The 144179-nt window shown below is 38.4% G+C and overlaps 2 protein-coding genes across 16 annotated transcripts in view; one reads left to right on the top strand and one right to left on the bottom strand.

Annotated features, from left to right (window-relative positions):
- Positions 1 to 37987: 37987 nt before the first annotated feature.
- On the bottom strand, positions 37988 to 116214 carry BRD1 (bromodomain containing 1). Of its 15 annotated transcripts, none has more exons than XM_054206780.1 (16): positions 116184 to 116214; positions 113264 to 113367; positions 109718 to 111701; positions 108710 to 108825; positions 98776 to 100156; positions 84920 to 85076; positions 78685 to 78816; positions 76586 to 76714; positions 75449 to 75761; positions 74331 to 74591; positions 70648 to 71136; positions 53471 to 53606; positions 51984 to 52111; positions 46704 to 46813; positions 44811 to 44965; positions 38493 to 42580 (listed from the first exon to the last, which is right to left on the bottom strand). In XM_054206780.1, exons 5-16 carry the CDS (start codon positions 100140 to 100142, stop codon positions 42397 to 42399), a joined length of 3561 nt encoding a protein of 1186 aa, XP_054062755.1. In that variant the 5' UTR covers positions 100143 to 100156; positions 108710 to 108825; positions 109718 to 111701; positions 113264 to 113367; positions 116184 to 116214; the 3' UTR covers positions 38493 to 42396. The 15 variants fall into 15 exon arrangements, 13 of the variants coding, with proteins under 13 accessions (XP_054062820.1, XP_054062812.1, XP_054062755.1 ...); XM_054206773.1 differs by lacking the exon at positions 116184 to 116214 and adding an exon at positions 112499 to 112564 and having other exon boundaries at positions 113264 to 116077; XM_054206789.1 differs by lacking the exon at positions 116184 to 116214 and adding an exon at positions 115205 to 116077.
- A 21719-nt stretch (positions 116215 to 137933) lies between these two features.
- ZBED4 (zinc finger BED-type containing 4) overlaps positions 137934 to 144179 on the top strand; it is a 6527-nt gene continuing 281 nt past the window's right edge. Inside the window, exon 1 of the mRNA XM_054206867.1 lies at positions 137934 to 144179. This exon is cut by the window's right edge and continues 281 nt beyond it. Coding sequence (XP_054062842.1) covers positions 138181 to 141699 — 3519 coding nt within the window. The 5' untranslated portion in view covers positions 137934 to 138180 and the 3' untranslated portion in view covers positions 141700 to 144179.

Genomic DNA, 144179 nt, shown 5'->3' with positions numbered 1-144179 from the left:
GTATACCTTAACTGATAATCTTGAGATTCAGTTTTGAGTACAAATAACCTGAGAAATCATAGAAACACTTTAGCAACCAGTTGAAGAAACAACATCTCTGGGAACTAACACAAAACGTAAATGACACGCTGATTGATCAAATCCTTTCAGTTAACAGTCACTTTTCACAGTCTTAGTTGAAAAAGAAGCAGAATCAACCTTTCATGTTTACTTTCCTAATGATCTTGGATCACTAACAAGAAAAAATAAAAGCTGGAAGCTATGCAGAGTCTATTGCTTTTCCCGTACTATAAGAAACTGCTCTCAACCTGGATGAGTGAATGGGTGGGTGGATGGATTAATGGATGGAAGGACGGAAAGAGAAAGGAAGATAATGTGTGTGTGCATAAGTATATGCACACGCACAGCTTTCATGTATATAGAAGTTTGTGTGTGTGTGTGTGTGCGTGTGTGTGTGTGTGTGTGTATATATATATATCAAAAGGTATATTTGCTATAGACAAAGCTTAGTTCAGGCAGACCCTGGAGAATGCACTCAAAAAGAAAAAGGAAAAAAAAATTGCTCCAATAAGAAAGCTTTTGAGGACCCTGAAGTTATCTGACAAATATCCATTTCAAACAGACTCCAACACTGCAGCATGCAGGAATGGTAGACAGTTGTGGAAAACAGAACGGTTTGCAGTAGTAAGAAAAATTGATGCTGTGCAGTAGCTAAGGTAACACTTTTGAATTTAAGAATCAAAACAAAGAACTTTAAAAAAACAGAAATTAAATAGATGCAGTACAGCATACATGGGTTATTAAGTCAGTCACAACATTTCTGTTTTATTCTGCTATTTTAACCACAGACTTCTGATTTTTAAACAAAGCTCCTGAGCTCATGCAGGGCTAGCCTAGATTTTAAATTATGATAGAAGCAGTTTCATATGTTAGAGAAAACTCAATAGATGGAAAATAGATTGTTTTTCTTCAGTAATTATTTTATTCCACAGATCACGGAGTTGCTAAAGGCAGTGGGACGATCCCCTGTGGTGTTTTTTGCTTGGTATTTGTCAAGTGAGTTGCAGAATTGTTCATCCGGTACTAATAAACAATCTCATTAATGCTGTCTGAGCCCTGCTGCCTGCTCCAGCAAATCTGTCCAAACCTTCATAGACTAGTCACCTTTACTGCAACACACTCTCCCTGTGTGCAGGGAGAACTCCTCCTCCCTGCTGCATTCCTTATCTCCCCGACTATCTCTTCATGGTCCCAGTCATTAAATTAACACAAAAAGAATGATGGAGAGAAACTAACATACCAACTTAACAGGTGTATATTGCTTTCACAAATTACAATACATTAAGCAATACAATCCATATGATCCAAGGGACCGATGATTTTTCATCCCCCCATAATTCACCGACCTTTTTAACTTGATGCAATAGTCCATTAAAACTAGAGAGAAAGCTGATTTACAAGCAAGGTTTCAGATCCCATTTAAGGGTACCTGGGATCTCAGTCCTCTAAGAATATCACATTGGTTTGCTCTGCTAGAGCTTAGAGTCCCTCCAAAAGCAAATAAAATCTTGGGAGTCATTCCTAATGTCTGATGAGACACTCCTCAACCTGACAAAACTTTGCCCATATGGACAACTTTTGTGTGGTGGGTCCCCAGGAATTTCTACTCCAGGTAGAAGATGAAATAATTAATACTTTTCTGAAGAAGGACCCTTAACTACAGAAGCATCTAAGGATTTTTGTATCTCTAAATAGAGGTAGGTAGATAGCCATTCTCTTTTTCTAAGAGAAACCTTTTTGCTTTGAGAGTTTAAAATCTTTAGCTTACCTTTTTCTAATTCAGTTATTGTTTTCACGGTTTTTAGAGTCTTTACAGGGCATTTGTGCAATAGGCTTGCAGTTCAAAAAGATATTTATCTGAGTTATGAAAAGAGAAACCACTAATGACAAAATGACAAGCCAGACTACCCTTATAAGAGAAGGTCTGCAGATGTGAAGTTATCAAAAAAATTTTGAGATCACCTATATGATGCAAATATGAGATACGAGGGATCAGAAGCCTCCAGAGTGAACAAACTCAACAAAAGAAACATGAAAATAACAAGGGGTCGTTACAGAGAATGTTTCTATACAGTCAGAAATCTCAGCTCCTGTTTTGAGAGCTGACCTACACACAAAACATCCAGGTGACAGATTTCTTTGGGATCAGGGGAAGGCATTCATGTGTGTATATGTCACATCATCCCTCAGCTCAGCCCATTCGGGTACTGAAATTTCAGGATCCTTCTTTTACAAAATTGTGATGAGAGAGAGTCACTCCTTTCTGACTGAGATAGTGTGAATTCACAAAAGGTGATAGTTCTTTCTAAAGGAATAAGAAAATAACTGCTTAATGAGGAGCTGGGTAGCATAGTTTTCCCTTCAAACCTTGCTCACAGCATCCAGGGCATCTGGATCTTTGCAGTCTTGCCCAGAATTATTCATGCATATCAAGAAATCTCATTTATTTTATTCTTTGTAAAATATGCTTGGCAATTTCCTAATGCCAAAAGGGATCTTTACCATTAGATTCAGATGCTGCTTCAGAACTGAAAAGCAGAGATTTAAAAGTGAGCCAAGTTCCATTAATGCCATTTCATGAACTTTCCTCCTGCATTCTCATCTGAAACTCTGCATTCTGCCCAGCACAGCAAAACAAAACAAAACAAAACAAACATATGAGAATGACACTTAGTCACTGCCATGCTTAGATCCACCATTCAAGGCAAGTCAAAGGCCTCATATTTTGCTGTCCCTGCTTTCTAACATCAATTTTTTACTAAAAATATATAAAACTTAAACAGTTTTTCAATATAGTCATGTTTTAAAGGAGTAACCACAAAAGTAAATGTTTTCAGTAATTAGTTCTCCTTGACATAGGAGAGAAAAATTTTAGTGAAATAGTTCTTCAACGCTTAAAATTAATGATGAGTTGAATTCACGTGCATACGAAGTCCATGGAGCACATGATGAACCCTTGGAAAGCAAACCAATACATCCCACATTCTTAACTGAATTAGATACTTCTGGTATAATTTGGTGATTAGCTGAGCACGACCACCTTTTTTTGCTACACACATACATCACCAAATCATGGAACACAATGAAGATGGTATCCTCAGCTACAAGGGAAAGATATTAATCAAATAGTTTTGCTTTTCATTTTATGGAATTCTTAACCATCAAGATTAAATAATCCCAATGCATGATTATGCTAAATAACCAGATAGTCAGCTAGGCCATTTCAATAAAGCCTAATCCATAACACTCTACCAAAATGAGGCAGAAATTAAAAAATAAACCAATTTATTCCTCACACAATTTTCTTGTTCTTCCCATTGTCTATTTTTTTCTCACCATTCCTGCTCATTTTGCCAAATCCAATTGTGCTTTATTTGATCTCCTATTTCCATGTTTTGTCCTTTCTAGTTATTTTCACCCTTTTTATAATATCATGTCTTTTCTCTTTTTTTTTTTTTTGCTTTCTAATTCCAGCCTAAAGGACTTCCTATGCTCTTCATCTCTTTTCTATATAGTGATTCATTCAGTTTCTGCAATCTCCTGTCTAAATTTTCTACCCAATCTTGTATTCTGAATGTGCACTTCAAGTATTTTTCACTTTTTTTTTTTTACTGAATTACATTCACCCGTGCTCACGCTACATTGTTCTGCTTCCTAATTTTTAATTCCAATAGACATTAACAATGTACCACAAATTTGTTGTTAAGTCGTCAACCATTTCCTAACTAAAAAAAACCACCCCAAAACATTCTCAGATAAGGAAGTCAATTGTTTGGTATGATTAATATTAATATTTTCAGCATGACTGAGCAACTAAGGGGAGGATCTCAAAAATATCTTATTAAATACCAGCAATTTAGAAAAAGGTCGTATTCTTCATTTATACATATGTGCAACTACTTATACATATGTGAATCCCTCCGATCTCTCTGACACTGCTGGAAGGCTTACCTAAGCCAAGTGTCTCCATACTCACGATGAAGTTGGGCTCTTTAAATAGCAAAGGACAACCATTCTTGTGCTCTTCTTTGGCAGCATGGCTGACGGGCTCTTGTAACCTGAAAAGAAGCAAATTTGAACCCATACCAATAGCGTTGCTGTAATCTTGCAATATTTTAATAATATTTAGTTAGGTGTTATGTGTATATATATTTAATTTTTTTACTACCCCTATGTAACATGAATTTCCAGGGACCCTGAGAAATACATGAACCCTAAGATAAGGATGTCTGCTTGACAAGGAATGTATCAGAACTGTATTGAATTCCTTCTGGAAAAGTATCACTGAGATGCCAAGGCTTAAAAAAATGTCTTAAAGAATCTAGTTGAAGAAAATTCACTAAGTTATCCCGATAAATACCTACAAAGCTTTACCTGCCTATGAAAGGTTATCCACAGACAAGCAGCACATCATATTAACGCAAGCAGGAATCTTCGGCAGCAAAAACAACTAACCATTCTGACAGCATAGGTGGAATCACTTCTGAGTTGCATATGGAGGATGCAACAAACACCACAGAAATGTGCAGGGACCCCTTTTCTTCAAGAACCGATTACTGTCTTGTGCTGTACTGTACTGCTGCTTATGCTAAGTACTGTCTTATCATAAAAGGGAAATGTAATTCTCATATTTGGTCTCCACTTCACGTTTATGTTCAGTCAGTCTGGTTATCTGTCCTTGAGGTTTAGTTGTAAAATTTTGATGCAGGAGGCTGATCCCTTTCTGGATAATATTCAAACTTCTGTGCCTCAGCGTCAAGACTTATAGGGCCCATCCAAGGGAGGTAGTAACATTTTGCGACATCCTTCTACGTCAGGAAGCTAATCTAGCACATCAAACACAGGACTGCCTCCCAGGCTTGTGCTCCACCACAGTGCTGACTATCATGTAGTGCCTGTCCAAGCACAGCATATATGCCATGTCAACACAGCACCATCCCACAGGACAGGAGAACATCCCTAATTCAGTACTGACTCACATAACAGCCGCCTCCTTATCCACATGAAAGAAGAACGACCACAGAAATATTCCTCCGTGTGGTGGACAACATGTAGCCCTGATATTAGTGTATCTATGTGAATCTACCGTTCCTCTGATTACAGCTCTTTGCAACCTCTACTGCATTGTTGTGGTGGATTGACCTTGGTGGCCTGCCAGGCGCCCATCCAGCTGCTCTGAATGGGAGCACCTGGCTAAACCGGTTTCAGAAGACAAAAGGTGAGATGCAAGGAGCTGTCATTCAGCTCAGCTCCATCTCGCCTCGGCAGACGCTTATTGATTCCTATCTACGCAGAGATAACCTGGGGGGAGCTGTGGAAATGGCTCAGCCCGGGGTGGTCTCAACGCTGCATTACAATAAGAACTGAAAGCAGAACTGAAACCCGAATGGTGCCTTTAACAAACAAAATGCCTTGAGTGACGTCCCACCACTATTCAGTGAATGTGAGACCAGACATCACAAAATAAACATTGCTATCTGAGGGGCCATCAGACCACCGGAGATAACCATCCCAGATAGCGTAATCCATTCAAGCACAGTACCGGAAAAAAGATATTTAAATCCAAAGTTGTGGGGAGAAAAACGGGGAATCTTGAGGGGTGGCTGACACTCCAGAGGGCCGTGCTGCCATCCAGCATGACCTGGACAGGCTGGAGAGCTGGGCAGAGAAGAACCTAATGAGGTTCAACAAAAGCAAGTTCAAGGTCCTCCACCTGGGGAGGAAGAATGCTAAGCACCAGTATAGGTTAGGGGTGGACCTGCTGGGAAGTAGTTCTGAGGAGAAGGACCTGGGGGTCCTGGTAGACAGTAAATTATCCATGAGCCAACGATGTGCCCTTGTTGCCAAAAAGGCCAATGGAATCCTGGGCTGCATAGGGAAGAGTGTGGCCAGTAGGTCGAGGGAGGTCGTTCTCCCCCTCTACTCTGCACTGGTGAGGCCACAACTGGAGTACTGTGTCCAGTTTTGGGCTCCCCAGTTCAAGAGGGACAGGGAACTGCTGGAGCGAGTCCAGCGTAGGGCAACTAAGATGATTGAGGGACTGGAGCATCTCCCTTATGAGGAAAGGCTGAGAGAGCTGGGACTCTTTAGCCTGGAGAAGAGAAGGCTGAGGGGAGACCTTATTATGGCATACAAGTATCTAAAGGGTGGGCTGAAGGAGGATGGTGCCAGACTCTTTTCATTGGTTCCCAGTGACAGGACGAGGGGCAACGGGCACAAGCTAGAACATAGGAAGTTCCATGCAAATACACGGAAAAACTTCTTTACGGTGAGGGTGACAGAGCACTGGAACAGGCTGCCCAGGGAGGTTGTGGAGTCCCCTTCTCTGGAGATTTTCAAGACTCGCCTGGATGCAGTCCTGAGTAATGTGCTCTAGGCAATCCTGCTCTAGCAGGGGAGTTGGACTAAATGATCTCTAGAGGTCCCTTCCAACTCTGAAGTTTCTGTGATTCTGTGATTCCAAAGATGCAGCTGACCTGTAGGAGATTCTGCCCCCCCCACCCTTGCCCAGGACGCTGTGCAAGGTGACTTCCCGGGGTTGAGTGGCCTTACCTGAGAGAGAGAGGGTAAGTGATTTAATAACGTACGTATGATGTCTAGCATGGTCTAAGATCGTGATTTGCACACTCGTTTAAGGTATTCTTATCTAGCGCGCTGGTGGTTTGTGTTGTTACTTTTTGGGATCTCTTGTTAGGTGGTAATAGTGTATTCTGTGAATTGTTTTGTTCTTTTCCCCTTAAATTGCAATAGTGCATTCTTCCATTGTATCCATAAGAACTTGCAATAGTGGCCCATCAAACCCGTGAGTGAAGTCCAAATAAATTGTTAATTTGAACCTCTCAGTAAAGTCTTTTTCTCTCTGTCACATGCTCTCTCACTCCCCTTCTTCAACAAGACAGAGGAAAAAAATAAGATTAAAAAGCTCATGGGTCAAGACAAAGACAGGGAGATCCTTTAACAGTTACCATCATGGGCGAAACAGACACACCTTGGGGAAAATTAATTTCACTTATTGCTAATCAAAATAGATTTGGATAGTGAGAAACAAAGACAAATTAAAACAACACCTTCCCACCACCTCCAAACAATTTTTCCCAGGCTTAATTTCACTTCTTCATTGCCAAGTCTTCTACCCACCCCTAGCCCTTGAGAGGCACAGGGGGATGGAGAATGGGGGGTTGTGGTCAGTCCATAACATCTTCTCTCTGCTGTTCCTTCCTCCTCATACTTCTCCCCTGCTCCAGCGTGGGACCTCCCATGGGTTACAGCCCTTCAGGATAAACCTGCTCCAGCGTGGGACCTCCCATGGGTTACAGCCCTTCAGGATAAACCTGCTCCAGTGTGGGACCTCCCATGGGAGCTGCCAGCTCCTGGGCACCAACACCCGGCGCAATTTTTTGTCATCTCACGAGCCCTGTGGTGGAGGAATGTGCTATTTGCTAATGTCTAGATTTGAAAACAAAGACACGGACAGGTTAAATGAGTTGACCAGATCTTAACTTCACCGTGTGACAGAGCAACGTCAGCAGGTGATTACAGCTTGTTGTCAGCCAGAAATTTCCATAGGGTCTCTCAGATGATGTGATTTACACCGGCTATGGCTGCAGGATGTGAGCAGCAGCCCTCTTAGTTCAGGGTTATGCACAAACACAGCTGAGCAGAATCTTCTTGACATTTATTTAAGCATCTTCAGATGTTTTTGTCATTTTGTCCATGACCACGGAGAGATATACTTATTACTTGAAATGTTGCATTTTTCACATTTTCATCCCTTTGATTTGTTTAGCTCGCTACAAGGTCAGTAGGATGTTTTAGCTCAGTCCTGTTTCTTAGATCAAAAATACGCCACGGCATATTCTGACAAATGTACAACCAAAATTCTTGCAGCTTTCCTTACTGTAATATCCAAATGCCTTACAGCAGCGATGGCATTTACACCCCTTTATATTTTGATATAGGCCATACAGTTGCATATGTTTTTAACAGCGTTGTAGGGACTGTATTATGTAGATCCGAAAGGAATCTGATCTGTTAAAAGTTATCTGTAGCGGGTCCATGCACATCAATGCATTCTTCAACAGCTCTGACCTGAGAGGAGAGGAGAGGAGAGGAGAGGAGAGGAGAGGAGAGGAGAGGAGAGGAGAGGAGAGGAGAGGAGAGGAGAGGAGAGGAGAGGAGAGGAGAGGAGAGAGGACGGGACAGGAGACAGAAGACAAAATACAAAAGAACTGCTGACTGTGTTGGAAATCCATACAGAGGGGGGAGAGCAACTAAAATTACCACTTACCCACCCAGAAGAAAACCCTCAACTATAACAAAAATCAGCTTTTTATACATGTATATTTTAAAAGTCTCGTTATTTACATGTGCATAGGTATATCAGGTAGAAAGGTAAGTTAGGTGTGCAACAGATCATCAAAGTTGCCCCTCATCTTCACTGAAAAAGGTGGGAGAAGGATGGTTTTAGACCTCTGCAAACCTCCTTGAGCAATGGCTGACACAGGGACATGGAGAAGTTAATAAAATGCATAGCAACTTTACCCCTAATTTGCACCACTTTGTACCAGCCCATCCTCTGGACTGTAGGACCAGCCAGGGACTGGAAAGTACTGTACTCTCTCGATACGGTTTCTTTGTACTCCACCAGATCACCTCCGCCATAGCAAACTCTTAGGAACTTAATAACGGTGCATTTTGTCCCTTTGAACTGCTCTGAGAAAAGATCAAAAGCTAATCTAGAGTATTCAAAAATGTATATTTGCTTGCCCTCCAAAACTAGCATCAGACACATGAAGTTCTTTAGCACAGAGAGGTATTTGCACAGTACTGGAATGCTTCAGAAATGTATTGTGGTTGAAATAATTCATAAACCTGTGATTGAATATATTCAAGAATGATGTACTATAGATTCTTCAGTGGACTGCACTGATGATAACAATGATCTTGAATGTAAGAACTATAACTTTCTGCAGCTATGCAGCTGACATTTCAAATATTTTAGTTTGTTTTCCTCATCTAAGATTTACAAAAATAATCCAAAAAACCCAAATAGAATCCTTGAGTAGGTTTTCCACTGCTGAAGTTCTTTGACTAAATCTGAATGTTGGATAAGATGTCATTCACTGCCAGAGGATTGCAAAAGGTCTTCTCTGAATACAGCAACCTTCAAATGTCTGTATAATGCTTAAACTGCCCTTAATTTAGTAGCTGGACTGAACTAATTATCACAAACATCAAAAGGTTTCCAGAAATACAGTCATTAAATATTTTTCCTTTTCCTAGCATTAAAAAGCAACTCCTGGCTTTATTAGCATAAGTTTTCTCTTTAATTGGTTGCTAATGATGGTGCTTTTTCAAGGATTTTCACGGGTAGTACCTTGGGGTAAGTAAACATATAAATAGGTCTGGTAAGCTTTGGGGCTGAAATCTCAGGTTAACAGCATCGTTATAAAGAGGATATACGATTACAACACTAAGTATTTCCTTAAATTAGCTTTGGTGCCTTACATTTCAGAATGACTGATAATGTGACCAAAGTCATTAATATATGCCCAACCATTAAAAAAAAAATAGTGATTTTCTTACAGCTTGAGTCAGCCTCTAAACAACCATTTACTGAATTTCAGTGATGCATTATTTAACAGTATCCTGGTTCATTTTTTTTTTGCTTTAAAGTGAACTCAAAAAGGGGAAGACTCCTCTCGCAGCAGGAAAACACCTGTCAAGCAACTGGAATGTGAAGAGACAGGATCTCAGAGCAACATTCTTAATACATACTTTGTTTTTCCAGATACTTAGTTCAAGACCATTCGTTCACTGTAGTCACAACTGGTGTTTAGCGGTACCTTGAGTCCCTCTATAATTTACATTACATGCTACTTTGTGCCCACAGATTTCAGGGAGGTGATCAAGCTTCTGTCCTTCCTGACTTAAATGAGTTCAGGCTAAGGCTCTTTCTTTTATCTTTTCATTCTGGTAATGCAGGAAGGAACAGAGGAGTGAGGGCTGTCACTGGTGACATTTGAGGTGTGAGGTTTGTCAGTGATGGAGCGCCATAAGCCCTGGTCCTACCCTCTTTCAGTCTAATGGTAACACAAGTCATTATTCTTTTGGAAACCCATAACAGCCTGCTGTCACCGACCTCCAGTGTGCAAAAGGACTGTCTTACACCAGAGACTATCTCTATTCCTGTTCTCAAAACATAATGACTTCTGCTTTGAGATTCCGGGGAAAGAACAAATCAAAACATTATTAATATGTTCTATGCACTGACCTTAGCAGCAGTGACTTAAGCTGGAAAAATATTACTTTTTAGTAAATATTCTTTCCTACAAAAATGCTTCATTCTGTGCAGCAGACTTAAACCATCCGCCAGTCAGACAAGGAAGAAAAGAAGCTGGCAGCAAATGAGTTACAATTCAGCTCTTCTCCAGATTTACTAGGTCAAATTTCCCTTTACCTGAGAGTTTAAAATGCAAAATAACTGCCACTCACATGAACTAGAAACTCTCCATTCTGCAGGAATTCTGACATTTTGATCAGGATGATAAACTGGTTAGTCTATGAAATAGAAACAGAGGAAAAAAATAAAATAGAAAAGTTAATATTGAGTAAGTTGATCTTTAAATTTTGTATCTGTTTATAGAATTTTATAGTCTGCTTAAAAAAACATTTTCTTCATTAAATGAAAAACTGAGGATGGTTCTTCTTTTATTTCTCATCAAAAACTTCACTGAAAGAAATAAGTTCATCTGAAGCATCTAAGAGAGGTGACTGTTGTCTCTCAACACATTGTTAGTTGCTCAGAGGCCAAGGAGTTCTCGGTGCGTACCCGGGCTGGAATAAAGGCAGCCGTCATCAGAAAAAAGCAGAATGCGACTTTCTTTGCACTGTGGTGTCTTGGCATTTCCAACGCCACTGCAGAATATTTCCTATGGTATTGAATCACAGCAACGGTATGCAAACTTATTGCCTGCCCCATGCAACCTTTTTCTTTATTTACCCATAAGCCATGTAAATTTAGATTCTGAACATAATTCTTGCAGGTTGTTTTCCTAACATTCCTATGGAACTAATAACTGTACCACTCCCCAGTGCTGAAAATCCTCCCGTTCTAAAGATTTTCAACAGATAAAATAATCACAAATTCTAATTATTTTACTAAAAAAGCTCATATATCATGCTTTTTTTTTTTAGTGTTGAAACAAGACAAAATTTCATTGTGACTAAAAAAAAAAAATATACTTCAAACGAATTTCCCTCTGTCTTTGAATAAACTGCAACTATAACAGTTTGATATGCCAGAATGAGACCTGGACCTTGTTCTTTACAACTGAAAAGTTTGCTCACCAGTGTCTTTTGCTTTTAGCTATACGAATGCATCACCTTCTTTAACAGTGCCCTCTGGTCAGCTGGCTTTCTACGCTATGCATTCAGCTCCAGACAGATGTGGGGAATATTAATCATGCCAGTGTTTTACCTCCTACTGCCCTGACCTTCACTGGGGGAAGTGAAGATCTCAGAAACAGAGTATCTGAAAGAGCAGATTAATTTGGGATGAGTCCTCTTCATTTTGGGCCTGATCCCAAGCCAGAATCAATCTAAAGACTCTGCTGAAGCCAACAGAATTATGTTGAATATCCTTTGTCACAGCAGACTCTGTACCCCTCAGGAGAAATTTTTTTCAGTTGATTCTAGGCTGCCTGAATATTAAAAACACTAAAGTAAGTAAGTATATCCATATTATATGTAAATGGTAGACTTTAGAGTCTTCGGTAGACGAAATAAAATTATCATGACTGGCACCTTGCTAATTTCTCTATAAATAATGATTAATTTCATTCAGACACCTTTGCAGGCTGTCTTCTTCTGATAATTGCTGGACTTTTTTTGAGCACCTTACTAGTAGTGTTGTGAATATATGAAATATTCAGTCTTGATTTCTTAATTTCAAGGAAGGTTCTAGCCTTTAGAGCTACAGCAAAAAGCACAAAAATATGTGTCTAATACTTCAATGGCACAAAAAGTCTACACAGTAAATTTAAAAAAAAACAAAAACAAAACAAAACAAAACAAAAACCCCAAACACACCAAAATCCCCACAAAAACTGTGAATATCGAAAACAAACTGGTAATATTCTGGAACACTGTTCACCATATTTCATCTTTTGAGACTGGCGATGCCGCTGTTAGTCCCATTTCACAAATGAAGAAACTGAAGGAGGGTTTTGGATGAATCGGGGTGAGCTGCTTTTGAAAACGAGCCAAGCGTTAGGGTTCAGAGGCAGCAGGGAGCGCTAAGGTTCCCAAAAGCCCCAGGTAAAAGCTCAGCCTGTATTCATCTACCGATTAGACTGTATCATCATGTAATGAGCTGATGCCTCAGAGAAAACTAATCAATCCTTGTCCTTTCAGGGTGATCACAGTGGCAGGCTCTGTTTCGGAAGCAGAAACCCTAGTTCCAAACCTGCGTGCAGTTCTCCAGGCTATGTAACCCGGTGCAATATCATAGCAACAGTTGATTAGCCAAATTTGTATGAAAGTAATAAAATTTATTCCAGTGTAAATAATGTAATGAATCCTCACAGATTATTTAACTAAGCATGACACTGGCAGTTGGCAAGAAGCATTTCTGACAGGGAGAAAAAAACCAACCCTTTTAATTGGAACGTGTATCGATGGCCTCTATTTTTAACAAGGAATAAATGTTCATGAGACCTACCATGTCAATAATTCATAACTTCCTCCAAAAGCAGCCACAGCTGGGGCAGGAGCTGAACAAGCTGCCCCACTAATGAGCCCGAGCCCTGTTTTGAAGGAATAGCAACGCCAGTGACAGGAGGTCAATAAAACTCTGAGATATGGGACGGGAGAGGGGCTGCATGACTGACCAAGCATAGTCGTTTCTGAAGACGGAGGAGCACCAACCCTCTGGGGCAAACTCATGCATCGCCATGAGCTAACACCTGCCATCGGTGGGTCTCTGGTGTGCTAGGAGCCCGTGGCCCAGGAGCAGCTCCCACGCTGCTCATGAGTAAAAGGAGTGCCAGCTTCTACCCTCCCTCTTCGATGAGATCCTGTCATCAGACCCTGACTTAGGCATGGCCCTGAAAGGGAGCTGGTCCAACATCTCCATACGGTGAACACATTAGATGATACCAACATTTACACTCTCCAGGGTTTGCAGATTATTAGAAGCAAAAACACCAAATTCAAGTAAGGTAACTCCTTCTGCAGGGGTAATTTAACTTTTCAGGATGAGATGAACTGCAGGAAAGGTTTGGAAACCAGAAGTAGCACAGCTCCTCAGGGTCTGTGTGCTGCTGTGGCTGCCACCATGGTGGGGTTCCCTAGCAAAAGTCGCACTCAGGATGGCACAAGCGCAGGTTCCCTGCGAGCTCAGCCCCGGCCCTGGCTGGGGGTCACAGTGGAGAGGCACACGCTTGGGCTGTGTGTCCCCTCCTCACGATGCACACCACTTCGGCCACTGTGCAACACCCCGCTGGCAAACACAAATGAGCCATGCACCAGAGGGGCTTTTGGACACAGCCTACAAGAATGATTATCGCTTATCACCATTTTTTCTTTGTTTCACTTCGTGAAGACAAAGGCAATAACCTTTGAGACAAAAAAAAAAAAAGATTATTCAATGTTCTTTTTTCCCTCCCTTCCTCCTTGCCTAGTGAAACCCCACGGCTTAACAGTGGGAATCAAGGTCCCATAGGGAAGAACTGCTGAGAGATGCTTTGGAGCAACAGTGCAGTATGAACATCCAACTGCATCCAACTCTGCTTCCCACAATGTAAAACAAAGTGGTATTACAGTTTGGGTTTAGAAGAACAAAGGGTTTCCATGCTGTTCTTATACAAATCTCAGTTGGCAATACAATGTTTTTTTACACAGTAATTAATCTTAGAAAAGCTTTTTTTTTTTAATTTTATTATAATACTCTCTAAAATAGGTGTTTTTTTGTGATAACCTACAAATCCAAACAGTCAGTTAGGAAGTTCATGCCCTCTGAAATGATTTCTCTTTTAACGCTTTTGTATTTTAAGGATAATTTATGTTATGCTTCTTAGTGTATGTAATAAATAAAAAGATAATATTGATCATGCATGTGTTTACTGCAGAGGCATATGCTCCCTTTAATTATTCTGCAAATAATACAGCTTTACATGTAGAAATACAGAGTAGCAGTGTACACAAGGTTATCATAAATGGTAAAAGAAGAAACTCAGCTCATGTATACAAACTATAATGTTTCTCCAGGCAGTTTAGGCTAAAAAAGAGCTCCTGCTGGGACATTTTAAGAATAAAAGCAATTAACACAAATAACTGTTGACTTTTTACATCCTTAAGACCTGATTTCTCTCATTAAAAGCTATTGAAGAACTCCCCATTACAGAACAAGACTTAGATGAGACCACTAGTTTTTCTGTCTCCTTTCTACGCTGGTGAGTGCGTTGGTTTTTTGCTGGCATTAGACATAAAATGAGAAATTACATGGGTAGATTTTCTTAGTGTTTAGACTACCTTTTTTAGGAGCTTTATACACAGGTGTGAGGATCAGGTATAACCTTCCTACTGGTATTTCTGAATCAGATCTTTCTTTAATAAGTAGGAGATACCAAGGGAGAATTATTGTAGACTATTCTAAATTCATTTCACAATCAACTCTGTCAGTGAAACACACTATAATTCAGTAATATTGCATTCTGGTAAGCTCCTTTTTTTTTTTTTTTTTCCCAGAAATACTACCTGAAATGTGCAAAGTATGATTTTTCTTATACACGCATAATCAAAAAAATATTGCAGGTGATGAATTGAGGTGAGATAGATTTATTAAAACACTTTGTGTAATGTTTCATAAAACCTTAATATCTCCAAAATTAATTTCAATTGGAATAGTAATAAAGACAATCACACAAAGTGGAAACTATCTGAATAGCCATAAATACAGATCAATGATAAATATCAAAGTTTTGATTTGTGGGCAAAAGTATTGAGGATACAGTTTTGTTTAAAATTTCCCTGTCAGATCTGGAAAGTAAAATATGATGCTAATAGAAGGAAGTTTGAGAAATAAAACAAAGGTATCTACATAAATTAGAAATCAAAAAATGGCACAGCTTAAGGAAATAAGAGTCTCAGACCTCTGAGTAAGACTAATGCAGACCACAGACTTGAAAGGAGGAGGAACCAGGAAAGTAATAACACCAGAGGGGATCAGGCTGATGGCAATTTCCTATAGTTACATGATAGCATCGGCCCCTGCCAGGCTGCCTACACCGTGTTTTCTGGACAAAGCTGAGGCTACAGCTGCCCAGATTGTCCATTTGCATGGAGGACGAGCGTAGGATCAGAGGAAGGCCCCAAATAATACAGTTCTCTGTGGCTACGTTAGCTTTTGCCCCCTTTTATTGATCCCCACCAATCTTTATTCTTTTAACCAAGCCTGGCCACAAAGAAGCCACGATGGTCTCTGTATACTTTCTGCTTTAAACAAAGGTAGTTGCACCTCATTTTGATCCTCAGAAGCCTTCAGTAAGTCAGAAAATATAAATAAAATCCAATGCAAGCAAAGAGAAAATTGTTCATCTTATTTTTGTTGGCTTTCTCCCAGATAATTTCCTTTTCATACTTAATTCTGGGATTTTGTCATTTCCATATCCCAAATTCAAGCCTTGGCAAGTTGAGATGCCCTGAACAGTATTGAGTAGGTACAGCTTGTTCACTGAATGAATGCAAATATATTACAGAATTAATTTATTTTTTTCACTAAGGGTAAAAAATGAGGGTTTCTCTTTTTACAGGTTTTGAAATCATATTTTAAGCTGGAGGAAACAGCTGGACAACCAGAATTTCAGGGCCGATGCGTGTCTGTGACACTCATGGTCTGCATGGCCTCCTCCAAACACCTTCTCAGGGCCTCCTACTGCCCGTTTGTGAAATCATTTGCAGGAAGGCTCCACTATCCCCTAGGACTACGCTGCCAACTACACCGTGTTAAATAGCTTAATCTTAAAATTGGCATAAAGCAGCTCACTCCAGGGTGAGCACCACAGTGATTACGCTGAACTCAGTGGAGCCCTGCTAGTTCACAAAGCCGAGAAGCTACAACTGTGGTGCCTTGCTAATACTGATGGTCTCACATTAACAGCACAGCTCTACTGTGGGCTCTTACGAATCTGGTGAGTCCAAAAGTTTATCCTAAGTGAAACTTTGGTGTGATTTAGACACTTTAATCCCTGTGTCCTCGTTCTTTAACGTGTCAGGTACCTTACAGCTGTAGGCAACCATGCTGCTGTTCCTGCTGCAGAGCTGCACCCAGTGCAGAGCTGTTTAAATGATACAGCAGTCTGCAGTATAAAAATCACTGTATTTCACATTTGTGAATACTACTATGTATCTGAAGTGCTGCTTCTGCCCACTCTTCAGCCATATCCACCAGACCAGAGGAAGGGCTGCCCGCCACCGGGGCAGTGACTTGTCAAGTGTTTCTTCCCTTACATCCTTGGAGAAGCGCAGCTGAACAAGTGGACCTGTACGCCATGAAAGTCTGCAAGAAACTTCTGTCTATGTGGTTCTCTCCTAAGCTTTCCTGAGAGAGAAAGACCACTTGAAAACAGAAGCGGCAGTACTTCCAACTTTATATCTTGCTGAGAGGTTATATGTTTTTAAAAAGATTGTCAGTGGTTTTAATGCTGTGGTAGCGACAGGGTAACATTTACATCCAGCTGTTAAGTGCAGTACATGGTTTCATTCGAGGCTTTTGTTTGCGTTAAATGTACAGAAGCCATTAAGAGGTATTCATACTACTAAACAGCCTCTATACTTTCAAACAGTTTATTTCAAAGCTGGCTGAGCGAATTAGAGTATCACTGGAAACCGGTTAGAGCAAAGGGAGATGTTTTGCATTACTTGAGCTGCCAATTTTGAGGGTAGTGGGGCCCGTCTGAAAGCAGCTCGGGTTGCTTGCAGCACAGCCCCAGCCATGAGCACAGCACACCAGCTTCCAACCTGCTCCCAAAGTGGGGAAAAGCAGCAGCAAGGCTGTTACAGGAATAATTTGCGGAGGCACTTTCAGTCCAAGATTGCCATCTTGTGGACTGCGATTGCAGAAGAAAATCTTTTTTAAATCTAGGCTTGCCATCCTGTGATCAGTGATGAAGACAAATTTTGTATCATCTCATTTATTACACCCCCAAAAAAATTGATTATTCTTTTAAAGACTCTTTAATGAATCTTTAAGAGCAAAGTAAGGATGTTAAGTACTCCTGAAACAATCAGAGAAATTGCAGTTTACAAAAAAATTAATAATATCTAATAATAAATATTTTACAGCTGCAATGTTTTACAATTACAGGGAACAGTTTTATGTGCAAGAATTTTCAATATAATTTAATGGTTTATAAATTCAGGCATAAAAATTTAATTAAATCTTTTAGAGAGAGAGTGGCTTGGTAAAGAAATCTGCTCTCCCATCAGACGTTAGCTAGGAAAGCAGCTCTGATACAGGAAAACTGCTCTCCTACTGAGTTATCCATGTAAGTGTGGTTTCTTTGAAGTGGTTAGTGGGCATAAAGTATTTTACTTACTCAATATGTTGATTTGAAGTATTTCATTGTATGTCCATCCTAGTTAAAAATATTTCAGAAAGTTGATTAAAAAAAAAAAAAAATCAGTGTTGAAGGAAAGGTGAGTGTAATAAGGGAAAATTTTAAGCACCATTACCTGGATCACATAACATATATCCAATATACGTATACGATGAAGTATTACGATTTACTTAGTTTTGCCACTGCCACAGTTTTTCAAACTGCCTGCTTTGTAAGCAGAGTGTCCTCCTGGAGTCTGATTGCTGGGCTTGGAAATCTCAGGCAATCAGATGCTCCCAACAGCAGGGCACATCTGGAGAATGCAGGTTCATTATGGGGAACGATGAGCCCTGCTCCCTGCTCTGTCATCTGCTATCAAGGAGCCTATTTCATCCAAAGATAAAAGCTAAGAGCATTGTTTTATGTTTTCCGAGGCCCTGCAGTATGTGCGGCTCCTTCTTTGTACTGTTAATATGTAGCTTACAATGAGACCTCAAAATGCCAAATTCATTTGAGAAGCGAATGCGCAAGCATTGAAAGGGCCCCTTGATCAATATTGACAATATATTGTGGGTACGTGATACAAAGGGTACCAAACTGGGACATTATTAGACATACTGTTTTTCTTTAAACTTTTTGCATTTTATTTCAGAGATACAAAAGACAAACAATAACAAGTTTGAAATCTAATTACATAATAGAAATCCAGTAATAATCAATTACTGTCAGCCTAATTTGCATTTCATTTACAGGCTCATTTTCTTAAATGGAAACTTGCCTTTACTATTTTATATTGTATTGCAGTCATTTTAAACAATGGGTTAAATATATAATATCAGCTAGTTAACGGTAAGAGAGTTCTGGTGTCATTTTCTCTAGTATTTTATATAATAACCACTCATTCTCAGTTAACTGTCTCTGCTCTATTTATTTTGCTATTTATTTGGGGTAGTAACACACAGAGGAGACTCTAAGTTAATACACACAACTATCACAGAAGTTGAAAAGATGCAAATGTACTCAACCGTTTGTGTTCAGATTAATTTTAATAGCTGTCATGGTTTCATCTGGGAAGCAGTTAACTTTCTTGCTAGCAGCTGGTGTACTGCTGTGTTTTGAATTTGGGATGAGAGGCAGTGATGATAGCGCACTACTTGTTTCGGTTGTTGCTGGGCAGTCAAGGCCTTTTCTGCTCCTCATGCCACCCCACCAGCGAGTAGGCTGGGGGTGCACAAGAAGTTGGGAGGGGACACAGCTGGGACAGCTGACCCCCACTGACCAAAGGAACATTCCATGCAATATGACATCATGGTCTGTATATAAAGCTGGGGGAAGAAGAAGGAAGGGAGGGGACAATGACTTATGGCATTTGTCTTCCTGTTACACCTGACGGAGCTCTGCTTTCCTCGACATGGCTGAGCACCTGCCTACTGATGGGAAGCAGTGAATGAATTCCTTGTTTTGCTTTGATTGCATGCACAGATTTTGCTCTACCTTTTAAAATGTCTTTATCTTATCTTAACCCATGAGTTTTTCTGACTTTTATTCTTTTGATTCTCTTCCTCATTACAATTGGGGGGAGTGAGCAAACACCTGCGTGGCCCTAGGTGCTGGCTGGGGTTAAACCGTGACAGTCTTTTTCAGGTCTACCTGAGCCACTCCAGTCTTCACAGCCTGATCCACTTGCTGGTTGTTTTGATGTTCCTCGGTGGCCTGACTCTTGGGTACGTGGACATCTACGTAATGTACTTAAAACCAGATTCTCTATTTCAGAGTTACTTCATGCAACACTGCTGCATGTAGACCAGTGTTTCCACTGAAGATAATGTAAAGAAATAAATACAATGAGCTCCTAAGATACAGCTACTAACTTGTAGCTTGTATTTTATGTTATGGCGCAGGGAGATACAGGGACATAGAAAATTCCACACTAAATGAAAATGGTGGCCCTTCTGCCTGGTGCTGCAAAGAGAAATAGGGAAGGAATCCTGCCGTGGACGACACCTAATAGTTTCTCAATGAAATTAATAGGAAAATGAGGGTAGAATTACTGTTGGTGTATGTGAAAGGTAATCTGAAAATGTCAACAGTTTAAACTATTACTAGTCGTCCTGGTTTCAGCTGAGATACAGTTAATTTTATTTCTGCTGTGTTTCAGATTTGGTATGAAAGGAATGTTTTAGTTGTCGCCAGGTGATGTTTATACTATTCAAGGACATTAGGACATTTTTCAGCTTCCCATAGAAGCTGAGAAGGAACATAGACAGAACAATGGAATGGCCAATGGAATATTCCATACCATAGACATCATGCTCAGTATATAAATGGGGGCTGGTAGGGGGCATGGGATGGGAATCTGTGATCATTGCTCAGTTTGGGCTGGGGAACCTATCCACCAGGTGGTGAGAATGACTTGTGTTGTATTACCTTATCTTGTATATTCTTTTACCATTATTATTATTATTTTCCCTTTTCTGTTATTGTTCCATTAAACTGCCTTTATCTCACACCATGAGGGTTTTTTTTCCCCTTCCCTTTTCCCTCCTTTTCTCCCTCTTCTCCCTGCCCCTCTGGGGAGAACGGGGAGAACTGCGGGAGCAGCTGCGTGGGCCTAGATGCCGGCTGGGGTTAAACCACCACACCAGAAAACAATTTAGGTGGATTTTACTCCTTTGGAAAAAATCAAACATCAACAGAAATGATTCAGACATGTGTATCTTGGTCATCAACAGCATACACCTGCACTATTTTACCTCTCAAGCAAGGGCTAAACTTCTCCAGGCTGAAATCGATAAGGTTAAAGATAAGGCTGTATGCATCAACAGTTACAGCTTTCTAGGGCTAACAAACTTTATTCACACATGATTTTTTTTTTAAATTATTTTAGCACAGACTAGAACCTTGTGTTCACTGGGACTCATTCTCATCTATCAAAGCAATAGGAATTTCTTAGGAATTTCTAGATGCACATATTAATCACCTGGCTGGTCCAAATGTTTGCTGCAGCCACGTTCTGAAAGTCACTTAAAATTTCCTTTGATTAAAAAGGCCACTTCTCAGAAATCTACTTTTTTGGAAAGACAAACTTGGTCTGCTTCACTTTGTTTAACAGAGCCTCCATCTTTACAAGGACACTGAACCATTATTGTGCAGAAGCCGACAGAGCAAAATCTCTTTGTAAACCAGCTTTAAGTTTTAGTGGGTTTAGAACAGGCTTGAAAAGACATTTCTATGCCAGAACACAAGATCTAAAGACCCAAAGGCTGTGATGTATCCACACATGACTATAAAGGAGCATATTTTCAGTCTCTCTCTCTTGTGTTGAAAATTGAGCCTAGATATTTTTGTACCTACATTCTTTACCTGTGCAATATTCTTGGTGGAAATACAGAGGTAATTTTAAGCAATGCAACAAAATAAGCCTTTCCATTATTACCCACAGGTCTACCACATTACGGGAATTCTCTGTAACCCAAAGATGAAAAGACATTAACCCTCTATGACAATACATATTCTTTGTACTTTGTTGCTAGACATTTTTATGATTCGTTTGCTGGACTCTTCTGGAGGAATGAGATTCTGGGCTTCTCTCAATTGCTGTAAGTCACTTCACGGAGAAAAGAAGTTAAAGCTGTGGGTGGTATTTTCCATCATCCTTTTGGGGCCAATAATAGGAGTAAGCTGACTAGATCCCTAAGGCACATGATTTCTGTCATAGCAACGGTATCAGCTGCTTTCCCACAGAATTAACCAGCATGGGAGGCCTTGGCCTGCTCCCACAGACCCCATTTCTGATGAAGAGAGCAGCTGAAGGATGAGGAACCGCTACAGTGTCTGTGAAAGACTGCATGAAACAGCAAGGTGTGATTACAGCATCGGGCTGGCAGCAAAGCGCCTGCGCCACTGCCAGAGAAACGCAGCTGAAATGGAGGGATTTGCTGTCCCTGTGCCGATGCTGCTGCAGAAGAAAGGTCTCATCTGTGCTGCGTTGACGATGGATAGATACCCACACCATACAGCGCTCGCAAACAGCAGCAACTTTGCAGAAACTTTCAGGCAGTGAGGCAGTCGTACAGGGACCGCCTCAGCAGTGCCCAGAGGTCTCCAGGAAAAGGGTAGAAACACAGCGTAATGCAATGTGATTAAATTCTGCTGCTTTTGCCCTAAATAACCCAAGCTCTGTCCTCAGCACTTTGTATTCATTGTTTAATGAAAAGCAAATTAATTGCAAAGTCCATATTAAACCGTCTTTGAAAGGTGGGTGGTGGCTTTGCACCCAAAGAACCCATAGTTCCATCCTAAAAATCACGTAAATATTTTAAACAGACATATTCAGAGATCTCTGGGAAGAGCTGACCACCTGTCAGGAATAAGAAGAAATCCCTCCAGATCTTGTTTTGGACAGGAGGCTGCGTTTACCACCTGCCTGTACATATGTCTATAGGGACATTCGGGACCAGCTCAGTATGACCTCTGTGTTCTTTTAGATTTATTTTAACAGCCAATATGTTATGTTAAAACAAAACTGTCCCTGTAGGATCATCCATCAAAGAGAGCATCTGCAGCATAAAGAGCAGGCCTTCATGGGGGAAAACACACAATTCTTTTCAAAGTTGTCAATATTCTTGAGTTTTTATTCAAATAGTAGTTGGAATTTTCTCTGGCTAAAAGTTGAGTGCAATTTGAATGGGCATGTTCATTAAAAGGATTAAAATAGGATTTGGATGTGAAGTTAAATCAAGACTGACATAGTAAGAAAACCACAAATCATTACGATTACGTTGCTCTCATTTCTGGTACAAAACAGAGGAATTTCCTGGCTTTAAGAGATGGACGTTAAAATATAAGAAACTTCCTATGAAAAAAGATGTTTGACAAGGTTTTGGTGACGTCTAAACCAGATTTGTAGGACATTTTTGGCTCTCCTTTGTCTGTAAGCCTCCAAAATGTTTCCAGGCACATTTTTTATCAGACTGATAATAAGAATTACAGTATCAAGTTAGGATAAAAAGATTTACACCTCAACAACACACAGCTTTCCTGTTCAGAGCACTTTTATGAGAGTTCAGATGATGGCAAACTCATAATAATGAAATAGTTTTCTATTAAAATTATAATAAAGTGGACTACACAATGTCATTGTAGAACAAAGATGTTCTTAAGGTTTCAACTACTCTATTAATTTCGGTATTGTTAACTCTAATACTGATAATGTTATTTTAAATGTCAGTACTGTTAAGTATTTCACAATTAAAAGACTAAGAAATGTGATAAAACTCATTGTAAACACTTTATCAATATTATAAATATGGATCACATCAGGAACATGCAAAAGTTTTTCAAATTAAAATGGATTTGTGTTTAATAGGTCATGTGAAATGTCTTAAGCATGAATAAGTGCAGTTTCAACACACTAATTTAGCTTTGCTGTTTTCAATTTTTTAACACAAACAAAACGACAACAAAAATAAGAAAATTACTTATTTGTGTAACTCTCCACTGATTACTGAAATGTTGTTGACGATTTAATCTTGTAAAATGGTTTGTCTTTTTTTTTTTTTTTACAACAAAAACATTTGTGAACTCATATAGATTGAAATTTCATCCACAAAATTTCAAAAGCTTTGAACCACTTTTAATGTGTTCCATTTCAGTTTTCCACTTGGAAACATTTTACTTCACAAACTGCCTATGTTTATTTTTAACTCCCTGCAAGTGGGAAAATGTAAAAATGGTTTGCATCAGATGTGAAATTTTTAATCACAATGAAATTTGCAGAAAAAGGGGATTGAAAGATTACTATACAAAAAAAAAAAAGAAAAATCCATCCCGAAATAGTTTAATTCATTCGTCTGTTAAGATAGCAAATTACAAATATTCCACAAAACCCATCAGCCATCTAAACCTGCGCTGCAAAATTATTACTATTAGGGAGCTTTTTCCCTAATGTCAAACCGAAACCATCTTGACTGTAATTAAAGCCCATTATTTCTTTCCCTACACAAAAGTTGTTGCAGAAAAAAAGTTCCTTTTTTTAGCTACTTTTTACATGTTGAAGGCTCATTTTCTGCTTCTCAGAATTAAACCACATCAGGAGTATGTACTACTAGATGTTTCGCTTGAAGTTGAAAATGAAATCTGTCCTGTTGTTTGAAAATAGAGCCAGCTTCACACTGCGTGAAACCTCCCGAACGACGAAGGTAGCAGGGCTTGTGCTGCTTTGTCTTTTCCTCTTGCTGCTGGTAGGAGAATTAACAGCAGGAAAGGGACAGGAAAGAAATGATTAGATGAGTAAGATCATGAGAAGAGAATAGTCTTTGGAGGCTTCTGGATCCAACTGTTTCTCACCCAGCTGTTACTAAAAAGGTATGTGCTGAACATTTTTTTTTTTCTGTAAATCTTATTTACATGAGCCTGAATCCTGCAATCAGACTTGTCCTGTAATCACATTGCAAGAGTAGGACCGTGGCCATCATCCAGACCAGCAGTGTCAAAAACCTGCAGAAATTGTTAGGTTTATGCAAAACTCTTAGTAGACCATAAAACGATTAAACTATTCCTTGCTGGCTTTTCTCTGTGGCTTTCTGTCTTAATACACACTTTCTTACTGCAATGTGTAAGGAGGATGGGGAAGAGCAGCGATGCTCCAGACTCATTTAAAGGTCTTGGGACGTGGCTAGAGATTGGCTCAACCATTTGTTAGCTTTGATATGCTTCAGATGCCTGTGAAACAGAAAGAGCACTCAGAATGAATGAATAGGTCCTATGCGAACTGGGTTACATTATAGAGGTTTACAGATACATGAATACAGACACACAGAAGCTGAATTGTACAGGTGGACTCATCAGAACGTTTCCTGTAATTCATTAGATGCTGCTTCTTATTCCTAGACCTCAATGAACTGTTTTAATTCTTTGCTGCAGGCTCATATCAACAGAAGAGCTGCAAATAATTGCGAAAAAATGATATTGCACAGATTCATTTGGTATATATTCTCAAGACTTCTGAAATCGTTGCTTGTTCTGTGCCCTTTGAAGTAGGAATCATTTTTAGCGCTACCCATTTCTGTAGCCTGGTGACTCCCAACTGATTATTCAAATACAAAAGAGAAGCTGTACTTGTTTGAATCTGATAAAACAGTCACTGCTCAGTCTTTGAGGTTTGTTGTCACTTTAAAGCCTTCATTAACAGTAGAAGAACGACTGTCTTAAAGTACCTGCTTAAGCATCAGATTCCTCCAAATTGTGCTATGTTCATTGTATATACTCCAGACTAATGGATCATCAGCCCAGCAAACGCTGATTTAATGGAAAGTCACTCAATAATTTCGCTAAATTTTATAAGAAACGCTAGCTAATGTATTTTGATACGTTGGACAGGTAGTGGTGAATCAGCATGTAGAAACAGCAGCTTAATGATCAGGAATCAGGGAAAGCGGGAAGTTAGTTCTAGCTGGTCAGATTGTGGACAGTGGGCAATAAGAGCACTCTGCAAATGCTCTAAACAAAAGAAATTTGGAAAACATTAAAAAAAGAAGTTACTAAATGGCATCCCCAAAATATGCTAATTCTGCAACAAGAGTGATCCAGCAGGGATGAAAATATACTACAGTATTTAGGTAACCGGCTGTACTTTCAAGGTGTAGCAGCTTAGAGCATTACAGTATAATACTTTATATAGATACCTGGATGGGACTTCTGTTGTGGGGAAAAGGACAGTTAGGAAAAAAACCAACATTTTTCAAATAAATAAATTTATTTATCTCAGAAGAAGATACAAATCTTTAGTCTGAGACAAAAATTGCCTTTTAGTTATTTAGCCCAAGACTCTGTAAAATGTAGCAGAAATGAAAACAATGAAAATATCTACATTACATGTTTGATTTAAACCCAAGCTTTTCACCTGAAGTCCCTTAAAATCTATGGAGTTAATTGCTTAGCTGAGGCCACCTTCACTCTGGAAACCCTCAGAAGGTCTGCAAGGAGACCTGTCCATTCTCAGCACACTTTAGGCTCTTCAGTATACAATATATCTCATAAAATAAGGACTGAAAGACAGAAACAAACAGCCTTTGCCATCTGAGTAGAGGACCTGCCTGGGTCGGCGTTGCTGCCTTGTTCCAAATCAAAGTCACACAGAAAAGCTTAAATCATCATGGTTAGTTATTTTGCCAATAGTAAGAAGGGTCTTTCTCGCTGCTGCTGAAGTTAACCCACTTTAAATAAGCAACTAAATATTTATCAGGTAGGGATCCAGACATCTTATATCTCATGTTTGTTCCCTGGCCTATAGAGTGAGTCTTTGCAGAAATGGTTTAAAATTTGCCAGAGTTGAGCAGCTCCACCAGAAAACCAAACCAAAGCTACCTGCTTGCACTGTAGCCATGAAGACAGCCATGAAGACGTCTACATTAGGTGCAGCACAGCTGCGTTCAGATTCAAGCAGGAGACAGAGCTGATCTCGCATATCCATCCCGGATGGTTATTGCCAGCCCACTGGGACCATGAGAGGTGCTTTCTTGATGCGTGTGGTGGGCTGACCCTGGCTGGACACCAGGTACCCACCAAAGCCGCTCTGTCACTCCCCTCCTCAGCTGGACAGGGGAGAGAAAATACAACAGAAGGCTCGTGGGTCGAGATAAGGACAGGGAGATCCCTCAGCAGTTACCGTCACGGGCGAAACAGACTTGACTCTGGGAAAAATAAGTCAATTTATTACCAATCAGAGTAGGATAATGAGAAATAAAAACAAATCTAAAAACACCATCTTGGAGCCGGCTGGCATTGGCTCTATCAGACAGAGGGGAAGCTTCAGGCAGCTTCTCACAGAAGCCACCCTGTAGCCCCCCAAGCTACCAAAACCTTGCCAAGGAAACCCAATACATAGGGCCACCTAAACAGTCTATCTTGGACCCCAGAATAGTAATTTACAAAACCAGTGTTAAAATTTCTCAGGGAATCTCAAGGATCATCAAAATGACCTTTTTTTGATAAAATAAACTTATTTTAATGGAAAAATCTGTTTAATACTTATGCCCTAGAGACATCCTTTGCCAGTGTATCGTCCTTGGAGCCCAAGTCAGGATTTAATTCTGTCACACCCTAGGGCTTCCCATGATCTTCTAAATAGTTAACTTTCATAATTTAGTCTTAGAACATTGCCAGCTCTCTCTGCCAAAGGCCTATTGGCATTGCTATTATCTATATGATCTTTAGGAATCATTAGCAGTAAGTCCACTCTGTGATTTCAGTTAAAGCTGAAGGAGACGGCAAACTGCCTCTCATTTCTGGACTGCATGAATTAAACCATGCCAAATAGTAATAAATTGAGTGAAAGACAACTGATTTTATATATTATAACATTTTCATACAAGTGTTCCATAATCCGAAAAGAGCTGTTAATCTCAAAAAGCATGAATTTAGCAAAACAAATTGAACACAAATCTGTTCTACTTTGCAGAATTCAAGCATATTTATTGAATAATAGCATGTTATAAATATTTTTACGTTATTTTTGTATATTTCTTCTGTTTGAACTGCTAGTTGTAGCATGTTGTCTGGAAATCAGCATCTTTCCAGACTTGTATTTGTCTGTAATATGTATTGTTCTTAAAAAGGTAATACAAGAAATCCAATCAGAGAGCTGCTTTGAAATTTCTTATTTGATACGTATTTTCACACAGTTGTAAATGCCTTAATATTTGTCTTAAAAATGAAGAGCGCAAACTAGAGCAGGCCTGTCGGGGTGTCCTGAGCAGGATCTAGTTGAAGTGTTTGTTGTGGAGCTTCTGAATCTCACATTGTGGGATGGTAGAAGTCCCATGCTGAAGATTTGCTCAGTTTGTTCACCTCCTTCAGAGTTAACATTTTCATTTCCTTTCTCAAAGCAGAGAAGGAGAAAAAATACCAATCAAGGGGAAACCTGAAAATGTCTGTTAACAAACAGACCCATAAGAAATCTGGAAGATGAAGGAAGACAGAGAAAATGGAAGGTAGGGCCAAGTCCTCTTCATCTCTGTCTCCAGGCAGTTACTTTTCAGTTCCACCCTTGAGAAAGATTGTCAGAAATTATAAGGGATGATTATAATTAATCAATTATAAGGGAGGGGGATCGTGGTCATATATAACCTCTGCCGCGACCAATATTCGTCTTTGGGCCTGGAGGAAGTGTGAAAACAGCGGGCATTGGAGCAGCCCAGCAGCGGCTCCGTTTACTCAAGAGCAGCCCCTTACATATTGTAATAATAATTCTTATTAAGTCTGCTGTGCATTAGGATAAACTTTTCCAAGATATTAGAGTATCTTCAGCATTTTAGTATATCCACAATTCAGTTCACTAATAACAAGCAAACTGGCTGAGAACAAGTTTTCGGCGCTTGCCTTCCCACAACTCCTTTAAAACAAGCAAGCAACCAAGCAAACAACCGTAACAGAGTAAAAGACGTAAGTTTAGTCTTTTCTTTTGGTCAAAAGTTTTAGTTCATGGCTGTGATTTTTCAGTAATAATATAGGAATTTCAGCCTAAACCTTAAGCTGGGGCAAAATTCAGCCCATAAAGGTATTTATATCATACTTCTGAGAGAGAACTATGTAACTAAGTTTGTACTCACTTAGTGAAAATGAATTATGTTTGTGAAAGATATATAAGCAGTTTATAATTATACTGTGTTTTCACAATAAGCTGGTCTTAATGAGAAAGTTTCCCACAAGAAAAATTATGCCTACCATAGTTCTCCTACGTCTTTGTAGTATATTTGTACCAAATGAGCAGCTCATCCATCAGAGTGAAGTACTCAAGTCCCTTGAAGACCATTGTGCTAATTTAGTGCTATCATTTGATTAATACTCAGTGCCTCCACTTTTCCAAAATAAGGGGATTTTTTTTTCTCTCTTTTTATTACTTTACATTTCAGGAATCATACTTAACAACCTGTCATCTTTTTGCCTAAAGATCTAGCAGTATGAAATGAACTTACATAGAAAGTTAAAACATTCATATTTCAATTAGCACGTAAAGAAATGGAAATATGGTTTCTAAATGGAGAAGCAGAGAATGGTAAAACCCCACAACTTTAAACACACTACAGATGAATTTAAACTCTTTAACTACATGCATTAATTACTTGTTTTGGTAGTCCCAAATGTATTCCCAAGAAGCACAGTAGAACTTCTATTTATTTCAATCCTGGCATGGCATACCTGTAGGGATTGTATACTGGGAACAGCTAATACCAGCAGTCAATATAGCAGTAAATAGATTAGGATAAATTAGTATCTGCTTTATAGAAAATGTTTTATATTGTGCCTCACATCTGCAGCAGAGGAGTAGAGATTGGGTAGAGTCAAGATTTATGGGTAGATAAGAGGCCGAGATACATAATCGTACTGATGAGAAACTTTTCGATAAAATTATTAAGCCATTTTTTGTAACAATTTTAATTTTTCATTGAAGCATATTCATTTCAACAAGGCTTTTTTAGAAGGCCCCCTATTTACAGGATGGATGGTTGGGGTAACAGTAGCCCAAGTTCAGTGCCCACAGGATGCAAACGGGACACAGAGGATTCCCAGGTACGTACCTGCGCCAAGTTCAAAGTGGGGCCGTAAATCTGTGTCTCCCATATCCCATGGGATTGCTCTGACTAACAGCACTGTTGACTAGTCTGACCAGAAGTTAGAAGACTTCTGCCTTAAAAAAAAAGTTAAAATTTTATTGTAACGACACTTGGTGCTGATGCAAGATCAAACCGAAATTGAAAAACCCGAAACTTTTGGTACTGGGTGTGGCTGGAAGCACGTTAACTGTCTTCACAGCAGCCCGTGCTGTGCTGTGTTTTGGGTCTGTGACTAAAAGAGGGTTGACAAGGCACCGCCTGTGATTTTTCAGTACTACATGACCGGTGTTCTGGCCGTGGCTGAGCAGTGCTTGCACAGCACCAAAGCCGCTGCTGCTTTTCACTCTGCCCCTTCAAGTGAGTAGGTTGGGGCTGGGCGGGAGGCTGGGGGGGGGCACAGCCAAGGCTGCTGACCTGAAGTGGCCAAAGGCATATTCCATATTCACTTATTCAACCGTCATTACCTCGACCCATGATTATTCTCACTTTTGCTTTTCCTGTGCCCTCCTCCCTCCGGCCGGGAGTGGGCAGTGACCCAGCAGCTGTGCCGGTACTTCGCTGCTGGCCGGAGCCAGCCGCCACACTTCTTTTTCTAACAAAATTCACTGAGCGGCCCAGTTAGTGATTAAATTCCAAATTTATCACCTGATTAAAAAAGCAGCCATAATTTGGCGTCTGAGGCAGAAGTGTGTTCAGTTCAATTCCTATCTCTGTTTCAGGCTTCCTTTGTGGCCCTGGACAACTCCCTGAATTTCTGCTTCACTCCCTTATCTGTTGGCCAGAGATAACACCACTTGCTGTTACCTTCTTTTGTCACATCTAAATTCCAGCCAAGCCCTCAGACGAGCGTGGGGCAGGGTGCAATCCCAGACCAAACACAAGCAAGGGATCAAAGCCCAAGCAGCAGGGCAAGCAATACCGTTGTCCTGGTTTGAGGTAAAGCAGAACCAACTTTCTGTTCAGTAATTTTACTTCTTAGCTAGGCCTCTTCTAACTCTCTGAAATTAACAGCATGTTGTGTCTGAAACGGTTTGTTCAGAGTGACAAGACAGTTTGTGCCAAGGAATGCCATGCACAGAGGCTCTTGATTACACTTGTTGCTATAACAACCAAGGTCAGTTAATTTCGTTATTTGCCCTGTTGGAGGGTCAGAAGCGGAAAAGCGTAGAGGGGTCCCACCTGCGGGGAGGAGCAGACAGGACAGGTGACCCAAAATTGACCAACAGGGGTATTCTGTCCCATCTGCCCCATGCTCAGTATAACAGCCGAGGGATCAAAGGGTCAACTTCTCTTCCTTCAATGGCTGACGTCCGAGGAGGACCCTGTCTGTTCAACTGCCTTTGATCCCGATCGGTGTGTTCCTGACTCCAAGTCTGGAACCTGGTTCCCACCCATCACTGAGTCCAGTTTGGGACTTCCCCAGCACCTGCCGGTGACGTCGTCCTGGGAGCTTAATACGGTTTTGTATATACTGTATCTATTTCATTATTTTCCTTCTTATCATTATTAATATTTCATTAAAGTAGTTTAGTTTCTTCTAAACTCGTAAATCTCTTTATCTCTCCTCCTCCTCTCCATGTACGAGAGGTTGGGGTGGAGCATCTGTCGCCAGCCATTGGCCAATTTGGCCAAAACCACGACAACCATATAAAACTGAACACAAGCAGTGGAAATACGTTTCCCATTAATGATCTTTAAAAGTACCTTCATATATGCTTTCATAAGTGCCTTCATAATACCACATACACACATACCTGTCTAGGCACAGATTGGTTAGTTATTAGTTAGGTATGAAGCGTGGGGCCATCCCAACTAGTGTTTTTGTTGCAGGCCTACACAGAGGATCTCAAGAGGATTTCCCCTGTGCTGTCAGCTGTGGGCAGCATTCATAGATCGTTGCACAGTTCTCTATGTGGCCAACATGTGGCCACATCATCCCAATTGGGAGGCTTTTTTCCCAAGTTTTTTCCTTACCATCCTTTGAGATGCAGAGCTGCCCTCAATCCTCTAAACTAAATCATTTTCCACCAACAGGAGGTTTCTATTTTAACCAAAACTAACTTATTGGCAGCAGCAGCAGCACTAAGCCACGTGTTGCTTTTGTCTTGCTCTAAAAATGGTTTCCTTCCTGTTTGCATTGAAATTGATCAATAAGTGGTCATCTAAACTCATAGCCATACAGCCTCTGGCTCCATTTTATCTGACCCCATGAAGATCAGAAAAGACAGTGGTAATTTGATTACGTGCACCTGAGTGGGCTAACATCTACTGCAAGGGTTTCACATGTTCTCTCGCTGCAAAGACAACAGCTAAGCAGGCTCATCTTCAGCTTTATGACTGTTTTTTTTGACTTTCCAAGGCTGTTTGTTCTTTAGCTGGTAATTGTACACATACAGCTAACGTTAAAGAGGCAGCCGAATACAAGAGCTAACATGAACTTCAAACTGTCCCCCAAAATAATTTTTAGAAAGACAGGTAATAAAACAGACTTGTGTAGTTCATTAACTACACCTAACCCTAGGACTGATTGAATACATCACTGTCAACGTCAGTAACCTTGGACATGGGAGATAGTGTCACACTAACTAAGATTAATGAAAATCCTGAGTATTCAATATGAAACAAGACAAGAGGTTCAAAGCCCAAACTTTTTTTTTATTGCTGAGGTGTTAAAATGCTAATGGTTTATTTTTACGCAAGTAGCTTATATGAAGCCTGGGAGATGTGATAGACACTTGGAGCAATTGCAGTAATAAGAGCGCAGCCTGAGCAGGGGCTCTGGCACACAGGGCTCCGGAGGAGGCGTCATGCGACTGTCCGCTGCTGCCATTGTCTTTGACCTTTTTTTTATTTATCTATTTTTATTCTGACTCTAAACTGAGAACTCTGCCCTCATTTTCCGTGCAGCCTCTTTTTCCTTGCCTAGAAATTAGGACTTTTTAAATAACAACTGTTTTACTGTTGTTTGTCAAATTCAGTTTTATTTGCCTTTTTTTTTCTTCTGTATTTTCTGTTTCACAGACGTAGTCTCTGATAAACCAAATAATTCAGCAACATCTCTAACTGCTAACAGTTCTCTCTTACTGCTTATTTTGATGAGAAATATTTTTCACTCCATTCCAGAAGGTCTTCCAGAAAACCAAAAAAAATACAATATTGGTTTACACATTTTTATTTACCTAAAATATTATTATCTTCCATAAACTAGAGCTTTTATACCTCTTAATGATATGCCTTGTATAAACACCACTACAACCACTCTTGGAAGAATGCAAAATATTATGAAGTAAACAATACACAGAATGCGAGAATAAATAAACAAAAAGGAAAGCAAAAACCCCAGCACGTTTGCTCTTCTCACCTTGGGAACCATTAATTCCGATGACTTATTCTGGATTTATTTTAACATATGGATTGGGGAGAGAGGGGGAAAAGTAGAATTAGACTTATGAAAATTAGCTAAAAAGCCAAAACCCACTCATATTTACCTGTCATGGGGCAGCTTAACAATTAGGAAGTAGCAATACAGCATTGAAGAGACCATCTGGGCCACCAAGGCCAATCACCTGTTATTGCAAACAATTGAGTTGCGTAGTTCCTGTCGCAAAATTATTAAGGTACCGTTTTTGTTGCATTGCCCAGTTGAATTTTAATGCCCGGTTGCCTCTACCCTACTGCTTCAATGGCCATGTGTCAAATCCACTGTGGAAAGCTGTCTGTCTGCCTGCCCTTGCCCGTGCGTTGATGCACTGCACGCGTCTCAGAGGGGAGACACTGCTGCACCGGGCACCTTGACAGGGGTTGTCCAAACCCCAGGACGTCGACTCTCTTCTGTGTAACATCTTGTGATTTTCTCCCTTTTCGTGCTTCTTAACACGTACTGGTTTGCTGTTATAATACTCGTTTTCAGTGAAAGAGAAACAGCTGAGGAAGAATAGCCTGATGGTAGCATTAAAAATCAGAATTATTGTAAAAAAAACCCTTGTGGTAAATAAATCTGTCCCTTCTTATTTTCTTTTTAAGTGATTTTTTGTTTTACAAGATAAGATTATATTCTCTGTCTTAATTATTTTCATTATAAGATGGTACATACAAATGGGCTAAAGAGAAAACCTAAAGAGGCAGCACTTTAGGAACACCATCATAATCGTTAATTATTTTTTAAATGAGTCCTAAGAAAAGAAGACATGACTGTCTTCCTTACAACTTCCTACCCTCACCAAGCTGCCTCCAAATTTAAACTGACGCATTACAAAACCTTTATGAACTCTGCACACCAAAAAATTAGATGATCTTGAGGAAGAAGGCTAATTTAACGGTATCCTGGGCTGCATGAGACAAAGCATTGCCAGTAGGTTGGGGGAGGTGATCCTTCCCCTCTACTCAGCACTGGTGAGGCCACAGCTGGAGTTCTGTGTCCAGTTCTGGGCTCCCCACCACAAGAGAGACACGGACATGTTGGAGAGAGTCCAACGAAGGGCCATAACGATGATTAAGGGACTGGAGCATCTCTCCTGTGAGGAAAGTCTGAGAGAGCTGGGACCGCTCAACCTGGAGAAAAGGTGGTTTAGGGGGATCTTATCAACGTACGTAGCTATCTGAAGGGAGGGTGTAAAGAAGGCAGAGCCAGGCTCTTCTCAGTGGTGCCCAGTGGCAGGACGAGAGGCAATGGGCACAAACAGAAACAGAGGAGGCTCCGTCTGAACACCTGGAAACACTTTTTCACTGTGAGGGCGACCAAGCCCTGGCATCGGTTGCCCAGGGAGGTGGTGGAGATATTCAAAAGCTGTCCAGACGTGGTCCTGGCCAACTGGCTCTAGGTGGCCCTGCTTGAGCAGTGGGTTGGACCTCCAGAGGTCCCTGCCAACCTCAGCCATTCTGTGATTCTGTGACATCACAAGCACCTGCCATGTTTCTAAGAGCTCGACACAATCCTCCACCTACCATACCTAAAACCCCCAGAGTCAACAACCCCACCTACAAGAAACAGGGCTAATCTTGTGCACAGGAATATGTAATATCCAGGAAAACCTTCACTGTCAGATGTAGCCTGTTCAAAGGTCAAAACTGAAACATTTTCGGTGTATCTACTTAGTATTAGGTGCCTCAAATTTACCCTTCCTTACTTTACACTGCTTACTTCCTGCAGCCAGGGAAGAAAACTGAATAGCAGTCACGGACATGATTTGTAAATCTAACGGTCATCAGAAGAATGTAAAAAAGCCTCTGTAACTGTTGGAGTACGGATGGTGGTATACAAAATGAAACAAGGTAAATGCTCAATGGTGCTGCCTGTCAACCAACTAAAGCTATGAAATACAACCTTATGCTTAGAAGATTTTGAGGAGCCTCTTCTCATCCAGATTAATTTGCCAGCTGAGTAAGATCTGAGAACGCTTAAGAAAAATGAAGAAGTCTGGGATGGTCACTTAAGAGATGCCTTTATACTTTCTCTTGGATGAAAGCATTACTCTTTTCCCCAAAACAACCACCAAAGAATTTGGGGGAAACCTCTTGTGTACAGGAGGCCACGCACAGGGCTGCTCGATCCTACTTAGTACCAAAGACTAACATTTAATTACCTGTTATAGACTAACTAACACTTACACCTCAACATTGTCATGTCAGTTGAAGTATTAAAAATAAGGAACTAATAATAAATTACATTCAAGATAAACAGGAATGTTAAGAGATTTTATAGAATAAAGTAAGTTGGTTTAAAGATCTTTGATTGAAAAGGGAGTAACGGAAACGCAGAAAAAAAATACACCAATTTGTGAGTTACTAGAATACAACACAAAAAGTATACACACATTTCTTCTTCCAGTCAGACACTACAAAAAGCCTTTTTTTCTACACTGCTGAAATCCCCTTTCAGAGTAACATTTTTTCTCAACTGTAAACACCTGTATTGTACTAAGTATTAGACATTGTCAGAAGAAATAAACATCTGTGGAAAGCAGCAGACAACTGTGCAGCAAATTAGATTAGCTTGGTTCAAATTATTTGATGAAGTTCATTTGAAAAATTGATCTTCATGCTTCACCAGCATCTTGTATACATTCTCCCGATAATCATCGTCTGGCAGAAGTGCAGGGAAGTAACTTCAATTTCACTTTTCTTCTGAAACATATAAATGACTACTCAGTTGCACCACCACAAAATCTGGAAGTTATAGAAAAGGTATAAAATTTAGGTGGCTAGTTAAGTTCACGTACAACCTGACTGCAGTTTTACTTGCTTTCTGTTTATATTGTAAGAGTCGTTTTCCTTGTGCACACACAACTATTTCTACTGAGAGGGAAAAAAAAAAAAAAGAAATGACAATTTTAATACAGGCCTTTACTTTCTAAATGAACTGATGCCCAAATACATCATCTTGTCTCCTGGTGTGGACAAATAACCTCTTTAATTCCAAGTTCACCCTGTGCTGAGGGGAAAAAAAACCAAACCAACCAAACAAAAAACAACTAGTATTCAAGCACCACGTTTTATGGCTAGTTCAGGGAAGTCTACGTGTCAGCCTGTAAAGAACCTAATTCTGGGACATCCACATCATAGATAGAAAAGTCACATGAAGTAGGAACCAAAGTATGAGCCAAAGAACTACTAAAGCAAAATAAAAGCTCATTCAAAATATAGATGTATACACACACACACACAAAAATCTAGACTAGCATTTAAAAGTTTTGCAGTGCTATTTTGCATGAAAGTATTAAATACCATTCGCCAAAGTCCAGACTGAAAAGGCAAACTATTGAAAATGTTCCCCCAGTTTCATGTCAAACCTTTCACAATCAATTCATGAACTGCTGCTGTTTGTCAAAACCTTGTTTGTTCTAGGTGGTATTTTTCTTGTTTGTCAAAGAAAACACAATGAAGAACTTCAAAAGCACTTGTGAGGTAATTCCAAAAGTAATTCCAACTGTTACCTCCCCTTTTATCCGCGGTCAGGACCGTTATCCTATCTTACACAAGTAATATTTAGAAATTAACTAAAAATTAAGTTCTCCATAAGCTTTAACTGCTTATAAATCCACATAATTTGTATCTTTCCAAGTAGAAAAATACTGTTGTCCTCTCTCTGCTCATCTCTCAGCTACCACCTTTCCACCCAACATCTGGCCACCATTGCTTCTCTCACCATGTCCTTACAGTGGCTTCACCTTTAGCAAGACCGGCGGACAATTCTCCAAATCCCCTCTTTTAAATGAAGGCATTACTTTAGCACTTCTCCAGTTCTTTAAAAAGCCCCAAAGTCCTTCATGAGTTGATGATGAAAATTGCTAATGTTTTTTCCTATAGTTCTCCATTGACTTATTGACAAAAATTGCTAACATTCTTCCGGTAGTTCTCCGTCCACTTAAGCATGAGCATCAAGCTCCTACAGCCCTAAAGAATAATTAGGTAAGGAAGATATTATCAACTTCTTTTTATCAAGGACTAGGAATATGAAAAAATGAACTGTCATAACCTCAAAACAACACTCTTTGTGAAGAATGAAGCAAAAAAAATAATAAAAAAATCGAAACAACTCCAATCTATCATCTTTGCATCATCTATTAGCAACTGTTTTCCCATTAAAATGTCAAGCACAGACGTTCCTTTGTCCTCCTTGTATTTTCCATGTATTTAGATAAGCTTTTTCTGTTTCGTTTTATGCTATAAGAATGTGAAAATTCCCATCCTCATAGAGCCAAGTACAGAGGAGTGAGGGACAAGATGATTGAACTTAGATGAGGAAGACGCGTGAGCTCTCTCTCCTAACCTGTCGTCTTAGGCTAAAACGAATCTTTGTTACTTGGGCCTGTTGCGAGGGAAATTGAACAGAGAATACAGTTAGATCTCCACAGGGTTCACAAAGTGAAGGCTTTCACAGTGGACAACGCCTCCAGACAGCTTAGGCAAGACCAAAAATGTGCTAAAAATGCAGAATAATGGGGGAGATGGGAAAAGCAGTATCAATATTTGGGCTCATTGTATAAAGAGAAGCAATCAAAGGCTGGACATGGAAACTATTCACGTTACCCCAGAACTCTTTCTACACCCAGATATCAGCCCCGAGAGCTGAGACTTCCCTGGTTTGCTGGCAGTGCTGACTTGTTGCAGTGAAGACATCAAAACAGACGAACAAAAAATGAGCTGAGCTTGGAGGAACTGTGAAAACAACCACAGCCAGTTTGACCAAACGGCTGCCTCTAAGACACATGATATCACTGGCATTCATTTTAAAATTTTAAAGAATAATTGAATTTAAATTCAAAAAGATTTCCTTATTCTGTCCCCTCTCTCCCTGTAATATTAGCAGGAGATAGAAGGGGGTGACTGCAGTCACTACAGCGTTAGATTTTTAGCACTATGGAAACAATTGAATAGAAAAGGATCTTGAACAACATTACAGTTAAAGTACAAATGCTGAGAACTTGCAATTTCCTCCCTGACCAGCACAGATTTGATAGCAGCTTCTGTGCACAGGCAATAAAAGAAAGCTGAATAAGTGGATAAGATTAAAAAAAAATAAATTATAGCCCCCTCTCATCAAATATCAATTTCCCAAAAAGTTTAAAAAAAGCTTACTTATCAATTTCATGCTATTCCAAAAGAGTATTTTCAAACTTTCAGTAGCTTGAATTTACTTTTTCTACCTTATGAGAGAAGTTTGAGAGGAAATAAATCTTTCAAGGAAGAACTGATAAAATAGGCAAGTCATAATAACTGAGTGATATTATACAAAAATGTAAACAAGTTAACCGAAAGGTGTTAACGTGGACAGTACATACAGGGCAGGAGGGGGAAGTCTTTTTCTTATCTAGATAACGACCTTTACCCACACGATCACACGTCGGAGCTAACTTTATTTAATCCCCTTGTGAACATCCTCAAGACAACCTCCCTTCACCAGCCTGCAGGGCCAAGCAATCGCCTCCTCCCACACCCTCACCTCCAGGTTTGAGTATTTGTGTTAACTGCCGCGTGTTCGACTTGCACCGCCTTCCTTACCAACAGCAAGCAGCTCTGTGCCACTTTCCGTCTATAGCGCTACACCCATAGCGGTACATCTGTGAAAAAGAAAATCAAGAGCTAAATAAAACAGCGTAAGAAGTAACTCGCCTGTCACTAGCAATTAGACGCAAAGTAAGAGAGCCGGGAAATCCAGAGTTGTTGTTCGATGGACCAGCTCGACAGTTAAAAATCAGCATTCCCAAAGCAGCCCACTCGCAAGCAAGAACATCAGAGAAAGCTACTTTTGATGGACTACAAATACTAGAAGCAGAAAAGACCGTTTACCACCAAAAAAGTTTTAATAGCAGCACTTTGAAGAGAAAATATTCCATATTTATTTTGTGAATGTTGATGGTCTGTGTGTATTGCTCCCTCTAGTGTAAAAAATACAAAATCACAATCAACAAACATTCAAGAAAATCACCGAGTTTGGTAATAAATACAGTTGGTTTTTGTTAAAAAAGTCATTCTCTAACCACATTTTTTCCCTAAATATTTATAACATGATCTCTCACATTTTAATACAAGGGAAGACAAATTTTAACTCAGTTTCAGCTTCTGACCCTCACACTTTATTAGCAGAAAACGATTCTACCAGGACGGAGTAGTGAATATGCAAATCTACACCCTGTATTTACTGCTGTAACACTGCCCAAGAAATCAGTAAGATACAATGTGATGTTCCCTTTTTTTTCCCTCTCCACTAGCATACTGATTTCCACTCTATGATTATGTTACAGTTACTAATGGCATCATAGAAGACCTTGGTTGAGAATGTAGTGAAGCACGCTGTGATGTGCACATAGTAATCTGATTACTGTACCTGGTCAGGCCCTAAGAGTTTGGAAATAAAGTCATTTTAGAGCTCAGACTTCCTTTCCTAAATAGGTATAAAATCCCTTAAAAACACACAAGTCACACTGAAGACTGACAAGTCTGAGAAACCATTTACCCCAATCTGAAGAGCCACTGGATGAGACTTGACGTGGGCACAACCGGAGCCGCGGCTGCAACCTGCTCTCAGACAGCATCTGGGAGAATTCCTGGGACAGCCTCCACCACATAGACAAAAGAGAAACAACGCCACCTTTCACGAAAAGAATACGCAGTGTGGTTCGTTAGGATGCCTAACGCACTTCATCAGTGAAGTTTTCTAGCTCAAAATTCTCTTAAGTGCATACAGACACCTGTATGACCAAAGCAACAAATTTATCTTCTCCAAGAAACGACGGAGCTGTCTCTGAAGATAAAAGTCAGAAAACGAAACTTGGCAGTGTGAGCAAAATGCAAACTAAAGCTTTCTCTGAAGATGTGGTTAAACAATTTGTTACAGAATAATGAAATTAATGCTCTGCTTTCGCTTTCAGAAAAGGAGCTCTTTTTTCCCCCTCCTATGTTGCTACCATCAGAAGCAGTTGAGAACTTGGGAAGTCTTCTAATGAATCACTTTGCAACTGTGTGTTGCAGGTTTCTTTTTTTTATATACTGGAAGTTCATACTTGACAGTTATCAAAATTCTTAGCACAGAATGGCAGGGGTTGGAAGGGACCTCCGGAGGTTATCTGGTCCAACCCTGTTGCTACAGCAGGTTCACCTACAGCAGATTGCACAGGATGGCGCACAGGCGGGTTCTGAGTATCTCCAGTGAAAGAGACTTCACAACCATATACAGGTACCAAATTGTCATCTTCCTACTCCTATTGTAACTGCAGTTTCAGCTTTACAAGCTCTGACAGATCCAAAATCATTTCCTCTGCGTGCCAGAACGAGGCTGTTAATCATTATCAGTTTCACACACACCAGATCTGTGTATCAGGTGGAACAAGTCTGAAATACAATCTGATGCAGGTGATTTTTTTGAAGACTCCTAAGCAGTCCTAACAGATCACAACTGGGTGGTTCTACTGTCTCAATACTGCGCAAATTAAGCTCCATTCCCTTCGAAAGATAAGCATGGTTATATGGCAGCTCCTTCAAGTCATTACACAGAAGTTCTACTTAAGACAAACAACCAAATTTTCCTTTTATTTTTCTACCTGATGTGGCTGCTGTTTCCGTCACGGCAGCGCACCTCAACGCCGGTCCTTACAGGATACCTGCCAACACTGCTCCCGCTAAAGCTGCGTTTGCTGTCAAGACTCGAGAAAACCACTTGCTTGATCATTTGTGAAATTTATCCAACTAATCTTTGTAATTATTAGAGTCCATTATAGGCAACTGGTCTCAGCTCGAGTAGCTTAACTAGAATACCTACCCTGCGGAGGGCTCAGTAAGGAGGACACTGCGTGCCACAGCAAGAAAACCATCTGGTTCTTGAACTAGCGCCTCTGTAACAGCTCAGCCATGGAGTAAGAAAATGGGCACTACAGCAAAATCTCAGGGGCTAAATTGAGGACAAAATTAACAGTTGAGAAAGAAATTTTATTTCAAGCTTCTAAGGGGGTATTACAAACAATAGAGAATAAAAACATTAAAAACTATTTAAAAAGTAATTGTCCCTTTAAAATAAAGATTCAAGCAGGTTTAACAATGAAGTATGCTATTCAATGAAGTTTTAAAAAAAGATCTAAAAAGTATTGGTTTTGCTGTATTTGCTAATCCTTTATAAAAAAGCTGGGCATAAATACTTCGTGCATTCATATGCATTATTTGGTGTTTCTTACTATATAACTTGGTACAGTATTTAAGATATCACTGCAAAAGAGTTCAAACACAGTGCATTTATAAATAATGGAGTCATTATAAATCACATTGCAAACATACCTTGCCATTTTCATTGTTACAAATTCGGTATCTCAGTGAAGGTAGGAATAAAGTAGCTACAACAATCAATATCTTGACTTTATTTTTTTTCTTTTTAATATAAAAATGCAGTTCTGGAAACCCACCCTCCTTCTTCCCCCTGCCCAAACATAATGCTTTACTTCTTAAAAATAAAAATAAAGTACTAATTCTATATACATCACATGTACCATACAAAAATGTATCCAAAGTTTCTATTGCTACCAAAGTGTTCTAAATTAAAAGTTACATAAATCCCCTCATCGGAAACAGAAGATTACAAGTTACAAAAAAATCAAATTACACACAAACCATCAAGTTATTTTATACAATTTCCAATACATTTTTCTCCCAAAGCAAGTTGTCTTCTCATGTGCCTGTATAAAAATGCATATCAATATATTTGTCAATTTTATTTTTCATTATAAAGCAAATTAATACATTTTCTACAATAAATAAAACACAGGGAGGCACACATATCAACAAGATTAAAATCAATGGGAGATAAATGGGATATGGTTTTGAAAGAAATAATGTGCTTGCAGGCTTTAAGCCAGATTTGTTTAAAACAAAAACAATCTTAAGTTATTTTGGGCAACAATGGAGTGTTTTTGGTGATTTGCAAGTGATGTACATAGTATAATTTTTTTCTTGATGTCTTTCTCACAAAGTACCCTCCAAAATAATGCAACTTCCTTTCTTAAAATACATATTTGTCATTGTAAATTTACATCAATCTTAAATATGCGGTACTTTGTGCAAAGAGCAACGATTTACACAAACATTCAGAAGTCTTTTTCAGAAGCTACAGACCAAGGAAGAAATGATACAAGCAGCACCATACTGTATATGATTTAGGCAAACATATATTTGATGCCATTTTGATATTAGGCTTTAAGATCCACTAAACACCGTAAGCTGGAAGATGGTGCTTAGGTAACTTAACCTCAGAAAGAAAGAAAGAAAAAAAAATATTAAGAAGCATGGGAACAAAAACCAACTCCCTCCCCAGCAAAATTATAAAAGGAATTAAAGAGCTACTTCTAAAATCAGAATAAGTTAAGTGTTGAATATACATTTATGTACAATTATGAACACTATGAACAAGACATTTTAACAGGTTTAGTGGAAAATCCTCCAAACTACAACACGATAAAATCATTAATCAATACGGCAATGGTGATTTAGAAGAATTGCTCAACTATTTCAAGTTTGCAGAACTCAGCCACTGAATCAACAATTAAGGGGTTGTATCTTCAATACATTCTTTTAGACAAAGAGGTTCATTAGTAGAGTTCAAGTCTGTGTGTGGTACTTTTCATGCCTTGGTAAAATCTCTGTTAGTCAATATCACTGAAGTCACTGACTGGTTCTCCATGGACTCTACTCAGGTGATTCATAGCACGATCAAAAGCAATTCTTACTGCTTTCCGTATGCTTGAGTTACGGCCTTCCATCATTTTTAACTTGTCTATGGTCTCATCTATCCCAAGGGGAACCATTTTGGATTTGGGAAGCCACTGCCTGTAAAAGGGTAAAATAGGTACGTTAAATGCAGAATAAAATCAAGAAGCTTGTCCAGAAATGTCAGGGTTGATATATTGTGTTTGTCATACAGCAGATCAGATTTACCATCTTAAACTGATAAAATGCCCTTTAACATGGTACTTACTTGCCTTAAATATTTTAAGAACGTGAAATATAAGAAAGCCTCTTCCACAAAACAAAGAATACATTCTAATACTTATTTAATGATTGATATTAAGTATCGACTGAAAAAAAATTAGCATGAAATACTCATGCAATTTAGTTTAAGAACAGGCAGCAGCAACTATCAATGAATGTGACTCGATTCACTTGACACAGTATTGTTTTTCTTCATTCTGTCATTTCCATTATTACAAGGAATTTACAGATGATCAATTTTTGCCTTACGTTTAACATCTCAATTTGGTCTTTATCGGACAGTGAAGTCTGATGCAAAACATCTTCTTCAAAGATGGTTTTTTTTAACACAATAAAGTTGCCTCTTGAAACTTTATTTTTTTATTAAAGCACTCTGAACTACAACCCCATTGTACTGAGCACAGGCACTGAAACCAAAGAAGCATAAAGAGCCAGTACAAGGATACAGACAGAACAGTAAAGAACAGTGACCAGCACAGTAAGCAGCAGTCTAACCATTATCAGTTTTAATATAGATCTGAGGGAAGTCTTAAGAAGGTATTTTTAACAGAAAGCGTGCCAAGTCCTCCAGATACAAGCAGCGAAGGAGAAGAAACAAATACGCCTATTTGGAAAGGTAATCCATAGGTGACAGAAGCTGGTATCACAGACTGAGGATGACGTACACCCTGCAAGTCAACGAAAATCACAGACATGGGTTCAGGGTAAAAGAGAAAAAGGCGAGTTGGAGTGATGAGTGCCAAAATGGTCAAAATAATCAGGATAAAAGAACCATTACCATAAAGTGTTGGGGGGACAAGGGGAAGGCGGGGAAAGGGGTTGGAAAAATATTTAGTCTTTTCTGTCCATCTATGCAGAGATGAATCAGAAAGGCTTATTAAGCTGCAGAGGACTCTCAGGATCAAGAAGCAATCACAGCAATTATTAAGGAAGCGGCGAGAGAGCATGCATTACACTTGTGATACCAAGGAGAGAAAAAAGAGAAACAGAAAACTGAATATGTTTAAATTTGGATGTTCTCCATGAACAAAGGCAGAAGAATGCAGGATCTCATGGAATCCTGCACAACTGAACGAAGATGATCATGAAGAAGTACCAATTAATTAAGAAAAGAATTGAAGAACAGAGAGAGCAAGCCAAAGAGTCGTGATTATGCCGAAGGATCTATGAGGACAGAAAAGCAAACACCAGTTCTAAATTTAAGGCAAGAAGTTTTTTAGGTGGCAGTGTACTGGGACGCAGAGAGTGAGGACAATGCCAGCATTTCTAGACATTTAATTAGCTGAAGAGGAAAATAATATCGGAAAGTGTAAGCAAATATAAGAGTAAAATTGAGATATAAAAAAATTTAAAGCTAGCTTGACCAGTATGGAAACCCAGAGGGGAGAGAGATTAAGAACAACATAGGAAAGAAATATGTAACTTGAAGAAAGGAAGAAAGAGAGGTTAGATGAAAAATACACCAAAAAAAAGTAACAAAAAAAAAAAAAAGAGCTAGTGGAAGGGGAAGAGAATGTTTTATTGAGTGAACTATCCCTTCAGGCTCCACACAGCATATTGCTGATACTGAAAGAAATGGAAAAAGTGAAAGTTTCACAAAAAAATTTAGAAAGGGCCAAGAACTTCAAATGAGAGCGTTAATACAGCATTCAACGAGAGAAGTTAACAATTTAAAGAAAATGCACTTGAGCAGACTGGGGGGAAAAAAGTGTTGTCATTTGGAAAGCAGTGATGAAGGCTGATACAGATAAATACTAAAGACTATTACCTTTAAAAAAAAAATCTGTTTAGCTAAAGAAGCAATTTTATCAGGTCAAGAAATGAAAGTAGCTTGTAAATCAAAACAAAAGTCTATTTAACAACTTATATTATTTTCTTCCAAATTGACCATCTTTCCATGATGATACACCTTGGTTCAAGAATAGACTCAAATACGAAATTTTAACATTACAGTTGATACTTCCATAGGAAAGATATCGATGGAATGATAATGTTACAATTTTCTTTTAGACTAAAGTTACTTAAAATTTTAAGTCACTGCATCATACAATACATTTCAGTAACATACCAACTTCTTTTATTGTCAAAAAATAGTACTAAGAATAGTTTCTCGTCTGATTTGGTCTGCATTTGTTCTCCAATTTTCAGTACATCCAGAGGTGGCACTGGTATAGTAACACCGTTGTGATGGCCAGCAACACGAGGCATCTTAGGGTCAATAATCTATAGAAGAGAAGAAAGGACAGTTCCTATTTTTTTATAACTACATCATTTATGTTAAGGAGGTATTACAAATAAATTAAAACAGCCACTGCGTATAAATTGTCTTTGTGTTACACGCTTACATTACTACTTGACATCAGCTGAATAGACAGAGTGGAGGCACAGTAGTAAATTAAACTGAAAAAACTACTTCTAGAGCGTTTTTCCACCTATATCAGTTCTTCTTAAAGTCACATTTGAATTTCACTTGGTACAACTTTGCAGAGTGACAAGCAGGTTTCAGAAAGAGAAAAGTTGAACCAACAGTTCTAAAAGCAACTAGTCGTAACTGGCCTCAAATTCTGGGTTTTGAATTTCAGATACCTTTAAGAAACAACCTATGTTACGGTATAAATATTTGCTTCTACAAAATAGAAGCGCCACACGCAAAGTCTGAAGCAAAACACTCTTCAAATGAGCAAAAAGACCCAAACAGGAAAACAAATAATAATCAGAAGTCCCTTTCAAGTATCTTGCATATCCAATTTAATGACTCCGTTTTCAGTAAAAAACACAGTCACAAGCCCTTCCTGAACAAAGGCTGGGGGAGGGGGGAAAATGTTGCAAACATTAAACTAACCAGGCTGATGGAAAAACTCCTTTGCAGGTAGATCACAGCGTTACCAAGTGCTCAGCTTCCACCAAAGAAGCGCTGTGCTACTCCATGCCTGTTCCATCCATCTCCTACACTACAAACTCCTGTTGTTTTTCTAGCATCCACACTGGCACCAATCTTAATCCACAGTAAACTGATTATGGGAAGTAAATCAACAGAAAGCTAACACTGTGGAGAGTTTGTAGAAATTAGGAAAACTTTCTTCTCTTGACTGAGGTTTAATTCCTCAATCAACTCATCGCACACTCAGAGACCACCAGTGCTGACAAACTAGTGGGCAGAAAAGGAGCCCTTTGGTCAAGATCAGCTTAAATCTAACATTAAAGTGCTAACACCATTCCAGAGACAACCAAATACTCAAATTTTCAGCATCTGACCCAAGATTTTTCGGGTCCCCCAATAAGAGCACTTAAACTCAAGTGCTCTAAGTCTCACCTCCACAGGTTTTAACCTGACTCTGTATGATTACATTTCCTGACCTCCCCAACACATATATATTAAAACAGTCATGACTGTCCAGTCTATTATACAAAATAAAGCCATACTGTAAGAACTGTTTCTATAACCCCAAATGCTTGAAGCTAAACACTTATCAACAACATTTCCTCTGCACACTTTGATTTAAGTAGGACTGTGCGTACTTCTCCTAAAATAACACAGGCACAACAGCTTTAAGTTTACCGTACATCATTCACGACTGGATGCAATTATTCAGTTTATTCTGACCCTATCAAGTTTTTTGTTTCTTTAATAAGCCACAGAATCGGAGTATTTTTATACTCATTTTACACCAGAAAAATATTCTATAGTTCAAACACCAACAAGATGTCTGTGAAATGCTTATTCAGTTGGTTCTTTAAACAATATTACACACTGCAGAAACAAAGACTACTGAGACTGGTATTGCACATCTCAAAGATGGGTAGGGTATTAGAGATTGACTCAACATCTGATACGACAGTAATTTTACAAACTGGATGTATGGTAAAGAGGGCAGAATAATCCATCTTTATTCAACACGAATGGGAATTTATCAGTTACCTTAAGTTCACGCACTGATATTCTCAGAAGCTGTGTACTTACCAGAGCTGGGTAAGAGGGATATCCACTGCATTTGGCCCATACTACTTTTAGAGGCTCAAGAACAGATGTTGCAGCATCAGTTGAAATCCACATACTGCTATGCCCAACTTCTAAGAACAAATAATAATTAAATATAAAATTAGTATGTTAAAGAATGAAACCTCAGACAAATCTTCTGCAGTTTCCTCATCAGTGTCTCATGATCATTAGAATCCAAATACCAATACCACCTTCCATGCACACAACAAAAAGCATGTAATGTTTGTAACAGCTGATGATACTAGTACTTTAATCCAAGCCTACAGATAAAGAACAAGTTTTTAGACACTTCTAGAAACAGAGTATCTTAAACCACCTTAATTCTCAGAAAGCAAGTGTTTGACAAATTCTCATGATCCTTTCCCTTTGAAAAAGCTCAAATGAAAACTTGAAATTATGGTACTCCAAATAACCAGTTTCTTTTAAAACTATGACAATCCTATCGAAGAGCTAATGGTATTGGACATTCAAGTTGCGTGGATGTTTCTGAAGTTTTGGATATAACATAGTAAGACTAGCCCCTGACAACTTACAATACTTGTCTGGTACACCTTTCCGTTCTTATGCATAAATTCTAATCTGCATTTTAATTTCTATTTATTTATTTTTAATCAGCCCTCTTGGTCTCTCTGCCCAGCCCTTTCCTGCAGCAAAATTCAAAAAGACCATCAGGGCTCAAGGAAGCAGCTGCAATAGAGGTTTTTTTTCCCTTCTCAGGACGCAGCACAACAGAAAACTGAGTTTATGTTACTGCTTGCTTCTACCAGAATCCTCCGTTTTCTTCTCTCTTGCTCACCACTGCATTGAAGCATGAGACAGGTTTAAGCCTTTCAGTCAACCGGAACTGCAATTAGCCCCTTAGACACACAGGGATATGGTCAAGAGACTGGGTACAAGACAGCGAGTTACCCCTCAAGATAGGACTGGGGGTGGAAAAAGCAGGAAGAAGGTAATGAAAGCTCACAAGCTGTAAAGATGAGGAGGCACTTAGATGGGGAAACGTGGTACCAAAATACAGTTCAGAGGTTGCAGTTGCACTTTTTTTTAGCAGTAAGGCAATTTATTCTTCAATTCTTCCCAATCTGCTCCCATTTAAAATAGGCAATGCTTATTTATAATGAAGTGTGATGTGCAGATATATGTTCCATATCAACATCACAAGAAGTACTGGAAAAAAAGTGGTTTCAAACTTGTCAGAGTAGGAATAGCAAGGAAAAAGTGTTTAAGGTGATCATACCAAAAAAAAAAAAAAAAGAAAAAAAAAAGAAAAAAGAGGTCAATCATTCTTCACAAAATATTCTAGGTCAATTTTCAGCCATAGGCTATTCATTCAATTTTAATTTATTTTTAATCTATAATGGTATCAATATTTCATTGGGAAGTCTTATCTTTAGATATTCACAACTATGTAACATCAGTTATTAAAATGCAATAGTTCCTAATAACTTGCCATCACACAGAAGAAAGAGAAACAAATACAGTTTTTCCAGTGTCTTTAAGATCTCAAAAAAAAGTCTTCTAAAGAAAACATCTTTGCCACCAATCCCAGCAGGCTTTACAGAGGAGATCTTTAACCACTGGATTCCATTATACAAAATGATGAAAATAATGTAAGTCTTATTTACACTTTTTCTTACTGAACTACATAACCTTGGAAAAACAGGTACTAAATCTATTCAGTGGTTTGTTTATTTGCTCCTTTCTGTATAGTTTTAGAGAGGTCATTTTAGGACATTCTTCACTTTCTCGTTAAAAGCCGTAATAATATTCTTCAGATTTATAAATATATGATACGCACAAATTAAATACACACAGGCAGTCTTATAATTCTAAGAGTATAACTGAATACACAAAATATTGGATATTATAGAAATACATGTTAAATCCGGATGACCCATTTTGGTAGTATCTCAAAATAAAACAATCAAAGCAACAGAAAAAGCAATATGGGCAGCTTCTTTATTTCTCTATTCTATTAATACCATTATGTTAAGTATTCACATGTCAGTTATAGAGAGTCATGAAGGTTTAGATTAATGTATCCTTCATACACAGACTATTTTGAAAAATATCTACAGAACTGCATCTGGTACATAAAAACAGTTCAAGTCCTCTTCTAACAAGAAAAGAAATGAAACCTATATTATTCTCAGCTGCAGAGTTGATATGAAACAAAGAAAATGATATTTTAATGCTGTGTAGAAGGTCATACACAATCTGGCAGGACGGATGCAGCCCAGATTCCCTCAGAGGCTTCTTGGGTGTATACGCACTAGGGAAGAGTCTCGGAATTTCTCCTAGTCAGAATTCACTCCATGTGGTGATAGCAGGTTAATACACTACCACATACAGTTAGTACTTTTCTTTTACAACATAAAAAAATCTCTTTATTTCCTCAAGCTACGAGACACAATGAATTTAAGTTTGCAGTCAGGACAATACTGCTTAAGATTTTAAATAACATTACTCTTACTAGCTGAAAACCAACAGTAACAAAATACCACAAACCAGACTTAAGATTCTACATAGTTTAGGGTAACAATAATGATGTCTCATTTCCTCCCCATATAAATTCTTCACTTTTTAAAAACAACTAGTGTTTTTTTTCAGCATCGTTCTCATAATAAAGTTAATATGTTTAATTTTTTGTGGGGAAGTTAAGTAAAACACCCATTAGGTGCCAGTGTCATAATCCTCAAAACTTTAAGGTACTTCTGTCTTCAAAATCAGACCCAAGCACTTCAAACCCAGTATCTGCACAGCTTTCAGCAAGGAATGAGAGCCCTTCATACACCAATTTTATTTTAAACCAGAAACTTCAGCCACAAACAGGAAAGTATTTTCCTGAGAGATGACCAGATTAAGAGTGCACAGTGTCTTTTTTTTTTTTTTTTTAATTACATAGAGGGAACTTTTTAAATTACATAGAGGGAAGGCAGCAAAAGTTCCGCTACGACCGGCTCCCTGGCCACTCCTGCTCACCAGTCCGATGTGACTGAAGGGAAAGACAGCATCTAGACACCGCTGGAAAAAATACCGTCACTAAGATTGACCGAGGAATAAAACCAAAAATCTGACAAGAAGGTGGAGCGACTGACTAGACGAAGATGGGGACAAAGAATTGAAAACTGGGACAAAATGCATGAGAGCGCCTGGGAACAGGAGAGATAGGTAAGAATCTCAGATCGGGGAAAAAGAAATAGCCAGGCGAAAGGATCAGGCAAGGTTCAGGAGGGACAGGCAGAACACCACATTGCTGCTCTGGCACGCCAACTTCCTGACCCTATAAAGGAATCCAAGGAACTACAAACTTCAGCACATCTCTGTACACAGCAGCTATTAATGAAAAACACTCATAGCACGTGTCTATTCATCCTCCAGTGCTCTTGCACACCAAGGACAACAAGCTATTACATACAGATTTGAAAATCAAAACCCTATTAAGCCTACAGGTCCAAGCCCCAAAAGTTGGGCAGAATTCTGAGTCACTTTTGAAACTCTTATTAATCCTCTGTATTTATATCTCAATATGATCTTCATATTTCAATATAGAACATCTTTTTCCTTAACAGTCTTAACTTGTCCAGTACACTGAGTGGACCTGGTTCTAAAGCACATCTCAGTCTCATGAGTCAACAACGCAGAATGTGGCAGCAGCGTTACAGAACAACAGCAGGCCCTGACTCGCACACTTGGCGCTGTGATTTCAATAGTACTCTTGTAACGTCGCTTGCCTTGGAACTAACGTATGTCAGTGTGCATGCATTACAACGATTACAGCCATTAATCAAGGCAAAACTGCATCGTAATTGCAGTATTGCAACACACTGCACCACAGGTTCTGAGACAGCATCTTGTAAATACAAACAAGATATTCCTTGGACCTAAAGACACCGTAACTGTAAGAATTGTGTGTGTTTCTAATGCATACATGCTCTGTCTAACAGAACTGTTTGAGACATTTTCACAAGAATGAACAACCTTTATTTTAGTTTCTTTGTAAAATCTGGAATTTTACTAATAAAAGTAAGACATGGTAAAGTTCCACTTATGCACAGAATGTAAACAGGAGATTTCACTTCACTCCTACTTATTTCCTTTTCTTGACCTGCTGAGGTAACAGGCTGCGGAAGGCAGCCAAAAGAGCTCAAATTAGACAGAATATATAGTAATATATAAAATAACACTGTTAACTGTCATTTGCTCCTCCTTTTAGGCAGCTGTAGAATGTATCTGAGCACAGAGACAGAATTAAGAGAGATCAAGGACACTTCTGAAAGAACAGCTACAGGAACTCTAAGTGGAAAGAGTTAAATATCAGACTACCCAGGACAGACTAAGAAAAACAAATGGAAAAGGTCAAGTCCTGTATAAGGGGTTACCACACAGATAATAAAGATACTAAAGCTCAGAGTAACAAAGCAGTAGCTGAAAACAGATTAGCTGCAAGAAAGAAAAACAAAACTTATCATATAGGGAGGAAAGAACAGCCTGAGGGAAACAAGAGTCAGATAAAAGCACTACAAAGACATGAGAGAGTCCTGGATAAGGAACACCCAGGATTAGGGGGAGAAGAGTTCTCAGGTCAGAAACTAAAGACAGGCCTGTGAGACACTGTAAGGCTGATGCCTAACTTCAGTGTGGGAGCGCTGCATTACACAAACACCGTTCTACTTATGGAAGAGATGACCTAATTAAGTCTTGCAATCCAATTAAAATTTTGAAACAGGTGGAAAACATACCACCAGAACATAGTTATTTCCCTAAAATTTGGTAACTTATTACCCTCTACATTCCTAGAAACTTCCACTTCCTTCCCATTACAAATTTTTCCTGAATCAAAGCAGACCATGTCTTACCTGTCTGTGAACACGTTTATGCAGAATAGTACATGAGGAGTAAATCCCAACCCAAAATGCCCAACAAAGAAAAATATTGACAGAATGACAAATAATACTTCATGCCAAGTTTTGCTTATATTACTAGAGTAGCTTGATCACTTTAAATACCACTTCTTAATCAAAAACCCCAAATCAGGTACTATTCGTTTCTCTTCAAAGTCTTTAAAAAGTCAAAAGCAGAAACCAGTAGTTTCTGCAATGCTATCACCACCACTTTCAGAACACTCAGATGTATTACAGCAGCGAAAATAAGGATGTTAGAATCTGTCAAATAAATGGATAAAATTATAGTTATACAATATTATTAAGAATAGAACAGAATAGAATAGTTTATCATTACCAGCTGCAATTCTTGCTGCTTTGGCATAGTTTCCATTTTCAATGCATGATATCAATTCGCTGCGGTCTTCCAGTGTGTGTCTCCGTATAAGTGCTGGTTTACCTTTACCACACTTTGGTAGGCTGAAACTACAAAAGTACTAATATTAAAACCATTACTTGATAATTAACATTGCTAACTATAAATCAAGACTTTGAAAAAGACTTTGAAATTCATCAGTATACAGTAAAATGAGAGCAGCAAGCTCTAACAAATTTTAATGTAACAAACAGAAAACAACAATATAAAAACTGAAATCCCGGATTATTTTCATGCAGAGAATTGCCTGGTTATCAGGAAAAGACAAACAGTATGCAACTGCACCTCAACTGCTGTACAGTTGAGTACACGCACAAATGACAGAGGCCACTTTGTCTCCAGTGTTACAGCAGATACTGGCCAATGGAAACACGTTCCGTCTGCTGCAACAGTTCCCCTACACAGGAAACACAATTATTTTCTCTTTCATTTTTCACTACAAATTCAAGTCTTTTAACTGTGGAATATCAATATACAAAATGAGAAAACTGTCCTCTGCACACTTGAGTTTTCTTTAAGAGATCAAAGAATCTGAATATTCTAGATGAAATCCTCAATATATCACATTTACAAGAGATGCAATGTTAAAATCTGTTTCTGAAAGCCTGTTTGACATGAATGCATTAACACCATTCCCTTAAACAGTTTAATAGCAATCTTGAATGCATGAATAAAGCTACTGCCACCTTCTTTTTTTTTTTCTTTTTTTTTTTTTTTCTTTTTTTTTCCTCCAATCAGATTTACCCTCTACTCCTGTATGCCCCATCCTCATAGCCCAGGACTGGACATATTTGTTGGTTTTTTTTTTTAACCCCAGAGATTAGTGTGCTTTTGGAAGATGTGCAACACAGGCAATGGAGAAATATTTATCAGCGGTGGCAGAGGTGACCATTCTGACAGTCCTATCTTTAACAACAGACTTCACAAAGAGACGGTCAATAGCTGGTATGTGGGTACTATCATCACTGCCGTAACTAGACAGTAATCCAAATCACAGATTGATTATTTACAGTTCCACAGCTACTAAATTTACCTTCCCTGTGTACAAGACTCCACTTTGGAAATGGCTTCTGTCATCCCCTCACCAAAATAAACACACCCATTTTTAGTGTTCAGGACTAGGAAAGTAACTAAAACAAGATAATATACACACAAACACGTATATGTATCTATACAGCGCAAGAGAAGCACAGAGAAGTATAAAGTGTAACTGCCCAGATCTGCAAAAACCTGAATTCAACAAAAGAATACTAGCAATCCTGAAAGGTATCTCAGATTTGACACACAACTGAGAAAATTTAAATTTACACTTTTTTCTAAATGTTATGCAATACTTTGGTGTGGGTCACAAACAGTATAGAAAACTGATACATTCAATCTCAAACTTGTATTTCAGATTTACAGTTTACCTTGAGTTACACAAAAGACTGTTACTAGATGAAATACTAGATTCTGATGCACAGCGGCGACGAGGTTCAACTTTTCGTCCCGGAGTATCATCTAACGTTCTCTCTTTACTTCCATCTCCAAAACCATTTGACAGACCTACAGCATAACACAAAAATAAACTGTATCAAACTGGAAACCACACCATTTCCATTAAAAAATTTTTATACTCTCACATTGCAATGTTATTGTTCTGTACTTCAAGTATTTTGATGTAATGAAAAAGGAAGAACATGGAACATTAACAAAACATTTCATTTCAAAACACAGTGTTATAAATAGGACATTCCTGTAGTCCAGACTTTAAAGATAGGGTGGAAATTTAGATAATATGAAAAAAGGTGGAAGTTATAATATGGGAAATGCCAAATGGAATATCAAATCGGTCTCTACATGTAATGTTTCCAACTATTAAGACAGTCAGGCTGCAGAAACTGGGTAGGAAAAAAACAAGGAAAAAAAACCACCTCAAACCCCCATGTTACAAACCAGGCAGATTTACTAAGTCAACACAAGACTCATTTGAATTTAGTGTTACAACTAGAAGTCAAGAAATACTGAAAATCCTTTTCAAACACTGGAAGTAAAGAGTGGTAGGGATTCCCTCCTGCTGCTACCTAGTTCTTCCTGACAGTCTTTCCATTTTAGTAAATTCAGATTGACACCATCATGTCTGTTTTCTAAACAGAGATCAACAATCAATAATATGCACATTACTATATTTTACTATCCTTCCCCTAGTCCAAGTTCATATATGCCCAAGGATATATTTTAATTTCATAATGGTAATGAAAATGGAACAGAAGGCTTTTATATTACAAGCTACTGATTTGATGGGCTGACACCAATCCTGCTTTGGGTTTGCCAATTCACAAACAGTATAGTTCTTATTAAACCATTTCCATATTTGATTAGAGACAAAGATGTTTAAGATAGCGTTCTGAAGACTTTACCAAGGCGGGGTGGGGGGTAGGGGAGGAAATTAGGACTAAAAAAGAAAGAATCCAACACAGATTGCAGAGCATCAACAGAAACGAACTGGCTAAAGATAACGGTACCAGCCTGCAATCAGCTACTGCAAGCTGTAGACTGCAAAAGAACAAAATTTTAACACAAATTCAATTCTGAGCACGCATATTTCCTTACGATAAATTAAAGTTTTTACTTAAGGCATATGACCAGCATGTTTCTCATAATGCAAGAAAGAGCTACCCATCCCAGCCGTCCTATTATCAGAGTCTTAAAGGTTCATCATGATCTTTGTTCACGTTGACACAGTCAATAAGCTTATGCAACTTCACGTGACTCTCCATAGAGCATTATGCTGTAAGGCAATTATGGCAGAACTCCCTTAAGTTCTAATTCTTCCAGTCTGTTTGCTCCAAAGATCTCTGCAAAAAAGGCTGACAACCAAGGAACTTGAGCTTAGCAAGTTACTTTGTATGACTCAGTTGTATTTCAAAGCATTTCCATACAGCAACTTAAGGGATTTCCCCCTCCACCTGCAGGAGGCCTTCCATTTAGATTATCAATGCAATTTTAGATTTTTAAGAGAAAAGGGAGAATTTATTCAATGGTCTGAAAGATTTACTATAGATAAGCATTCTCTTTCATTGCCATTTATTTGACATTTATTTAAGAGCATCTGTTACTTGTAACTCCTATATTTGCCTTTGATTTCCTATACAAGAAAACAAAATGATAAAGGTAGCATTGTCTTGAGTGTTCAAGCACCAAACTACATGATATTGATTAATCTTTTTTTCAGCAAGTCAGTACAAATAGCTGGAGATTAAGTAGTTCGGTCCTTGACTACTCCGAAAGACCTGTCAAAGCAGAGTATGCTTTATGGGAAAGCTTAAATTCCCTTATAAACTATTGCAGCACGCTTCACAGAGCATCTGAAATGAAAAGCTGGGAAAACATTCTGCAAAGATAAAAAAGGAGATCTCTTAGGTCTCTGCAAGTGACTATTTTTTATTCTTAGATATCCTGTCAGACCTATTCTTCAAGTGAAGTGTAGAAACGGTTTTGTTTTCATCCTGCCACAAGCCAGAGACACATTACTCAAGTTACCATTCAGGCTTCTAATATATATCAGCTGTCAGCAGAAACAAGTTAGATCAAAGATTAAATTATCAGTTTAAAGACCGATTGAGTAAATATTGCTACCAGAACCCGAGCACAGTTCAGGTTCACAGTGGACTGAGACAGTGGAAGGATATATCTGTTTATTCTTGTAAGAGATGTATAAAATGTATACAAACGACTTGGCTATGTATCTCTAAGTACACCGGTTCTGTATGTACATGTATATGCAGGGGGAAAAAAATTAGGGAGTAGCTTCTCATTTTGATTGCTTCAACCAGTTTATGAATGTGCTGCTGCTGAAATGGACATTTTGTCTCTCAGCCCCTTGCAATGGTTTCTCCTCCTCGCCACCATGCCAGTACCAAGAAACGTGGTCATGGCAATGAACTAGTTTTCAGTCATGCGCTGGGCAAAGCAACCGTGGGATTGCCTGATTGCTGATGTTGAGAAACAAGGGAAGCAACAGAAACGTGCAACTACAGCAATGGAGACAGCCCTCTGCAGTCGTAATCCAGTCTTACAATGGTTTAAACATAACCTGCATTGTGAGTTCAATGACTCATGGAATTCACTAACGTAGGTTTTTAAGATTAGACTAAGCAAAGTTCTTTCGAATCTGCAGAATAGTCACCAACAGTGAAAAAAAACCCAAATCAACAACTTTTTCTGACAAATATTGAAGTGCAAAAGAACTTAGAGCATCTCAGACACCTTTCTCTCTTGCTTGTGGAAGTATGAAAAACAAAGATCATGCAGTCTATCGGCAGGAGCAGTTTGCCTGAATATCAAGCCCTGTATGACATGAGCTTATGCAGTCCACGAGACTCACTTTATACAGTCCACTTTTTAGAAATCATAAGGAATAGGCAATATTTTGAGAAAGGAAGACCTCAACCTCTACTGTAAACAAAACACACTCATATCTAGTCAAAGATACAGCAGTTGCCAAGTGACCTTGTAACCTGACAGAAAAATCCAGACAATAAAATGTGAGTGCTTTTATGGTGTCACTGATGTGCATAACAACCCAGTTATAGTGCATTTATATATATAACTGGGGATTTGTTTTTTTAGATCATTACAAAACTCTTTCTCCCATGAATCAAGAAACGCCCCATCTCCTGTAGCTACCAGAACAGGTGAGATTAAAGACGATCCCCATTTGCTTTAAGGAATTTGCATTTTAGTGTCTCAAAAGATATTACTAAGAAGATCAAAGCAAGGAAATCCACAGCAGACGTAATTCATCCTGTTTTTGTGGATTAGTAGCCTGGGTAAGCTTGCAACAAACCTATATGGCCATTTACATTTTCCAGAAGCTCATGATTTTGTTAGATCAAATGAGATTTCTCTATAGAGTCATGGAGAGAAACTTTACTGGGTTGGGTACTGAACTTCTTACACATACTCCCCCGACCAACACCCTTGATTGAGAACATTCGCCCCCCCAAAAAAATTCCTGAACATCAAATGAAAACCTTTCATTAGCGGATGATGCCTTTTTATTTTCCCCTGTTCTTAAGTTTCTTCAAAAATGCAGTCCACTCTCAGAGGCAGAACCCACATTTTTTCATTAAAAATAAAAAGGAATTCATAAACAGTGAAGTCTGCTATTGATCTTAAATGCAGGGTTACAGCCATTTCCAATCGTCAGCTCTAGACTTCAATTTACATAGAAAGTTTTTATTGCCATGTCAATCATGGCATATAATAAAACACATAACCATTCTAAAAATAAAGAAACACTTAACAAAAAACCCTGTAACGTAAGAAGAAATAAAAAATAAGCCAAAGATGATCAGCTTGATACTTTTTCACAGGTTTCTCACTGCCTTGAAAATTATCAGGGAAAGTTTCAACTTTTTCTCAAGAGTAGCAGTTTGTTCTTAAAAAACTTTCACTGACTATCTACAGCAAGGAAGTTAGAATCTTGTTGACTGTACCAAATTAATGGAAGCAGGAAAAGGTAACTCCAGAAAGACAGCAGAAGTTCTGAAAAAATGACAGAGGAACAAAACTCAGGATAGTCCAAGGAGCAGCATGCTCCATGAATGTACAAAATGCTACCACAGAATTGTGCATTTCAGACTGTAATCGTATCTTGCAGTCTTACTGAAACAAAATAAAGAAGCAGAACTTGTATAAAATTATCTAAAGCAATTAAAGTTTTATTATGCATAGCTTGATGCAAAACCAAGCATATCCAAACGTAAGATGAAGTGCTGTATTAAACACAGCTGAAGAGCTGAGAAATAATGAAAACTGTTAGATAATTTCAACCATTAAAAAGGGGGGAGCATTCAAAAAAAGACCGCACACAGCCCACTAGCACATACATAACACTACTTAGGCTGATTTTACCAAGCAAGGACTAATCAAGTCCTGACTTGTGCACTTACCCATCAGCAGTGACGCTAGTCTTCATTAAAATATATATATTAAAGAAAAACGTGTATTTTATTAAAACTACATAAATGCACAAAAATAAGTGAAACATTTACTTCGTACACTTTACTTCTCCAAGGAAGATCAGACTGTCTTTTGGGGAAGGGAAAAGGATGGAAATGGAACATTCTTAACTAATCTGCTCTCACAGAGCATGTTCTGGGAATAAGAAGCTGGGACTGGTAAAAAACTGCGACCAATTTGTGTCACATATACTACAACATGTACAACTTTATAACTTACGGAAATGGGGCAATATATTGAATGAAGAGCATAGTTTCATATATGTCAAAGACTTCCTCCAACAGTGTTCATTTTTTTTGTATTGTTTTAAGGATGGCTGGTGTCTCCAACATGATCCAAAATAATTACTTCAAATGTAATTGTCTTTCTGCGTTCCAAAATGATCATTTAATTGAATTCCATTCCATGTTGAGGATAACAGAAAATAATTAGGATCCAAAGAGATAAATACCCAGCATGATATTAGTTAATATGAGAACCTGGAAGACAGTGAAAAAGCCATTAAGTCTCTCTGAAAGGAAACAGAGCTTTCAAATAAATAAGCCACTCTTACAGCAGCGTCCAGAGACAGTGAGAATGATACAAGTGTTCCACGTATTCTAACACTAATACTCAGCTAAAATTTCAAAAGGGGCAGAACTAGATTAAAAGCTTCACTTTGATTCAGTCCTTTCTTGAAAAAAGAAAATATATGCAAGTCATTGAAAGCATAGAATAAACCCTCCACGTGCATGATATGCATCAAGAACATGGCTTTGGAATGTATGTAAAAATCCCTCCATAAGAGTAAGACGGGGGATGACCCTAATTTAAGAGGATTTATATATGCAGGTATGCACAGGCAGGGTAAAGGAATACTTCAAGGCAATAAATAATCAGAAGTTACTGTATTCTTAAATACTGAAACCTTGAAAATGAGCATACTGCAGCAATAGGAAGGCATCCACAAAGTTTTTAAAAAGTGAACATTAAGAATAACCCTATAAATTTCTACTTCCAACAGTAAATTCTGTTGGGACACATTAGACACAATCCTTCCTTTCAGAACACACAGATGAATATCTAAGCATGTCAAAGTTTACATTTCTTAAACAGTCTTCAGTATGCAGACAAAATGGGAGCCAGTTACTCACAAAGATGATGAAGTTTGGTGTGAAGAGTCCCCTTGGAAATAAAGCTTTTAAAACTTGCTTAAAATTTGGTCATGGCCAAAGACAGCAAAGAAAGCTCAGTGTGAGCCCATGACGTGGCACCTACACACTAAACAGCAGCAGCTTTCAAGATCTAAACAGAAAAATTTCATCTTCGTCGGTTTAAGTAACACATAATGAATACAGTTTGGTAGCTCACAGAATAGTCAGTTTGATATGTTCCAAAAGAATGCTAAAGAATTCATCCTGTAACTACTAATTTTCATCAAAATCTAGGCTAGTCAGAGGAGAGGCTGCTAAAACAGCTGAATCTGAATTGCACAACAGAAAGGAAAACTAATCAACATTTAGTAACCACAGCTTCCAGAAGATAAGGATTGTCTGTTGCTCTGTGCACTACAACAATAGGATCACTGTACTGTAGAATGATTGTTCAAGACATTTGAAAATATACAACTGGGAGGCAACACTGGTGGAGGAGTCTGAAAACATTCCAGAAAAATCTGAAAGGAAAAAAAAAACAAAACAAACAAGCATACAAGCAGAACCGTTTCTCAAAAAAACCTTTTACAACTTCTTCTAGAGAGCATCAGCTGTTCCAGTGCTATAGAAAAGACTGATGACAGTAATAGTATAATAGAAAATGCCATTAAAAAGCACAAGCACAAAACTTGAAGAATTTGTAACTATCTTTACAAATTGAATTCTTTAGTCAGCTCTAATTTATATGATTTATGACATGTAAAACACACAGAGATAACTGTAAAATACACGATTTAAGTGCCTGAATCACACTGTCGTTCAGGATCCAAGAAATATAATGACTATAGAAAGTCAGAAATATTTAGGATCACTTACTTCTAATTATCTTGGCAAAGATTACTCATGGGGATTTAAGATCAGAATTTTTTTTCCTGAATTATGCAGTAACGCAAACAGAAAAGATCCTTTAGAAAAATAAAAACTTTCTTACACATATTCCACTTGAAAATTTCTATTCTCTCACCTACCAAATCCTGATATAAATTTAAAGAAAGAAAATGTAAAGAGTTATTAAAAACTTAAATCAATAAAAATTATTCTAGTTTTCAACTTTTATCATGACAAAGCACGATAATTATCTACCAATATATTGCCTCAACAACCTAGTGCCTAACATTCTTTCAGAGCAGCACAGCAGGACGTACAAAGGTAGGCTATTCCATTTCCTAAATGGAACCAACTTCTTTTTCTTAAATTACTACCTAAAGGATTTTATACAGAGCTTTTGCCAACACATTTTTTTTCTTTGAAAGTAAATGTTTCCCTGTAATTGTGAGAACACAATTGCTGGGCATGGGATCCAAAGAAGAGGAAACAGACGGTCAGGTGAACTTCAGAGCTCTTACTTAAGCACATCCAGCGATTCTACTCTATTAAAAAGAAAACAAATCATATACCATTTCTTTCTCTTTTTCAGCTATTTATAGAGAAATCAGTTCTTACTTTGTGCCTCACTCTAAGACAGGGAACAGAAACTGAAGCAGAAGTTGCCATCTGAAAGAAAGATAAAGGCCGAAGTGTTTACCAGAGACCTGCCACCCCTGAGACGACCTACAGGACAGCGCAGGAAACTGCAAGTCCTTGAATTAGCCAGTTACTTCTTCAAGTTACACAGCTGCATTTTTGGACCTAATCTTCCAGGACTTTTGTACCTTGAAGGGTATTTCACACAGGGAGATGAAAACTTCAACTGATTCAGTGTAAAAAGATCCAGTGCTAACTGGAGGCATGGAACAGCCTCCTCCTAGGATGGCTTGCCCTGTACTTGAGGAAGTGCATGATCTGAATCCTTTTAGAGACTGTAACATCACACTAAAAAATTATTCCCCCCTAGCAAAACTTAACAGTGCCTGCAATCCTAAGATTGTCTTCCTGCTTCAATGAAAGGAGCTGCAAAGACAAAACAAGATGTTTCACTGCTCCAGGAGTCAACCTGACCGTGCTTTAGCGTTGTCAAGTGAAGATAATTAAGGGCTATTAAACACCAACCCAAGCTTTGCTATTTTTAGGCAGCGCTGAACACAAAGAGTTAAAATAAGGCTGACTTGCATGTTCACATTTGTGGCTAATCAGATGAATCTACAGTGCATTTTTTTCCCCTCTGACCTAAATACTTTTATCTTCAACAAAACCCCCCCACATTTTTCTAGAACATGTGAGTACTTAGCCATCCTTATCAGCCAAAGGTTAGTTCTTAACATCTGCTTTTGTCTCCATTTTTTTCCAACAACATGTTGTTAGAAAGTAATTTCTGAGTGACAGTTGTATTGTTACAGATTTGGAGAGAGGGGGAGAGAGGGGAAAAGGGAAAAGTAAAGGAAGAAAAGAGGGGAAAAAAGGAAGGAGTGAAAGGAAAATGAAAAGTGGGGGGAGCGTTACCACTTTGGTTTAGCATGGCCTGACAAAGTCCAAGTGAGAGCATGACCAATGAATGCTGTTTTGGCACCATAAATAAAAGCAACTTTATTTCAAGTATTTTACCTATTATTGAGTAATATGTGTTTCTTTGCATGAGATACCTTCCTATATGTACAATTCCTCTACGCAGACCAAAAAAACCTATGTCTGGGTTCTATAATGGGAAACACGGAAGACAGCTGTCAATTAAAAATGTCCCAAAATACTGTATCCCCAGGGCTGGCTAAAGGATTCTTAGTCAGATGTGCCACTTGATACCATTTTTATTTGTCAAAATCTTACAAATACTACTCAGCAAAATCAACGGAAAAGCAAAGTGCAAGATTCAAGTCCCTAAATTAGTCTTAAGTTCCCTTCTCAGTTGCTTAACAGGGATAATGGGAAGAAAGTACAGTTGAATTTTTGGAGGAAGCACGTTGCTCACCACCACCATTTGTATCGATATTCTTGTTAAAAATTGTATTCTTGCAACTATGGGGCATATAATTTAGACACAACTGGAATTGAGATAATAAATGTACAGTAAACTGACTACACTACAGTGCAAGAATGTTATTGTTCAAGTAGTCTACCTTAATTTTAAAGAAGTTTACTAGGTTTTTCTGTCAACAACCAGAGTTCACTGAGTCTTCACTAGACATCTATATTTAAAGTACAGGAATGCTGTGTGCCTCCTTAACAAACCCTGAATGCACCATCCTACGGGGTGTCCTCGTGAAACAAACAACTGAAAAGCAGTTACCATAAAAATATAACTTGTAACACTACACATTATTAAGTAATACTACCGCATCCATTAAGATCTGAAAGACACAATGGTTAGGTTATAATTCTCATCTCCTTATACCAGCTAACGTTTAGGTCAACCTAACACTGACAGACTGTAAAAGTTATATAAACTTGAGCAATTACAAAAAGCAAACAAACAAACCAACAAACCTTTACTGGTATTAAGTGTCCTTTTTGACAAATCACTGCTTTTACTTTTTTTGCCATTAAGTATTAATGCAATTTATTGCACTTACTGTAAGCAATCTAGCTACAAAAAGAACTTCACTTCAAGGAATAAACTGAACAGTACAGTTCATTTAGAAAGACAGTGAGCCAGTTAAGCCGAGAAGTCTGACTAATCAGTTAAGAGTCTTCTGCATATCCTAGATTTACAGGATTAATTAAATTTTCCTAAATCCTCTGGAGATACTGGCCTTACTCAGTAGATACCAAAGTGTTAATTCACCAACATTATGATTACATCCAAGATTATGAATTTTAGAGAAAAAATTAGCAACTTCAGTTTTAAAAGACGAATACTAGGTTTTCCCGTAGCATGAGCAGAGTGTCAGTTCCCAGACAGTAGAAATGCCTACACAACCTTTGGCCATCTGAAAAGCACACACAAGCATAGATGTACACCCAAAATCACATTTCAAGTGTCATCTCTGCTATATCGCTTCTTGCAGCAATTATTTCAATTCTTGGCTCAAGGATCTCTACTTCCTGTTTGGCATTTCCAGGCAAAATGGAAATCTTGGCTGTCCGAGTTCTGACCTGAAAGGGTGAAGCTGATCTATTCCCAGGAGCTTTTGATAAAGAAACCAAACAACTCGGAGAATAGGTTTCTCTTTGATAGTATATTGTGTAACTCTCACAAATGATTTTCTAAACAAAGTTTCCCTCGTGGAAAGGAGCCTTCAGGACACAGATTTCCTTTTACTTCAAACTCTTGATTTCGCTTGCAGTACTGCCTCAGCAGAAACTTCGTCAGTCGTCTTCCTTCTGACTTTCTAAAAACCATTTTTAACCTCTGTTTTTGTAGAGCTTTTAAGTCCAGCACTCCACGATGGCAGGATGCCCTGCCCCATCTGAATGCCTGTGGAAGATTTTTGGTTTAGAAAAACATAAGGGCGTAGAAAAACTATGTAATCAAGTGAGCGATCGAAGGCTGATAAAAAACTTGAACGCTCCTGAATTTTGAAAAGTTTGCTCTGTCAGAGCAGAAAAGCTAGAAATATATCACAAATGGAGGATTAACAATTATCTGTCTATGGGTTTATGATTTAGTATGCTTCCTCTTTTACTTTGGGTGAATAGAAGCCATTGTATAGGACAGAAGTTACAGAAGTTAACACTTATCCTGCTGACTTAAGAAGTAATCCAGAAATCAGAATTACATTTCCAGATGCAAGGATCCAGAGAGCATGTATGATACAGTAAAAGAGTACATGCTACCATAATTACTCTTTATGGAGGACCTCCCTCTATGCATGCAACCTACGTAAGCTATTCTCACCTAGGGGTTGAAAAAAGGGGAAAGGCAAAAAAAACCAGAAAACAAACTCACACACAAACCCTTTCAGAGAGACATTCCCCTTGCAGTCAATCACACTGTGGGAACCGTCTCCCTCTCTCTCCACTCATAGTAGAATGAGCCCTAAATTAGCATTAGTGACTTCCAAGTTCAGTGCCCAAAGTTAGCATTGGGAGTCTTTGGATTCATTTTTATGATCATTCTCCTCTTAAATCAGACCTGTAGGCGAGTATGTGGGGGTTGGACTTGAGGACCTTTAAAGGTCCCTTCCAACCCAAACTATTCTATGATTCTATGACGTTAACAACAGGTCAAATGTAATGGTGATGTGGTCAACTCTGGTACCTTATGTACTTGATACAAGGGACTCCATGATATCTAAGCCTGTGAATTTGAAGGCAGGTCATCTATACTCAGCCCCAACACCATGGCAAGTATGTTCTTAATTTATAAACATAGTGTGGATCTCCAAATTCACTATTTTTTTTTAATACCTTCAATAAAACACACAGTTCTCTGTTTACCATCTGCAGCACAGAGAAAAATTAGTGTTAAATGCCACAGAAAAAGCACATAGGGGACTATGACATTTTATTTTTTAGAAAGACAAACCTGGGCCAAGAAATGAGCTAAGCATTCAAAAAAAAAAAAAAATGAAACGCCAGAATGCAGTAAAAGGCTCCTCAATTCCTACAGCATGAAGAAAAACAGAAAGGCACCTAGAAAAATGTTTATTATCACAGCAGATTCAGTTATACTGATCTTAGAAAACACAGCAATTCTAAGTTCGGTGCTAATAATTAATATCTTAAAAATAACCCAAAAGATAGCGCTTTCAAAGAAATTAACAGGTTTAAGACCCAAGAAAAATTTCTAAAATATCAATGTGTATTATAGCATATGCCTGCCACACTTCAAAAGCCCTGAAAAAGGACAAACCCTCCATTTATCTAGTTGTTCATCAAGCCTCACCATTCTTGACTGTCGCTTAAAATTCCCTCTATTCTAATAATATAAGTCATGAAATAAACAAAGGATTTTTAACAGTGAGGCAGCTAATACTATGGTTCTTTAGATGAAATAAAACCAAAAGGAACATTTATTCTCTTAAATGTCATTGCAATTGCTGACTGGTATAGAATAGTTTCCTTCCCCCACTTTCTGACTTATGCACTTATTTTATTCCACATATATTGCAAAAATCCTCTCCTATTTCTCAATATTTTTCCAGACATTAAATTGGCAAAAATTTTAGTAGGGCTGCCAGAATTCCTGTCTAAAACTTGAGTATCCCAAATACAAAGAAAGGCAGCATTTAGGTTTTTTTTTTTTTTCTTCCCAAATTTCTCTCCTTAATTTGCCTAGTTTTATTAGCAGATGGTCAAAGATTCTCAGTGGCCTACCATCCATTAAAAAACAATAAAAAACCCCAAAACAATAAAACAAACCTGTCAAAACCAAGCAAAAACCCAAAAGTGCACTAGCAACACCCCCTTCCCCCCCAATAATTTTAGTAGAGTTCTAGTCAAACTTCACTTTCTCGGCCTCTTTGGTACTTATGGGCTGCTGTGCAGCCCCTGGTTTTGTCCTGACAACTCAGCAGCGGAGCTCCTCTAGTCCCCGAGTCTCTATCCTGACAAATCCCTTTTAGGCCTTCACAATCTCCAATGCTTTGTTTGTTTGCATATACACCTTAAAATGTTCTACGTTTTGAAACTTCTTGGAAGGCAGGCAGCTGAAGTTTCTGGACATTGCTAAGTGTTTCAGTAACTAAATTTCATATCAGTTGTACAGGAAACAAACACTACGCATCTAAAGAAAAAAAAACCAAAAAAGAATAGTTTTAACTCAAAGTATAAGGACTCTGGATCTCTCAGTAGATTTAGTCAAATTACTGCATTTTACTCATGAATATATATGTAAAGACTGTACTTCCTGTCTGTGTTAACCAGAGGAGTAATTATGCCAATTTGTTTAGTTATTTACTTAGAGGACCTAAGTTATGTTCTTAGAGATGCATGTTTTACTTTCACTTCTTCCATTTCGAGAATGGTAACTGAATGCTGCACATATGAAGCTTGACTTTTAATTAAACTTGGCCTGTGCTCCAGAGAGCCAGATTTGTTAGAAATCAAGTATTGAAGAATTCAAAAAATAACCCGTATTCCATTTTACCGCGAATATAAACTCTATCTTTATTCACACCAAATAAAATTAAGTAGAAGTGGTCATCGCTACAGTATTAAATTGTGTCAAATGCAGGTGGGATTCATATACAAGTAACTTGCAGACACTTAAGTGCTGTTGAACATTTTGTAGGGACTGGGCAAAACCAAAGTCACCGCCCAACATTTACTAATAGATTTAATAAGGTATAATTACATTTGTTGTACACTGACAACGGCATGCGAAGTATATATGAAGAAATTATAAATTCCCCCGCCCCTAAAAAAACCCTGTGCTTTTTACTGTATTAAATACTCTAATTCAGTGATTCATGTTATAAATATTTGTTTACATCCGTTTCAGTGCCGTGAGAAAATCTGGAAAATCTTGCTGGAAGCAAGAAGAGTATTAATTAGGTTATATATTTAACTGAAATACTCTATTATTGCTATTTATCCAAGAAGTAATAGAAAACCAACATACCGCACTATAATAAGCAATATTTGCAATCCTGATTCTATGATAAGTTAAAGTGATTGCTTCAGGACAGTAGATTCTGAATATTAATTTCTAATTAAAATAGAAGGTACCAACACAGTAACTGTCAGATATTATTCTAAATTTATGAAAGCTTAAAGGTGACTGATAAAAGCAAGAACATAATGAAAATTTAATCTGAACCTAATCTAGTATTTTACACTGCTCAAAAGGTATTTTAAAACAATCATTTGTTCCAGTTTATTTTACCTATACACAACTGATAAGAGTCAAATTTTTAAATGGTCAGCAAAATCTACCTTCTGTCTATCAGTCAGCTTTATTTTGCTCAGATGTAATAACTGAACCAACTAATTTCCTGATGAAAAGGATTCATCTTTGTAAGAAAAGAGTAAGAATACAATGGATATTTTGAAAAGTTCATTAACAGTTAATATTTGATCTGCCTGAACTTCAAGAATCATACATCAATCTCTGATCTGACCAAAATTTCCTAAGTAAAAACAATCTATCATCTTTTTGAAATTGCTAGGTACTATATAAACCAAAATCAACATACATCATGCATAGGAAATTTTTAAACACATCTCTCCACCATGTAGTTGTCAGTTTCCACATAGTGACTATGTGGAAAGTTGTGTTATATATGTAAGTGATAATGCCCTAGTAGAACACTACGAAATTAAAATTTAGGGTTATATTACACCATTGCTTCATATTTTTTAAACAAGGATTCACATATAAAGGGAGATCAGAGTATTAAAGTGAACTGCTTTCAGTCTGCTTTGAAGATTAAAATCATGTTGTACAATAATCGCCTATTTCTGAAAAAAGCGATTTCTGAAAAAGTATTTCAATAATTATTTTGTATATGAAAACCAACAACATATGGGACACCATACTTACAAAGTAGTGTGCCACGGGTTATGTATTTGTCTTTATTGAAACTAATTGGCAAGCACACTGACCTCAAATGTAATTCAAGAGAGCATAATAAAAGGCAGCCTATGAGAATAACCAAACATCAGACAAAGTAGGCACGGTTTTACTTAGCTGGGTAAAGATTTAGTCTTCTTCTGAACTTCTTCATATAAGAATACATATAAGTGACACGAAAGGGGGAAACACTGAGGAAACTAAGTAAGGTGAGGGACAAAACAACAAGGCATCCTTAAGTAACAGCAAACCCCCCCACATTGGTTATGGATAGTTAAGGAAGAAAAAAGATGTGATAGTGCAGCTCTCGACACTTAAAAATGTCAGTGCTTTGTATATTAAGCAAAGTCCTTTTTAATGAATTTTTTCTTATATCCACTAAAAATGAGGATATTTAACATTCATACCAAAGAAAACTGTGCAATAATAATTAATTTTCTACTATAGTTATTGCTCATGAAGTTGCTAACTCACGAGAATGCACGCAAGAAGACTAACACACACCTTTTCTATCATGGTATGTCTTTGGAGGGAAAGACTCATGGTCTGCTGAATTCTTTTGAATAAAAACATTTTCTACTAGCAGCATGAAATTAAGATTTTTTGCGAAAAATATCCAAATAGAAAAAAACCTCCAACATTACTGTCTACACCATCTCATTTACTTTTATCAGAACACAGACATCTGCATGAATCGACACCAGCTTGCACACGCAAAAGAAAAACAATTCAACTGGTTTTACATATTGGAAAGCATCTGAGGTTTGTGCTGGTTTCCTGCTGAATTGTAGCTCAAAACAGCTGCCAATTGCAGATTTCTTAAAATAGCGTAGAGACACAAATTTGAAAATAACATGAGGAATAACATCTCCAACGTGACAGCAAAATGTTTGGTTGCAAATGGAAAAAGAATCACAGAAGCAAGATCTGATAAACTGATACATGTGTATGAACCATCTATGTTTAAAAAATATGTACTATCAAAGAATAACTAGAACACCTTCAGGTGAATTTAATTTGGCTAAAACACTTCGATTCACATACACAGTCTCTTCTTGAGCAAGCAAATAAAAACTTTAATTATAAATGCCTCCTAAGTATTAGTTCTAAAAAATTTAATTCTGTACATATCTTCATCAGCTTCAGGAACAAGCTACATAATTTTTATTTTAAAATAAATAAATAAAAAGAACAAATTCTTTTAACGTTTTGGATTTTGTCCCTGCTACTAGCCTACGTATTACATTAAAAAAACCCCACAAATTCTGAAATGGGAAGAGTACTACAATTAGAAGAAACTATCCATAATTGTTTGGGTTGATTTTTTTTTTTATTTTGAAGATAAATCAAAAGCATATTTGCTCCACGTACACCTAACTCCACATAGAGAAAGGGGAAAAAGTGACACATTTTAAATGTATTCAGAAATCTGGGGGTTTGGGAGGTTTTGTTGTGGGGTTTCTTTGTGGGTTTTTTGTGCTTTTTTTTTGGTCAAGAATTAAGTGAATTTTCCTATATACTGAAAACGTTTTTTCCCGAAAGAAACAACTCACAATAAACATAAAATGATTCATCGTGCACGTGATAAAATGCAATCTGTGTAAAGGTACATAATGAAATTATCTAGGTTAAAGACTGGTAAATCAGAATATTTGGAAACCAAAGCTTTTTATATCATTAACAAAGATTAACCCATTTCTGTCACACTACCTTCATATGATTCCTACTTCAGAACTAAAGTACCAGATCAAAACTACGTGCTCTTTCCAAGCTATTATGAAAAGGAATGGAAACTGGAGCTTTCCAAAAAGGCGAAATAAACAAAGAAGCAAAAATATAAACCAAAACACCCCCCTACACCCTGTACCAGATCTTATCATTTTTTCATGTTATTATTCCAGCATTAATCTTCCTCATCACTTGATCATTCAAAAAAAAAAAACCCAAAACCAAACCCGAACAAAAAACCCCAAACAACCAAATGGAAAAAAACCAACACAAACAACCAAACAAAAAACCCCAAACAACCAACCCATCCTCCCCCCTAAAGAAAACCCCACAAACAGCTTTTGGAGCACATCTTCACAACAAATGTTCAAAGTAAATTCCTGTATTTTTCATTCAAAGACACAAAACCACACATGCTTTTTTCATACCTGCATACGAGTTTAACAACATGACAGAGAAACAGAGTATTTATTTCAAAGGTAATACAAAAGTCATAACAATGGCCATGGATAACATTAAGGAAATATATTTAAGTAATTTCCTTATGCTGCTGTTCTTCCTCAAAGAGGGTTTTATTCAAAATTCTGTAATAAATAGAACTACAGTTCACTAAGAAAAAGTGTAACTAATGTCTTCAACTTTACTGCACCAATGTATCAAGATCATTTTTTTTAATGTTCTTTAGTGAAGTCTCTTAAAGAGCATAACCTTACACTTAGATTTAAATTTATTTATTTAAAGCACACTGTCTAAAGAAAAGAAACACAGGAAATGTCACTATACTTTGGGATTTTAAACACTTCCATAAAATACACGGGTACACAAAGCACCTCATACACAGTCATCAGTTTCAAAACATAATAATATGCTTAGAGTAATACTACAGCAAAATGAAGTCACACATGGAATATGCATTTTCCATGTTCCTCCTTATAAAAATTTTAGTTTTGGCACCCTATATGATGTTTCCATGTAATTTAACAGTGAATTTCCAAGAAAGCAGCTGATTCACTATTCCTATTGGTTGTAACAAAAGGAAAGAAAAAAAAAAACAACTAAAAAAAATAATAAAACACCCACCCATGTAAACTTGAGGATTCCATTGCTAAATGGAAAACTGTGACCAACTAAAACGTGGTTCACTAATTCTAATTGCATAGGGCCAACACAAAAATGAATCGGTATTTTCTGAACTGTAACTACATCGGATTACTCAACTATGAGGAAAAACTGTTCAAGTGCTAAAATCTGAAAATTAACATGTACATCAAAAAATTAACAGGTATGTTAACTGTTGAGATGCATCCATTCAAATAAGTTTTGTAACATTTACCTGTATCCAAGCGCTTTACAGGGGACTCATCATCAACCTCAGAATCTCCACATGCACTCCTTGATCTTTTCCTTGGGTGCAGAAGTGTCTCCAACCTTGGAAGGACTACAGACAAAAAGGTTTTGGTCCCTAGCTGTGGAGAAGTTGGCTGGGTTTCAGTGTTCTTTGCAGACTTTTGGGGGCTTATACTTTTCGATTTGCAGAAGAGAATGGATGTACGTCTGTTTACATCAGTTGATGACTCAGCTACAGCAGAAACAGTCGACTCATTGAGATTACTGTCAAGTAAGTGTTCTGGAGTGTGTCCATTTATTTCTTTCTGAATGGAAGTGCTATATAATTCATTATCAAATTTTACTCTTTTGTAAAGCTTACTCTGCTCTGGATTGAGTTCTACTGGTTTGAGGGTTGGTGGTTCTGAATTAGTCTCCAAGTTTGAAGGAAGAGGTAATGCATCTGATGGTTCAAGTTTAGGGGGAGATTTATCTCCTGAAAAAATTATAAATAGAGTGTGATTTTTGAAAACTTGTAGTTATAAAGTCTATTATAAAACTCACTATAAATGTGCAGCCCACCAAATAAATTGTTGTTTGGAAACAAAGCATAACATTTTAAAAACAAACCTTGTCTAGCAACAATCTCTCCTAGTTAGTAGTTCCTACTTTTATACTGGGAAGGTAACATGGACAGAAAAGTAGGTGTTTATAGTTGGTGTTAACAATTTACACCTGGATAAATACTTTTTACTTCTCATGCAGTTATGTTAGTTTCATTAACTAAAAACTAAGAAACCTATTTTTTTTAAATAGAAAGCTGGGGTGGTGGATGATTATCTGTTAAATGCGATTACACTGCCATTCAAGTAAAATGTTTGATAAAGTACATTTTTATAAATTTCACCTTGTCAATATTGACCTTACCTGCCTAAGACAAATTTTATCAGATAAGCATTAATAAATAAATAAATAAATAAGTAAGGTATTTGTAACCTGATTTGCTTGACTGAGCTAAAATGCTATTAAATTTACAGAAAGGCAAGAGTTGCAAAGCTGCTTTACAGTTGTGGCTACAAGTTTTATCTACCAAAAAGAAATAAAAAAAGGGGAGAAAAAAAACCCCCAACCACCCCCAAGGTCTTGCAGCTTAATTAGCCACTGGTTGGCAAATACACACTTGACAATGCAGACTTGATAGGAGAAATCAGAAAAACCACCCTCTACCATTATTTTTTTTCTTCCTTCCCTTTTTTTTTTTTTAAATAATAAATTAATTCCAGTTAATTCCAATAATTCCATGCTGGGAAGACAGAGATATAACTGTAAGCATATAAAACTAGTTTCATTTTTTCCTCCCCAATCGACTGGAAAGAAAATAAACATTATACTGTTGCAGCATTCCCAAATACAAGTAGAAGGAATTCCTAACCCATAATTATCAACTCAAAAAGATGTTACAACCTTTTTTCTAGCTCCCAAAAGAATCTTAAAATATTAATTAATAAGGAGAACATACTTATTCTAAAGTAACTGTACAAGACCAACATAATATTTATGTTAGCAAAGGAAATTTTAAGATTTACTTTATTTTTCTATGTCACATCAAAAAAGGTGTAGAAACCCAAGGGTTTAAGCCCTGTATCTGCAGTGGATTAAATATTATCTCTATATTGTTTTGGTTTCAGCTCAGTAATGCTTACTTGGAAATCTATGACTTCTAAGCACAGAAAGATCTCTGCCCCATTGCTTAAGGTTTAATCGAACAAGAGCATAGTTGATATTAAAAATATAATACTAAAATAAACTGTGACTATGCTCACATCCTTTGAAGACAAGTATTAGAATTTATAATAATAATATTTCAGGAGGAAATGAAATTTGCAGTCAGATAAGCACATTTAAAGTACTACCAATTAAAAAAGCCTGTAGTTTAGAAAGTCCAAGGTGACTGTTCTTTGTGAATAAATCCTGATTTTCTTACAATTAATTAGAAAATATTCACAAAAAAAGATTTAAGCACAGAAAAAAACACCTGAGAACTATATAGACACTAACATCTAAATCTCACGGGGTTTTTCTGGTACTGTATTTTTCACATCATGCGAAACTGAAAGCAGAATTGCAAGGGGGTAATTCACAGCTGTACTAAAAGTCAGCTCCTGTAGAGATCCTGGGCAGAGGATTCTACTACTTTCATCATCATTCATTTTGGCAATTTGTTTTCTTTACTCTTTTAAGTACCTTCCATTTCAGAACTGAAACTTGAACTAATTACTCTTCACCAGATCAGAATTGTAACAACGCCTTCATTACGCTTTTTAAAAAAAGTGTACTGTAAATATAAGAAATCAGCTATTGCTCACTTTTGGACTATTTTTTGCACAACAGCTGCAGTGAAAGGCTGTGTTATAAAAATGTTAAGCTACAAGTAAAAAAAGTTAGCGTATTCATTATCTGCCAGAAAGTACACTCCTAAAGAACTACGTTCACTAGCATCATCACTTGAATAAAGTAAAAAAAAATAATTAAAAAAAAAATCTGAAATGTTTGAAGAACACTTAACAACCGCAGAACAAGATAAGCATGCTGATTCATGTACACTTGTTCTACTGTTGTCGTTCCAATCTCAAGCAAGTTATACGTTTGAAAAGCATTCTCTCAGTCACACTAAGAATTAAACGCCAAGTTACTGTTTGAATGGCAGTTAAGGAAAGACATTTTACTGACTTCACCTCTCAAAAATTTTGATAGCATCAAGCTGCACCAGACACAAACTGTTTTATTTATTATCATGCTTCCACTTTCCCTTGAGCTCTTTCCTTGCCCCATTCAACGCAGTTATTCAAAATGAACCACGTCTCAACTCTCCTAAAGAAAAATAGGTTAGCTTTTTAAAGAAGAGCTGATCGTGAAAACTCAATAGAATTTTATTTTTTTAAGAGGCTAGATATTCTGTGCGTCTTTTAAAAATGAGCAATAAAGACCTCAGTAATTTATTTAAAAGCTAAAAAAGTAAATACAATATTCAACTGAAATACAAAGTTAGGTCTTTATAGCATATTGCTCTCATTGAATTCAATGGGAATTAGCCAGGAGCAGATGCAGTTCTGAGACCAATGTTTTGAGGAGGAAGAGAAGCGCAAGAGGAAGGGCTGGTTAGATACGGCTGACTTCATTCTACAACATGAAGTTTGTTAAGTTCTATCAATAATTAGCTTTATTAAAAAAAAAAAAAAAAAACAAAACACTCCCCCCTCCCCAGAGTCTGGAGCAGAGAATTAAAAAAGCTACAAGAGGCAGTACAATGGCCAGAGTTTTCAGCACCATTGACCTAGGCTCACAGGACCCCTAATGCATACTTTGACATTTGAGTGGACTTCTGAAAGTACAAAGATGTTTTCCACTCAGGCATTTCCAATTCCTTTTCATATTAGATTGTTTGTACTTTCATTTCTTAAGACCAAAATTTTTAAAAGCCTTGCTACTATGAAAAATAATGGAGGAAGATTTTGTTTAAATAGATCATTCTCATATACTTAAAGTATTTGTTGTGATTAAGTGGCTAGTGGTCCATGTAAAAATTAAATATAACATTAATTTATTATACACACTTTAATTCATATGATTAAAGCACCTGACTGAAGAGGTCCAGAACTGTTCTGATTTAAACAAGGTTTAAAATCTTACCTTCTTCTTCTCCATCTTGTTCTAATGCTGCACCTTCTTCTTCAAAACTTCCAATACCTGATTCTATTTGAGGAGCTTGGTTGTGTTGCTGACTTAGTTTGTTGCGAATAATGCTGATTTCTTTCTTTAACAGCTTTGCCCTTTTGCTCCTTGACCCACTGGATTTCATTGCACAGGTGAGATCAAGTTTTTCTAGCAACTCTCTCAGCTGTTCTTCCAAGGACATATGCGCTCTGTTTGCAGGATTCAGTAACCTATCCACTGAAGTCAAAATACGTATAATTGAAAATGTTTTAGTGTTTCACAGAATATTAAGAACTCTAATACCAACAGGAAGGGGTGGTGAGGGGGTGGTGGAAATAATGATAATAATAATTAAAAAAAAAAAAATCACTTGCCAGAATTAAAAAATGTCATCAAAATCTACTTAAGATTACAGTCTTAGTAGCTTCACCATTACCAGTGAAGAAATGTTGAAACAAGTTCCTACTATATAATTACTGTTCTTCTTGATCAGCACTTTGCTCAAGAAAGCTAAGTAGTAGAGCAAAGAATTAAAAGGTCAGAAGGAAGACATAATTAATCCTTCCCACCCTAACAGATGATTTCCTCCTTGTCAAAGAGAAGGGCAAGATTATGGTTATAAGAAAAACATGTTAATTACTTTCCTTTACTGCCAAAACCTCAGAAAACTGATACGTATGTCAGAAGAAGACATTTTAATTTCCAGTATTACAAACGTGCTTGATTTTTTAATTCAGTAGGCGATTTAAGAATGTCCTTAATTTTAGGCACGCTGGTAGTCGTTTTCCATGACTTATAACCATATACATTCTTGTGAAAGAAAGCACTCAATTTAAAAACCTTTTTCATGTTTCTTGTTAAATTAGGCTCTGGCACTGTCAAAATCAGAATCTGGATGACACTCCTTTCTCACAACAAATCTAGCAGTACAGAAATGCTTCAATCTTTCAAGAAATTTTTATTTAATGGGGGTGAGGGGGCGCGAATCTAGTCAGTAAACTGAACAGTAACAATTTTAGACATCTGTATGGAAAGTACATACTGTGTATAACGAAAAAAGTAACTTTAAAAAATAATCCAAAAAAACATCTTACCATCTTCCCAAGAGAAAGGCTGGGGTGACTCAAGTTTAGGCCGTTCAGGTAAGTGCATTCCAGTTTCATTATTATAACCGATTCCTTCAGCATCTCGCCTAGCTTGCCTGAGAACTACACCTCCTTGATCTCTTAACCGCACTGCAGCTCTATAGAATATTGTATCTTTTGCATTGTATTTCATACAGTTATCTATTATAAGATTGAAGTCTTCTTCAAACTCATTGAGGTTTTTATAGCCTTGAGCATCTAACCGTTTTCGCATGGTTGAGAAATCCATAGGATGTTTAATATGATCCAAATAGTCTGGAACCTTTGAATAAATATTTAAAACACAAATGGGTACAATTATCTTATTACAGACGAAGTAACACTAGCTATTAAGTGACCCACATCTTTTTAACATTTTTTGTAACACCTCAAATCAGTAACTTCAAAATGTAGCTTAGACTGGCACATATTAATATTGCAAACATTTGCACACCAACGGAAGTGCACATATTACAAGATTCTGCATCTTAGGTAACAAGCTAGAGCTCTATTAACAGATGCTGAAACCACACGTTTTTAGAATTCTGTGTTTTTATGGGCATACTATACATGTATTTATGTATACACATATTTATAAATGTATGTACACATCTGTATACATATGTGCAATATAAACATGTATGTAGTATCTGCACATGTGTATATATGCAGTTCATATAGACATTTCTACATGTTATTTATAAATATGTATAAATGTGTTCTCTATGTACGTATGCAGACACACACAAACACATACACTCTAAGTCTACCTAGTTTCACAGTTAATGAAAAGGAATTTCGCCTCCAAGTAAGAACAAAAGTATCCGCATTTCATTTTTTAGGACATCTTTTGAGTTTTCCTTATCCAACAATCTTATCACAAAAGATCAATATGTGCCCATGTTATTCCGTACAAGTTATTTCCCCAAAATTATTTTGGTATACGAGCATAAACAGACTTTCATAGCAGTAAGTTAACTAGCAAATTATCAGAATAGAGATTAAAAGGTAACACTGCTCCCAACTGTGCATGCAACGATTTTTTTTCTTGTACTTAAGTGCCATTAAGCCACATCTAAACATACGGAAATACAGCTTAAAACATACCTCTTTAAGGTTCACTGGCTGAGCAAATATACGAGCAGAATCCTTTTCCTGCAGCTGATCCAGAACCGATCGCAGAAGTACAGTGAACGGAGTAAGTTGAAGTTCCATAGCAACCTGCTCGATCTTGACCTAAAGAAGCAATAATTATCCAACTGAGCATTTTTCACTGAAATACCGTTTAAAGTAAGTTGTTTTGCAGCAATAGTAAAGTACGTTAGATATGAAACAATATAAATATACTGTAAGTAAATGAGTTTAACGCTACTTTCAATATCATCAGTTGGCATTTGTCGACATATTTTCATTCCTTCATTGTAGCCTCAACTTCAACTCCAGCTTCTCAGAATGCAAATTTGTATTTTATCTATAAATGAATTTTGTTCCATTTTGTAACTGTATTCCTTTGCTCTGGAAAGATGCTGCATAAGTACAGCTTCATATTTTGCCAACAATGTGAAAACAAGAACAAGAATTTAAAGATAACCTGTTTAAAATTAAAATTCAGTTGTAGCGCCATGTTCAAAGTGCAAAAAGAGAATCTAATGAACATTTACAGGCTACATAAAACCAAACACAGTAAGTTTAAAAACAATCTTCTATGTAAATTCCAAGAAAATAATTTAAAATATCCAGAATCAACATCATCTTCAAATACTTGATCACCCTTCAAAATTTTCATTATTTTTCACAATATTACAACTCCTCTATAGTTTTATTTTCAGGCCGTTTAAAGAATTATCAACATTGAAACATTCTTGTTATGGCAAAAATAAATTATTAACGACACATTAACAGTGTGTGTGTATACATATAAACACATGAACAAAGTATACATACACCCCAACACACACATAAAACACGTGTATAAATAATAATACATACTACATGTGTATAGCATTTGATATTTGAATGTAAGGAATGATGCACGGAACTCCAGAAAGCACTCAAGAATTACAAACTATATTTGCTTGCAATGAATGTTCACAGCTTGTAAAAAGTAACAATGGAATATATTTTTATAAATAAGGACAATTAGAGACTCCTAAGTGCAAATGTTTTGCTTTCACGTTTTTTATACAAAAAATGTTAACTTTCTGCATTATCGCTTCCTCAAATCTTCCAGCAATGTTAACTATAGAATGTTGTAGACTTTGATGCAGCTTTTTTTTTGTGTGTGTGCCAGAAGAATAAAAGTGCTACTCAATATAGGCACATGTATTGGGAAAACCTGAAGACATCAAATTTCCTACAGATCTTCAGAAACTGAGAAGGGACTGAGAGCAGCCCTGCCGAGAGGACTTGGGGGTACTGGTGGATGAAAAGCTGAACATGAGCCAACAATGTGTGCATGCAGCCCAAAAGGCCAACCGTGTCCTCGGCTGCATCAAAAGACACGTGGCCAGCAGGTCGAGGGAGGTGATTCTGCCCCTCTACTCTGCTCTTGTGAGACCCCACCTGGAGTACTGCGTCCAGCTCTGGAGCCCTCAGCACAAGGACATGGACCTGTTGGAGCGGGTCCAGAGGAGGGCCACAAAAATCATCATAGGGTTGGAGCACCTCTCCTATGAGGACAGGCTGAGAGAGTTGGGGTTGTTCAGCCTGGAGAAGAGAAGGCTCCAGGGAGGCCTTATTGCAGCCTTTCAGTACTTAAAAAGGGGCTTATAAGAAAGATGGGACAAACTAAAAACTTACAGGGCCTGTTGCAACAGGACAAAGGGTAATAGTTTTGAACGAAAAGACGGTAGATTTAGACTAGACCTAGGGGAAGAAATTGTTTACAAGGGTGGTGAAACACTGGAACAGGTTGCCTCTGCTCTGAGCAACCTGGTCTAGTTGAAGATGTCAGTGTTTATTGCAGGGGGAGTTGGACTAGACAATGTTTAAAGGTCCCTTCCAACTCAAACTATTCTATTATTCTATGATAATTTTATGTATTTGGAACAGTTTGTGTGAGTGCACACCTACACATTTGTTTCTTGATCCTACATGAGTATTAAAAAAAAACAACACTGGAGACTATTGCAATAACTATGTGTGAGAACACTTAAACTACCTTTCCTTCAGAAAAGTTTCACCGGATTGAAAGGTACTCCATTTACCTGTTCTCTTTTTAATTTTTCACGCTTACGTATAAGTTCAATCAACAAACGCGCTCTTTCAAGATCATGGCGCAGCCTTTGCCAGTACTTCAACTTTTCTTTTAAGGCTTGCATTTCTTCATCATCTTCTCTCTAAGAAAAGAATCAAAAGGTCTTCATGAAATAAAAAACACTAACCTCCTTTTATAAGATAGTTTTAGGCAATTATAGAGCGTATTCACAGGAAAGGAGAAACTACTGTCTTATAGTTACAGCACTCGGTCATAAGCTTCATACTACAACAAAAGAAAACCTCTGGTCAGGGTATCTTCTTGATTTTCTCAACCGTCTAGCTGGAAACAAAAATCTATAAACTGGAAAGCAATCCTGAAGGTTATTTACATCAGAAAAGACAATATAGCAAACAGCAACCTAGCAGTATAACAAGCTGCAAAATAAGATTTGTTATTTTCACATTGAGATCCAAACCAGGTAAACATCATTAGCTTCTTCAGAAACTCACGCCTAGTAGAAACAAATTCTTGTTTCTTTCCTTCCAAATTCAGTCCACCTTCCCTGCACCCAGCAGAATTAGGACACACTTGTTAACAGAACAAAATCATTATGACTTCTGAGGACAGGAAATGACAAGCAGTTTATTAAATAGTAACTTCAAGTGGTGCTGTGAACGGGTAATGCAGTAATACAACCTTTCAGTGAATGCATGAAAGAATTTAATTCATACATTTTTAGGAAGAAGTCGTGTTTAAAGTTAAAAATTACTTGCATTACTTTGATTTATACACAGAGAAAGTAGATCCTTTCTTGTTTGTGTTTACTATTTTTCATAAGAGGAAATAGTATATTGGAATACTACCCGTTATATTCAAATAGTATTGGTAATTCACCAGAAACAAGGCCATTAAAAAGTAAAAGTCCTAATATTACTACCAAATACACAAAAGAAACATCTGCTTTGGAAAATTATTACATTTAAAATCAATATTTTATAAAATAATCTCAGAAAGAGATACAAAACTTTGTATCCTTGCCCATAACTAGCACAATGCAATATACACTTGGTAAGTAATCGTTGTGTTGGGTCTGGGTTTTGGTTTTTTGGTTTTTTTTTTTTTTAAACTAAAACAAACAATAAATTTTGTAAGTTATAAAAAAATAGAAGACAGGGGAATAAAGAAAACTGGGTCAGCAGAGGAACGATAACCAAACATTACAAATTGTTACACTCAAAGCAAAATCCTCTTTAACAAAATGACAATTTAGAAATATCATAGTTCCTCTAATGCAAGTTTATGCAATTTTTCAGACAGAAGGTTCCAAAAATAGAATTGTAAAAACTAGCATTTTAAAAAAAATACCTAACAGATTTGCAAATGCTATGATTCTATGATCTGCATCATATTTTACTGCTTTACACACTTTGTAAAAGTAAAGGCAAATGCCTGTGGAAGCTATGAAGTTAGTTTTATTCAAATCTCTGACTTCACTGCAGTTGAAAATCCTTAACTACCAACTATCTCTGTATTACAGTATAGCAATCTGGAAACAACAGTTTGTTCCTCTTTTCAAAAAAACAAAACAAAACAAAAACTCACACAAAAAAGAACAAAAAATTATAGCTAGGAACTTCTAGTTCCCTTTCCTAATGGCTACAAATACTGGCATTTATCATTTCTATTAAGGAGTTAAGCCTTGACTTAGACACATAATTTACTATTGAGGGTCAGAATAGTTCAAAGTAAATTTTGACAAATATTGCTATGCGCATTTTCAATTCCTTGAAATTCTCAGAGCGTCACTGCCACTAATTGCTGTTCTACAACCCTTTATCTCTGAGGACAGATCCACGTATGGGAAAGCAACATAACTGTTAACTGATGCAGCTATATGATTTTTCCATAGTTTTACTATTTTTCAGAACCAAAATTAAGTTGTGGCTATTGCTAAAAGTGGAAAGCTTGTCATCCCTTTGCTGGCAGCCATTCAGAGTCTGCTCTTTTGCTCTACGTAATTGCATAGTTCATGAAGCTAGGGAACTGATCCCACTGAAAGCTACATCAACAAAACCATACTAGTTTTAGGGTTGGTCAGGAAACCTATATAGCAGGAAAAAAAAGTTACTTCATTACACCAGATCTTCGGGTAACTCATTGCAGACTTAAGTATTTGGCTAAAACTGGAGATACAATTGCACTTTTTTAAAAAAAAGATTATTCTTTTAGTCGAATCAGTTCTTTGACCAACTTCACTCCATAAAATAGCTAAGTAGGCGTACATTTGCAGATGTGACTCAAAGTACCAGGAGCACCTTGTTTGCTTTTTTTGTGCGCACACATACACTCCCTTTTGAACGTCACTCCAGCTTGGGGATTAATAACAAGCCTCCAATTTTTTGACACTTATGTTAAGTAACATTGTCAGAAATGGTTATAATAGCAAAGATAAACCTCCTTTACCCTAACCCACTTATCACCTGACATACAACATATACTTTAATTAGATTAGAAGATCCAGGCAAACTGGAAAGAGCATGATGCACTGGTTTCCAGTATCTAACTAGTAAAAACTTGGATAAAGAGAGTTCCTTTCAAATTTTTTAGTTTTCAGAAGTTTTCCTTCTGACAAGGAAAGTTTATATTAAGTTCCTGGTAAAGAGTTGTTACTCCAAATCTTTCTTTTTATAACAAAACCAAGAAGTTTCTTCTGGCTGACGACCCAAGAAAAATTATGAAAGAAACTGTGAATATTTTCTGATGGGTTTAGCTCTTACTGAACACCAAATACTGTCTAGAAAAGCTAAAACTGACACATTAATACTGAGGGAAGCGGGAGAAACTTTTAAGTCTACACACAGAACATGCATCAACTGAGACCTGGTCTTCACCTCCAGCTCCCACCAGCAGTACGTTACCAGTCTCTTCATACTAGCAGAAATATTGTTAGTGTGCCCAGCAGATCCCTCCTTATCCTGGGTGTGAATACATGGGGACAGCCTCACTCCCTACAGGGACTGTAACTCAATATAAGCCAAACAAAAACAGAATTACAATGATTAAATTGATCTTGATCAATACAATTAATTTTATTAAGAACCTCTGCTGGCACTTGTGTGCCAATCAGTCAAAACCATTCCGTGGTTGCAACTTGTGTTCTTACTGAAATCTTCAGTGCAGATATTGATCTTAGCCACCAGCACTTTCTACTTTGTTTCTCCAAACAGCGGTTTTAAATCAACCTCACTCACTACAGCAGGAACAAGCCACTACACTTAAATTTCATGCCTACTTACTGAAGCATTATTGAAATACAGAGAAAAACTAAAGTAATGGGGATGTAAATTTATTAGAGTATTTCCAATACCTTTCCTGAATTTCTAGATGGAGACACAAATGACAGTATAAACCATTCTTTCGGAGGACTCCTTGTTCCTGAGAAGGTGAGGCAATATGTAAGTCACAGAATCATAAAATCGTTTGGGTTAGAAGGGACCTTAAAGATCATCTAGTTCCAACCCCCCTGCCATGGGCAGGGACACCTCCCAGTAGACGAGGTTCCTCAAAGCCCCATTCAGCCTGGTCAAGACTTCCAGGGATGGAACATGGGAAGTCAACATCTTCTTGCCCGGTTTAGAAGTGTTAGCTGATATAACATCACCTTCAAAAGTGTATCATAACTGAGCTCTGAAACACATTCATTAGGAAGCAATTCTAAATCACAGGACGCTTCCCCGCCCCCAACCTCTCCAGATTTGTTCTAGTAAACAAACATTAGAGATGGATCAAAACCACCTTCCACCAGGCATCCTGAAACCATTTTCAGGGTTTTGGTTCCCCATCTTAACATTTGTTTTCTGTTTCAGTAATAATAATAATAATACAAATCTCCTCTGAATCTGTATTATATCAGCATTTATATCGCTTTGATTAACTGAAAACCTATTTAAGTTTCTTGATGTTCTGACCTCTCAGATAAAATAAGGTAAGAAGAATTTTCCCACCTAGACTGAAATAAACAAAATAATCATCTGTACCTCAAAATTTTGAGGTGCTCTGACAACAGCTATGCCACAGCTGCTTATTAAAGTCTTCATGATGGTTTGGCTTATACTTGGAGTAATGAAGATGACTAATGCAGTTCTGACTACTTTAATATGTATTATCCATATATACTGAGGAAGCTATGGAGAAAACGTCATACAGAGGACACTTGCTACTCACTGGAAAGCACTACATACACATTTTACATCAACAGTGTCTTTTAATACTCAGCTTTGCTTGAAACTTGCTTTTTCTTTTCAAATGACAAAGTTAATTTCAATTATAAGTTTTTACGAATAAAGTCTCAGAAGTGCCTCAATTTTTAATAAACCAATATAAATACTTCCAATAAATTTAGAAAATATTTTTGTTATTTTCTTACTTAAGAAGAGTGAACAGTTCTGAGAAGAGGAGGGGCGGAGGGGAGAGGGAGAGGGAGAGGAGAGAAACAGGGTTCGTATAGGAGTGCAAATAGGCAAAGGGTTTTTCAACAGCTCCTATCTAAGGCTCATTTTATTATAAACAAACAACAATTACAAGAATCGTTTTATTTTCGTAGTTACTATTTAAGTATTTAGAAATGCTGCAGTCTCATCATGCCATCTCAATACGAAAAGGACCAACTACCACCTAGCAACTCAAACACAGGAGAAGCACAGGAGAGTCCAGCTGAACATCAGGAAACACTTTTTTGTTACTGTGAGAGTGACTGAGCACTGGCACACGCTGCCCAGGGAAGTTGTGGAGTCTCCATCCTTGGAGATACTCAAAAGCTGTCTGGACACGGTCCTGTGCTACCTGCTCTAAGTGGCCCTGCTTAAGCAATGGGGTTGGGCCAGATACCTCCAGAGGTCCCTTCCAACCTCAACTGTTCTGGGAATTATTAATTGGGTTTTTTAATGAAAAGCTAAGGAAAGAAACACAGACAAAAAGGACAGATCAAAAAATTAGGAAGCACTGCTGACCATGGTATTTTTATGACTACATCAATTAATGACTTAATCAGCAAGTAGCAACACAATTCAAACAAAAATAGTAATTAAGCTTTAAAAGGGGAAAAAAATCTCATTTTAATAGAAGTAAATGACTATAAAATGCATTCCTGAGGTCTAGAGGTTATTTTACAGGAACAATTCCACTGGAAGTCAAACACCTGGAAAGGAAAGAACACAGCCAACTACACTTTCAGTTCAATTGAAAAAGCCAACTGGGATGCAGAAAGAATTTCCACATAATGATGCTTCACAGCATTTCATGGTCTACACACATGGATCCATATACAGAATTTAGAAAAGAAGTTTTAATCATTTTTGAAGCCACCCAGTGTCTTGAAACCAAAACAATAAAAAACCTGCCAAAATTTCTAATGTCACTGGAGAGTTAGTTGTTCATATTACAAAAATGGGAAGCAGTGTTCATATTTAAAAAAAAAAAAAAAAAGGGGGGGGGAAGCAGAAGAGCACGGCTTTCTGAATCTGATACACATCTGGAGTGACCTTTTTCTCTTTTTCAGCAATTCTGACTGGTCAATGTGTACAACTTTAACTAGACGTATTTTAGATAGGATGAGTTTTACTAGAACAACGTATCAGCATAAATTTATGCTTTTCTACAATCCCACCTACTAACTCCGTGTTAGTAACTATGTCAAAAGTGAAACTAAAAGTTGAAACAGGTCTTTGAAGTTCATAAACAACTTGCTCTTTGTTCTGTTATTACCGAACAAGGTAGGCAATACAGATACGAATTGAAAACTGTAAACTAGCACGGTCTAACCCTTACTCTGTAAAGATCCCTGTTTTTCTCAGTTATAAGTCTCAAAGACAACATTTCCTTTGCATCTTTTGATGAATTTAAAATAGAATTCATTTTTTATCTTACTAACTCATAGCACATTGAGCAATAAGTTCCAAAACCCCACAATCCTAGTCAATGAACAATGGTATTAAGCTAGTTTTGGTGACAGTATTTTTGTGAAACATTTAAGCATTTTTTCTGCATATCTCACAAATTTGAAAGGATTAGAGAATGCCCGACTTTCAATATAAGTCGTATTACTTAATAATAATGTAAAGAATTTACTCAGTGCTGAATCAGACAAAGTTTTTATTCTGTGCTACATTTCCCTGTTATTTTTTTACTCTGTAAAATGAAGATTTTCTGATTTCTTCTTATAAATATAAAAGTGTGTCACATACCTGTTGTGTGTTTCTTTGTGACTGTAAACTGGACTGCAGCCTTCTCAACAGAGGAACACCGTTCCTAGACAGTCTTTTAAGCAACCAGTAACTGTGCACTCGTTCAACAAACTGCTTCTTCCGCTGAATGGCCACCTGATTCATAATCTTATTTAATCTAAAATATGGAAAAACTGATATTGTATTTTTCACAGCAAAGCATAAAACATATTTGTCTATGGAGCTTAAACATCATATATATATAAAAATGTGTAACATAATAACAGCAGTGTTCATCATATTACTAATTTCTTTCAGCAACATCCCTCCCAGCACAATTATTTCTGAGCAGTAGATTGCAATCAAATACATCTGATTGACTCTGTAGTTTCTACCAAATACATTAAGGTACTTTTATAGAGCTAAAGGATATCAATCTTTTCATGATCATTACCTCAGGAGCAATCCTAGATTAGGACTAAAAATAAAGCTTTATATGCATTTCAGAATAATATTGCCATTGAAAATAAAATCAGAAATAAAGCTCTAAATGCCTACAAAACTTTTCAGATCATTTGCTGCATTCTTCACACAGAATTTGTAGTTTATTTTAAAGACAATATATCTTCAGACTTTTTACATAAAAACATGCAATAAAAAGCTTCTGTTACTCATCTACTAATATTGAAATTTTCGTAAATAAAGCAAACATAACACGTAACACAGAGGAACATTTATGATTTTACATATATGATGAAAATATCCACACAGAAAAGATGCAAGAGAGGATGATACAGACAGTTAAGCAAAGTATCTTGATAAAATAAACAGTATTTTCTCCAAACTTGTTTTTTATTAAATGCAAATACTGTTTACATATACTAGGTTTACAAATACTCTAAGAAAGTGCTATATGAACATCACACACAACAATCTTGACTCCTATTTTTTTAAATAATGACACGTTAAAATGTCCAAGTCTCACACACGACACTAACCTGTCAAAACTTACATTCAAAAAAAAGTTTATCTGAAACAGATCTTCAACTCTCTGTGCCTACGGTAGCTTGAAATCACTGCAAAAACTCCTCCCAAAAGTTGATGGTTGTAGAACGAAAAGGTTTTGTCTTTGTATGATTTGTCACTGGTGGCAGCCCTTGAAAAATTAACACAAGATGCCCCAAGGCACCAACCACCTGTATTGTTAGGGGGAATGGTCATTTATTTGGGGGCAGGAGTGAGTTTGAGAGAAAGAAAAGGATCTTCCTGAGATGGATGTAAAACAAAGTTACAGAAAGGATAATATCAATGAAAATAAATTTGTTAATTCTTTACTCAGTATATTACTACCTGTAGCAAAAAATCAGAGATTGTCCAATAAAATTTAATACCACAATGGGCAAAACTGAATTCAAGAAGCACCTGATTTATAGAGCACTACCATGAGGCGTTTAAATAAAAGTCACAAACATACAGATATTAGTATTTTTCTGCTTCTTCCCTTTTAATATTAAGAATAAAGCAGTTTCTCAGGTAAGTAATAGAAGAAAAGTAGTCAAATACCTAAACAAAGTGTAAAAATATAAGAACACCTTGGGTAAAATGATTTTTAATACCTGGGAAATCTGAATTATATTTTTCAGACAGACATACAAGTGAGTCTACCCTGAGGTCATCTATCCCTGGTTGTTTTTTTCTGGCCTGGGTAGAAGGTGCAATAGGTCTCCTCAGTGCTACGCTAACTGTAGCTACAGAGCTTGCAGCCACCACATGGTAAAGGCAGAGTAAACACAGGTCTTCTTCAAAATACAGTGCCATTATGTCCTTCAGTGACATTGTTTTTCAGTTAATAATTAAACCAGTTAGGCATTCTTGAAAAACTTTAGCTTAACTCAAAGCTTAGAAAGTCTGGAGATGGACTTAGGACTGCCGTGTAAGTCCTCCACTGAAGGGCAGGGGCAGGCCCCTCAAACACATAATTCAACACAGAGCAGACCTTGATGTGACCATATTAAACTTCAAACACAACAGAATTACAATTAATTATAGAATGCAATCAAAATCAAATAATTACTTTCACATCTCTCTCTTGGAAACAGCACAACCTACTGAACTGAGTCAAAAAGAGCACAGCCAAATACACACCTATTTGGAAAGATCAGAGAATCTTAACATGAAGAAAGGTGCCTTGACTTCATGCCCATCAGATGTGGCAAGACTAAGCAAACATCTTTAAGTACATTTGCCCATTCACGTAACAACCATTCTTTTCATGGATAATTATAATAGTAAAGTGCAAGAATAAGCTTAGGAAAAATGTTCATAGAAGAAATTCTCCAACTTTGAAAATACAAATAAACAGAAGGTAATTTGGAGTACAGAAACTACTTAACAAGCGGTAGGAATCTACTCCTCCCTGCTGTTCCTCCAAATAAAACCAAACACTAGCTCTTCATATTCCATTTAGATACCGCTCTGATAGTGGCAATATACCACCAATCACCCCTTAATTTCTCAAAATACGGAGGTCATAGGCTCTTCACATGGCAGATATCTACAGAGCCTCTACACTATGTTCTTATTGATATAACTGAGGATGTTACATCTACTGTTAGACCCTAAGAACCCTCTAACTATAGCACAGCTCTTTGATCATCTTTTTGCTTAGACACCCCCAGGTAGACTTTCACTGGCTGAAACGCTTTAATACAACCGTTCTGGGGAAATAAGACACAATTAATCCACTGCTGTAGAACCCAAGAAGTAGCACAGACTGGGTACTGATTTTGAAGCTCCCACGCTTGATAGTACTACCACATACTGGGGAAGAGGTTCTCACTCACGAACATACATTCAGCTGCAGAGAAGCTGAACACAAGCATGGAACAAGGCACATAGGTTATGTACCAGTTTTGAACAAATTCCTTTTTGCTACCTGAGCTTGAACTAAATTTGTAAAAGTTGAAGGTAAATTTTCAAACTAGAATTTTGAAATTCTTTGAGGTTTTAAAGGAGTTTGCTGCACATTACACTTCCCTTTTTAAACACAAAGATGTTATTTAAAAAAAATAAAAAAATACCGAAGAGTGAAAAAACATGTCTATATTTGAGGCAGGTAAGGGAGAGCTGTTTGAAGACTTTATAGTTTTGCAATCCAGGATCTGACAACACACAAGACAGGATTAACTGCTACACTACACTGACAAATAAATCCCCCACGCAGCGGCAAGACTTACAGAACTTAGGTCACCTCCCAGAACTACACAAGACACCTCAGCAAAAGTACTTTTTTGCTAAGGTATCCCTCCACCCTAGAATTTTTTCCAAGCGTAAGAACATCAGGAAAGAACAGTTTTCTGTCGTGTTTTATTTTCTAATGGCAAGTCAAGCATAGTAAGTATTGGGAGAAAAAAAAATAAAAATCAGGTATTTAAAATGCACATTAAACACAAGTGTATCAATTAAACCTGTGCTTTCTCTTCAGAAAAAATATACCAATCTCATTGCAATGATCAATCTCATTAGTGAATAATTTTTTTATATCTCTGTTAAGATTGTCAAATAAGTGCAAGGCTACTGTTAAAAACAGTTTACAAAAAAGAGAAAGCAAGAACATACATCTGGAAGATGCCACCAGAGTTATGGTCTCCCCCTGTCACAACTGACTTTAGGCATGTCGGGGAAAAGAAAAGGCCACATCTAGAGCAACTACAGAAAGCAAGCAGGGGGACAAGAAGTGTTCTTGCCATCCAAGTTCCACATGGAACAGAGAATTTGTTAAGACAAAACTCCCAAGGAGAATCCAGAAACAGACTACGTTAATTGCTTAACAACTTTTCTCTCAAAATATTTAAACAAATAACAAAATTAAGGTAAACCCAGAGCAGAACAGTTCTTGCACTGTAACTTGCTGCAGCCTGAACCACTGTTCTCAGGCCTTAAGAAGAGCTCAGTGTGGCTCACAGTATGACAGTATGTTGAGTTTCCCTCAACTTATTAGTTACTTAGAATGAAGCACATACAAAGAATTTGAAAATTCTTTAAAAGGTGGCTGTGCTCCATGAAATTCAGTAGCTGCGGGTTTATATATAACTGGTCCCATAAAAGAAGCATTAGGTTCCGAGCTGGTGACCACTGCAGCCTTTTGATGGTTTGGCACCACCAGTCACACTCCCTCTTGTTTTTTCCTTTTTTTTTGGGCTACATTCCAAGACTACAGTGATGTCAAAACAGTTTTCAAAACTGTTTTATTTGTGCCACAGGCAACTGAGAAAACCAGTAGTACTTCTCTTCCCCAGCCCCGCTTGTATCAGACTGTAAAGCACTGTGACGTGCACTACGAACATGATACGGAGGTATCATACAATTCCCTGCTTGTCTTTGAAAAGGAAAGATCCTCTTTCAACTAAAGCTTTCAAATAGCACCTGCAGTTCCCAACCTGAAACCATAGCTTAGGATGAACTGTAAAATATGGCATTAAAAATACGCTGCGTTTACAAAAGCAAGAGAAGGACAAGGAGAGGAAACTGGTTTGTTTTGAAAGGGTAAGACAAACTCAAATAATTTAATTTAAAATGGAAGTTAATATACAACAACTTTGGTGAGAAACTAATTTATCAGCTGCTCTACACTAATCCTCTCCTCACACAGAGACCTTTGATGGATAATCTACCCTGCAAAGGGCAATACTCTTAGTGCACTGCTCAAAATACCCAGAGAAAGCAGAATGTGCGTTACTCAGTCCCGTGTTTCTTCATCTTTTAGATAAATGCATAAAATAATTTTCATCAACATAAGAAATGTGGCTCTTGTCATATTAGAAATCTCACAGCTTCCTTCTTCCTACTCACAACTGCCTTCCTCTCCCAGTTTCAGTTACATGTCACTGTGGCAACTACAGCAACTGGTTACAAGAAAAAAAAAAAAGTGAAAACGGTATTTTTGGTGACTAACAATGTGGCAGTTTAACGTTAAGAAAGCCGAGAGATAATCAGCCACTTTTCTATTAATCATCATTAAATGCTCCACAGACTATACATGCTTTTCAACACCATAAATGTCGTTTTATTACAATATATGAAGACTTCTAGAGCACCCCTCCATTCTCAATTCCCTGTATTTCGAAATACAGACTAGAGAGCAAATTTCCTTAAGCAAGTATGTCATTTTGCTAGCATTGCTATAGTAACTTAGGCAGAAGGAGCTTAGTATGAAAATCTGCAAGATTAAGTAAGATCAAATACCCACTAAAACTAACTAACTTTTAAACATGGACTAAACCTAGTATTTTAATTACTATACTTGTCCTGAGCCTCCAGTTTCATCAGTTTGTTATTTTGCATCTTCCTTTATCCAATATAGCTGTATTAAAGGCACATGCAAGAGACTAGCAAAACTCAATTATACTCTGTAAAATGTTATTTAGTATCACTAAAATACCAGTTTCTCTCGACCTACAGTAATACTCATAAACAATCAAATGATGTTCCACTTTACAGAAATACTGCTATTTTCCAACACAAAGATTGCAGATATGTTTCTAAAACCCGTCAGAAAAAAAACCAGAAACAAAAACATAAAAGATATCAATTGAACAAATTGTAACAAAGTAAACTGAGTTTCAAGAAAATTTGACTTTTCAACCCTTGCTCAGAAAAGTTCCACAGAACATACAGAGACTCATAAGAAGCAGGAAAGACACAAAAACTACCTGCAAACAATTATAGTAACTCCACTGACAGTAACTGGAAGAGATTTAGCAGAAAAACAGAATAAAGAGCTATGAAAGTATCTATTTTGGGAATCGGAATTAATTCTGGGGCCTTGCCAACTATTCCTCCTAGCTCCATATCCAAAAACTTCGTCTTTCGAAGATGAGAAAGCCTGCTTGGCTACCTGCTCTTCTCCCAGAGAATCTCTGGCAGCAGCTGCCTGTCAAACAGTGTAAAACTCACCTTTTAATATACCTTTTTTGTTTTAAACAATGAATTGTGATGGTTTTGTTGCTATGTCGTTATTTGTTATCCCCTCGCCCAATAAAAACATTCAACTTACCATATGATTTCTTCACTAAAAAAACACAAACACTTTTGATGAGCTTTAAAGACAATACAGGTAGATGAGCAACTATGTCAAATTGGAGTTCATTTGCACGTGTTTATTTCCTTTTGACAGAGGACAAGGTTAAGGTTTCTTTTGTAACTAACAGAAGCCAGCCATGTACCCAACAGGGTACGTATCAAATCCTGAAAAGACTGACAATGATTTCATTTAAACTTCTGTGCAACACAAGTCTGCAGAATCCCCATGTGACAAATACACACTTTCCTAATTATAACTACTTTCCAGCTTTTGTATTGAAGATTTCAAGAAACAGGAATGTCCCGTTCCCAAACCACTTCCCTCACTAGTTTAACGCAGTGTTCAATCACCTTCATAGTTATTCCTTTTCGTCTGTGTGTTTTAAAATTCTAGCTATTGAATTTGCCTTTCTCTGCTAGGTTGAGAATCCAACAGTATATACTTTATCTACTGATACATTTTCTGAAGCCTGAAAGTCTCTCCAGGTTCCTATGCTTTGTTCTACATTTATTGGTATTTAAATAATATTTTATTTTGACTGGACATGTAGGAAGCACTTTTCCTTGCTTCACATGACTGTGAAATCAGGCATCTGTTTTTCTACTTGAGCAAACAGCTTGTAAAATTTTTCTTGGACAGGGAAGTAGAATATTAAACTTAAGAGTTAAGAAAATGCTATGTTATTTCAGTCAATTCTCCGTTAGTTGTAACAGGTTACTTTGTTCCTATTCTAATAATTAAGTTTGTGATCCTCCAAACCTTCGGATAAGGAAAAAGACCAAAGCAATCCAAAAAACCCCACCCCGTCACACTAGAAAACCTCCTCAGTCTTCTTAGAAAAATCACATGCATAGATTTACTGCTGCCACTTCCTATACATAATACTGAGTCATGACTTTTCCTTGAAATTACTCAAAATATTTTTCTGTGCTTCTTTTTCTGTAGCAGTCATAACCATACCACACGTGAATTTGAAATCTAATCTCAAAAGGCGAAATTGACATCAGCAGAAGATAAAGTATTAATCAAAAATCGCCTTTTTGTCTATAATAAAAGAAATCTTAGTATTTGTCTAGTAATTTCTGTGCACTCTGTAACTTGATTATTGAATAGAAAACTGGCAGAAGACAGTTCTTCAGACAATGCGTTCTGAAAATCATGTTTTTGTATGGCACTTAGAAGACACAACACCCTCTAACTGCCACCAAAAAAAAAACTAATAAAAGGTCAGATAACTGGTGAAACTCAGAAGTACTGAAAAACACATAAGTTTTGAACTTCTTAACTGCATTGGCACATACCTAATCATTGTGAATAGAAACCCTTAGAGGACGTACAGAATACTAATGACGCACCTAACAGAAATATCTAATATATTAATTTCTATTTTAAGCTTCTTTGCCCTGTACATGCAAAATAAACGGGGGGGGGGAACCAAAAATAAACAACCCAGAAAATTATATGTACAGCATATTCAATATCTATTTTGTAACAAGGGTGTATTTAAACAAGGGACAGCACTTCCATCCTCTGGATTTATAGGAGGGGAATTAACCCTTGGACATCAATCAACATGCGGCTGTTAATACCAGATATGCAAGTATCTTCCCTATTATTTTTACTCAAAATTTAATACTTTGTAAAAGTGGATTTTGATAAGTCATGCTTTCTCAAAGACATTAATTCTTATTTAATAAGCTAACCAGAGTCAAGATGAACCGTTTGAAAATAAAGCTCAAAAGTTATCTTATTTTTGTTTTTTTAAATACCACTGAGGCAAAGCTAGTGAAAGCAGTAGTAGCTCTTTTCTTGATTTACACAAAATTATTGTTTTATTTAAGCAAAGAGGTCAGGATGACATCAGTAGTAGTTTCCACACGTATCAAAAAGGTTTCGAAGTTGATCAGTCTTACAAGAAAAAACAATGGACAATGACTGCTAGCATCCCCTTCCACTTTAACTAGGTGATTCCGTCATCTAATCATTAGGTACAGCCATAAGGCACACCTACATCATGCTCCCCTGTAATTAAAATAAGAATTTCCACATGATTTTGAAAAGTATACATACATGTATATTCCAGGATAAAGAGCTAACAGACGTTAAGTCTGGATTTATTCAGCTTTCATTTTTTTTTGAAACACTGTCTCTAGTAGTATTTTCTCAATGGCTTTTTTATCCTGAATTTTAAACAGCATTTCTTACTATTTTCCCCCCACTTAAAAAACTTTCTTAAGGCATTAAAAAAAACACCACTACCCCAAAAAACATTAAAACAAATCCCCCAAAGAAACCCACAAGCCATACAGATGATTAAAAGGCATCATCTGTGAATGCAGACTAACACTGTTTTCTCGAAGGCCTTGTAAATGTTCCTTTCTGCTTATGAAGTGTTTTATCACTTTCTGTTTATTTATTTTTCTGGTCCATATCCTATTTTAGAGACAATCAAGATTCCTGTGTTGAGATAAAAAGACTACATTTAATTATGTGGTAAGAAAGTTCAGGATATTTCCAATCAGTTAAATTATAAAACTATAGGAAATACTGGTTCTGTCTTGAGACATACAGTAACAGAAATCCAGTTTTACTACCAGGAGCAATATGCTTTCTAAGAAAAGCAGAAGTCAACATAGAAAAATCAGTTAATGTGCTCCACATAAATGTTGGTTTCTACAGTTTTTTTAACAATCTCAGTAATTTTTGCTCTCAGTTATCTGCCTACTACTTACCTACTTCCATAAGGATCTTTTAATTCTCTTTCAATAATACGATGCAACACAACTGATGCATACGATATGGAAAACAAGTATAACACCTCGTTCCTACTTATCATGAGTGGGGCTTTTTTTGCTCTCTGTACAAGTACTGGATTTCAAAGACTTTCTGCTTTCTTTATTTCAGACACTACAAATATACCACGTAGAAACCGAAACTAAAGATGAAAACAAATATTTATATACTTTAAAATATCTGCTTCCACTTAATATAGCAATACTTGCATGAATGGTATTTTAATAAAGCAAATTACACTGTATCTCAGTGTATATTTTAAAAGTATTGAAGATTAAATATTTTATATCACATTCAATGTCTTCCCAAGTATATAGCCACAATATCCGAGTTTCACAACATTTTTAAAGAACATGAACATTGACACTGGCCTTGCTTTTCAAAAAGCAGTCACATTTTAAATGCCTCTTTCAACACACAAGAACAACGGGCTACACCAAAATGATGTTATTTGTACTAGAGAATCAAGCACTTAAATGTCAGAGAAACCATATAGTTTTCACAGCTAACACTACAAGTCTTCTCCTTTGTGTATCCATCCTACTCACTGGGTAAGGCAGCTGTTAAAAAGGACAAGGATGAGCAGCAACACGGGTAAAAAAAAATTCACAAGAAATGGAGCACAGAGCCAGTGCAAAAGAACTAAAACAGACAAGAAGCTAGATTTAGATTGTCAAATCAGCCCTAAAAATTAGGATTTTCTTAGCTTGGAAATTCTGGACCCACAACACAAATAAAATATTTTTACTATTTTATTAGGGAGAAAAAAATCATTTATCTACTAGGCAAAATTCAACCATCACACATCATCAGTGGAATACAAACACTGCAAGAACAAATTTGCCCTGCCTTCAGCCAAACTAGCTGGTAGCAGCAGGAGGACACTTCTCTAACAACCATTTGTCAATGGGTGCAGGTACTGCCTGTCCCTCCCATCCAGAGGAACAGTCTGAGGGACTGTCCTGCCCCACTCACCCCCCCACATAATACAGCTGCTCTCACTCTTCCCAGTAACGTGCTGCTTTTAGACTACACTCATTTTGGCCTTTTCAACAACAACAAGAAAAAGCAGCTGATAAACGCAAGCAGTGCAATATAAGCAACAATCTTCAATATTTTTATATTTCAAGAAAAACTGAACAAAATTTCCTACTAAAGAGGTAACACATTTCTGCAGCCAGAAGGCCCGATGCAAATCATGTATGTATAAAAGGGTTCCCCGGTGGTCCCATATACTATTCCAGGTGCTATGCAAGTTACTAAGAAGTCAGCACGGATGACATTGAAAACTGAAGTCACTTTAAGGCTCCAACATAACCTACTGCACCTTTGGAAGTGGATCCTTCGGTACAGACTTTCTGAAATGCCTAGGCAACAGGATAGATAGATGCCCAGCATTTAAAACAAAGGAAAAAAAACCAAACAAAAACCAAATCCCCCACCCTTCAAAAAAAAGAACAGACAAGCGAAGCAAGTATCCTATCACCGATGGTTAAAACCTTCTGATCCTACACTCTTCAATCAGCAGTTCACAGAAGATAGTCTGAGAGGACATATAATTACATTACAAATGACCTACAGAATGACACTATGTAATCTAACAGCAAAAAGCTTAGAGTATGACATCTGCATAAGAAATTCTGGTAACTGAAAAGTGTACAGTTCTCAAAATCATTCGAGGCAGTAGCATAGAAACCTGACCAATAGATCAGCTGATATAGAAATTCATGAGCTACAGAAAGTCGTGCAGAAATTAATTTGTGTATGTTGTTTTCCACCAGTCTTTTTAAAATACCCTAAACATTAAAATGGGTGTTTCAGAAAACAGACTTATGACAAATGGTGTTACTAAAGTGCCCAGTCTTTCACATACACTCACTAGCCAGGTAAGGAAACAGCAGACAATCTTTCCAACTTAAACTAAACATAAATGGCAAGAGGGTTTTCCTCAAGCTTCAGCAGGTGTGCACAGAGGCTGCATCCACCAAGTATTTTCCTCCTCACTGTGATCTTCATATATCTGTACTTCTCCAGCTACCAACTCTAAAGAACCAGCTATATGCCAGGGAGACATACAGTCTAGTTATTAATGATTAAGAAGGTAAACCAAACCAAACATCTCAACACGTGCCTCAATTTCCAGAGATGCCGAAAATGTGTGCATTTTAAATTATTCAGGAAAAAAAGCACTAATGTTTAAACACTGAATGTATGTTTCTTCTCTGATACTTTAAATACCTTAATTGCTCTTCCTTGAGATCTCTGGAAAGGCAAATCATGTTTCAGCTCCAAGGGAAAAAAGCGCATTAAAAAAAACACGTTAGAGAAAAGGGATCATTTAAATGAAGACTGCTGTGAAATGATCCACATCATTCATTACTAGTTTATGGGTATGGATTTAACTACTGTACACACACACGAGTTTTTCTAAAGGAAGAAAAAAAAAAAAAAAGAATAGCCAAAGAAAATGAGACTAAGATTTGGGTCTACAGCATAATCACTCTTCCTTTTAGTACACCCATTTCTGTTTTGCTTTTAATTCAGGTATTAGTTTTCTAGGACTAAGCGCATTCACATTACAAAGAGTACTTAAGCAAAAGTCTTCAGCTGATAACAAGCTCGACTTTAAAATAGTTTCAAGCTGTGCCCATTTTTTACACTTCTGATATAGAATATAAGAATTATACTTGTGTCCAGTAAAATGAAACCAAGCATAAATAGAAGAAAGCTGAATCTCTCTGCAGTCTTGAAAAGACATTTAGTTGTTATTTAAAAGAAAAAAGGAGTCTTTCTGTTTCTGGCATATGACACTTAAAAAAACCAACAAAAAACCAAACCCTGATGAGAACATCCTTTTAGGGTCTGGCTTTTATGAAAGTTACCTATGGGAAGAATGGCCAGAGGTACAACTGAGAACATGCACCCTAATCCTCAACTCTCACTTAGTTCATGTTATTTTTTACTTCGTCTTAAAAAAAACCCAAACCAAAACAAAGCACACTACACCACCAATCAGGATTGTCCTACTTAAGACAAAGCCAAATTCTTTTACATGAACTCCCCCCTCTCAAGTACAACACTACCTGTTGAAATAACCGCATTAGCTGCTTACTATCAACTTAAGCTTTTCTGCAGTGCATCACTAAACAAAAATACCATTTTACCAAGCAAATCATAGCAGAGAAAAGTGCAATTAGTCTGATGTTTGTAAACACCATACAGGAGCTAAAGGCTGTTTGTCAAAGTCAGTCAATAAGTAGCTCCTTACATTACCAAAACTTATTACGGGAAAGGACTGCAGTCCCAAAACATGTCTTCATTTAAATTAATTTAACCAGCCTTAATTGTCAATTACCTGAGACCTGGGAGTCAGCTTTCAAAAAACCAGCAGAGTTTATGTGTATTATTTTAAAAGCCTTCACTGTCTGAGCATTCAGAGTCCTGTCACAGTACAAACAATGAAACTGCATATGGAAGTTGTGCCTCTTTTGAGAAACTTTGTAAACTACTGTTCTTAAATCAGTAAGAATTTAATTCAAGGAGTAAACAAACATATTGGTGTTGTAAATGCTAGAAACAAAACAAATACTCCATAAAGACAAACTTGGTTTTAGTCCCAATAGTCCAATTTTGCATTTCTCAGCCCAGTGTATTATGTCTCAAATATTCAGCAAAGCCAAAACTGTGTCTACTACAGAGATTTCTGCCATTGCTCAAATCCCAGAAACAGATTATATTCTCTGTTGAAATGCATTATAACTCATTTTAACTAAAAGAAATCTGAAGAGAGTTGCTACTGTTCTAAGCTAAATGAAGTTCATGCTGAGGTTTTGAACTCCTGAAATAAAAATATTAAAAATCTCAATTTTGCTCCAATTCTGTTATTACTTATGAAGACATCACTTGAAACATCCCATCCCTGCTTTCTGATGCATAACCTCACTAGCCTCACCAGATCTAGAGCCATCTGCCAGCCCCCCCGATCACCACTGTTAAAATACAAAAATATGGCATGTTAATTGTGAAAAGCAACTTCAGTTCTGGTGTTCATGCTTTATATTTGCACTCACGTAACAAAAGCTCCTGCAAGAACCGCAAAAGACACACTAATATAAAAATCAGCTTAAACAGAACTTCTTACAAAGTATAAATTTGAAAGCAAAGACAAGATTAGCATTAAAACTCTTGTCACATGCATCAATTAATTTTTGTTCAAACATAAACATTTTACTGAAGTTATAGGACAGATATTTCATAGCATCATTGAACAGGAGGGCACATTCATTTCATGTTCCATGACTACAAATACATTAACCAACAAACTTACCATCACTTACTTGCTAACTTTTTTTAAAAAACTCTGCAAGGTACCAAATTCATCCAAGCCTTGATAAAAAACTATTTTGCAAAAGGAAAAATGCAAATTTAGGGAAAACCTCCTGAAAAATTACTCTGCTTCACAAGGAAAATACTTCCTGGAGGGTTTGTTTGTACCACATACATAGATCTTACAGTACAAGTTTATATTTAATTTAGATGAAATGAACAAGTTTGAAGACTTATACATGCAAATGTAATTTTCAGTTTGGAGCTCTTAAAACTAGGAAAAGAAGTTCAGAGTCCCAAATTATGAATACAGTTAACCTTGAGCTTGGCTGTTGTTTTTTTTTTTTTTTTAATATGAAGGTCAACTACATATGCTATTCTCAAAAGTACAGCGAACAACAACAACTGAGCAGACAACATGATTTCATGATTTGGTCTGACAAAAAAAAGGTTTCTGAGGACAAGACATCACTTATTTCTCTGGGGAAGTTACTGCATTTTTAATGCAATTTCACAAAAGTACATTGTACATAATTTACATTAATCCTCTGAGTATGGCCTTTAAGGAAAGCATGTAAGAAACGCACAAAAACTTCAAGTCGGCATCTGAAAGCATTGGTTTAATATTAAACGGATAATTAAGTAAAGGTTTCTCTCACTTGGATGGTTTGCTTACCTCTGGGGGGGGATATAAGGAGCAGATACTGTTGGCATAACTGTACAGGGTTCAACCACTGTTTTCTTGGCCTTTTTTGTCTTTTTTCTGACTTTTGATGTAGACCTAGCAGTTCTGACTGATCCCTCTTTTCTACAAACACCGTTTTTGATTTCGGCTTCTCCATAAATATTTAGAGGTCTCCGTGTGCAACCTGGTGGAGTATGTACATCGCAATAGGCAGTCTTTTTTACAGAGAATGTTGTCCCGCTGCCAGTTAGTTCTTTCACAGGTTCCATTTTCATATATAGACCGGCCTTTTGAGCACACGTCACATGGAATGCAGTATAGCAGTTTGCTTTGTGGCACTGGATGCAGGCACCAACACCTTTCTGTTTACAGAGGTAGCATGTTAACTTCCATCTGGCTGGGGGAATGTTCCTGACACCATCAATTGGCTCAATAAAAACTGTATTGGCAAATCCAACTTCTGGAATCCACAAAGCACACACAACGTGTCCCCAACGATCATCATCAGTCTTTTTAAAGGCACCTCCCTTGTTTGGGCACAGCACACAGTCTACAGGCCGAGAACGGGACTGCAGACAGTGTCTGCAGAGCCACTGGCCCTCGGGTATATATGGCACCCCATAGCATTCCTGATGTACTGCTAAATTACACATATCACAAAACAGGATTACATTGCTGTTCTGACATTCACCATCCATGCATATACAACACACCGCGTCTTCATCAATTAAAGACTGATGATCACCCTGTTTTTGGTTCTCACAATAAGACTCTTTTTCAAACCTATCCATAAGGAATTCAAACATATTTTGTGAAACAACTGACACTCCATCGCTTTTCCGCTTCTCATTTATTATTTCTAACCACGCATAATCTTCTTCATCCATGTCATACTCAACTTCGTTATCAAGTTCTTCTGCTGACTTCTCAATGAATTTGTAATAAACTGGAGGTCTCCGAGGAGCTGAAGGGGGACTGTATTCAACAATCCGTACTTTTGGTTCTGGAAGAGGAGTTGTTGTAGCAGGTATACCATGTGAGCTCGGAAGAGCTTCATTTTTCTTTTTCACTTTGTTATTTTTATGCCGTTTGCTTCTTAGACAAACTGGTGGTCTTTCACTATTTTCTTTATTGCTGTTGCATTCACTCATTTCCTGGGCCGTAAGATCATCTTCTAATATAATCTCTAAAGGATCAAAGATACTGATCCTATGCAGGCGACCTTCAATTTCTATTTCAACCATTCTTTGAGCTTGAGCATATGTCAAGGTTTCTCGTGTGGGGGAGTGCTTAATACTGCACGGGGAAGAAGAATGCCTTGCTGCCGATACTCGATGACATCTTCCTTTTCTCCTCATTTGGTAATGTTTACCTAAAATTAGAGCAACAGTTAATATTATGAACTCCAAACATTCATATTAAAATATTGGTTTTATTATAGCAAGGAAAAAACCCCTTCTGTTCCATAATCCCCAACCTATCTACCCAATTTAAAAAAAAAAGCAAAAAAAAAAAAAAAGCCTTTCACCCTTACTTAACAGGGCTACTCACACTGTTTTGTACAAATTTAACCTAATAATAAACAAATCTCCTAAATAACAGCTTCTCTAAGTAAACACAGCTATACAAAATCCTTGATACAAAAATCCTATAGAAGAGCTATCTGGTAAGACCTCTGCATGGGAAAAAAAATATTTCAGAAGTGCCACAGAAAAAAATATTACACCTGTTACATTGTAAGAAAACCTTTAACACAATATTTCCTAATACCTTAAAGGTGTCTGCAGTTTGAAACAGCTACAGATTATTTTCTCCAGCTCTCCCCCCAAAAGAACTGTGAAAAGACTTCACCCATGATTTTTTCCAGTGCAATTTGAAATAGTCATGTTAACAACTCAATTACTACACCTATACTTAAAAGCTAGAAAAATAGGCATACTTCCAAACTTGGCAAGCATGCAGTCTGACAGCCCTTTACTTTTGACATAATTTTCAAGTTCATCACTTACTGTAAAAAGATTGTTCCACATACCACACAAAAAGATAGCTTTTTCCCATCCCACCATGAAATACCATGACTAGGACAAGCATGCATTTTGATCACAACATTTCTAATTAAAAGCTACCATACTTACGCCTTTTGACATTCTAAAATTGGGGGTTTTCTTCCCATGAGGGTTGAAAATATTATAAACCCAACCGATAACATCAAGTTTAAAAGTTCTATCCCCCTCCTTCCTCATAAACCATTAGTAAACAACAAAATTCAACCTCAGCTACAGAGAAAGCTCTTGATCTTTAATCACTGGCTTAAAGTATTATTAGAGCCTCACAGTTTCAATTCTGACCAATCAGATATTCTGCACTTCAAGTCAGTGTTGCGTATTAGTTAAAATAATGCAACTAGTGTTAGCATGCATTGCCAAAATAGCAGAGAAATAGAGAGATCAAAACACAATTATCATGAAAGACTAGTGTATCTATTTCATGAAGAAAACAGCAAGGACTGGAACAATTACATAAACTACTCCCTGTCGCCTGCCTTCTGCTTAGTCTCTGATGCCAATCTCTAAAGGTACACCTTCAAAGCACTGAAGGAACTCCTTTTACAAGAAGACTAAATAATTTAAGCAGCTAGCATTAAAACTAGTTCTTCAGAGGGTCTAATCTACCTGCTTTCACAAACTGATCTTATTTTCCCAGAGAAATTAAAAAGACAAATCTAAGCTGGTTTTATTATTCATGCGAGAATTGTCTTGCTCACTTTTACACAACTAATCCTTAAGTCTTATTACTTGTTTTTATAGCACAAGCACAAAACCGGACAACAGTCAGTGTTTAATCATGACAGACCTCTGATCTGCTCTATATAAACAACAGATGAATTAAAAAGGCTCCACCTCTTCAAACAAGTTTGGAAGAAATATTTAATGATTTAATTTTAGCAAACAACATCAGATTAAACCACACTGATTTCTTAACTGCAGAAAAAGTTTAAACCACCACTACTGCTACAGAAGGTCCAGTAACTAGAAACAAAGGCACACTGATAATTTAACTGAAATTACAAGTTAGTTGCCAGTTCCACAATAGATTTTATAATTCAGAGGCCAAAGATAACACAATGTCCCTGACTTCTGTTTATTATTGGGAACAAGTAATGAGGGATTCTTCAGCTAAAACACAATGATGTATCAACGTACAGTAACCTACTACAGATCAGAAAGGTTTCATTTTATGGTATATTTTTTTAATCTGTCTTTAATTTAGTCACCTATCAAGAAAAATACACCATTTACATTATGTTTACTTCGTATAATTGCACTTCAAGCCTGCCTAGATGTAAAAATCTGCATTTTTTTTTTTTAAATGTCCCTTCCTACATCTTAGCTGGTTGTGTTCATAGTGGTTCACGATGATAGCGAGACTGTTTTGGACAAAATTTTGGTGAAGGGATGAGAGTTAGCCTTCAGAAATCAAAATAACGTGCAGCTTGTTCACACTTCACTATCAAACTTAACCCATTACCCACAGGAAAAAAATAACACATTAATGCTACGTTTCCAAGCTCTCCATCCCTCTCTGTTCCCAAGATTCTTAAGCATGGCTGCAAGCAGGCAATAAGAACAGGAAGAAAATATTCAAAAGCACAAGGGTGCTTTAAGATTTAGCATTACTAAGGTAAAAGTCAAATAATGCGTACGAACCAGAATAATTAAAAAAACGATTGAGCTAACATCTAAGCATCCTCCCTATAAAACTCAACTGTAAATAAAGCTAAATTAGGAAGCAAATTACAGTCACAGTTAAACACAGAATGGACACCCTACAAATACAATGCAATGAACACAGAACCGAACTGGTAGTACTCTGGCCAAATTTCATAGAAACTTAGTATGAATTAACTTAAATGCTCTGGAAGCCAAAGCAGTGTTTTGTTTCTCCAAAATTCTTCTGTTTGCAAATGCCCTTTAAGTATTCCGGAGGAAGACCAGACTCCTGCATAGCAAATACATGACTGGCAACTGGTTTGCTTTTCCTAGTTAATGATCAGACATTTCTCTTCCCTCCCCCCTCCTGTAGTATCCTGTAGATCCACAGGAATGAAGACCACGGGGCTAAATTTGAAAAACAGTGAACTAAGACAGTTTCCATTCAATATTAATAGACATACCACAGTAACAGCAAAATGAAATTACTTTAATGTACTTCGGTTAGCGCTTTTCTGCCTCTTACAACAACTCAACGACTGCAGGAGATAAAAACCAAAAGTTTTCCAGTTTTCCTGTCTTGGAATCACATCAGCTGCTTGGGAAGAAAGTCACAGCAGACTTTTTCCCCCACCACAACAAGCGTACATGAAGACAGCTGTTTGTGTGGAATGTGTGGTATGAGGGGGAATAATACTTTTTATCGAGGTGTAGGATAACTAAACCCAACAGGAAAAGTATGAGAACGTGTACTTTTTGATTACAAATTCCTTTTACAATCTCTGTCCTAGTTACCTTCCTCCTCTTCAAATAAACTGCCTTTAGTCCCTGGATCCCCTGCTCAGGGGAGAAGGGAATTCCAGTCTCAACGGACATTTTCATGCAGACCATTAGGAAGAGAAAGACACAGGAATGTTCTTTAGTCCCAGACAATGAGGGAGGGTGAGCGAACAGCGCTTACGCGCATTCGGGGCCGGACACCACCCACAACTCCGGCCGTGGGGCAGGAGCGATACCCCCTCAGGGGAACCCAGGCACTCGGGGCTCTCGCAGCCCGCCGGGCCGGCCCGCGGACGCCTCAGCGACGCGGGGATCCCCGGGGCCGCTCTCCCCCAGCACCGGCCGCCAGGCCCCGCTCCGCTCCGCCACCCCCCGTCATCCCGGCCCCCGCCGCGGCTGCCGCGGCCTGCCCACGCCCACGGGCCCGCCCTCGCCGGTCCTGCGCGAACACTTCCTGCCCACGCCCAGGGAGCCTCCAGCGTGCACACACCCCTCCGCGCCGATGGTTCCTGCCCGGCCCCGGCATTCCCCCCCCCAACCCCCCCTCCCGGCCCCCGCGAGGATGGTTCCTGCCCAAGGCCCATCATCTCCAGCCCTTCCCCAACAGTCACCTCCCTCCCCTCCGCGAAAATACTCGGCCCACAAATATGGCGGCTGACAAAACAGCTCGAGCGGCGCCCTCCCCCAGACCGCCGCGCTCGCCTCTCCCCCGCCCAGCCTCCCCGCCCGCCTCGCCCCCGGCCGCCGCTTCCCCCCCCCCCCCGCCTCTGCCGTGCCCAGCCCGCCCTGCCCTTCCCCCCCCGCCGCCGGTCGCCGTCTCGCCGCGGCGGGACCCGCCGGCTCCCGGCCCCGCAGCCCCCTCCCGCCGCCCCCCGGCTTCACTCACGCTGTGGGAGCCGCCGGAGCGCGGCTGACAGACCTCCCGCTCCGCCTCTGCGGCCGACGCTGCGGCCGGTTTAATGGCGGAGGTCCCGCCGGTGCTGCCGCCTGGTCCCGCGTCCGGCAGCCGCCGGCGGGCGAGCGGGCGCGGAGAGGGCCGCGCTGCCCGCGGCGGCGGCGACCCGGCGCTGGGTGCTGGGCTGCTGCTGCTGCAGCCGGGCGCGGCGCATTCGTGAGGCGGCGGCGCAGGTCGCCGTCCGGCTGCGGGCTCGGCGCTCAGCTCCCGGGGCTGAGCAGCTCCCCTCCCCCCTCGGCACAAACAATGCGGCTTCACCACAGCGCTGCGCCGACGGGGGGGCGGAGAGGGAGGGAAGGATGGAGGGAGGGAAGGGACGTGAGGGCGCCAGGCACCGCCCAGCCCCGCCGCTGCCGGGCGGGGCCTGCGCGCCGCCGCCGCTCCCCCCGGCCCCCGGATGGCGGAGGGCGGCGCGGGGACGGGCGGCCTGGCACCAGCCGACACGGGGCCTTGCGGCGGGCGGCCCGCGGGGGAGAGGGCGGGAAGGCGGCGGCGTCCAAGGGCAGCGCCTTCCCACCCAGGCCGGCCCGGCGGCAGGCAGGGCGAGCGGGCAGCCAGCCGGGCCGCGGCGCCCCCGGCCGGAACGTTTAAAGGCCCCATGGCGGGGCGAAGGGGGAACGGGGGCGGGCCGGGCCCGGGCTCGTTACAAAACCAAGGCTGGAAACCAGCAGCCAGCGAGCGGTTATTTATTATTTCTCAGGGGGAAGTCCAAGCTCGAGATTCGCACGGGGAGAATTTGCTTGAAAGTTGGCTCTTGCGTGGTCCCCGGGACAGGCTGCCGCCTTTGAGTTAACTGGTAAGAGCCTTTCATTCGGACGAACAAAAAGCAAGTTATTTCTGTCTCTCCCTGCAAAGGGCACCCTTTGTTATGTATTATTTTTAGACAGCCATTACAGCCATGTTCGAGATCTGGAGGATTTTACTGCAATACGTTTCTGCAAGGCAGCTGCACCCACACGCTTAAAAAAAACCCAACTTTTAGCTCTCCCGCCCCAAGACAAACGCTTGCCTTTGCCAATCATACAGGACAAGTCCTGTGCAAAATAAAAAGCAGTCAGGAGCAAGTACAAGCCTCTTTGCCCATCTGGAACAACCATGTGCTGAGGAAAGTTTGCTTCAAAGCAATTTAGCAATACATTTCGGTTTTCTCTAGTGCTACTGTATTTGCTGGCCTCAAACGGCGGTTAACAATACCTTTACAATAAATTTATGACTGGGAAATCAGAAATAGATACACCTGTCACTGCTTACTCATAGAAAGTGATTTAAGGCCCAGAGACCTTAAGTAACTTCACTAAGGAAATCCCATAGAATAGGCAAAGTACTTTCCAACTACCCCCCCACCCACCCCCAATCAGGGACCATCCAGCACACCGATCTCTTAACAAAAGCTATTAAAACAGTTAACACTTCTGCAGTGCTCTCAGTGTAGAAATAGTTCTTTAGGATCAGACAGGGCCAGTAACTTCAATTTCCAATATGAAAAAAAAAAATTGTATGAACTGTAGAGGCCATCTGGTCATTTGTGTACTTGCCTATGAGGAATTTCTCTCCAGTTGTATCGCTTCAGTGATCCTACCATCAGTCTCAGAAGTCTTACAAGATGCCGATTTAAGTTAATGTTGCACTAGAATTCAGTTTGTGATAGATATTAAAGAGGAAGCAGCACACTAAGTCATATATGTTAGTGTGCAAAGTATAAAAATGACTAGAAGTGATAAATATTGTCAAGAAGCTAATAATAAGCATAAAAAAAGTCTCATTTATGATAGAAAACATGTTGTTTTATCTTTTAAGTGATAATCCACATGTGTATCTGCCCTGCAGCTGTACAAATGCTTTCTAACTGGAGAGAAGTTTTCCACAGAGAGCTTGATGGTGTCCATACACTCACATGTCTCTGATGCACAAGTCAGTCTGGCATTTTTCCAGCTTATTTTTTTCTGCCAGGTGGACTACAGAATTTCGTAGCTGGACATCCCTCCAATAATGCAGCATTCCTTACTGGTATTTGTATCATTTAACCATCTTTTTGTAGTTTAAACTGAAGTTTTATTCTCCCCAGTAAGCTCTACTTAGGTGACTTTTTCTTGAGATTTGTCTTCCAGCTCTGCCTGCCCTGTGCATAGGGCACATTTGGCAAGAAACATTCCATCCATAAGGTGTAAGGTCTTAAACTTCACACTGATCAAAACAGGAAGTGGCAGTTCCAAAATTATTTTATTAAAAAGACAGTGGCAGCATTGTTGATTCCCACAACCTATTGACCAAGGACTCATAGCGCAGCCTGAATCAATCATGACAGCGTGCTATGATGCCAGGACCTGATCTCCTAACAGATTTGAAATTAAAAGCTTCTGATCCACTTTAGCCTAATGCAAAAAGGCCTCCCTGCTCCTCGGATTCTTTACAGAATTTGAAAGAACTGCTGAGCTTCATTTCCTGGCGCCCATACTGAAGATGGTGTCTCCACCTCAAATTACTAACACGCAGGCAGGGTTCGTCTGTGTTCTCGATTCTGAATTATTCTCAGTAAGAAGGTATGAGGAGTTTTCACTATGGACTGTCCAGGCCGTGGCACAGAATGCACATCATGCCTTGATACGGTACCTCAGAGCAACGGCAGAAAGATCCGGGCAGGCTCAGCACACAGTTCAGTATTAGGAGCCTTATGCTTTCAAATCATCTCTCATTGGCCTTATGACAAGCTGCCAGATCAGCATCCTCAGACCCTCCGCGTTAAACATTAGTATGTTAGCCCATACCACTAATGCATATGTCATATGGGCTAACAGACAATTAATATTTAACATTATATAGTATTGTCCGGGGCATTTGACCAGTCCTCAGCACACCCTTCTATAATCTCAAAGATCTGTTTCCTTTGCCTTTTCCATCTCACCAGTGCAACTTGGTGCCTCAAAATAGCATTCTTTCTATTTTTGGACAAGGAGGAAACAATTCTACTGGGATTTCAATTTCAAGCAAAAAATAACTGCTGTCTCTCCAAACTATAGCTTGATGGCAACAGGACCCTCACCACCTTTTTTGGCACTAACTTAACACGTGCTTGGGGCTTCAGTCTCAGTCCATCAGAATCTTCACACCCTACTCGTCAGCATAAATTTTTTATTCAAGTTGCCACTGCTGGCTCACCCTGCATGGAAGACTTCAACAGAAGGAATATCTTCTGCCTACCAGCTTTCACCTGCACTATTTCTCAAATTCCCAAAAGAAACATTTCAAGAAGGAAGGGTCATGTAAACAAACACAAATCCTATTTATCTGCTTTGGCATCCTCCTCCTTCCTTGCAGAATCAAAATTAGACACATTTCTATGTTGCTAAAGTGCATCACTGTCCCGGGTTGAGAAACACAGGACTAATTTCTCTTCTAATGCTGGGGAAAACAGCACTTTTAGAAGATTCTGGTGTCTGAATTCATGAAAATATTTACTTTATAGCCAGCTAGGCTATGTGGGGTTCAAGGTCTTAGTGTTTTTGAGCCTTGCCAGGTGCAGGGATGAGGAGGAGCGAGGCCTGGGCACTTGACCCAGGCTGGCCAACAGCATTATTTCATACCATGAATGTTGCATTCAATATAAATTAGAAAGTTTGCTGTGTAGTTTCTCTCTCACTTCATGGTGGTGGTCCAGAGAACTCCTTGCCCCAGTGCTGGACCCCTGAGCCCTTCCCTTCCTCCCAAAGCTGTAGTGCTCGCAGTGTCCAACACTTGCTGGGAGTGTGCAGCTTCCTGCTGATAGAATTGCCTAAGTGTAATTCTTGTATATCTTACATTAGTATCGGGATAAATACTGGTTCTTTAGTATTATTGTTTAGTTTTATCCCATTAAATCTATTTATATTTCAACCCTCGTGTTTCCTTGTTTTCCCTGATTCCCCTTCCCAGGTGGGGAGGTGTCATTGGGTGATAGAATAATTGTCTAAATGACAATAAATTGTTATGGGTTTTCTCAAACCATAACAAAGACCTACATACTATCATCTCTGTTTTCTAATCCAGATCAACTCAGATTTGCTGCAGCACTTAAATATTGGCAGTGGCACTGATCTTCCCTGGGTAGAACTCTGTATCTCTGTGACCCTCTCCTCCTCCAATCAGCTGGCTGGTGAAGGGACACGAAAGAGGCAGAGCACACTCCACACGTTCCTTAGAACCTGCAAGAATCTTTCCATTTCAAGATAGGTTTTGGACTGCCAGAACACGCGTGTGTGGATCTTCTTCCTATCCCAATGACAAATCCGCCTACCCTTGCTAAGTTATGTGATGCCTCTATATGATGCCTCAAGCCAATCTGTCTATCCCTATGAAGTTCTCAAGTCTGGCCTGCCTACTGTATGGTTTACACCTTCAGACTCATCTATGCATGATTAATATTCCCCCAGAATATGGTCTCATAAGATTCAACATTACTATGATCCTCGCGTCCTGCAAGGGGATGCTTTTTCATCTCACTTACCTCATCAGTCGTGGCGCATGGCACTGGCAAAGTACTCACAGGCATGACTGTGCAAGGCTGGTTGTTCTCAAAAGAAAGGTTATTCCCAAACCTCATGGAAGTCAGAACAGCTCGCACTGTGGAAAAGATGTTGCAACCCTATTAAAAGACATGTTACAGCAGTGCGCTGACAAGCAAAACCACAACTGTTTATTTTCAGTCTGTGAGGTGGTATAGGGTCCTTCCACCTCTTCTGGCCAATTTTTGCAAACTACTATAATTAAAGACAATTCCACATATTGCTGATCCATCTCCTAGTTATCATTGATACTTCGGCAGAAAGGCTTCTTTTTCACACTAGACTGAGTGGGATATATGGTCCAAAGTCCTATATGACAATTCCAGAACAGGGATCAACCTTTTGGCTTCAAATATGGAAGAAAACTGTTGGTCCTTTTTACCCCTAAACATCTATTGAATATCATCCTGTTCTCTGGTTAGGAGGAATTGTGTGCATTTTCTTTTTCATTCCTCTGATCCTGAAGTTTTAGCCATATTATGACAAAAGGGTGAGTAAAGATGAAATAATACTGGTGTTAATTCATGTTCACCAACTGCTAAGGAATCAAAGTTTTTTGCTTTTTATGGCCTCTTAACTGTTACTTCCTGCAACTACCATCTTTCTCATCCTCATAATCAAAGCGGTTCTCTATTTATAGAAGTGGTAAGAAGACCCTTTAGATCTCCAGAACAGTTCATGTCAATCCAAACGAATGGTCTTCACCAAAACATGGGTTTTAAAACAGACTGGAGGCTGTGTCAATGCCTTTTATGGTACTGATAAAGACAGAGCCCTTTCATCCTCAGAACTCCACCAGAACTAAAGCTACAATAGTGTGCTTTCTAAAAAACACCCCTGTGAGTTGCATCTGCTAAGCAGTCCTATGGAATGTTAACTATAGATAATAGTTAAAGACCATTTGACAGAGTGGTCTTTAAGCTGTACAGCTGCTATCCAAAGGCCCTTACCCCATTTCCATTTACGCATTTGTGGGAACTACTGCTTGGAGTCATCTACTGCAAGACGAGGTATGTAGACTGTCACTTGCAGATAGAAAGCTATGTTAAGCAGTTTGCTGAGATACACAATTGACAGGGAAACCTACTTCCCGCCTTACCCTTCCACTATCTAGCTTGAATCCTTTAACATCATGTACCTTTGAGCAGTTATCAGTTATAACATGCTCTCTACCATACATGCTCCTAACTGTTGCGTGATGGTAGCTGGGGCTTGAGCTCACCCCTAAGGACACTGCAAAGAAAGGAAAAACCCACTTTGGTATTAGGATATACATGAAACCATATGTAAATGACAATTTAACAACAACAACAAGAAAATTCCAAGTTACAAAATGCTGCACCAAAGCACAAAGCTTGCCCATCTACTCAGCTGTAGGTCTTCTAAATAGCATACCTACTGGAGACTATTGTATTGAGCACAGATCTTTGGAGCAGACTTATTTTCACTCTTATGTATAATTATATTGTTGTTTACAAAAGAGCAGACAGAGCCATAGACAAGGGAATAGTATTTCCCTTCTCTCCTGTCATTGCCTCTTTGGCATTAATTATTCAATTCTGAGTGTTTACAGTTTGGCACCTTTATTATGTTCTGCATAGTAACTCCATCTGCAAAGGTCTTTATGGGAAATTATTCCTGCCAAATGGTAACTGCCACCAGAATAACCCTCATAAACAAGTTGCCAATTTTCTGTTTAGCTCCCAGAGCTGCCTCCCTGCATGATCAGATGAAAATGACTGCATGGGAGGCAGCAGGAAAGTAAATCCAGGGTTTGGGAGTGCCCCTTCAGCATTCCTAGTTATTAGCCATCAAAAGAAGCTGAAGGTTTAGAATTGGAGTGTTTATCAATTCATATAGCATAACTAACTGAGCCAAGTTATGGGCGAAGACACAATGTCAGTGGTAATGGGTAGGAATCAAAATGCAAAACAGTAATTGCTATGTGAAAAGTTCTAAAAATACCATACTCGCATAGCAAAGAATTGCAAAACACTGTGGCTAAGCCATTTATGTTGGATTTTGACTTCTTTTTTTGCAAGACATGCTGAGGAAACCTCAGCAGCAGAAAAAGACAGAATTTGTAGAAAGTTAATGCAACAAAAAAGCATTTATTTGAACTGAAGATTTTTGTCAAAGACAGCCACAGTGACACGGAAACAAAGTGCTCTTCATACAAATATCTGAAACGCAATATATTTCTCAAATCAAACATCATTTTCAGTACTTTTATTTCTAATTTCTCCCTGATGCTTGTTGTCCTCATTAGGTTTGTATTTCCGAAGATACCCTAGTTCATGCTAAACAAAGTAACGGCTTAAACCAGCATAACCCTGTAAACTGTATTACTGCAAATACATTATTACTTTCTCTCATAACTGTTTTCAACTCCCTGATCCTTTCCTCTGCACTGGAAACAGCCTTCATCCAAGCAAAGAGAAGTTACTCCCTGCCTTCATAAAGTTTAGTAATATATAAGGTTTATTTGATTTATTAAATCCCTTAAAGTGACTTCTCTATTCTCAATTCCTTGCTGTCAGTATCAAAACTTGTAAGCCTAATATGTGATGAATTATAAACTCTGAGTGAAGTTGTTTTCCTAGTTAGGTCACTCACAAATGTGTGTCTCCAAGAAACTGTCTCCAATGTTTACAATGAGTTAATACTTCAGCCTTAGTATAATTAAGTTAAAATTCAATCAGCAGTGAGATACAAATCCAGTCTTAATTACTTTACTACCTCTTCCTCATTCATTCTAGAGGACAAACCTGGTCTGCGATGATTAAGATGATATGCAATGGAGGAAGCTTTGCTGTTAGAATCCCTAGCCATTTACTGAAGCATAAATCCTAAAATAGATGGGCTCATTCAGAATTAAAACCTTGTCTCCTCATTTACATGGAGAAGGACTACAAAGCAAGGTGACGTCAAAATCTGGGGAGGAAAAATAAAGTGAAAAAATAAGTCAGGAGCAAGACTCAATGCATAACAACCACAAAAAACTCCAAACAAATAAGAGAATTAGACACGGCTCGTAGCTTCCCCTGTTCAGAGAAACCCAACTCATATCTATCATTTAACAAATAGTAATGAGCCCTAAGGAGGTTTTCTTTGCTTTGTCTCAGACATATCTACCACCTCGGCCAGTGCCTGATGCAGGCTAATAAAGAGATTCTCCAAACTCATGCATATATAAATCAGTTCTGATATATAATATGGCTTCATAATGCAGACAGAATCTCAATAGGCTCAAAAAAAATATGCTAGAATAGGAACTTCAAATTGAACATTCCTGAAAGGCATATTCCAGCACCATCCTCACTCCACATAAAGGCTAAGCATGAATAAATCCTGTGAACATCCTATCATATGCTCAACTCCAAGTGAAAAAAAAATCACTGACGTACACCTTGATGTGGTATAAATCCAGGATGATAAAGAGATTAGACAGTTGTGTTTGTAACAAATTAAGTAATTAATATAAAAGCACAAAGGCATCATCGTTTTGGCAGTGACTGCTGCTTCAAGTTGCTCACAACTACTGTGTAAATGCTAATTCTTTATTTCCTGAGCACCCAACTTGACACCTTGGATCTGATGAGCAGAGCCAAGTGCCGCTGAAGTTAATGGGGTATGTATGCTAAATATATAAGTACTCTCCTACATTAAGTGTTCTTAGAAATTGTACGCTTGTGATGTTACATTGGGCATCCAAATTTAGTACTTCTGACCTCTATTTTAAGGCTTTGATCATTAAGTTGGCACTGTCTAGACAGGGTCCTGGAAGAGGCTGGAGTCTATACAAGAAGGAAAAAAGATCATTTCATTAAATATATTACCTCAATGCATACAAAGGGCATCAACTCCTTGTGCTTAAGAACTATTATTCCTTGATATAGTCTTTATGATTTCATATGGAAAATGCATCACTGATGCAGAAGTTGCTAGAGATGAAGCTAAAGGTTTGAGTGATTCAGGTAAGAAAATAATCTTATCAGAGCAGGTTTGGAGATACATACAGTAACTTTTCAATTCTGCTAAAACAAGGTAACAGCAGCAAAATGTTTAAGACTTGTGACGCTGGTATTATCAATATGTCATTATAATACTTAATATTTCCAAAGGTATAAAAATTCAGAAAGACATCAGTTTATTACTGCAGTATCAATATTATCTTTACTACCAAGAAATAAATGGATGGAAGAAAGGAAAAAAATCATATTAACATGGAGTTAAGTGACTGGAGAGGCTCTGGGACCACAGAACACAAACCTCTGTCCACAGGAACTAAACAACTACAATCATCTAATAACACATAATACTGACAGAGAAATAGGTACATTTAAGGCATATTTAAAGTTCTGTCACAGTAGAAGGGATACAGGAATTTCATCTAGTTTCCAGCTGTTTTCAGACTCCCGTTACAGCCTCCCTGGCAGCCTTCTGAGTTCTGTGTGCACCCCAGTATTGTGAAGGACAGAGAGCTGGTTACTTACAGTTACTGCAGTGATGCTTCCTTCTTCTCTGAACCTGTAACGCCTATTCTCCAGACAACCCAGATACTTTCTTTGGGAGCATGCTCTTTTAGCTTTCTGATATTCTACAAAACATAACGGTGAAGCAGGCACTTGCAGTTTGCTCCAGGGACTGGAGTGAGAAATTACTTTTTTATATTCATTTAATATCAGATGACTTTTAATTCATGTGAGGTTCAGTTAAAAGTGCAAATAAAGATGTTTATTCACAATATCTGAAACAGATAACAAGTTTATAAAGGCATAAACGGGGGAAAATAAAAATAAATAAATAAAGTACTCTTCTGAAGTTAAATAAGAAAAGTTTTGGTTTCTTCCTGTCCAGATGCCTTGCACAGACTTTCCTAATCTTGCCAACGACTATGTTCTTTCACATACTTACACCTCAGACTGCATGCTTTATGGAGAATCTCTATCTGTAAAGTATCACTACACAAATGCTGCAGCGTTTACCACAAGCTGGCAGTCTGGAGCCTTCTCTTGGAATCGCAGTTACTTTTCCTTTCCTTTGCAGTCATGTTACCAGATCACCATCATCTTGTTGTTTTATTCTTCATATTGCTTGGTTGGTTGTGAAGAGACTTTCTGGCTCCAGCTTTTCTCAGATTTTTAAAGCCTACTTTCTCAAGTTTCCAGTGTATGTTTGTATAACAGAAAGAAGTTTCAGCTACTTCACTCAATCTGTGATATACATCTATAAATTATATACTCAAGCTACTCAAAAGATAATTTAAAGAAATAACCACCTTTCATCAATCTCAACCCTTGAGGAAATTTTTCAGAACAGGATGTATGAAAAAATGAAGAGGTACAGAGAGATGCATATGGAAAAGCAACATGCAGTGGGAAAGCACAAAGTGAATTTTCGGTCTTTTTTAATTTGCTGTACAATTTTGGGCTATACATTGGGAAAATATTCAAAATCATAGCTGTTTCCAAGAAAAAAAAAAAAGTAGTTAATGGAGCCCAATATTCTAATGCTTTCTGTAGTGTGGTAAGTGTAACTATGCAATTCCAAGTAAAATTTAACACACCTGTTACAATTTTATAGTTCTCTAAGAGATGATTTATGAGAGGATGCATTTCTATTTATCATTATTGTTATCACATGTTAAATAACCACCATCATTACCTGTCAGACTGGTGATAGAGGCTTCTCAGCTAAGCTCTCATACCTCTATTACTAAGTCTAGCTGGCAGATCTGGCCAAGACCAAACTTAATTTTTAATTAGTTGTATTCATATAAATGCACTTTTTTAAACAGTGGAAATTAGGCAAGTCCAAGTAACTTCACCTCAAATAACTCTGGCCTCACTTACTTGGCATCAGTTGTCTACAGTAGCAGTTCAACTGTATTAGTAAAAAGACAGCGTAAGTTACAAAGTTATAATATGGAACTAAGAAGGACTTCCAGCACACAGTGCAATAGCTATTTTGTTGTGATTTTGAGGGCATATGAATGAAAAAAAACACCAAAAAAACAAAACCAAGCAGAACAAAAACCAAAACAAGCCCAATAAAACTTGACATGAGATTTCCAAAGGAAACATTAAGCATAACAGATTATTTACTTTGTTGACTGGCACCATCCATTTGGCAGACCAAATACAGTACAGACATACAAATACTCCAGAAGAATGTTCAAGAGCTCCACTATTTCAAACCAAAAAGTGATCAACTGACTTCTTCATATACTGCCATATATCCACCAAAACATTTTTGACTAAATCTGTTAAATTTTAAAAATAATAAATAAATATTCAATTAACTGATGAAAACAATTCAGATAAAAAAACACAAACACTTGCTTAAACACTATGATTAAAGAAAAGAATTTTCTCTTTCTAAACACTATCTTAATCTAAAAACTTAGCCTTGCTTTCAAAACAGAATTTTACTACTAGTGCTGTTGCTGTCTTTCTCCTTCTTCCACTCCTAAAGGCAAGATGTGAGTTACGATGACCAGCGACACTGAAGTCAAAGAAGCAGAAATCTATGACTGCCACTGGGAATTTGACAACAACTGTCAATGTCTCACCAGATCATATTTTTACCCAGCTCTCTGTAGAAATAGCATATATTGGAAAAAACCCAACAAGCCACGCTGCTTCACCCCCACTCCACCCAGAAAGCCTGGATCACTCAGTCCATTTGACAATTTTGACTAATCTTTCTCAGTCGTAGGAGATGACCCACAACTGAACACCAAAACCAGAAGGGCCTTATCCAGAAAAATTCCAAGACCTCAAGCATACAGTGGGCCACTGCTTCGCTGAAGGGACGCAACGCATACCTTTCATCCCTGAACAGCCCACCCTGTCACGGCCACACAGATCAGGCTGAAGTGGCCCCCCCGCGAGGCAGGCAGTGGCTGCCAGGACAGCAAACCAGAGCATCAGACCACAAATACATATCAACGTGTTGGGTTTTTTTAAATGCAAATATGCATAATAGAGATTAAATTATTGCAAAAGTGAGAGGCTATGTCCAGAGTAGCGGCGTTGCACGGGCTCCGGCAGAGCCGTGCCCGCGAAGGCCTCCCATCGGGGTTTCGGCCAGCGGAGGCCGCCGGCCCTTCCTGACGCCGGGGCCCCACCAGCAGCCCGCTGCGAGCTAGCCGCCCGCCAGCCACCGGCTCCTGGCCCCGTCCCGCCCGCCAGGCCCCGCTAGGAGGACGGGAACGGCCGCTTCGACCGCGGCCGGCCCAGGGGAGCTCGGGGCGCCCGCCCGCGGCCTCCGAGCCGAGGCCCCGGCAGTCCCCCGAGGCCTGCGGCGCCACAGGATCCCCCAGGCCGCCGCCGTCCCGTCCGCCCTCGGAGCTGCGACAGCAGCCGCCGCCGCCGCCCCCGAAACTGAGCGAGCTGAGGCGAGCGGCCGCACCTTTGCGGAGAAGGCCCACGTCTCACCGCGGGGGCGGCGCAGCAGGACAGCCGGCTCCCCTCCTCTGCCGCCCCGATCCGGATGCGGGCACGGAGCCGCCCCACCACCCCCTGAGCATCACAGCCTCCGGGGGCAGCCATTTTGTGGGCCGCGGCCCGGATGACATGTTGCGCGTCGTGCGTGGCACCGCCCCCCCTCCGCGCCCGGCGCCTGCGCACCGCGCCCCGTGGCGGCCGAGCCGGGGCAGCCTGATCAGCGCCGCGGCGGCGGCGGCCGGAGACAAAGCGACCGGCTAATGAATGGGACGGTCCCGCCCGGCCCTTCCTTTTAACTCTTTCGGGCCTGGCCGGGTGGCGGCGACGACCTCCGGCTTCCTCAGTGGTGGCTGCCCGGGAGGTGAGTGGCCCCGTTCCGGCACCGGGAGGGGGCTGAGGGAGGACGAGCCGGACCGCCCTGCCCGGTCCCCGCCGATCCCCTTTACCCCCCGCTCCCGCACCCACCGCCGGGTTTTGCCTCGGTGGCGCCGGTCCCTGCGCGGCCGGAGCCCCGCGCCCCCCCCCCCGGGCCCGGCGGCGCCCCGTCCCGCCTGGGAGCGCCCGCAGGACAGCGCCGCCAGGCCGGGGAGGGGGCGTGTGGCGGCGGGGCGGCGCAGGAAGCCGGGGACTAGGCCCACGGTGCTGGCTCCATTGTCTGCGAGGCCTCGGGAGGGGGCCCGGACGGCCCGGCGGGCGGGGGTCGCCGGTCCCCGGGGGCTCGGGGCTGGTCCGAAGCGCCCGGCAGGCTCTGCCGCCCCCCGCCCGGGGAGGGGGTGCCCGCCGAGCCGCTGGCCGCGCCCCTAGCCCGCCGGGCATTGTGCGCGGCGCGGGCCGGGCCGGGCCGGCGGGAGCCGCCGGGGCTCCGCGCCCGCTCCCACCTGGCGGGGCCGCGGTAGCCCAGCCCGCGGAGGGAACGGTGACCATGTGGCCGCTGCCATCCCGAGCTAAGATGGCCCGGGCAGCCCCGGAGGCGGAGAGCCCGCCGTCCTCCCGCAGCGTGCGGCTGCGGCGATCGCGGGGCGCACGGTGCGGGCCGGGGCTGCGGGGACCGGCGGGCTCCTCGGGCAGAGGTTTGCCGGCCGGGCGCCGGAGCCGAAAAACCCAGGAAATCCTAAAAAGCGTCCCCCCCGCCCCGAGAACGCGGGACACGAGGGGGGCAGGCGCCTCGGCGTAAACACCGCATCGCTTCCTGCGTGGGGTGAAGTTCCCGGCCCCGTCTGTCTCAGGACAGGGTCGCTCAAGAGGGGAGCATAGGGAAAAAAAGCAACACTTAACTTTTGTGTGCTGCTTCTCTCGTTTTTCTTCTTGGGACGCCGTAATTTTGCTTAAAAATGCCTTCTGTAACTTCTACATCTACACTGAAACAGCTGCTGATGGCAGACACCGGCTCTGTACAGTGCTTGCTGGATTTCAGAGGATGTCTGATACATTTAAAGTTGTCTGCTGCACGTGCAGTCTACTAAAAGTGTAAAAACATTTATTAATGCTTTGAAAGGTAATTAACACATTAATGGTCATTCCAGTTGTCATTGCTAAGTTTAGTAGTGTTTGGCTTTGCAGTATTGGAAAAAAGTCCTCTTTCCCCAATTATTTCTCCCTGGTACTCATGTGTTAGCAGTTGTGTCTTTTTTCTGGGGAGGTGTCTTTGAGAGTTTTCAATCATTTAGCGTGAGCTGTCATGCTACGCCTATAATACCAAGCAGAGAAAGTCTCTCAAGCTGCCATAACATAAACATACTTCTCAGGATTTCCTTAGGTGTTGTTTTCTGTGTGGCCCATGATGTATATACATGTGTTTTGCTTTTCAAGAGAGTGAGCACAGTTCTTCTCTTTTAAAGGTTATCTGCAGTAATGCAACGTTTCACTTAAAAGCTCAGACATGCACCGTTGGGAGGATGTTCGTGGGGTACCTGCTGGGGGTAGTGAAGTCTGAAAGACTTTATCAACTATCCCCAGGATACCACGGCGCTACTAGAAAGCCTGTGTTTGTACAAATGCTGGTCAGGGGCACTCTAGTTATTATTTACTATAGAGATTGGTTTTGTGGAGAATAAAAACCTTCCATCTCTTCACTGTATGTTAAAAGTGGTAGAAATTCTTCTGCGGAGTCTTAGAAATTTGAGTGCTGTCTGCTAGGGATAAGACTGCCGGACAAGGTGCTGAAAGTTTTTATCTGGTTGGGTATCTGTCTCCTTTGGTATTTACAGTGTTGCTACTACCATCCAGCTTTAACAGATGTTGAGGAATTTATTCCATAGAAGTTCTCCAGACCAGAAAAACGTAAGAATTGATTGAGAATAAGTAAAATGAAAGTAAAATGAATTATCTAAACTAAGCATCTCAGAGAAGTTTTCTAAACACTTGTACTTTTGAACAAGTGTAAATCTTTTACTGTTTCTCTATATAAAGCAAAATTGTGACAGGTACATCATCCTCAATGATAATGTGAAAGGCAAAGCATATAATAGCAGCAGGCTAGATGGGTGATGAACTTAGAGTAATGCTTGCTGTCTTTCTGTTACCTTGTCTGCTACGGCCTCTCTCTCTGTTTGGTGTTTCCACCCATTCTGGCTCATTTTAAAGCTAGACTGCAAACGTCCTGAGCAAGAATTGTGTTTGCAGAACAGCTGGTGTCATGGGGTCACGGGGTGGTTAGTGCAGAGGGGGTCTACTTCAGTACACGTAATACATCACTAAGGCTTGTAACAGATCCTTTGGAAACAGGAGGACAACCAAATTTTACATGTTTGTTTAAAATTGTCTATCTATCTAAAGTTTTAGATATAGAGTAGAATATCATCCTATCAAAGATTCCTACAAACTAGGTATTATGGAAGAAAGTCCTGGCAAACTCTTAGGTTGTAGGGAATAATTGCTGGTTTATGTGGCCTTTGAGCCCGTTGTGTCTCTTTTTTCTTCCCCTTTTTCTTGGAATTTGTTTTCTTCTAATTTTTAGAACCCTAAATACAATAACTTCCTAGAGATTGTTTTTTTTTTTTGTGGCTCTGAGAAAGTTTGGGTTAAGGAATGCAGATACTGTCTCTTCCAAGACCTTGCTGCGTTTTACTGCTGTTCACAGTGAAGACTCTGTATGAGAGGATTTTGTAAATCCTGTCTTTTGGGCTTGCTTTTAATTTGTAGAAGTTCTCATCTTCAAAATGAGCAAATATGTGCTCGTGTAATGTACAGTTAAAATAATCGGCTTTATGCAAACAGGGTGATGATACATCTATATTAGCTTAAGTTTAGGTAGAAAGCGGTATTTAGATGGTTTAGTTGGGGTTTTTGCACAATGTGAACCATAGTGTTTAACTCATCATCGTGACTGACATTTTTTCCCTAAGTAGGAACAATCTAGATACCTTAGTAGTATCAACATAAATTAATGTAATTTACATGATGTTATCTGTTCTAGCGTACACTTTTAAAACAGGCTTAAAAAATTGTTCTCTTGCATGTGGCAAATGTGCATTGTTTTCTGTACAACTTCGGCTGTTTATTTTGCGTTTCCTACTGGCATCATCAATATCTGTCAGTTCACAACTATGGGATTGTTTAATTTCAACCAATTAGTAAAAAAATTGAGTAGTTTCTGTGGCCTAAAGATAGCTTTCAAGTGAAATCTGGAGTTTAAAGCACACACAACAAGAACAATGAATAAAGCTTTTATCAGGTTGGGTTTTTTTCCCCCAAAGTGGACGAACTTCTATCGTAAGTTATGTAGGGTGATACATAGTTTAACTATGGTGGTATTGTTTTGTTTCTTTTGGGGTTTTTTGGTGATGAGGCAGAGCATAATATAATGGTCTGTTAAAGCAACAACAGGGAAATAGCTTGATTTTTAAAATCCTTATTTTCATTCAAGTGTGTTAATTCAGGACAAATTGCGATTTTATTTTTTTAATAAAGAAAACATATTGGAAAGTGAAGTATCAGTCTTTCCTATAACCTGTGTAAGACTGGTTTTCAGTGGATGTTGACATAAGAAATATTACGATATTACCATAATCTTTATTTAAACTTGCAACCTGTGTGCTCTGTTTAGCTCTTACTGCACACTTGCCTCCCTTCCATCACTCACCTTTTCCCCTTCCCCCTTTGCTTTGTAGTGACGCGTGGGGTTGGGCGATCCCTCTTTGAAGGTTTAGAGCGTTACTAGTTTTCTTCTATAGATGTCTTATTGGATTTTATTTTTTTTGAGTCACATCTGCTAGTTTACATTCACTAGTGTCATACAGGTGTATATTTCCCTTGATGCCTTAGAGTAATATCTGCACTGAGGGCTCTAATCTTCTGTGCACTTAATACAAAAGGCGGTTCTGGATTTCAGTAGTCAATAGCTTGAAAATTGTAGCTGAAAATAGGCTTGGTTTAACAGCTGTGACATATTTTAACAATAGTCTTTTGCAGTTCTTTACACATTTATGGAAAATCTTTAAAATTAATGATATATTTGTCTCATATGACAATGATCAAAGAATGTGTACCAATTTTGCCCCAAATATGTTCATTTAACTGGCATTTCAATAATTATGCTGCTTACCTGTTGCTGTAGTTCTGTATGCTGTTCTCTGAATCAATGTTTGCCTCCAAAGAATATAAGCTCAGATCTAGATAAAACAACTTTTTCTTTGTTGTTCTTTTCACTAAAATAAACAATCAAGAAGACCCAAACAATAATTGGAATTGAATGAAATGTTTGACCCAGCTTGAAAATATTTTATAGTCATCTTTAACACATGAAAGAATGGTGAAAATGACAGTGGAAGGGTTTTGAGGGGTCTGGTGTTGTTTTTTGAAGACATCATGGAGGATGAAGTTGCATTATTTGTACTGTGTCTTGCCTGTAGTCTGATGGCTCTGGCACTTGCAAGGAATGTGGGAGAGCCAGGTTCACTTCCTTGCTTTGCCTGAGGACCTGAATCCGCATCTCAGGAGAGCTCCCTGACTGCTCCTCGTGAGCACCCTGCGCTGGGTGAGTCTCGGTCTCCTTGGCTGACACCTTCCTCTTTGTATGCATTATTTAAATGTTCGCTGTAGTAGGGACAACTGAAGTGTCTCATCTTAACAGTCAAATTCGCCAGCTGCACAGCTCTGGAAATGTTTTCACTTGCTTAAGAGGGAGTATGGAAGTATTTTTATGTGAAAATGTTGGTGAAAGAGATTACATGTAATTCATTCCATAATGCACACTAAGCCAGCAATCGTGACCTCCCTCTGAGAGGGGTTGTTCTCAAGGGGGAAAAAAGTTAAGTGTGTGTGTGTGTGTGTATCAATCGCCATCTCACAATCTGAATAAGAGCAGTAAGCACTGGCTGATGGGGAGAATGCTGATTTAACCCCTGTTGATGCTTGATCCATATGAAGTTTAGAAAAGAGGATGGAGCACCATCCTGACCACTGAGCATTGCAGAATCCAGCATTTTCTGCATTTGGATTAGGAGTCAACATTGATTTCCTGGATTTTCTAAGATGGCAGAAAAATTTCTTTGTTGGTTGTTTTTTATTTAGTGTACTGGGGCAGTGAAACAGCTGAGGCCTGTGCACAATAACACCCATGTCTGTATAATGGTCAGTGGGACTGAAGTTGCAAAACTCCAAAGATATGTCCTGTGATAGACTGTTTTGGTCTGTTTTGTTGCTAAGTCAAAATATCTGACTTAATATGCTCCACTTGCAACCATTCCTTTCTCATACATGGGGAAGGATAATCTGGTGTTGATCCTATGTGTGGTGGTGCCACTCGGCGCTTGGTGAGATTCCCTGTCCCTGGGACACATACCAACCTAGGAGAAGTCAGGCATGAATTGGAAAAGACAAAGAATCAGAGCGGTAAGGAACTCTCTTAATGCTCCTGGCTCCTGCTTCCCTTATTGCTTGGAAACGGTAATGACAATCCATCACCCCCTGACAGCCTAGTACATCTGTACCTGGATCACGGCCCAACGGGAGGTGATACCAGAACTTGCAGATCTAGCAAGTTCTGGACTTGCACAACTGGTGGAAAGTACCAGAATATCCCATTGTCCGAGTTGGGCCAGAGTGGAAAAATACCTGACAAAAGTTAATTATCTTGGACCCTGTTAAGTAGAGATTCCGGTGAGACCCTTTGAGCTCTTTTGGATCGTAGTGGGCTGTGACCAGCATCTCCGCTGAGTCAGGATGTGCGCCGGCAGACACCTTGAGAATTAAAAGGCTAGGGCGAGTCAGCCCCCCTTGAGTCTCAGTTATCACCCGCTGAGGAATGCCGATGCGTTGTGATTATTGACTCCAAACTCTAAGAGGGAAATTTTAACTGTAGGCTAGCCTCTCTTTCATCCATCCCTCCATATACACATTAGCTCTTACGAGTGTGGATGTTCTTATACTTTACTGGATCCAAAAAGGGACACCCATTGACTCATTGGACTTGCCTGTTTTGGTCCTCGCAGTTGAAAACTCGTGTGTGGGGGTGTGTGTGACCCCTCAAGTGGTGTGTGTTTGTACGTTTGTGCTCTATGTGTATGTATTGATTTGGGTTAGTAAGTTAATGTGAATCTTGCCATTCTTGAAGCTATAATTAAGGCACTGTTCAATTATTTTGTCAAATCATCTTGTAAGTCCTTAAATCGGTTAATGATTAAGTGCTGCTAAAACTTAACCTCTTGATCTACCTCAAATCGTTAATAAATTTTGAATTGCTACTAAATCACAACCGCGTCAAGTATTTCCATCTGCAACACTGTGCTATTGCATGTTGGTTAATACACATGTGAGGTGCGGTGTGTAAGCCGTGTGTTTAGCTTATGAAGAGAAGGTGTAACAAGCTGCTGGATGAATCTGGTAGCACATTGAAAGGCGACAACAAGCTCCTTTGAAATCTTGCGTGTAGCATAGACTTGGTTTTATTCATCATGAAATGTAGTCATCCCTAAGCATAAAAAAATGGAGCAGCGCCAAGACAAGTAGAAAAATTTGACTTTTAAATCTTTTTTAGTATTCATCTGGGGGGGTATTTTGATCTTTTTGCTTTGCAGCTCTAAGAGTTGAAAATGTCTAATTTTTTCTTGACAATTATAAGGGCTAGGGATTTTGGAAAGGAAAAAAAAGATGAGAGCTAGTCATCTAAGTGCAACTCCTGGAGCTATCACCTAAAGAGAAACTTGAAACATCCCATGACTTGCCACTTTGACAGCTAACATGACTAAAAAAAAATTACTGAAAGGAATTACTTTCTTCTCTTCCTTAGATACAATCATCATCATTAAGTGTGAGTAGCAAGTATTTAACCTCAAGTGAAGCCGCCTGCATGCAGTGGAACAGATGTGTAAGTTTATTTGTTTGTTTTTCTCAGTAAACTAGCAGATAGCTTGTTTGTTTTGGGTCTTGTATCACTGTTGTTATTAATTTAGAGTAAGTCAATGGATAAAGATAATGAATAATTGTATGCTTGTGCATCGACTTGTGTGGAGTGTAATAATTTAACAGGAGGTTTGTATGAGTCTCTGAGACTTAAAAATTAAGTTTGGAAGCCTGGATATCTTTATAGTGTTACAATAATAGTAACTAGCTTATGATTTATGGTGCATCTCTTACTCTGTGGTAACAGCTGGCATATATACATCCTTACCTTGCAGTCTACCTCTTAAAAACGGGAAGTAATCGATATGCTACGTTCATCCTATACTCAGATTACACTTGCCTTACTCAGATTTTTGTATCCTCACTGATAGAGTAAATTTTAATATTTGCTTCTAGGGTTTTTGTCCGAAACATTTTTTTTCCCTCTTTATGTGTTCAGTTTGAGCTATTGAGTACAGATCTTTTGGAAGCCTGAGATTCTTGACTAAGACTCAGTAAAAAAACAAATGTTCATATGCAGATCAACATTTATATGTATGTTAAAAATAAATGTTATTTTTCTGTAGTGTTTCAGAGCATTCTGTTTATTTCCCCCCACCGATAAAACAGTTAAGTTTTTAAGCTGCCTATACACTGTTGGTTAACATGCACCTTAGCAACAGACGGACAATATGTTTAAGATAGGTAAAATGCTGAGCTAGAAAGTCTTGGTGGGTCATCTAAGACTCTGGCCTCTATAGGAAAACAAAAATAACAAAATTCAGATTAATTAACCTAGGAAAGTTTTCCTAGGTGGTGCATACAGAAGGTGTGGGGGATTTTGTTACATACTAAATCTGCTTATGGATCGTCTATGGTCAGAGTCAAAGCAAAAATGAACTGCTAGTGCTTTTCAAGTCTGCAGCATTTCCAAAGAGCAGGAAAGAGTAGTCATTGTTTGCAGCAGCCTTTCGAGTCAGTTCTACACAGTTGTAAAGAATTCTGATAAAAGGGACCATGTTGCTTTTGCCAGAATGTCCCGAAGTTCACTCTCATGTATTTAATACTGAATTGTAATATACTCATCTCAGGGTCACTTTATGCTTTGCACCATTTCATTACATGGTGCCAAGCACTGTAGCATTTTATAGTTCCACCTAAAGTGCCTTTCTAATGTGGCTCTCAAGGTTAAAAGCCTTCAATGAAAATATCTACTTTAGTACTACCTGTCTACTGAAAATGAGTATCAGGTCTTAGTATCTTCAAGAAATATTTCTTGAATTATAGTCCCAGATGAAATAACTGTTGACTGCAAGTTCAGTTGTTCTGGTAGATAATAAAATCTGTAAGTGGTCAGTCTTAAAGAAATTAAATGCCAGTATGAGCTCCAACGGAAAAGTGTATAGGTTTTATCACCTGTTCTTTGTCATATTCACATGCCTCATTGAAATTCAGATTGTAAGCACTCTGGAATAGAGTTTGGACAATTTTGGTCAGCCTAAAAATGCATTTATGTAACACATTTTGAGTTCCTTGTGACAATTTTTTTTCTTTAACTATTTTTTGAAGATTTTACAGAACACGATCATTTTCACATGTTTATTTTGAGGAACACGAAATGTGAGGAATATATCAAATACATAATCTTTTAAGTGATAGCATACTACTTCCTGCTGGGGTATTTCTCCTTCACGACATGGTAGTTGAAGACTGACTTTGTTTTTCCTCTGTGTTTCGGTGTATCAGTATGCAATATGTCATATACTTACCAGTACAGACTGCACCACACAGCATATTATGAACAAGTTGAGAGTTGGAGTTGAGTAGTGCGGCCCAGAGGCTAGCGTTTTGCAAATGGTCCTTCTGTCTATGATGCTTTCTTCATTTGTAGTTAAGAAAGTGTTCATTTGGTGAAATGGGTACTTATACAGGGATGGAGTCCTGAAAGAACAAAGATGGAAAGATTCTGCTTTCCAGATGTTATCTCCTCTGTCAAAATTTTAAGTTTCAATAGGTCAGAAATGTTATAGGTGTACATCCTTTAGCATCCTTTCTAAGAATTAAGGTCTTCCAGTGCATATGCTCTGCAGGAGCTTTTATGTGCAGTGAGATTACTGAAGAAAATCTAGTTCCTGATTAAAGGGATCTAGTAGTGTTAGAGGTGCCATGAGGAGGTGGGAGAGGAAAGAGCAGTGTGGGAACTGCTGCCTGTTTATAACTCCCACCCAAGTACTGGCTCCCAGCTCTCGAGAGCTTTTCTTATTTAAGATTTGGGACCACAAATCCTTGCTGAAATGTGGCATAGATGATGGCAATCTTATCATATTTTCTGTTTTTATTCTGTGGTTCCCCTTCTTTCTTCTGCATTAAAGGTAGGAATGTGATATGCTAGTAACGATGGGAGCATATCTACAGATGGGGGGGGGGGGGGAAACAATGCAAAAGACAACAGGGTAATACTGGTTACATGAGAGGTTTTCACTTGTTGTGACTTGCATTAGTAGCTGCTGAGATAGTAGGAAGAGTGGGTCAGCTTTCAGGGAGCCACGCAGTGTGCAGACCATGCTGTCGGCAATGTCTTTGCATTTGACGCTGGGGAAACAGGAGGAATGGAGGTTCTGTTCTTCCTTCCCTTTCCTAGTGATTTTTAAGTTGTCTTCTGTGGCTCACTGTGTGGTGGGGAGACCATAATCTGTTTATGACAGGAAATACAATGGTGCACGTAAAGAACAGGGATCTTCCTAATCCTTTTCCTCTCTCTAAATGTTTTTATTTATTTCTCTTTTCTATACATCACAAAATACTAGGTTTATTAAAATAATTATTATGGCTTCTGTATAATAATAGAAATCAAGCAAATGGGAACAGCAAGGGCTATTCTTTTCTTTACCCGCTCTTGTACTAAAAATGTCTTGGATCCTGCTCTGAATAAAACACCCATGTAACCTTATTCTGTAAAACTTATTTAAATTATAGGTTGTATTACGTGAATTAAAGCTCATGAACTGCACTGCTTAGAATAGGTACTACAAAAAGCTTTATTCTCCATTAAAATTCTTGGTGTATTTTTCATTAGCTCCTCAAGCAGAACCTTCATTTGCTCAAATTAAAACCCGTGCCTATGGCAGTAGGGTGGTTCTCCTGTAAATCGTTTCTTTTGGGAGAAGAAGACTGAGCTATTTGTTCACCAGGGACAGGAGTGTCTTTTTGGATTTCCTGCTAATGCTCAGAGTGGCACTAGTGGAAACGGCATTGCCTTTCCTGGCTTGGGTGTCCGTGTCAGCTGGGGCTTTGCTGCAGAGTCTCACCTTGTCTTGAAGAAGGCAAAGAAAATGTGTCCCTAAAAAAGGTTAAGAGGGAAAAGACTCCCTGTCATGGAGGGTAGGGACAGGCTGTTGGACAAGTGAATAGGGAGATATCATTTCTCTCTGCCATTTTATCAATAGGGATGTTTGTTTTGAGAGGGACAGAGTTGAGGACATTGTTTTTTAAACTGGGATATCAGGTGAAAATGTCAAATGTTACCGATGAATGTACAGTTTACTTAGAAAATACCAAATGATAAAAAATACTTGAAAAGGGCATAGGAAGTTCATCCTTATGATGGGCATGAGCGATTATGCCTGAATGTGATACGGAAGCTTGGCTTTAAAGTTCCTGGTTGGTTTTGTTGCAGTTCTTGTGCTCATTGGCAACGTAAAACTGAGTATTTGGAACTTGGTATCGTGAATATTATTTTCTGTTTTATGTAGTATATTTAGTAAAGGGTCTTTTCCTTGCTTCAAGTAAAATCTAGATGTATTTCTTCAAATTATTACATGAGGAAGAAGATACCTGGTACAGAGAAGAAAGAGATTTCTGTGGAGAATCATTTGCAACTGAGGTTATCTTCTGACTTGAAATAGTTTTGTGACAAAAGAATGATTAAGCCTACCTGTAAAAAAAAAAAATAATAATCCCTACATAGTATTTAAATTACTGTTTATTCTCTGGAAATATTTTTTTTTCTTTTCAGGGATTATGACTCTTTCTAACCTGCCTTTGTATGCACAAGCGTTCCAAGTTACAAACACATAATATAAGCGTAGTATTATGTCATATTAGACATATACAAATGCGATATATGTAAACCATGGAAAACCTTTCCATAGCACAAGTGAAGCTATCTGAGGACATGTAACTAACTGGCATCAATATGAACACAGAATTGGATTAATGGGTAGCTATGAAGGGTTTTTCAAACAGACCTCTTCAGACTTGATCTGGTTAGTGCCAAAATAGATACCTAATATATGATAGCCTTAGCAGTTCAACAGATAACGGTTCAATTTCATTTATTTATTTATTTATTTTTATTTTAGACAAATTATGGTTCAAATAGGTTAATATAATACTACATTCTGTAAAGGACCCTGTTTATATTTTGTGAGGTTTTTTTCACTTATGCTTATATGGATGTTTTCAGCAAGATTTCCAAGATTTTACTGTGCACGAGCCATGGCGTGCCTCTCCTGCTTTTTCATTCTTCATCATCCTGACTGTTCAACCGTGTAACCCTCAGCTTTCTCCTTACAGGTGTCTCATTTTTAACTGTTCGAAATCATCCTTAAAGTACTTAAGGTTTCGCTCTTACTGAGCTTAAAGATAGATTTAAAAAAAAAAATAACAAAAGTGTGTGTTTTCTAGTATATTGCAAGCTAGGAAGATGAACCAGTCAGGGGAAGAATCTCCTGTCCTAATCCTATCCCGTTTCATTTTGTCAGCTGTGGATTACACAGGAGGAGGAAGAGGAGGGAGTAATGGGCTAGGCAGAGGAATTGATCACTTGGGGAAAAGCAGTGTCAGAGGAGCTTTGCTTTGAATTTTCTGATGCTTTTCTGAAAGCAGGTTGCTGTTCTCTAGCAACATATGGTAAATGTTTTGTCTTTTGTCTTTCATTCTTTTGGAACTTATCTTGTTGTTACTGTGTTTTTGCTTGTGTGTTCTTTCCTGTTCCTTGGTAATACTGATACTTTTCCCCTGCCTTGTTCTTATTTTTATCTTCTGCATTTTACCTTTGTTTTGTGTTACTGCAACCTTTGTTTGTTTCCCTTCCCCTCGAATTGTACAGCATGAGACGCTAAAAGCAGCTTTCATGATCTGTTCTAAAAATGCTATAAACCAAGTCATGCATGCTTCAGCTGTTTAAAAAAATCTAATGTTTTTTGTAAGAAAATCACCTGATCGCTTGTAACATTAAGAATTGTCCCATCTTATTAGCATATAATACTTATTTGTCAAAAAATGCAAATGATAAAAATATCAAAATAAGAGTACAATCTGTGAGTTCCACTTGGAGCAACATTGAACTGATGTGTAAGACTTGGGAAAATCCTGCTTTAAGTTTTAATTAAATTATTGGTTAAAACATCAGCATTTTAACAAATGACGGACAGATCTGACATTTGGTAGGTGTGAACAATAGCACAGAAACTTAACCTGCAACTATTGCTTCAGTAGTATCATACCAGATAATGAGAAAGAACACTTAAATGTTTAAGAGACAGTTTGGATCCTAGACAAATGTTGACATAATTTACTTACTGTGACAGAGCGATCTCTTAGTAAAAAGCTGGGACAGAAATGATTAGCATGTGTACAACCTGCTTTTTTTTTTTTTTCCCCTTCTTTCTTACACAGTGCTGCTATGGGAAGTTAGCAAAGGGCGTGGGAAGGAAGGTAGCCCCCTTTGAGATCTGATGGTATTTTTAGTGCACTCAGGAAAAGAAAAAAAAGCAACAATTAAAGGCTTATCAGGTGGTTGTAGGTGTGAGTAGTGTTACTATTTGTGGTGATATGTAATATTATATATGGTGGTACATGCAACGCAGTGATATTTATTTTTTTATAAAAAACTTGTGAGTGACGTTGTTTTGGCTGAGGTGATTATTTCACTCTGGTTTTAGCTTTGCATTTTTAATTTTATTTCTAAGATAAATGCTGTTTGAAATCCTGGAATAAGGATTTTTTGTGTTATGGGCTTTATAGTGTTTAGGAGTGCTGCTTAAACATAGGCAGTGGAGAATGATGCTTCAAATAGATACATGCTTCATACATTGTCAAATAAATTATGAAGACTGATTTTTCCAGAAATAAATTTGAGTTTTGACTCCCTACCCTGTATTGGACACCTGTTTTATTCTGAAATGTGCTGAGCCGTCAGCCTGTATCAGCGAGGTCTGATGAAGCATTTGGGTACCAAGCCTGTTTAGCAAATCTAGTTGGGCACTAAACAGGGATGCCAGTACTAAATGTCATCCAGATGTGAATAATGCTAACGCAAACATCCTTATTTATATCAGACTTCAAAAACAATGGATACAAAATGTATAATATTTTAAAAAGCATCTCAATCTTTATAAGAAGTTTTATGGTTGAGGATTTACTGGTGTAAGAACTGAATTAAGAACCAGGTCCTCTTCTAAAAAAAACCAAACCACTAATCTTGAAAATGAAATCTTACTTCATTTCTGCTTTGTATCTATATCAAGGTATTTTTTTAAAATAATGCTAGTCTGGAAATCGTACTGTTTCTCTTCAGTTTTGCCATTGTCATGAATTAACTTTCACTCCTTTTACACATTGGTGCAAGAGCCCGCGCAGTGCAGGGGGAGCTGGAGTGCACACTTTCTTCCATACACCCTGATGCAGATGATTTAGGGTTTGAGATGGAGATATTTGTACAAAGCCAGGACTTCTGGTTCTTGAATCATTCCTGAGGTTTCAGGGAACATCAGAAAAATGGTTGGTAAACAGAGTCCCATAGACTTTGATATTTACATCAGCAAGAGGAGAAAACAGATGTACAAAATAAACCAGCTTTTAAAAGAGTAAGAGGCTGAGTTTGAGGAGTTTGCGTGTGTGCAATGTTAGGTGTTTTCCATGTGCTGGTTGGATTTTAACTTGACAATGTCCCTTTAGCAAGAGCCTAAAACTAAAACTGTCACTTCTGAGCTGTGCTGCTGATTTTTATCTTCCTGCATTACTGCTAATGTAGTGGGGGGGGGGGGGAAACAGAAGACAGACAGAAGAGTCCAGAGACTGCTAAACCAAAAAAAACCAAACTTGGCACCAGCAGGTCTATTTTACTACTTAATATAAAATAGCTTATGTTCACAGTAAAATTATTTGATGTTTTGAGGGGCAGGGGGCAAGAAAGGGGGGAATATTTACATTTAGCTGGTAGTCTTTTTAACTTTTCAGTCTCTACTTCAGCTGAATTCCTCCATTTGTGATTAGGGCTGAGTACCCAGAGTCTAATGGTGATAGTTATGGCTATAATACCCAGCTCTCCACACCTTGGTTTTTCTCTATCTGATTGGGATGACTGATTTAGGTCCTAGCTTACACCAAGCACTGAGTTTTTCCACGATGTGAAGAGGCATGAATGATCTTTATGCCTGGATAAATCGGAGGTCTCTGTGTCACGTCCTGACAAGTAGCATGAGTACACCAGGGAGCTCACGTACCTTTCTTGGAGGGCTCTCATTCTTCCTGACCTGTCTCCTAGGCCTCTGAGCATGCACCTTTTTCCCATCGCTGTTCAAAGCACGTTTTCATTTCCTTCCTTATGCATTACTCTGGATATTTATTTTCTCTTTGTAATTTTTCCCAGCTTCTCCTCTCTTCAGGGATGAGGGTGCTGAGCGCAGCAGTCGCAGCATCCTTGAGAGCTGCCTGGTTCCTGACTCCCAGCCTGTTCCAGCTCCTACGTGTGGCACCCTGCTTGGCTGGCCACATATCTGTGAAATGCTTCAGCCTTGGAGGAAATAATTCTACCCTCACCTTTTTTTTTCTTATTCTTTCCTGTCCCCCCGCCTTCCCACCACCAGCTTTAGTATGAGCTGAATCGGTCTTTTCTTGTTTACGCAAACATATAAAACTGTTCATGAATGTTCCCTATGTGTAAACTGGGATTTTGCTAAATGTTTGTCTCACTCCAATATGGAACTTCGAAAATCATTATAAAAGCTTTTTGTCATTCTACAAGTGTTTCAGGAGTACTTAGGGAGCCTTAGTGAGGGTGAGACCTTGATGGATAAGCCACATAGTAAGATGATGCTGTAAAACTAATGGCAGAATAGATGGAACAAAAAAAAAAAAAGAAAGAGATTAAAGATAAAACATTACAGCCCTCCTAATTGGGAGGGGTCATGGAGGGAGAAATTTAGACTTCTGCAAGAACCAGTAGTTTGTGACAGAACAAGAGCTAAGCCTAGATATTATTTGTCAGCTGATATTAAAAAATGTTGTATTTCTGTTAGTCCATATATATCTAAAAAAAAAAAAGGAGATAAGTAGGGAAAAAGCATAGTAAATAGTTGAAATTTTAAATAAAAATACTTTCAGTTTCTAACATCAGGGTTTTTCTCTCCAGTAAAAGAGGGCACTTATAAAAGTAAGAGCTTCTGTCCTTTTTTTGTTTTTTCTCCTTTTTATCTGTATGCCCTTTTTGGTTTCTTTTTATTGACTTGGATATGATTTTGGTGATGATGTTTCCCCTTCCACTAACATGCTTCTCCGATTTTTTAATTTTTTTTAACATATTTTCTGTTAAGTTCACAAATTTCTATAAACTTTAACTCTTTCATATAAGATTAATAAAAATGTCTAATATTATTTGTCCTGATTGTTATATTCTGTTCCAGTGTTCAGTTAAGGTGAAGACTATTCCTGTCAACAAGGAGCAATGTACAGTATTGGTGATGCTGTTTCAACACTTTACTCTTTTGTGCCCAGATGGAGCGTTTGGGGTTGTGGACGTGGGAAGTTATTTTGGAAGTTGGAGAGAATACCTTTGTAAAACCTCAACAGTTATCGTTTAACGTAAGATCTGCCTTTCAGGTGACTAGAAAAGTAATGGAATAGTAAAGGTGGCTTTACCTCCCTCTTTTTTTTTTTCTCTCCCAACATTCCTCTACAAATTATACCTCCCCTGAGGTCCAAAACAAGTTGTTTCTTTTATTAAGCCTTACTTTCTGTACTTTGATCCCAATTACGCTGTTGCATCCACTATTTCATGCTTGTACCTCTGTGCAGATTCCTGTGAGCTTCGGTGAGACTTGAGCGTAGAACCCACCTCGTGTCAGAGTGGGACTGACATGCTAATTTTGCAGCCTCTTCTAATACCACATTTTAATCGCGTAGTATCTTGCAAACTTCTGCAGCTCTTTACGGGTGAGCTACTGCTGATACTTTGTCATGGGAAATTTCTATAGAAAAAATACGTCCCTGTTCTTAGTTTTCCTTCTTCAAGGGAGCTGTAATTTTGAAAAGCAGTAAGGTTCATCTAGGCTATACATTTATAAAAATATGTCTTACTTATTTGCTACGTATTTTTGGATGTGTGTCTTGATTTCAGGGGTTTTCTGAGTTTTTTGTTTGTTTGTGGGGTGTTTTTTGTTTAGCAAATATTCCCTAATTAGCATCATACCTGTCATTGAAGTGGAAACTAATAATAATTTCTTAAAATGCCTTCTCCTTCTTGCTTGCTTTTAGGGATTTTCCTTTTACTTGATGTTCTTAATGACACCTGTACCTTTCCAAAAATAAACAAGATTAGCACTATTTATTCTAAAACTGACATTCGTTTGTGCCAATTGTTTTTAATGTGCTTTTTTTACCTCCTACGCCAAAATCTGTCACTACTTTCGATTTTATTTTTTTTCCAAACTAGTGAATAGTTTTGCTTTCACTTTGTCTCCACATTTTGCACCTTTCTTGAAACAACTGCTCTTGCATTTTGCAGGTGTGTGTGTTTGTATTTACACTGTATGCACTTGTACAATAATTTAAAGTTTTTTGGTTTAAACTACTTTCTCTAGACCATAATTTGCAGTAACATTCTGTAATATAATCAGGTCTGTGATTATTGCCGGACTACTCAACCTAAAATCCTTTAAAGCTTGCAGCCAATATCTGCTTTACAAACAAAAAAATTCCTCATGGTTCAGTGTCCTTTCATACTTTTTCGTGCTTCTCTGTATGTTAATGTATATCTCTGCAATCCCAAGACACCAGTGTTTCTCTCCCCCCCCCCCCACCCCCTTCCTTCAGCAGTGATTTCTTCTGGCCATGGCAGTCTGCTGTAGCACTCTTTGGATCAGTGACGTACTCCTGACATTTCTTATCGACCATCATAGACTTTCGGTAATCCCATTTTGAATGGAAAATCCTATAAAATGTTTCTGCAGGCTTCTTACCACAGCAAACCACCGACTGTCTACAGCTGCTCAGGACCTAATAGGCTAGAGTAGAACATTTGAGTAGATAATTGTTCTCTAGTTCCATTTATTTTCTTTGAAGATTTTTGTTGCAAGGTGACTCTTAATTCTCTTTGTTTCGCAGCTTGTCTGTATCTAATTGAGGAGATTTCAAATGCATAAATCACTTTAATTTTGAGCTCACTGCCTGTAGCCTTTTGTACCTTTGAAAACATTTTCTTTCTCCTTGACTATCCTGTTTGTTTAGCAGTAGTCCTTAATTTTGAGTAGCTTGTGTCCAAGGGTAAATAAGCTATGTAAAGGTGGTAAAGCAAATTCACACTTTGTTCTAGGTTACTGTAAAATTTTAAAATAGGATAGAGTGTTTTGTTTGGTTTTAAAATGGATTGACTCTTACATACAGTTGGTGTGGGAGGAAGAGATGAAAACTATATCCATCTCTCTAACCCTGAACATATTGGGAACCATATTCTAAAGAAAATTTGGGTTGAACCCTCCAGGATGTTTGAGGGGAGGGAGCGTGAATTAATTTTACACTGTGATGTAGTAACATTCAAAGCAGTAGAGATCATGCTTAGATGTTTGAAAGAAAATGGAAAAACAAACAAACAAAAAAAACCCAACCCACTAACCATGCAGAATCTTCTAAGGGGCATCCAGCTTTGGGGATTTCCCAGGAAGTGATCTAGCAGCCGTAACCAGTCTCCTCTAAGAATCTCAGCTATTCCGCATTCCTAGAAGGTGGCAACAATACCCAGAAAAATATGTACTATGTAGCCAGAAACCTGTAACAGCCATAAAGTGGAAAATTAATGTTTTATTGCATTAAACTCAGTCATAAGTACGTTGAAATAGTGTAACTTGCCGCAGTATTTAAGCACTTCATAACACTGCTAATAGCATAACCCTCCTAACAGCATGAAAGCGTTTTATATCACTGATGAATATAAGTATAGAAATAGTACATAGCTCCAAAAGCAGACCTATGTTTAATTGCAGAAATAGGGGATAGAAAAACATGTTAATCAACAATCTGGATACTAAAATCTGCAAGTAAAAACAAAGGGTACAGAGCAATCAGGAAAGATTTCTGGTAGAACCAGAACAGTTTCTGGTCCTAAAGAAAAGAAGATAAATAACATCAGGAGCAGATGAGATTGCTTCCCACACCCTTTTTGGTGGAGGAGATTATGAGCATTAAAAACACTCAGCAACAGCAAGGGGAAATAAGGAAAAATGAAGTCTGTTACCGTGGGTCCTGCTCCAGAGTCCAAATATCTCTCTCGCCTCAGCTTCAGCGAGGAAAAGCATCAAGGACCACAGCAGTATTTAACTACATGGCATCAGCTCAGTGCTATTGTATACTCAAAGCTAATTTAGGATAAGGTGATTAGGGCCTACTGGTTTGAATATATAGTGATAATGGTTGATAATGATTAAGAACTTAACCACTGGCAATGTGTATTGTTAATGAATGTCAATCTAGTTAAGTATTGTTGTGAAGTTTGCAACTGGTCTCTTTTATCAGGTTTCCAAATCTTCCCATCACAGCTACCTTCTGCTTAGTTGTGATAAGCAGCAGCTGTTCATCAGGACAGGGACAAGCAAAGCATCTCCATGGATTTTTCTGCTTGAAACCTAGAATTGTTTTTGCATAGTTAAGAAATTACAGCAATTGCAGGCTAGAGATGAGATTACCTGTTTTGAGGCAAAGAAATTGTGCACATCTTCATCAGAACACGCTGCCAATGGGTGTATGCATGTATTTTGTGCGAATCTAGCCAGGAATCTGTAATGTGTTTACTGTAACTTGGCACTTAGATGCATAATTTATGTTCTGTAAGCTCTGCATGGAATCACTTGATTGTGAGCCTTTGTATTCTGTGATCTTAAGTCACAACAGCTTATTATATATTCTTGCTTTTCCTGTTTGCAGTACAAGCTCCAAATTCACAGATTAGATTGAAATAAAGATGAAAAAAAATCCTTTTAGATTGATTTCTATTAAAAATGTTGACTATCTTATGCTCTCTCGTCCCAGATGCATATGCTTCTATATCATCAATATGAATGTGATCACTAACTTGTGTTTCATTCAGTTTTATAGAGTAATGTAAATTTAGTCTCTGCTACCAGTTGTTCTTAGATGTGATTTCACAAACCCGTGGAAAGTACTGTGTAGTGTGTTAATTTTTTCTATAAATTTAAGGTTTTTCTTCAAGTCTCTCCCTTCATTAGAACTGATGTTCTTCATGCTCAGCCCTCATATCTTCTGGTGTCTGAAAACGCCCTTTTTTTCTGAGAAAGAGAGAGAAAGGCAGAGCACAAATAATAAAACTTCCACAGAAAGAAAAACAGAGTTACTGCCTTCCTCTTTGCAAGTTCTGCCCATACATCTCCCTTTTCTTAGAATAACTGCAGTAAGCTGATTGCCCCTCCATTTGCCTGCCCTGTCTCCTGCACTGGAAAAGGAAGAAAGTTATCCCTGTGGTTGGCTTTGCAGAAGTCTGAAATCCACAGCAATTAAGTGTTTCTGGTCTCTCTGGTAAACAGACCTCAGAGAAATATTACCCCAAATAGGTTACAAAGCTAATATGACATTGGTCTTGATACAAGGGGGAAGTGTCTGTGTGAGTACAGCTTAGGCTTCTTTTTTGTATCTTGTAGCTATGGCTAACTTCACCTTTTGTCTGCTGAAGTCCTTCTCGTGTTTGAGTAACACATGAAAATGGTGTGAGAAGTTTTTAAAATAACCAGTTCAAGTTTGTGTTTTGTCTTTAGCTGGGGAGAGTAGTCCCATAAAATTCATTTCGCACAAATTGGAGTACATAGTGTAGCACCAGCTGAGTGGTCAAAAAGGGTTTGTTATCTTGAATGAAGGTACCAACAGCTACATTAATGACACAAGAGAACAAGTGAGAAAAGGTTTGGAAAATTTAGAATTCTGATAGTGGCTGCCAAATGCAGACAGTTTCGTCAGGTTTGTGTGGAGCTGGCGGGGTGTTCTCTTTTTTGAGCCTGTTGTTCTGTGATTTGTATGCAGCTGTACTTCAAAAACCAGTACTTCATACTGGAGTTGGTGGTGGGGGAAATCTTTACCCATGAGGGAAATGAGCTATCTGGGTCTAAATGGGCTTTCTTCTAGAACCCTCGAGTACATGAGGAATTTGAGCTGGCAGCACTACGCTAGGTACTAGTGTATGGAGCTCTGTGTGTCTTTGCTTCTGAGTGATGTTGTTATGCTTTTGGGACATCTCAGTGTATATATGGCATTTGCATAGCCCGGTTATCCTAAATTAAACAATTCACGTTTTATTTGTAAAACTCTAAAAGTAGCTTGTTCCTACAGCGTGGTGCTGTCTGGGAGTGTTGTGGCATGAATGTGACCATGTGAGACTGTGGTCAGAGGGGAGATTAACATGTGATAACACTGGACACCCTTACAGACATTTCTTGTAAAACGGATTTTTAAACACTGCTGTCAGTAATGAAGGGCTAACATATACAGGATTATAACTTAACGTTTGGTTTTAAGTACATATTTCTGTGCTAACATGATTAAATGCCTGCTTGTTTTTGTACATATCTGTAGATATAGACATCTGTGTAATATATGTTTGAATACATATGTGTGTAAGTGTGATTATGCATGGTTGAATTAGGATGGCGGATGAGGCATAGGTATGTTCAAGCAAATACAAAAGTGATGCTTGGACTCTAGATTTTGTCAGAGCTGAACCAGAGATGCATGTGTAGGCAAGTATTTGCTTATAATAAATGTATTGAGTAACTGTTGGTTTTTTCTTTTTTTTTTTTTCCAATAGTAGACTGAATTGGTTTTATCTCAAAGGGGAAAAAACCACAAACACTGCAGAACATTTAGTGCATGTTTTCAGTTCACCTTTACTGTAGTTATTTAAAGTGTGTTAGTCAACTTTGTCTTCTGTTTGTTTTTGTTTTTTTTTTATTTCTAGATGGTGCAAAAGAATCGCAGTTGCCCAGTCAAGATGAACAGAATGGCTTCCTTCATCAAGAAAATAGAACATTCATTTTTTAGGATTATGTCTACAACATGAAGCCTTTAACAGTAGCTGTCTTTGAGAACGTTCATCTATGACCTGAAATGTCCTGATCCTGGGGAAAAAAGGAGATTCCATTAATTAAGTCTATAATTTTTAAATGCATTTTTATGACTAATCGTATTTGCTTATGCACAACACAGATACAGAATTCATGAACCAGAGATTATTTTAACACATACGCACATATGTGTTTGTGCATTCAGTATACAAGATACATCATTGTAATCAAATTTTAAATAACCTTTTAAATTATCTATTTATTAATAAATGAAGACTTGGGAAGAAGCATTTGTCATCTATGGACAAGAGCAAAGCAGGTTCCCCCAGAATGGATGGTAATTTTGTGTTGGGTAAAATCAATAATTTAAAAGTAGAGCAAGAGGAAGACGGCATTAACTGTACTCTAGAAAGAATGGATATAAAGACAGAACAAGATGATTTCAAACATGCGGACAGCAGTGATGAACAGGAAGATAAAGAAAAGAACTTTATTACCAACAACCCTGGCAAATATTTATCTACAGAAAATGAAGATGATTATGGATCTCTTTTTTCTCAGTATAGTAGTACGCTGTATGATGTAGCAATGGAAGCTGTGACACAAAGCCTCCTTTCTAGCAGAAACATAAGCTCCAGAAAAAAGTCACCTGCTTGGAACCATTTTTTTATATCTCCTAGAGATAGCACTAAAGCAATATGTATGTACTGTATGAAAGAATTTAGCAGGGGTAAAAATGAAAAGGACCTGAGTACAAGTTGTCTCATGAGACATGTGAGGAGAGCCCATCCCACTGTACTAATTCAAGAAAATGGAAGTATGCCAGGTATATCCTCCTTTTCTTCACCTACGTTGTTGCTACCACCTCAGTCCGCAGATGTTGGAGATCTGAGTTCTATGTTATCCCCCATAAAACTGGTCAAGAAAATGGCTTCTAAAATACCATCTCCAGATCGAATAATTGAGGAATCTGTTTCTATTGTTTCTTCTGAAGAAATACCAGATCTCTCAGTTTCTGAAAAGTGTAGCAAAGAAGAAGTCATGGTTGGGTCATCTCCGCAGCTACCCAACAACCAGTATGATGACACTGTGGAGAATGTAGCAGAAAAAACTGTTGTTATTCCAAAGAGCACATCGGGTTCCAGAAGGAGATCTGCTGTCTGGAAACACTTTTATTTGTCGCCTCTAGATAATTCTAAAGCTGTTTGCATCCACTGCATGAATGAATTCAGTAGAGGAAAAAACGGAAAAGACCTGGGAACGAGTTGTTTAATAAGACATATGTGGAGAGCCCATCGTTCCATTGTCCTGCAAGAGAATGGGGGTGGTACCAGTATACCACCTCTCTACACCGCACCTCCAACTCTGTTGCCTTCTTTGCTACCCTCAGATAGCGATCTGAATTCTATGTCATCCTCTCCTGGAAAACTAATGAAAGAATCAACTTCTGTTTCTTCGTCTCCAGACAGAATCTCCGAGGAGATCCATACTAATCTCTCTTCAGGAGATGCTCTAGTGGAAGACTCAATGCTGTCATCTTCTGATGATATAGGTGAAGTCTCCTTTGTTTCATCTCCAGAGAAACAGTGTGAGGGATTAGGTCCACTAATATTTGAACCTACTGCTGTATTTCAGCAAAATAAAAGGATTATGAAGAGGCTTAAATCAGAAGTTTGGCATCACTTTTCACTGTCACCTGCAGACAGTCTAAAAGCAGTATGTAGATACTGCAGTTGTATGATAAGTCGTGGTAAGAAAGGAGATGTGGGCACAAGCTGCTTGATGAGACATCTGTATAGACGCCATCCCGATGTAATTGGAAACCAAAAGAGCTTTCTTGATGTGAGTTTGGCAAACTCTCCTTACGCCACTTTGGCTTCTGCAGAATGTTCATCCTCAAAGTTGACTGACTTGCCTACAATGGCTACACATGATAATCAAATTATATTTCCTGTTAACAGTAAGAAGACCTCAAAACTGTGGAATCACTTTTCAATTTGTTCTGCAGATTCAACAAAAGTAATATGTATGCACTGTGGACGTACAATAAGTAGGGGGAAAAAGCCAACGAATCTAGGCACAAGTTGCCTTCTAAGACATTTGCAGCGGTTTCATAACAATGTCTTGAAAACTGATGTCTCAGAGACAGTATTATCCTCCTCTACGGATAATCACATGCCACTGAGCACAGAATTACTAGGATCTTCAAATTTTGATGAAACCAATGACAAGTTTTGTGACTCTCACCCAGTTGCCAAAAAAATCACAAGTCTTGTAGCCGAAATGATTGCACTTGACCTTCAGCCATATTCTTTTGTAGACAACATTGGCTTTAACAGGCTGCTTGAATACTTGCAACCTCAGTATTCTTTACCTTCCCCGTCTTACTTTTCTAGGACAGCAATTCCAGATATGTATGATAATGTAAAACAAATAATTATTTCACATCTTAAAGAAGCTGAAAGTGGAGTGATACATTTTACGTCCGGAATATGGATGAGCAACCAAACACGAGAATATCTAACCCTCACAGCTCATTGGGTAACATTTGAGTCTTCATTCCGACCACAGTGTGAGGATTACCATTGTTCAGCACTATTAAATGTGTCGCAGATCGATTGTGACTACAATGGAATCAGTATCCAAAAGCAGTTAGAGTATTGGTGGGAAACTTGGATTACTTCCATTGGCCTTCAGATCGGAATTACTGTTACTGATAATCAGAGTATAGAGAAAACTTTAAATGAAGGTGATCATTCAAGTGTACAATGTTTTAGTCACACTGTTAATGTCATTGTAAATGAGGCTATTAAAAGCCAGAGGATGGTTCAGAATTTGCTTAGTATTGCAAGAAAGATCTGTGAACGCGTCCATCGGTCAGCAAAAGCAAAAGAGAAGTTAGCTGAGTTGCAAAAAGAGTATGAGTTGCCTCAGCATCAGCTAATACAAGATGTTCCATCAAAGTGGAATACCTCGTTTCATATGCTTGAACGTCTTATCGAACAGAAAAGAGCAATTGATGAAATGTCAATAGAGTGCAGCTTTCGGGAGCTAATAAGTTGCGACCAGTGGGAAGTGATGCAGTCGGTGTGTCACGCTCTCAAACCTTTTGAAGCTGCAAGTAGGGAGATGAGTACACACATGTCTACTCTAAGCCAAGTGATTCCAATGATTCATATACTTAACAGGAAAATAGAAATGCTATTTGAGGAAACAATGGGCATAGATACTATGCTGAAATCTTTGAAAGAAGCTATGGTGAGTAGATTGTCCTCCACGCTTCATGATCCAAGATACATTTTTGCTACGCTTCTGGATCCCAGGTATAAAACATCCTTATTTACAGAAGAGGAGGCTGAACAATATAAACAAGACTTAATCAGGGAGCTGGAAATAATGAGTTCTACCTCAGATGATGATAAACCTGTTTCCAATGGATGTGATATAGGTTCACCATCTACAAATTCATATGGGGAAGATAATCTTTGGTCACTCATGGGTGACATGAAGAAAACAAAAGACCTGAAAGAGAGAGCAAAGTTACCAGAGGAAATGGTGCTTTCTTACTTGGAGGAAGAAGTGCTTGAGCATAACTGTGATCCTTTAACTTACTGGAACTTTAAGAAGTCATCTTGGCCAGTACTGTCAAAATTGGCTGTCAGGTTCTTGGGTTGTCCGCCAAGCATTGTTCCTTCAGAGAGACTGTTCAATACATCCAATGAAAGCAACAACTTTAGTCAGTCAAGGTTAATGATTGAACACTTTGAAAAGCTTATCTTTTTGAAAGTGAATCTTCCTTTAATATACTTCCAGTATTGAAACTAATGAACAAACTGCTAGACGAAATCTATTGTTGCTCACTGGATATTAACTATCTATAACTCGAATTTTTAAATTGCTCCAGTAGGGGCCATGTATGACATCTAATCAGTGACTATAATTCCAAATTTTAGTTTCATTTTTTTCAGCTTTCAATATGTCTACATGTGCCTTATTCATAGTACTTCAGGCCAGATATTGTATATATGTTTTTTAAAAGTTCACACTAGAGATAGCCTGTCTTGTCAAATTATACAAAATTATGTAGGTTTTAATTCATAATTGTAAATGAACTTTTAAAAAGCTCAGTCATTTGTTTTAATAGAATGGCAAAAAAAAAAAAGAAAAAGATGTAAACAGTTCTATTCTGTAGTTTTTTATTCAATTATTATGTAAAAACCATAAACCAGGTACTGTATTTTAGTTGAACATTGCTTTAATTGCAACAAAACAGCTTTTGTAGTTGTCAAAAGAAAGCTGTACATGAAAGACGGGGTTCACGCCGTCTTTTTGTCATGTGGTGTTTTTAACTGCAAGCCCTAAAGTACTTAAAGGATTAAGAAGAGTTGTTGAGGAAGATGTGTTTACAGGAGACTATTGACGTAGTATCTGAAAACAAATCTTAAATTTGCAATGATATGGAATGTCAGTTATACAGCAATCGGTAGTAAAACTTCCCATTCTGGGTTCTCCTGTTCAGGTTTTACATTTTAACTGAACTACAGAAATATTCTGGGTATTTATAAAACTCTTTGGAAGTCTTATCAAAGTTTGTGAATTAATGCTTGTTATTTAATGCCGTGTACAAAAAAAAAGGCAAGAAATTTACCATGAAGACTCTAATGTCATTCTAAAGCCTTTTCTAATCTTTAGTGCATCGAAACTATAAGGTTCCCTATTGTAAAAATTGAGCCCTTACTCCTAATGTAATTTCAATTGTGTAGAACAGCCTGTCTTAAAGCTCCTAGTACAGAAATAACTGATCTTCTGATTTTCAGTAATAGCCTTATGGATATGGTGCACTGCTTAGAATTTTACGTAGTAGGGTTGATTCTTAACTGTTGGTGTCCATCAGGCAAATGGGATATAGAGCCCTCGAAACTTCAAATAAGATGGAAAAAAATAGCCAGCATTTTAATTTGAAAGGAACGTTCTCCGTGGGTTTTTAACTCTAGAAAGATTAATCTTCTCATTTCAGTTTTCATTGAATACTTTTTTGGGAAACAAGTCATCATTTGCCTATGACCTTTTAGAAAAGTTGTAGCTTTGTTAAAATACTGTACCTATGCCTAATCTAATTTTGCATTTACTATGTTTTAGTGTATTTATAAATGGTGAACTCAGTTTCTGAAATTAAACATTTTATTTGCAATTTTCTAGTGGTAGTCAACACTGCCTTTTATTTTCAGATGGATTTCAGATGACGGTTGAATAAAAATTAATCGATACAATTGTAATCGTAAATATACCACAGAACGTGCTACGTGAAAAGATTGGTTTTCCATTTAGCTCTTTGGACTTAAGACTGGATTCTGGTTCTTTTCCTTTCACTCAAGCTACTCGATCTCAGGAAAATTTGTTGAATTCTTTCCCAGGCGGCTTTGGTTTCCCCGTGATGTTTCTCTAAACGTTTTATGGTTTCAGGTATTTCAATTGTTATTCCGTCAGTTGTGTTTATACCTGTATTATTTAAGTAAATTATTATATAGCATACTTGGGAAAAACTAATACTGCATTTTTTGTCTCCAGTATTTTAAAAGTTAACTTTTAATTTAATTCTATCATCAGTCAGCATTTCTTTGTTCTTCTAGGGTTAAATGAGAACAGCACGTGTTGGGTTTTTTTCTGCAGTAATAAAACAATTTGTTCTAGTTTATGTATAGTTCAAACTGGGTGAGTTTGAAGCAGCTTATTGGGAAACATGTTTAAATGGTTACTGGTTAATTATTATCTCCATTTCAGCCCCCTACATTTTAACTGTGAACATAACCTTGACCTTTGTAAAGGAGATGTTTAATCTCTCCAAACCAATAGGGAGGGAGGTAGAGGATGAAGAAACTTTTTTTTTTTTTTTTTCTTTTTAAACAAGTGATATAATTTTCACTCAAGGCTCAAATATAAATACAGCCTTTGGCTTAAAGCATCACAGAGCCACACCGTACCAGCAGGAGTACTGGCAGTGAAGAAGCTTACCTGAAAATCCCGGCTCTCTGGAAACGAGCAGCTTGACTCCTCCGAAGGCTCCTGTGTAACTCTCATGTGGAAAGGTGAAGTGACGGCATTTTGTAGCCCCTAATTTGCATCTTATTCATATGGATACTTAATTGTATAGTCATGCTTTTTGTTAAAACTGTTCCTGAGAGCATGAGAACTGGTCACTATTTCTGAAAGTAAAATTTTTTCAATTAGTCTACTTTATTTGTACCTGCAACTTCCTTTTTTTTTTTTTTTTTTTTTGGAAGGGCTTAGTTCTTAAGACC

This window comes from Rissa tridactyla, chromosome 1, assembly GCF_028500815.1.
Source record: "Rissa tridactyla isolate bRisTri1 chromosome 1, bRisTri1.patW.cur.20221130, whole genome shotgun sequence".
NCBI lineage: Eukaryota > Metazoa > Chordata > Aves > Charadriiformes > Laridae > Rissa > Rissa tridactyla.
Note: the sequence above shows the minus strand (reverse complement) of the source record. Positions and strands in the feature narration are given on the sequence as shown.

Bases quoted from the DNA above. Each gene is read 5' to 3' on its own strand.
- BRD1 (XM_054206780.1), bottom strand. From the start codon at position 100,142: ATGAGGAGAAAAGGAAGATGTCATCGAGTATCGGCAGCAAGGCATTCT. The intron at 44,966-46,703 runs GTAAGTACACAG...TCTCTTCTATAG, and splicing joins ATCCCTCTTACCCAGCTCTG to ATTATTGACCCTAAGATGCC. The intron at 42,581-44,810 runs GTATGTTACTGA...ACCCTTTTACAG, and splicing joins TTTGACAATAAAAGAAGTTG to GCAGTGGCTTCCCAAATCCA.